Source organism: Sceloporus occidentalis, unplaced genomic scaffold (assembly GCF_023333645.1).
Source record: "Sceloporus occidentalis isolate IW3139 unplaced genomic scaffold, rSceOcc1.0.p SCAF_38, whole genome shotgun sequence".
Lineage (NCBI taxonomy): Eukaryota > Metazoa > Chordata > Lepidosauria > Squamata > Phrynosomatidae > Sceloporus > Sceloporus occidentalis.
In genome coordinates, this window is record NW_028317018.1 from 1184526 (window position 1) to 1328704 (window position 144179).

Below are 144179 nucleotides of genomic sequence, written 5' to 3' on the forward strand. Positions count from 1 at the left end.
TAAGCCTAACACGGATTCCGACAAAAGAATTATTAAGGACACTGAAATTGTCACTTGCAGAACCCCCCCAAAAAATCAGTAAGGCCTAATTTAATTATTGATTACTAAACATAAGTCATACAAACTTAGTGCATTAACACCTTAAAAATATGTATCTATACATCTCAGGAAAGCAACAGACGTTAGGGGAAGTTTAAAAATGGCTTAGACATCTACATTACATACAGTATTTTCCAGACAATATGTCCGGATTAAAGATGCAGCAGTGTTAGAGAAGTAATTATTTATCTATTTATATGTTAACCTCTCCAAAATGGAGAATTGTATACAATGCCTGACCTTTTCAGACAAGGGCCTAGATGCCATTCCAGACAAAGTGACATTTGGGGGTGTTAATAGCAATAATCGCAATTATTCCATTATAAACGTTCTGACAAACTGACTGTTGGCTAACGAAGATGACCTTATCTAGGAGATCTGCATGCCACCTAAACCTGCACTGTTCCACTCCATTTGTGAAGAGGCGATCATCATACCCCTGTGTCTGACTAGCCTATTCCCCTCATACTGCCTCCAGTTCGATAATAAATTAGTTATCCACTAATACATTCCAGGTTTACAAACCTTTTGCCCATTTCACCAGGGAACTCCATATCCCTGGATGGGGAAGCCACCACATATGAAGGCATACTGACATGCATGGTGCTGTGTAAATTGTTGGCGCTATATAAATAAAAGATAATAATAATAATAATACATTTATTCCTAAAATAATATGGCCCCTGTCATGCCCGGGGCATTGGATTCTGGGGCCCTTTCTTGCATAAACTAACATAGTAAAGATCCTGATGGCACGGCCCTCTACAAGAACAGCCCCTGAGCACATGCTCAGTTTGTCTCCATGGCAGAGGTGGACCTGTTCCTTATCAACATTCTGCTTTATTAGAACCTGTCACAACCTAGAAGAGTTTATTTAAGTTTCCTGCACTTCCTGCTAATTTGAGTGTGTGATTTTTAATCATTTAATGGAAAACCTTAAAAATTAAAAAGGGCTTTATTTTTGTCTGGAATGGTTCTGGCAGAAAGTGTGAAATCCAAACATCATACGCCTAGGTATTGTACATAATACCTGGATAGCTTTAGGTAAAGCAAAAAAAAAAACTAAATGGAAGAACCCAAATGATAGTTTACCATATGTTTACCACTAGAGTAATAACAACTTTTGAATGCAATTGATTTATTTATCGCTATTCTGTTCTATTTCACACATTGCCTGCATTCTTTCAGGCATTCTATGTACTTCAGGCATTGTATACAAAATTATTAAAAATAAATAATAAGATCATGAAAATAGATACATATTTACATGCATGTGGGAGAATTAAAGCATGAAAATAAAGGTGTATATGATATTGGCACTTTTGTGAATAATTTGAGAATGTAGCTATATTTCAGTTGTCATACACTATGTACAAAATTCCTCATGGGCAGCAAAAAAAAATATATAAACCCATCTGAGTGCCAGAGTGGTAAGTCATTGAATGTATTCCTCACTAATCTGGCACAAAGAAAGGGTTAAACTAGTTTATTTTTTAAATACATATGCATTTACAATATATACTTTAATAAAAGTGTATGTTTTTTGGTTTCAAGCATACAAACCTCAGATCACACTTGGGTTGTGCCAAAATTTCCTGCATGAACATGCTCAGTCTGCCATAATAATGTTTGCAAGAACAACGTGCCTACCCTACATGCTAGAAAAAGTGGGAGAATAAATATACATATATCTAAATATATCTGCAGATATATAAGGATATATTTATATACATTTTATTTTTCCATACACATAAAGCTTTTGTTGTCAGAAAAACGTTCAGTTAATATGTTAAAGTCGCCTATTTTCATATGTACATATTTCTTAGTGTTCATATTCTATTTTCATATCATCTCTAAAAAAAGCAGAGAAATCATGGCTTGGGTTTCAGAAGGAAGTGGCGTTCAGGGTTACAGCCGGCTTTGGCTCGGCGCTCGATGAAGATTTGAAGACAGATCGCGATGCACGGATGAAACTGATCTTCACGGAAGCTCCCTATTTATGTTCTTTGTTTTTTTCGTTTTCTATATCTGCTGCATTTTTTTTTTGTAATGGTCATTTCAATATATTTTGTAGAATGTTTTTTGCAATTTGCCATGCAGTTTTATCCTTTGTAGAACAGAGTTTTTCATGCCAGCGGGTTGTTGTTTTTTTCCCCCCTCATATTCTTTAGGAGAGGATAGGCTTCATGCTTGAGCCTGATGATGCTTATTGATTTCCACATTTGCTCTATCTTTGCTCAAAAAAGATATTGCATTTGAATTTCCTTTCAATTTCATATTTTCAATGGGATTTCGTGTAACCGTTTCAGCTGACAAATCTGTATTTCTGAGGAAAGAGCTTGTATTTGAAATCCCTGGTATTTCTTGAAATAGATCTATTCTGAAAAACCCAAGCAATCAGTGTTTAATATAGTTTTTGATTATTTTTATAGATGAGATAGAGATTTCCAGTGTCCCCGTACCAACAGTGCAGGAAGACAGTTTCCAAAATGTGCTACTTCATATCCCCGACTGAGATGGGTCATATCGCCTCTTTTTGACGTTTCTTCCAGATTGCATTAAAAGAAAAGCATAAAACAATAGTTATATTTCATTAACAAATAACAATAGTTATGTTCATGACTAAGAGCTCGATTCACCAAGATGCAGTTTTAGGAAGCACCTGTTACAGTAATGCTTTCAAATGTGAATATAGTTGGTGATATCTTGCTTTATAAACTTGAAAATAGACATTCATCACATGTGTTGTGGATTCGTAGACCGGACAAAACACAGTGACCGCTTAAATAGAAAATGGAAACATGGAATCATAGAAGACTCCCCAGTGCTGCTTGGTGAACCTTACCCTGCCATGGAAAGAAAAAGGTCTTCTACTGAGAGAACATCATGGATAGCTTATACAAAGACAATGCACACCAAGGAGAATGGGATCAGGAAGGGGTTAGTAAGGTTTAATTGCAGTTATGTGTTTGGTTAAATGGTAAGTATGCAGTGCACTGAAACCCATTCTCCTTATACAATATAACCTCATACTTTAATTTAGCAATACATTACAAGGCAACAACGAACATTGGGTGCAACCACCTCCCCATAATCTGGCTTTATGTGGGGCATCAAGCAAAGGGCTCATGCATTCAGTCTGGTAACACTTGGCATATGCACTGCTAGGGCCACCAAGTTGGCATGCAGAAACACAGAACGGTAGTTTCAAAATATGCATATGTGGCCTTGTGTTCTGTGAAATATTTGTGATTCATTGAGGAAAAAAATATTTATTTTAGTACAAGTCCTACAAGTCCTACTTGTACTGATACAACAATACGAGTTGATTACAAGATAAATGTAGACATCACCTAGACACACTAGAAGTTACTGTTCAAGCCAGTCAATATTATAACACTTATTTTTAATATATCTTCAACTTTTATATACTATATCATCTCCTATGGGTTATGAACACTGGAAACCATGCCTACTTATCTGGATCTAACAGTACTGAGCTTGTACAATAAGTCATATACTAATCTGGATTTCACACATAAAGGAATGGTCTCTGTACACAGTTCCCGACCCAGCTATGTATTTCGGCTTTGGTGACCTACACCTGTGCTGGGGAAAAAGATAACTAGATTATCTTGTCTAGAAATATCTAGAAACAACTAACTTCCCTTGAACTTACATAAATTGTTGTAGATAATACCAAGCCAAAATCAATCTAATGTAATGTATCCTTATTGGTCAAAACACAAACCTAGAATGAATTTCAAGTTTACCTGAAATGAATCTTAAGAATTGTGTTTATAAATGTAAGCAAGCTATATACAGGTTATTATATCCCATCTGCAAATTTACCGGTTAATAAACAACTAGGGTAAAAGAAGACTTTTTAAAAATACTTTTATTTATTAATTGACAATATTTAAAAAGAAATCTTATGGGCCAAAGAAAAAAACTGTAAAATAATATTAAATAAAATATGAATTATTAAATAAAATAATAATAAGTGTCTTTCTTGCTTTAGTAGTAAATGCACTGCTCCCAAAATATTTCCATTTTGCAGTGAATTACACATTTTAATAACTGTAAACATTTTTATTATAATACATAAAACTCTTGTTTTTCTAACTAATTCAAAAATGGCATTTTGTCTGCTCAACAAAAAACAGATGCATGAAGATAACATTCATTTTGATACTTGTTTTGCAAATGTCAAATAAAAAATATACTAACCTGCTATAAATAAACTGAAAATGTATTTGCTATATAATGCCATTTTAGAGACTTTGGAAAACAAGTTTGTTCCAGGTAAGCCTCACAAAGGCAGGGCTTCAACAATTGTGTAAAATATTTCCCACTCCAGTTATTTTTTAATCATCATCATTTTTGGGTGATATAAACCTAGGATTTGTAGGTTTTTGAGTAGTAAGCTTTGATTTTTTTTTTATTGATTTCATAATTTAAAAATAAATACATAAATTAATAATAAATCTTTTCTTGGAATCATGAATTTTGTCTGAAAACATACAGAAAATAACAAAATGTTGCTTCGATTGAATGAAATATATTGGACTGTCCATTGTGATGAAGAGTCACTAGGTCATGGGACAGAAAGAATTAGATCAGTAAATAATTTCAAAAATTATTATCTCACTAAATATATCAAAAGTAAAAATTTGTTATAGAACACCAATATAAAAACAATGTTTACTCATGTTTTACGTTTTAACTAGCCATCTAAAATTGCTGTGGGTACTGTTCTATGTATACTTCTAAATTCACCACTCTTTGAAATAAATGCAGTGTTAGAAACATAATTCCTAGTATGTTCAAACCTTTCACAAAATAATTACTTAATCATGCAAAAGGGAATCTCTATAATGGACCCCTACCTAATACAGTCTCTGTGAACCACCCAGCCCCCAGCCACTGATCACAAATCAGGAAAACAGGACTGTAGAGAAGAGATCAGAGAAGAAGAGGAATCTGTTTCTCTACCTTCAAAAATGAAAAAAAAACAATAAAAAGTAAAATAAAATATAAATAAGTATCAGTACCTTAGTGATGTCATTATGACATCAGGACTATCCTCTAGATTCAAAAGAAAACCCTAAGGTCTAAAATGGAAAATGAAACAATATAAAAAATGAAAATATGAGTAAAATGGTTCTCCTACATCTCACCACTAAAGGTATAAAATAAAACGAAAAAACTTTGCTAATCTGCTAAAAAGATTTTAAAAACTGTAGTCAAAGGAGCTTTTTGGCTCTCCAAACAAGCCACATATAGCTTGTGTGGGTACACTAAAAATGGAAAAGGGGAATTGTGGTCAAATAAAGATATGGTGGAAATTGCAAAAAAAAAAAAAAGTTTCAGCATTTAAATCGAATCCAAGTCATGAAGTAGATTATACGGATGTGAGCCTGGAGGCTCTGAGGTTATATATCACCTTTAGGATAATAAATGAGATACATTATTGGCACGGAGACCAAACAGAAGGTGCTGCACAATAAGAAACCCATAATCTATGCGGTGTTCACCAGAAATCCACTAAACCCGATTTGAAATGTCCCTAGATGATATATACTAAATATTACAATGATAAGATGTTAAAGCCAATTCTGTTACCGTGGCAATGTGTGTTTTTATATGGTCATGGATACAGTACATTTACTATCAAAATGTACCTCCAATTTAACTTTAACCAGTTATGTTTGAGCAACCCATTGAATTTCTTCTTCTTTTTCCCTTTTTACTTATTATGTGGATAGTTTATAATTACTCATACAGCTGCCTCTTTAGAAAAAAAATTAAAAATACCCACTTTTTGAGATATTAAGCTCTGGCCCTTGAGCCACCTTCTCATGTTAAGGGAAATCCATGTTTATTCAGAAGCATTTGTTTGTCATGCAAAAATGCCTCTAGGATGGATTTAATATGGAGCTTAATATCTCAGCATTGGGGCGGTGGACAATTGAGGAAAAACCTTGTTTGTTGGAATGTGGGGCATTTATAATACGTAATATATATTCATAAAGTTAATGTTGCCTCCATCTTTCATGTATGAAATGTGACTGCATTTATGTAAAGATTTTGTTATTCATTCTCTTTAACACAGCTTTTTAGGTTTTGGGACTGTGGTAATAGAGTAAAAAGATGTAAATAAATAACATTTTAGAACAGATTGTATTATAGTTGAATATACCTTGGATTGTAATGACTTGTAAGCTGACGATCTATATAAAACTTAAGTAGTAATTTATCACAAACACAAAATAACTTATAACTCTGCTTCGTATCACTACATTTGGAGCTACTCTTCGGCGAGCCTAGCCAGCCTTCTACTTGAATGCTAAATTTAAGTATTTTTTCAATTTGCCCATCCCTTCAAAGTAACATGCACTTCAAGCTGTGAGTTAGGCCAGTTCAATGTGATTGAGGTTCTGCTACAGCATGTAAATAATGGATACTATGGTTTCCCAACAAAAAGGAGAAGTTTTCTTTTAATATGATTACAACAGTCTACATTATTTTACATTAAAGAAATAGTGACACATTGGATGAAGAGATAAGGTGATTACATGATATCCCAATCTTGAAAGATTCCTTTCCATCGAGTAACTTGGCGCTAATTTATTATTAAAACAAAGGATTCCGGAAGTAAGCAATTGTTTCCGGCACCACGGAAAAAGGTGGTGACAGAATCAATCAAAAGAAATACCGGTACATATTACATGTCCTATAAATAATGCAATAAAAGAGAATTTTTATTTTAATTCTGATAAATGTTTTAGGCTTGCACTTTATTTTCTGGAATATATCTACTCCATATCCATTTCAGTGCAGAACTGATTTAATGGTACTTTTTACATTTTCTCTTAAATTAATGTTTTAGATATTACTGTATAAAGCAATAAACCTTATGTGCATAATGAAGTTGCAATAACTCTTCAAAATCATATAAATCAAATGCCATTTAAATGTTTGACAATTATAATTCAAGTATGGTGAATAATTTGTCTTTTTTTCCCATTACGCTTCTAATATATATCACTAAAAACATAAAACTAGAAATAACACTGATGAATAAATGGGATTGTGGGACAAATATTTATTTTTAATAATGTATTAGTTTGTACAAAACGGTCCTTTAACATTTAAGTTAAAAAACTCATGTCATTATTTTATTTGCAGCTGTCTATATAAAATATATATAATCATTAATTAATCAAGTACTTTATTTGCCAAAGCTCAATTTTATTTTTAAATATATTAAACTCTATTTTTCATCCTGGGAAACTGGGGTATATTTATCTTGTTCCTAATTCTTGTGGCTTTGATCAACAATGTTTATTCCTTGTTGCTTCGCTTATCTTTTCACCCATGTGACATATTTCCTTTTTTCTGATGTATAAATCTATTTAAATAGTTTACAAATTCCATAGGAATTTTTATTTTGTCAATGGAAGCTGTGGATTTAGAATTCTCTCTGACAAGAAACATGTAGCAGAAACTCAAAGCTTTGTGAGATACAGTAAGCAGAGTAAATTATGGCATAGCCATTGAAGAGAAGACATGCGTTGTTGCTTACTTAAAGCCCCATCCAGTCCCCCCAAGGACAATAGCTGCTACCAGGATGGCTCCAGCGATGGAGCCTATTATAAGATTGGTGGCACTAGGACCTGCGATAAAGCATTATTGGAAGAAAAACATAAGAACCAACCACAATGGGGACAAAAATAATACAAATCATATTGTAATGTGATCTAACACATAAAATAGTCTATATAGTATACTGTATATAATGGACTGCCTTGTAAATTTTTGGTGTTAGCTATTTATCATTTACCTAACTGATGCATTAGGCAATTGAGACGGGAACACAGTTTGCAATAGTACTTCCTCTTACTGGCTGATTAAAAGATTAGTTTAATACACTATTTGTTACTATCTGTCTATTATATACTTTCCTAGCTGATTTTCATAGGGGTATGGATACAATATATGGAGAGTGATGTGTTTCAAAATCCGGGCTATGGTCATCCATGCCACAAAATGGTATAGAGGGTCAACATAACTGTTAATTCAGGAACCCTAGGCCATAAGCACAAGACATTCCAAGTCACTAAATCTTCTTTTACTGTTGTTTATTGCTGGTGAGGTCAACAACATATTGAACTTGAGAAAGTAATTGGTAACTTATTTAAAACCCTTTTAATGTTGTTACCACTAATTGGCCCACTCACTTAAAATGCTTGTAGAGCCAATGGCATGACATCTTACACATCATTGCCTCTTCAGAGGCCCTTGAATTAATTTTATTTATACTTTTTAAAAGTTCAAAAGGGGTCTTGAAAAATTCAAAGGGATAATTAAAACATCTGAACACTTCACTCTCATTGGCAGATTCCACACATCAAAGACATCTCTTCGGGATACAAGTACTGTAACTATCAGATAGGTAAGGCATCCAGATTTGTGTAAGGGTGGCATAAGGAAAAATCCATCTGTGCAATTTTCTTTTAATACCACACAGGCCACTTGAATCAAAGTGAAGACCTCTCATTATTGTCAGCTTGAGACAGCATCTTGATGTTTTTTTCTGAAGCAGGACATTATTTTTGCAATTTCTTCTCATGATACTTTGTATCCATGGTCAACATTCATTGTTTAGCACCCTCCCTTTTGTGTAACCCTTAACAATGGACTGGTACATCCCGCAAAAGTTTCAATGAAAAGGCTGACCAGAACAAAGATCAAGTTTTAATGTCTCACAAGGTCATACAATACGAGGTAGATTTAATATGTCTTATAACCATGAAACGTAATAACATCCAACATATTGGATATTAAGAATAAGAATGCCATTTTTAGAATTTATGTCAATTTCGGAATACACATGATTAGAATTGAATTGCTCTGTAAGACACATGCAAAGAGCGTGGATCAAAAGTGCTCATGTTATATAGCAAGCTTGTGGTTTCCTAGTATAATAAAAAATCTTGCAGAACTTACCTGTTGAAGACATAGTTGGTTCAAACCAAAATACAGTCCAGTGTTAAATGTTGACTGAATGGTTCATTGTTTGGGGAAATCAATCACACATTATTCTTCATTGAGATTTATAACAGGGCCAGTCAACCTCTGTAAGGATGGATGATAGAATGCATAGACCAAGAATGGCTACACTGCCATTGGGTCTCCAACATAAAGAAGCCAATATTCTAGTAATATAAATGTGGAGTTTTTTTGATATCTCACTGGGGTTTGAAGGTTATTTCAGATCTCGCCATCAGATTAAATACAGCAATCTAAAATCAAGGCACTTCACTAGTACTAGAGCTAAAGTTCTTTCGATACCTAACCTGCATATGTGTTGAGAAGAATGAATCTTGTATTTCACCTTTAGTGACCCAGAATTAGTTAAGTCCAAGACTCTTATTATCTGCTTAAGGTAGAACTAATGCCCCAGTCCATGAACATCCGCGTCAGACAATAACAAGAACTCATCACTATATTCACAATGGACTATGAAAACCAAAACTACACTTATTAATTATACGCCATTTGTAATGCTACATAAAACAAGTAATAGTGTCTCCAACAGTGGCGGAATCAAGGTTACAAACATAGATAACTTGTAGCCAGACGACTCAAATTTAACAGCACAAAACATTGTTTTCACTAAACAATTTAAGAAACAAATATAAATAAACAAGCTGCCATGTTTTTCAGGGGATACATTTTTTGTATGATTTTATTGCTTCTATGTTCAGTTCTCAACTGGCATACAGGGCAATATATCTTTTATAGGAACCCTGTGGGTAACATATGCTATCATTTGTAATTCCTTAAGATATTTTAAGCCTCCAACAGGACAGTCTCAGTCTAAGGATGCTTTGATGAAACAATGAAAATCTTTTTTTTTTAGTTATTCTTTGATCAACAGAACCATATGTATACATAGAACATAATTAATTATCAGTATTCTTCAATGTATAAAGAGTGGTAATTAATGAAGAAGTGAAAATGGTTTTACTTTTTTGTAGCACAGTTTTGGGCTACTTGTACTAGGTTTTCAGATTAGTTTTTATTTTAAGAATAAAATAATGAATATATGAAAAATACCATTTACCTGTATTTTTAAGCAAAAACCATTGTGTGAAGGATGTATTTTAGTTAAAAAAAAATGGCCTTTAGGTTTTAAGATAAAAAAATGAAAATACAAAGACGTCTAGTTCTCATTTGGTCAAGGAAATTTCACTGTATGCCCCACATTGTCCCAGACAGGAGAGGGTCAACACTGCATGAGCAAATCACATGACAAGGACACGTCAAAATCACACGACTGGTACGGTCATCACCACATGACACAAAGCCAATGGGACAAGTACACAGAAGGCTCAGACACAGTATATTACACCTTGCACACTGGGCACCAAACATGAATTTTTGAAAAAAATGCTTACTCTATTCCCCACCCTGTGCCTCCAAATATGACCCCCAGAGCCAGAATGGTCCCTGCCACTGCACCTATAAGTCTGTTAGTGGCCATGCTCACTGTATGGAGGGAAGACGGAGATTTTGACGAAATGAATAACTTTTCAATAAGGTTAACAAAGCACGATCAGAATTCCTACAACTGTGGTGCCCTAGACAAAGGGAATGGTTTACTTCTCTATTGGCATTGGTGGTTACTTATAAAAACCTATTTATTATCCACTAGCTGCGGCCACCAATGGAATACCTCTATTGACTCTTCTGCTTTTACAAATTTCCACCAGGCTTAATTCTTAATATATGATGTATATATAATATGATTTGCAAGGTGAATGTATTAGCCTTCCAAAACACAACTTTGTTTTTAATTAATGAGTTCTAGAAAGGATTGGTTTATCATTTTGTTGTTATGATGAAAGGATTGGTTTATAATTTTGTTGTAATGATGAAAGGATTGGTTTATAATTTCGTTGTAATGATGAAAGGATTGGTTCATTATTTTTGTCCACTTTGTAGAAGACACCTTGCAAACCCTCCTGCAGGAGGCTTATACTTGATTGGCATCTATAGCTTATTGGTATATAACGTGTATAACACTAACCCATTGATTACCATTACATCAAGTACTTTATTTAGATAAAAAATAAACTTTTTAAATGTTTTCTGCAACTGTTATGGGGCATTCAATCAGAACATAAAGATTTCTACCAGGTGATCTACAGATCATTGATGTAGGATTGTAGTGGACCATACAAACAACTCATATCCCTAACTCTTAAAAGTTTCTCATTGATGAGAGCACTAACCATTTTTTTTGTCTGGGTAGGAAGTGACATCTTTGACATGCGGTAATCATGGAGGCACCAGAAAGAGAACACCACTTAGTAGTAACACAAGCCAGTTTTTGTTATATCCAACTGAGTTAAAGCTAAGACCATATTTGTCACTTTTATTGGATCTACAAAAAAAATCTCACCACTGAAAGGCATTGTAAGCTATTGTGCTTCCCAAAAGGTCTCATGCATTTGAGTTAGTCATATACGACTTGATGTGAAGTTTAAAAATACATTTTATCAATTACTTGTTCAGTGGTTCTGTTTTATCCAGTGTATAATTATACTATTATTCTTCAAAAATGACTTAAAACACATTATTTATTGACTGTCCGGTTGTAATTTTACTAACAGTACTCAGTAATGTTTTGCTATTTTCTGCTATTGTTTTATACATTTTAACTGGAGAGACATAGCATTTTATACTACTGTGAATTAATAGATGTAGTTATTCTTCTAAAAATGTTTCCAAACAAAAACAAAACAGATCATTTTTAGTACTATATATATATATATATATATATATACGCCAATGGGTCTTCTGTTTCATCTTTAACAATGGGTATTTACAGTAATTAGCATTTATCTAGTGAAGCCTAATAATGTATTTGGAAGTTTTTAAATAGCAAATGGTTGCTCAGAAGAGCAGGTAAACCATGTTGAAAATTGACCTCAGTGTAAGAGGAAAAACATACGTCACCAATTAAGGTATTATGCGTAGGAAAGTAAGACGATAAACATATTCACAATTTAGTTCCGTATTTCTACTAATATATTAATAGAAGACGGTGTATCAGATAGCAAACCTGGGGGTGAAATAATAGAAATCATTGTGAAGCCATGTCATAGTCACAGAAGTGGTGCTATGGTATAAGCCGATTAAGCAGCTGCCTAGGGCCTATGTTATCATTTCTGCTTTTATGTATTTCTCTATTAACTCATTCTATTCTGGTTCCACGTTTGGTAGCTCCATCTCAGCATTCTTACATAGAGCCTAATGATAACCAGTAAGGGAGAAACTATGCACTGGACCACTGCTGGTATCCACCGGCTAGTCTGCCTTATCTTTAAGTATTTTCCTGTTTTCGGGGTCTTTCCTTCCCATCCGACCGAAAAATAAAACAGTGTGTATCTGCATGTCTGTGCGCTAACGCTCTAAAGCATGTGCTTATGTCAGATTTGAGATAACAAAACAAATATATACTCTGTCATTGATTTAAAAAGGTCATTGAGCCTTATTTAACCCTAAGCTGCAAACAATTTTATGTACAAAAATTGATTAAATAGAAACATAGATACAGACGTATATCTATTTTAGTATATCTCACACAGAGGAATTGAATTCTGAGACAAAGAATTCTACCATTTAGGTTAAGGCTTGAATAGTCACTATTGCTTTATCTTTAAATTGACAAAACGTACATGTCGCCTACTACTTAAAAGGGCCAATATCCTTCTTCTTACATTAGCAACCTTCAAAATATATATATTTTGATTGTATCCTTCTTATCATCCTATTGCAACAAACTACCTCAAGTTGGTACCTTGACACAACACACAGGTAATTAAAGAGAACAAACCCTTTGGTACGTCTTTCTTCTTGTTGTTGGACTCTTTCTTTGGGTCATAGATACTGCAGTCCGTTCCGGCCCAAGTGGAACTGCATATACAGGTAGCCTCACTGCTACAAACCTAGAATGGAAGCATAAGCCGCACGGGGTTATCACTAGTCAACCATTCACAGAACATTTCTATTTCAAGGGGCAAGCTTTCAAACCACCACATATGGAAAGGTAAGAACTCTGGTATTGCTAATTACCACAGCTGCCTGTGATGAGATACTTCTTTGCCTAAAACACTTCTAGTGTCACTAATCCACTTACCCCGTGTCCAGAGCAAACTTTCCAGTTAGAGCCCATGGGACAGCTGCTAATATTTAGTGACTGAATTGGTAGACATTTTCTGTCTAAACACATCATTGATGGGCCACATGGAGTCCCATCTTCCACGTATCCCATATCAGTTTCGTCATCCAAAAGAACATGTGCACCGCTGTTGAAGCAAAAACACAAATATAAAACAAACCCTTCTGCTGCAGAACAGGTTGGCATCCTAACAAAATCTGCAACGAGGACCCCATACGGATCTGAATCTTGCATTCATGTTTAGTTTATGTCGAAAGTCAAATGCTGATTCATTAATAAGGTCAGTGTTAGTATTTGTTTTATCACACTATAGACGTACGTATGTATGTATGTATCAGTGGCGTCGCCAGGGGGGGGACAGAGGGGGCCATGGCCCCCCTACATTATGCTGTGCCCCCCCAATTGAAACGCTATACCATTGATCCGGCCCACCGACATTTCCCGGTGTGCCGGCACACTAAGCTCCAATTGCAGCCGATGCGGCTGACAGTTTCAAAGCGACTGTAAAACCGCCACCGCTGGCCGCTTAATGGCTTGCCGGCATGCCAATCACTGACTGAGGCTCTTCGTCCCGCCCCTCTGAAGGGGGCCGGCTCTTACGGAACAGTTGCTTGTCACTGCAGCACGAGGAAGAAGAGCAGCAGTCTGTGGTGTTACGGTGGAAGAACGAAGGCCAGCAAAAAAAAGTATTTTATTTTAAATAAATAGTGGAGGTGACAGAAGGAGGGACATTAACAAGGGGGGGGCTGCCTTGGCAAAATTAAATAATACACAAAGATGGTGGCTGGGGACATAATTACACATCAGGGCGGTTAGAAGGATGTCACATATATCAATACACAAACGGGGGGGGTTAATACACATGGGTATGGGGGCCATTATATTAACCATTACAAGGGGTTGGTGCATCAATACACAAGGGAGGGGGGCTGGCTGGGGGCATCAAATAAATCAATACACAAGGGAGGGGGGCTGGCTGGGGGCATCAAATAAATCAATACACAAGGGAGGGGGGCTGGGGGACACAAATACACAAGGGTCAATACACACAAACAACAAAGCAATGTGGAAGGCATTTTTTTATACTATTAGTAGGTTATCCCATCCTGATGTGGGGGTCCATGTGGCAGCAGAGCCTGTCCTGGGGTATGTGTTTGGGTGTCAGTGTGGCAGAGCCTGTCCTGATATGTCTTTGGTCATCTGTTTCCTGGCACTTTACTTGCTGTAGAGGGTTAAATAGAACTTTGTAATTTTTATTTATCCAGATTTTGTGGTCACTTCAGAGGACAAAACTTTCTAGGCCTAGAAATCAGTGAGAGGAAAAGTAAAGGTTTTGTGTTATTTACTCTGTTTCAATCTGGATATATTATTAAAAAGGAAACTTAGATGTTGGTTCAGAGTTTGTGAAACTCAATTCTTGATTTCATTATACAGGACGCTATTCCCCTTTGGTTTCACAGGCCTTCCCTGTTAGGGGAGAACAAGTGGTATTCAGCTTAGTTATATGCAGCTGTGTGCATTGTGTTATCTGTGATGAGGTGTTCATTTGGTGACGCAGCGCTAAGATGGTTGTGTTGCATTAATGGCTAAAGGTTTTGTTGAAGTTTCATATTTAGTTTTCAAGAATATTGTTAAGAATAATGCTATCACTGTTTTGTTGCACTGAATAAAACTAAAAATTTTTGCAGTAGCAAGTGTTTGATTCCATTACGTCTAATCTTAATTTATTTGGGCCTTTTAACTTTTTTGATTTCTGGGATTTTAATAATGTGATAAAAAAGAATGATTTATTGTTGTTTGGATGTCAAATAGTGTGTAAAATTCTGTTGATCTGTATCTGCTATGTTTCCATACATTATTTATGTATACCTGCAAATACAGGTTTTTTTTTTATCTCATTCAGTTGCGTGTGCTGTTTCCATGTGTTGTTTATTTGATCTATACCTGAACTACAGGGTGTAAGTAAAAGAGCAGTATGGTTTAGTGAATGAGGGGACAACGGGACTCTGAGGATGATTACAGGGGAGAGGACCTCTCAATGTCACGGTGCAGTCAGAAGGAGGGAACACTGCACTGACTCTCACTGTCTTCCCCTGATCTGCAGTCAGTGTGGCAAATATATTTTTTTTCGGTGTGGTAGCGGAGGGAGTGATTGCATGCAAGGGAGCGTTGAGCAGGGCCCAAGGAAATGCTTGGGTAGGGTCCAATTTTTTCACTATAAAATATATTGGCAACAGGGTCTAATATTTATATATATATATATATATATATTGGCAGCAGGGGCAAATATCTATATATGTTTTGGCAGCAGGGGCTAATATTTATTTATATATTGGCAGCAGGGTCTAATATTTATATATAGACAGCAGGGTTTAATATTTATATATATTTGCAGCATGGTCTAATATTAATATATATTGGCTGCAGGGGCTAATATTAATATATATCGGAAGCTGGGACTAATAATATATACCGGCAGCAGGGTCTAATATTAATATATATCAGCAGCAGGAGCTAATATTAATATATATCGGAAGCAGGGGCTAATATTTATATATATATATATATATTGGCAGCAGGAGCTAATATTAACATATATTGGCAGCAGGAGCTAATATTAATATTTATTGGCAGCAGGGTCTAGTATTTATATTCATATTGGCAGCAGGGTCTAATATTTATATATATTGGCTGCAGGGCCTATTATCAATAAATATTGGCTGCAGGGGCTAATATTTATATATATTGGCTGCAGGGACTAATAATATATATCGGCAGTAGGGGCTAATATTAATATATGTTGGCAGCAGGGTATAATTTTTATGTATATCGGCAGCAGGGTATAATATAAGTATGTATCCACAGCAGGGGCTAATATTAATATATACCCACAGCAGGGGTTAATATTAATATATATCGGAAGCAGGGTGTAATATTTATATATATTGTCAGCAGGGGCTAATATTAAAGAATGAAAAACACTTTAGCTGTTATTTTGAAATCATATTTCAATCAAGGTCTTTACTTCAAAGAGATAAGTGCATATTATGTAGTTAAAAATGCACGTCTAACGTGTGTATTTATATATATATATATACATATATATAGAGTGTATGTGTACCGTTTTACTTTGGTCCCTGGCCCCCCATGTGCCACCCCTAAATATGAAAGCTGGAGACGCCACTGGTATGTATACATTGTAAACAAATGCACATTATTTGGAGGATAATAAATAAGATAATGAAAGAAGGGTGCACCCAACAGTTACATAGATGATGGATGCTGATCTCTCTCATTTGACTCCTTTCTCTCTCTCTCTCTCCCACAAGAACAAACTTGCACTTAAAAATATCCCATAAGAACCTCCCAACATGTACTCCACATTACTTCATCACACTGTGAAACTGCACCAACACTTACATATACCCTAGAACTATACCTGGGAACTTCCAGGCTCCAGCTATCTGGAGCCCTTTCTCTTCGGGTAGGCCGATAATGTCAGTAGACAGGGGGACATTGCGAGTGGGACCCAGAGATTTTAGGGCCGAGGCCTGGAGACCCAGAGAAGCAGCACATTACCCGAAGTCTCCCAGTGAAATCCAGAAAGTTCCCAGTTATGCCCAGAACGCATTACAGACCCAATCTTCCATGGCAAGTATCCCACTCAGTAACAATATGCATCAAAACTTTTACACAAACATCCACTACACACATTCACCAACACTACTCCAAAAAGGATCAAATGCATCACTCCCTATTGCGTCCATATGTATACATTTAGTCCATCCCTAATGGCTGATACTAATCTACCCAATGCAGCTTGATTCTATTTATCATTTGTCATTCACATTGACAAAGTAGATGGAAAGACAGATCGGCAGATAGGGAGACAAATAGATATACAGACAGATAGAGGCTGACCTAGTACAATTTTCTGGATTATGTTACCTGCAGTCTACCACTCTCCCTTGGTGATTAATATACGTAGGAGATATGTCACTTTTTAACTGGCCAATACGTGGAATCTTGGATACATTTGTGCAAAGCAAAAACCCACAGAATACGTCACTGTAACATAAAAACAAAGAGAAGACATCGCTAAAATGAAATCTTGGAGACATTACATCCAAAAGTATATTATTATTATCTAATGAACTATTAGATAATAGTTATTTCAGAGTAAATTGGGATATAGTCTGAGACTGTATGAAGGGAAGCTACTGAAAGCATGCCGAGCACAAATAGCTATAAAACAGAATATGTGCTTTTTAAGGGGTTCAGCAGGAGGTAAAGAGAGGGGCATAGGGGTGGCCAACCCTACCAGGACACATGCCCAGTTTTACCACGGCCAACTCCCTTTCAGTCATCCTCCCAACCTCCCCTTTCTGTTTAATAGTGCCGTTCCCTTTATTTCCAACTTACTGTTTGCTGCACTGGATCCAGCGCTCCCCATCTTTCCCACAGTTGCCTTTCTCTGTGCCTTCTGTATTAAGCTTCTCGTAGCAGAACTTGTCTGAACCTGCAGCTTCTACAAGTTGGAAAAAGAAAAACCATGCTTTGTTCACCATGTTGTCCATGATACAATCCGACAACAAACTGTAATGGTGCAACCAACAACTGTAAGGGTCCTCACAAACATACCAGTTTTTTGGCATTAAAACAGGTTCTAAGAGAAATAATAGAGGGTTTCCTAACTGCATTGCTTCTAAATGTGGAAAGGGGGCTTTCCTAGACTCCTACAAGATGTGAGACACCCATACTAACGTTAAACAGGACTTCACAAGCTTACCATGAATACACCCCATGCACAAACTAAATGCTCAATATATAAACCATACACATGACAGTCATGCAGTTCACGTGGTTAGTTAGGGGTTTCATATGTGTCAATAGAATATTCTGTGCACATGGATTGTGTCCCTTTTTGAAATACCGAACTTGCCGCCTTGCCGAGGGTTTTCTTAAGGGAGAAATTGTAAAAATGCATTTGTAGGAGTCCCTACGTTACATTTAGAATGGAACGATAACTGAATGAAATGTATAATTCCATTAAACTGTAACAATACAGTATGATATACTAAGGTACATACATTTAACAGTGACTTTATGCATGTTTTAAATTCTTTTCTAGGGCCGATAATGTGTTTTTGATATATTACAAAGGTTTTTCTGGTTGTAAATGATCGAAATGGATTCCTTTGGTCATGTGCAGGCAGTACAGTTACGGTATATAGAATCGATGTACTGATCATCTAAAGCCCAGGCAGGATAGGCTTGAGCTGTATACATTGGAGTCAATTAAAATAACATGCTGCGTGCAGATTATCAGCAACTGATGGAAAAAACCTGTATGTATATTACACATCTGTACAACCAATGTCATATATGTATAAATGTCTCATAGCATTGGTTTCTTTTTAGTGAACAGCCCTGATTTTAAAAAATCCTTGCAGACTGATATGCTTGGCCCGTGGCAGCTAATATCAGCATATACTGGAGAAATTGTGGTGCCCCAAATGTGCTCCAGGTTGCCTTAGGTGACCCTAAGTATCTTATTGTTAAAATAACAAGAAATGGCAATTTGTTTCCACGTCTCGATCTTCATACATAAAATGCAATGCATTACTGACACCAACCAGTGATGACAATTCATAAAACGCACAAAAAAGAACAAAGTGTAAAACCTACTAGATCCCCAGATGTGTTTGCATTGATTGTCTCTTGTCTTGCATTCCCCGTTGTAACATCGCCCCTACAATATAGTTAAATTATAGTTAGATGACACACAAAAGGACATGATGTTTCATAGACCTAAAAGAACTTTTACTTAAAAAGTGATTTGCAATAAGGGGATGGGGTCCTGAAGAGTTATTTTAAAAAATTTTCTTTTTTAATGAATTTTAAGACATCTCACTCTTAGCCTATCTTGGTGTTCAACAAAAGATAGTAGCATATTATTCTAAGAGGGATTTCAAAACTGATAGAACGATAAGAGTAGGCAAATAGATCTCTTTGATCTTTAAGACAAATAAAACACTACAGAGGATAAAACTAATAATAAAAGCCAGAAACATGTATGTATGTGTATGTAACCCAAGCTGGGATGACTTCACCTGGTTGGAATCACAGGAGTATCCATCTTGTTTATGAAGGTTAGGCGGACACTAGAAATAAACCAACAGGACCACGTCAAAAGCAATCAACAATATAATTTTCCCTGTCACGTGGAAGGAATCATGTTTGACCATGTATAAAATGGGAAATCTATGGGGTTTTTTTATTTCTACCATATATTTTTCCACAAACTGTTTATGAGATCCAGTAAAACACTTTCAGAACCTGTTTTTCTAGATACAATGAGTGAATAAAAAACATAAATTAGATTTAAAATATCCTGTAAATTATATGCTGAGCTGAATAAAAAGGGGCTTTAAACTAGAGACCCTGCGTAGGTTTTACAACTAACCTTTACAGCACCGAGTGGCTTTTGGATCGGTGGAGTCTCTGCCTTCCCATGGACACTGGATGCCTACCTGCAGCCGTCACACCTGTCCCTCATTCTGGCAATTAATGGTCTATATAACCTGCGCATGCACACAGCCTCTTTGCTACAGTATCGAACTTCCTGGCCTTGTGTGTTGATGGATTTTGATAACAGAGCTGATTCTCTGTTTGAACTCTGTCTGGACAACAAACCTGATTAATTCTGCCTACCTGGTTACTACAGACCAACACTGTCTTCTTCAGTCCTTTGACTTTAACTTGTCTCTGACCATGGTTATATATTATATATATATATATATATTTAATCTGATACTTCAGTGACTCGTGGGGCCTACCTGATACCCAAAGAATTCCACTTCTCTGTCTAGAGACATTTGTATCTATCTGCTCCTAAGCTGGACAGACAGCAGTGAAGACCCTTCACTATCCTGACTAGGTTCTACCTCCGCTTTTCTACACCCCATTGCCTTTTTTACAGACCCCACCTGCCTATACCTGGGAATCTCTTCCGACACTCCGTGCTTCTACAGCAGACAGCTATCTGCAACTAGGCACTTTATCACCCGTCTGCCACCAGCCGAGTTCTGAGTCCAAATCTGCCCCTGCACCGAGACTGCAATCTGACCCAGTACCCCCAGTTGTGACATTTATAGTCACCAAACTAGTTTAATAAGAGGCCTTAACAGGTAATGTTTTTGTTACTGAATCCCTTATTTTAACATACACTACTAATTAAATGAATTCTTATCTCTATTATTAAAATATTAAAACAGAAACAGTACAAATCCATAAAAGCAAACTTTTGAAAAGATTCCCCTTACGAAAAATTACTGCAGTTTTTCTGAAGTAATACTGCAGTTTTTTGGACATGAAAAAACTGCAATACTGCACTTTTACTGCAGTATTACTGCACATTTACTGCACTTTTACTGCATTTGTACTTCACTGTACTGCAGTATTACTGCACATTTACTGCACTTTTTTTTTATATTGCAAACCTGCAGTTGTACTTCAATGTACTGTAGCTTTATTGCATTTGTACTTCCGTACAAAAATAACTGCAGTAAAACTGCAGTACAGTGAAGTACAAATGCAGTAAAACTGCAGTAAATGTGCAGTAATACTGCAGTAAAAGTGCAGTATTGCAGTTTTTTCATGTCCAAAAAACTGCAGTATTACTTCAGAATCTATGCTATTACAGGTAAAGTATGATAAAGTGCTAGTGAAATGACTATACTAAACCGTAATCATAGGTTTTCAGCGTGGTGCAGTACCTGCCCTGAATCCCCTGTGCAGTACTCCGTAATATCGCAGTCATTCACCGCGTTGCGACAATCATACTCCCTCGGAAGGAACTGCAAAGCAGGCAGCATGTGAGACCTGAGAACAGAAATTCTCGTTCCTGCAGGATTTCTCATAATCAACATCATTTTAGTATGCACGGAAAAGGTTCACGGTATATGAAGGTGACGGCGAATGAACAGTAAACAAGATATTGCAGGAGACTTTTCTGAAGGTCATTAAGGTCATTGACAAATTAGAAAGTAACATACAGTATATAAGATGAAAACTACTTTAAATGACATGAGTGCTGCTGCCCTGCAGCACGAAACTGTTTGGGTCAAATAAGATAAGGTGAAAAGAGAAACATTTTATTTATTATTATTATTAAAGCCCCAAAGTGTGCAATATATAGAAAAGTTAGGGAGATAAAATGTTTCATCTATTTTAAGGATTTCAGTGATCTTCCAAACCTGTCCTGTGGCAGTGATGGAGAAAGTAGCAGATTGCATTTTAGGTTAAAACACCTCTGTCTTAGGCACTTCTACTCACCAAGCATGATGTGTTACAGCAGGGTCCATCGCTACAATGAGCTCCATTTGACAGGGAGCATTTCTTACAGCAATCTCCAAAGCAATCCTGAGAGAATCCAAGAGGAAGAAATTACATAGTGGAAATAATGTAGGGCACGTTATAGTAGTTGGCAGTTTAAAGCTGCAGTTTCACTTATGCCCAGAGAAAGAATACATTGGAAATATTCTACAGACCTATTGGGTTGCCGTTGTTGGCAGCCATGTGATATCTTGGGTAACGTTCCTGCTCAAGTACCACACTGCCCTGATTCTTTACGGCAATGCTAAAGAAGTCCTTCTTTATTCTTTCCTCTATAGTTAAGACTGAGCTATTTTGTAACAGTTGAGTGGGCAAAGATAACAGAGCAGCCCATGACAAATATTTAGATGTGAAAAACTTTGCATTGTGTCAAAACTAGATAAAAATATTTTAATGTTATACTAGTACGGTAATAAATAATTTTGGCAGGAGTTCTCCTTTAGGAGAGAAGATCTGTACAAATCTGTAAGATCTGCAAAAGCTGTAAATAAGAAAAGTATTTATTTTTTTATGCAAATTATTTACACAAAGGGTTTGAGTCTTCATGATGTTGCCAACACTGCCTTTTTCCAGGTAGACATGAGTATGATAGATAAAATAGGGGGAGTGTGTATGAAACATGTCTAAATGAATGGAAACTATTCTTATAGTTCCAAAGTATGTCTTGTTTCCATAAGTACATAAAATAAAAGTAAATATGGAGCCACCACTTTTGTTTTGATAACCAGTGCTTTTGTCTGAGACATCTATAGTACAAAGCTGAATATACTGAAAAGGCATTTGTTTAAAACCCACCAATTATGTAGGTAAAAGAACTACCTGAATGCAGCACAACATTACGAAACCATACTGCAAATATCTGTGTGTAATATTTGATAAAGTTAAATCAAGGACATGCCTAGTGAAGATATCAACATGGACAGTAGTATGTGCTTTGTTTATCCATCATGGGGACAGCTAGCACACAAACTGGCCTGGGATAGGTTTCACCTGGTCTTTCTATATAGTGGACATCACTATTTGTTCCTATTTTCTTACCATGCTATGGTAACAATATATTGTTTTGCTTATAACAGAACCAAATCTCGGGGCCCAGCAGGATCATAGGGTTTGTAGAACAAAGTATTAGAATCACACCTGTTCGTAGACATAGCAATATTAGAATAGATTGGGATGATTCAACATTATAACAGCAGCTCCCATTGTAGTTGAGTTAATTGCACTTACTAATCGGAAACCGCAGTCACACTCTTCTCCTGCCTCCACATAACCATTTCCACATTCTGCCGTCTCAAACAGCTGATGGAGAGAAGGATAAAAATATGTTAAAAACTGAATGGTGGTGCCATGGCGTGGCTGTTGGTGCTTCTTTAGATGGTTATTACTTGCACTTTTACCTCCAAACCTCCAAAATCATCATGGAAACTCTGCCATAGACAGGCCTAACTTGTTATTGGCCATAAATTAGACTTGGCAATCTGCTAATGATGGCTCATCTAAGACAATCGATTGTTTGTGGGAGCCACCTTGGCCGGATACCCTCAAACAAGTAATATGGGAATGAAGATATTACACGTTCCAAAGGTGTATTCTCCATTGTTTCTGAACTAATGTAAGTCATTGGATAAAATCTGCCATTCAAGGAATTGATTAGTTGCCATGCTTTCCAAATGTGAAGTGCGACATGCCATTTGTGCACTACGGAAGGCCATGTGACATGAAAAGTTACTTTTCCATAAGTATATATTTATGCAAGAAACATGTAGTTACAATACAGATGATTATATACCTTAGTTGGTCTATTAAAAAGGCAGGCTCCTCCACCACGGACAAGGAATTCTTTGTACTCAGCGATGCTACATTTTGAAAACTTTCGTGAATGGTACACTCTAAAAAGTAGAAAGAAAAAATGGGGTGAAACAAACAGATTATCATCACTCGTATTATTACATGCATTGTGATTTGTATGTCCATTGCCAGCTGTAATAAGGATTATAGTGGACACAGAGCTATCCATGGAAATTCTATAACCTTGCTAAGGTCTCGGCCTTAAGTTCCCTGTTTAAGCCTTGATCATAGTTTGGACTGAATGAATGCCACCTTATTTTAGAAGCACCTTGGACTTTTTATATACACAGTATTCATGTGTCACAACAAAGCCAAGATGGTGATCACTGCCATAGTATACAGCTTATGAAAGTAGTCACTTGTATTATGCTATAAAAAGTGTCCATAAACGTATAAAAGCAAGGTTACTAAACACACCAAGTGCATACTATAGGAACGCTTTTCTCAGGAGGTCAGCAGATTCTTACCCTGTCTCCTCCATGATGCATCCCCCAAAGTTTTCTGTACAGTCACATTCTTCTAAAAGACCATTCACAACCATAAGCATTAGAAAACAGTAAAAAAAAAGAACAGTGAAAAAAGATAAGAAGGGTAAGTGAAAATCATGAAACTTGATGAATAAATAACTATTACATACATTGTATAGAGGAGGCAGAGTAAACTTAAACTATTGCCACCATGAACATGTTCTTTCATAGATTTGCTATAAAACACTCCAGACATGAATCTGGATTGAAAGTGTAATTTACTTCTAAGCAGGGTACAGACATCCCAAGCAGAGAGACAAAACCTCATTCGGCGGGAACCTTGTTGTCCAAAATAGAAGTTGCTGCCATATGGAAAACCCCATAAGCACATCTGAGAGCTACTGGTTCCAAGAGTAGACTGGCAAATTGCAAGCCCAACAAAATGTAGTGGATCAAAGAACATTTGCCACACAAGCAGTGACGTATTCTGGCCAAGGCCGACTAAGCGGCAGTCCCTCTGTTGCCAAACGGGGGGGGGGGGGAATCGCCCTTGTTCAATGGACCTGTCCATTTACCCTATGGTGGCAGTGTTGACTCAGCACAGCCTCCATAGTCTTCATTAGAAGGCACTGTGCGGCTTTAGGAGATTACGTCATATCCAGATGGGCCTTTTAAGGCAGTGCGTACTCATTGAGGTTGGGCCTAGGACAGCGCAGAAGGTAAATCAGTGCGCACAGGGTTTAGTTTCAAAATGTCCCCTCTTTAATTAGGTTGAAAAAGAAAAAAGTTCTGACCTCGTACTTACTTGGTTTCAGTTTTCGTGACGCTGGCTCCCACTGAATGCCAAGGTTTTGTGCTAGACTTTGGGCCAATTGCTGTGCCATTGACAACAGAATCCCATACTGTGGACAAAACAAAAAGGGCTAATGTTTTCCATAGCTTAGTAAGTACTGTTTAAAACAGCACGTAGCTAACCACCAATTAACTAACGGCATTATACTGAGCCATAATCACTACTGTGTATATAATTTACATGTATATCAATTAAATAGCTCAATAGCACATTAATCAATATAATACATACATGTTAACAACATACGGTAAACTAGAATCGTAAACACAACAAGAGACAGAAAGAGAAAACAAGAACAAATAGTATTAAGATAAAATAAAACCCTCTAGAACTTAATTTTTAAACATTTTCATGAAATCTTGCTCAAACAACTTCTAATAAAAAAATAAAACATTATAGGTCTTTAATTTTACTGTATATATATACAAGGAGGATAGAACGCCAAAGTTTTGACAGTTTACTGTGAATATGTATCCTCTCTTATTCGATCAATAAATACATCACAATAACTAATCTTTGTTTTTGCTGTGCATTATATGGGGTATTCTACCAAATATTACAATATTACATTCTTAGACAGTCATAATGAAAGAAACACATGCGACTTGGGCATTTATGTATTTAATTTTACTGGAGATAGTTGATTAATCTTAGTATCAGATTCATTTATTTTGGCACTTACCTCATTCACCCCAACTCCTCTGGAGATGGAGCATACTCCTCCAAAGTAGCTCATGCTGCTCCTTTTGTAATGAAATGTTCCATTCCTTAACAGAAAGGGCAAGACACACTGATATTATAGCATTCTTGCAATATTAAAGGAATATGCACTGTAAGTAAACAAGACCGTGAATACATGTTACATTAGTAGAAAACGTGGCCATCATCATCATCATCCACAGAACATTAAAGGTCAGTAGGTACATACGACAAAAGATGCACAGCATCGGCGTGTTGTTTGATGTGGTTCTGTCGATATTTAGAGAAGTCGCGTAGCATCTTCATAGGGTCAGGACCAATAGGGATACGATCCTTGTCTGTCCACGTTTCAACAGCAACCAAAACCACGCGTGTGTTCAACTGCTCCTTGTAAATCTGAAGGCACAGAAGGGGTGGGTATAGGAACAGAACACTGGGTGAAAATAACACAACTAATCCATTACTAATGGAGGAACAACAAACAGTGGGAAACGCTAAAGGAATGGTTGATAAGGAGAATGGGTGTGTATAATTGGCTTAGAACAGGGTTACCGAAATTTAATAAAGATACATAAAAATATAGGACGTGAGGATAGATTGAAGAACATAAATGAAGGGTCTAAATCCAGCTCTGGTCAATAACCATAGTTTGCAATTTGCAAGTATAAAGTGACAATATCTTTCCCACATCTTCTAAATATTCCGTACTAGGTTTAAAAAATTGATAGATTAAAGCTTACATTGTATGACATGGAAAGCATCTTATGAGATGTTTAATAATGGGGTTTGGGATGCAATCATTTCATAACATAATCATCATTAATCAATGCACTTCGGCGCATCCATCATTATTGTAGCAAGGAACTTTCAGAGATTATGTCTATGTGTTACTCCAACTTCATGGTTTCATGGTGATTTTCACTCAGTTAAATGTACTCCTATAATAGACTGATGTGATAATATTTTATATATTTATATTTTATATAATATGGGAGTCATTTCTGTGGCCCGATATGGATTATCTAAAGTGGCACGCTGCCCCTTAGCTACATGCACTCTTGTACATACTAAACCCGTTTGGCCACATGCCACCCACTTTTTCCTTGCCTTGCATATGACGGCATCTGTTTGAACAAGAGGTCATAATCTAAAACTAGGGGTTCAGAGGCTAACAGGTATGTGAAAGGTTTACTGAGAACGGCTTCTAGCAAATGTGGTAGAGGCTAATCCAGTAAGGGAATTTAAACACGGGACAAGCATAAGGAAATCCTGAATATAAGATGAGACCCAGGGCTAATTAAGGTTTCAATCTTTACATCAGATGTGTTGAATGGTATCTGTCAACAAATCCTATGTTTCTATGTTTATGCATCTATGTTTATACCACATTTAGAATTTACTAAATGTATGCATTTTAGTCAAAAATATTTGGTGTGTCAGTTCATGTTTATTATTTATACACTGAACAAAAGCTTCAGACAAGTTAATTAGGGCATTTTGAAGGCATATACAATAAATGTATACATTCTCTGGACAATAAAGGAAACAAAAGAAGAGACTAACATTAAGATGGGCCAGAAAGGGGTCACTATATAAATCAATAAATGATAACAATATAGCACCAAAGATGGAAGATTTTAGTAAGTAATGTTAAGTTGGTTTCATTAGTAAATGGCAGTAACCAAATAGTCTATAAATACTAAATTTATCACAACACATGTGCAAATTCACTTAAACATAGTTACTTTCATCAATACTCTTTGATAATGTCAATTGCCCATAATAACCCTCATTTTAAATTGCTCTGAATTATCAAGAGTAGCCAACACAGTTCTGAAGAATCAAATTATAAGCACAGAACATCAGTTTCATGAATCGAGAACAAGCACCCCATTATATTTATGGTATAATTACAGGAACTCTCTGCTTCAATGTCGTCGATAGATTTTCAGCTCTTTAAAACATAATTGGTCTATTCCTCTCTTCACTACTTTTAATAGTATGTTTTTCTTTGACCCAGACAATAACATGACATCATTGTATTTGTTTTGCCCCACCAATTATGAATGTTGCATCTATAAAGAATTTAAGAAAAATACTTAAATACTATATAAAACACATTTTGAATAAACCCACAGTTGATGGGAACCTCCTTTTATTGTACAGTATAGGTGTTGATTTTTAATATGGAGGGTATTGTGAATTTCTGTCAATCATGAAATTATATTTGATGAGCACTTAGAGAGAGAAAAAACAACCTCTTTGGTGTGTGGCAGTATAGTGTCATGTGTGGCAGTATTTCTTTAATATTTGTGCTTATTGTACTCTGTATTAGAGGACTGCATTGGAAGGTAGGTCCCGTGGGTCCCGCGGGTCCTGCCAAAAAACTTGCGGGCGCGGGCGGTCTTGCTGGTGCTGCGGGCGGGAGCGGGCGGTCAGGCACAGTACCTGCGGGTCCTGGTAATCCTGCGCAGTCCAGCAAGGCTGCCTTCTCGCTGTTCCCTTGCAGTGTCTCCTCTCTTGCTTCGCCCAGGAACAAAGCGGAGTCACGTGATGTGACGTCACTTCCCATGACTCCGCCTTGTTCCTAGGCGGAGCAAGAGAAGAGAAGCTGTGAGGGAGCAACTCGAGGGCAGCCTTGCGGGACTGCGCGGGAAATCTGCAGTTCAGGTAAGGAGGTGGGTGTGATTGGTCACAAATATGGCGGGAGCGGGCGGGATTGGCCACAAATGTGGCGAGAGCGGGCGGGAGTGGAACACACACATTGTGGGGGCAAAAAATCAGTGGGAGCGGGCGGGAGCGGGATTAAAAAAAGCAGTCCCACGCAGGGCTCTACTCTGTATCAAACTCAAAGCTGAAAATAAGACATACTGGGGGTTAAATATCAAAAACAACCAATTGTACATTGGTCTTCTCAGCACAGCAACTAGTGAATGTTCCTGCTGATTGGACCATTCCATTAGTTCCTATGGTGATAACTCAATGTTTTAAACATAATAAACACATTCATGGTGCTGAGTTATCTGAAGAGGTATGGTTATCTGTGAGTTTTTAACCAAAATTTGCAAGAAAGAAGAGTATTAAAATCATAAAGCTTACCGAATCAACTAGATTTACTACTGATTTTGCAAAGTTGTTGGTATACATGTCATTGGAGCGGTGCTTCTTGTACTGAAAAGGGAAATAAAAACAAAGTCAGCTTACAGTATATATTGTGGGCATTTGAAACATCTGGCTCACTACTAGTTACCAATAAAAAAAGATATTTAAGCTATTTGCTATGGATGCGTTGGCCTTCAATTACATTTGGAAAGATAGCTCTCAAATAGTGTCCAGATCAACCCAACTCAGCTGCCCCAAACATAGACTTTTTAAACAATGTCCGTTGTATCTTCATCGTTTTCCTTTAAGCTCAGGTCTGGAGATTTACCCCCAAGTGAAACACCTGAGTCAACGTGTCTTTAACATTAATGAGGACTCACCTTAACTCACCATAAGCCCATCTCATAAGATGACTTTGATACAGAACTTGTTGGTAATGGAATAGAAGAGATGTAACAACAGCACATTATTTGTACTAGTTGTGTAAAAGTACAACCTTCCACCTCTAATGCCAGGAGAAAAATGATCATACGATAAAGGGATGTTACTTAGCAGTCTTGTTTCTCACCCTTAATGATTTATGCAAATATTTTAGGGAGAGTATATTCTATTGTGTCACTTGGGTATAAACAGATCCATTTGATTTGGTTAATAAACTTTATGCAGGAATTCATCCAATGAGTAAAGTGTTTCCTGCCTAACGTAAACAACCATTTAACTCCAGGCATGTCCAAAGTCCAGGCATGTCCAATTGTGGCCCGCATTCCGGACTGATAAGGCCCCACAGATAAGTTGCCTAATATAGTTGCCCAAATATAGATCTGTTTTTTTGATATTAAAGGCAGAGTGATTTAACACCTGTTTAGATTTCTCATCCAAGTCACAAAATGAAAAGTATGCAGTTTTCAATAAACTTTGCATCAAATAGTTAATTTGCATTTAATTTTAATGGTTCAAAGAATGTCAGGCAAAATGGTCGGCCGTCGCTCTGGCACTCTTCGAAAATAATTTGGAGATGCCTGATCTAACTCCATGCAGATGTGGCAAGCTAGTACGTTTCTAGGTATGGCATGTAAGCAAATAAATAGGGTCATTTACAAAGTGCAGTTCTGATGCAAAGCATGGAAAAATTGTCTAATCACCATGGAAACTCTCTTACAAATAACCAGAACTTTATTGAGTGTCCACATCTGATGTTCCTCAACATGGCTGTGATCTAATGACAAAAATGTCTCATTTCATTTAATAACTAATCCAACAAATACCTTTTTAAAGGCAGAGGTCATGACAATTATGTATTCTTTCCTTTTGCTTCACATAATAATATGTATAGGTCTTGGGGTACAATAATATTTGTAGTCGGATAGAAATCCAAACGCATGAGACACAATGGATCAGTTCACCCGGCTGAGGAGTTCTATAACATCGATATAGTCTAATTGGTTTGAATGAGTTGAAGTGTAAGCTTAGACTGCCACCTACTGGTAAAGACAGTGTATGTATTTTTATTTTATCACACTAAATACCGTATTTGCTCGATTATAAGACGACCCTGATTATAAGACGACCCCCCAAAATCTGAATATTAATTTAGGAAAAAAACAAAAAGCCTGAATATAAGACTACCCTATAGGAAAAAAGGTTTTACTAGTAAATATTAATTCATGTAAACAATATTTTCATATTTAATAAAAGCTATGATTGAGAAAAATATATATTTTTTTATTTCCTTTTATTTGCCAACCTGCCCCCCCAGTTATGCACATCGGCCCCCAGGGTTGCCACTCTGCCCCCAGAAATGCCTTATACCCCCTATTTGCCACTCTGCCCCATGATGTGCCTTTTAACCCTCTATATGCCACTCTGCCTCCAGAAATGTCTTATACCCTCCTATATGCCACTCTGCCCCATGATATGCCTTTTAATCCCCTATATGCCAGAGTGGCATATAGGGGGTTAAAAGGCATATCATGGGGCAGAGTGGCATATAGGGGGTTAAAAGGCATTTCTGGAGGTATATATATATATATATAACTGCTAACAGCAATCACACTCCTATCAAGCCAAGGCATGCTGGAACCTGGGGATGATAGGAGTCTGAGTACAGCCTCCCTATGCCATGCTACCACCACCACCCCCCTTAAACATCCATACTAACACACACTCATTTACAAACATTTAAATACTCATTCATTCCATTAATCACACATACTCAGAAACCCTCCCCCACCCCCTTACCTGAACTGCAGATCTCTCACTCGCAGACTTCTGCAGGGGCCCGGCTGTGCGAGCAACTTCTCTGGCCCCGCCCCCAGAGGAAGGAGGGGGGAGGCAGAGTTATTTGACACTCCTCTAGCTTCCTGTTCTCCTGCTGCTCGCGACCAAAGCCCGGTAAGCAGTATGGCCCCAGCGGACATTTTGAGGTCTGATTAGAAGACGACCTCGATTATAAGACGAGGGGTATTTTTTTTGCTCTGAAAAAAACCTCGTCTTATAATCGAGCAAATACGGTAATTAGAAACCTTTGGGACTTACGAGCAAAACCGGTGATTTCGAGTTGAAAAATGGCAACTCTAAAGACAATATTTTATTAACACGACAAAAGAAAGCAGTGTGCGTGTCAGAAGTAGCCAGACGTGCTTCTGAATGTGTTGGTTATGAACGATAGTAAACCTACGGCAATCCAGCTGTTCTAGGACAATAACAGGTGGGGGAGACTTGTAGTTTATCAAACCTGGAAATAATCAGTAGATACTACTGTATAGACAGTATTATTATAATTAGGGAGAGGTTGAGACATACATAGCACATCTGAACGGCCAAAGTGGGTGTTAAGAAGCAAGGCTTTCTCAATCCTACTTTATATAATTGAGTAGGACATTTATAAGAATAAGAATCCAGTTTATTTTCACATATTCATTTATAAACACATTTTTGGCTGTTTCTATACACATATTGCTACTTTTAGGCTGAAGAATACTGTGATATTCTGATAACCAGCAAACAACAAAGGTGGGACATCAGAAATGTCGATAAGCAGTGTCTATTCATTAAAACTATGTTACGGATGAAGTTAAAGGAGTCATGTTGTATTGGTGTGGCAAGGTGTTGCAAGATTTCCAGTGGGCACATAATTTCTACATACTGCTGACAGCACACGTTCTGCCCTGGGGTTGTCAACCTAGTATGGAGGCAAGTTTACCTCAAATGCTACTCAAAAAATGGTAAACTCAACAGTCAGGCTGCTCGGCCCACAAAACCTGTGAAAATAAAATATTATTCCTAGGCCACAGGTTTCAATCCAATAATATGGTTTAGTTTTTTAATTCTAGACATATATTTGGTCTATTTTGTTAGATAAGTATAAAAAGTCCACTCCATAATGCTTACCATCTGATGGTCATTGACGATCATAAGCTCCACATACTTTGTCTCCTCAAATATTCCACGGTGTGCCTGCTGTGGAAACATATTGCATTAAAACCAAAGAACCTTAAATTGGTAAAACAATCTAATTTACGTAACAGCTCCTTTGATTACTATAGATGGATTGAAAGGGGTGTTTGAATTAATAAAATGGACTTAATTGTCCCTTTAATCTCATATGCATATGCACAAACATTTCATTTTGGAAAAGTTTAGTGTTAAATAGCAAGACTACTGAATAACCTGATTTCCATACCTGGGGACTCTTCGGGTTTTTGCACTAATCTAATCCTATTCTACTCTGCTGTGATCATATGTAAAACTCCCAATTAGTGCTTTTGTTACCAGTATGTTATGGCTGATATCCCTGCTTCAATGCAGATGACTACATTTAGTATATCTTTAAATAATGGTTTCCTCAAGGACAGCCATTAGGTTAACAAATTTGGCTAATAACTACATAAAATCGTCACAATGGGCTATCAAAGGGTTAATATTTCAAGAGTCTCGTGGTCAGCTCATTTAGAAAGTTGGCGAGTTTCTTACATTTAGCGCTCTTTTCCTTCTTCGTCTTCTTAGCCATTGTGCTTGCTTAAAGGGTGTTTGCAGGATGCCAACTTGTCTTTCTGTATCTGAAATAAAGTGCGGGAGAGCAGTGACAGGACGTCCCACTGAAGCTCTTGACTAAATTATAAATGTATAATGGGTATTGGTTTTTAGCTCAAAACCAGAAAAAACACAAGTATATAATTTCATCCCTGTTTCATGACATTTATAGATAACAAAATGTACAACAACTTAATTATGATTAAGAGAGGAGGGTGGGCAACTCTTGGACCAAAAGTCAAGTCCAGCCAAGTGGCCTATTAGTAAAGTATCCCAAAACCCACGTGGCAGGTTTACAGGAAGATAATGTATAGAAAAGGTTCCGAAAAGGCAGAAATGTCACTTGAAGGCCTCCTTACCGTAGACATCCTAGTGTCTGTATTAGGAATTCAACAAAAAATCACATTAAGTCTTTATGTCTTTATTTATCATATAAATGTTCAAATGCGTGCTGTTCAAATGTTAAGATTTTAAGAAAAAAATTAGTAGGTCAAATGAATAATTACATATTAAAAAACATATTATTTTATTTCCTTTAAAAAACTTCAAATAAACAGCTGCAATGCCTGCGGCTTGGGAGTTCCTATTGGTTAACTTTGACACCCAGCCAGCCAATAAGAAACCGAGCTCTCTTGCAGGGGTCCAAGGACCAAAAGGTGGAGACGTTTATATTTTATACTTCTTGTGTCTCTTGTATAGGACTTCTTAAGAAGTTCTACACAAACGACAGAACTGTAACACATGTAAAGCATTAGACTGGTTTTACTTTCTTTTCAGAGAGAATCTTGATTTAATTGTCTAGCAGATGATCTAAAGTACTGAAAATGTTAGAAAACATTAATTTTAAATTTACTCAAAAGGTATCAGTTTTAATTCTTATTGGAACATGTAACCAAGGGTGATTTGTAGCCCACCCTCCAGCTTTGTCTTCTGTGTGCCAGTCAGTCTAGTAGGAAGTGTGCAGGTCTCAACCTTATTAAAAGAACAGCCATTTTGTTTTTTAATTAACTGTTTCATTAATTGAAATAACTTCCCAAGCCCCTCTTTTGGCTTATTGGCATAAGCTCATTCAACAGACTAGTGCCCAACTTCACAGACGTCAGCAAGGGACCCAGACGTATTATTAGCAGGAGCCCAAACTGTCAGAAAACCCATCAGAAGTACACATTTCATGCATCTAAACATTTTTTTAGAAATGTCAGTCTTTGTTGTGATATGGCCTACAGAGTTATGATCATCCTCGGCATGGTCAACATACCTAAATGATTTGCTTGCGTGGAGATTTGGGACCCTGGAGTTCTCTCGATGATATGTGGTCGACTTGTGCTTTCCTGTATATAGAAAGTACAGACTTGTGAACAAATGAAAACAATTCAGGTAGTTTGTACAATGGATCATATAGCTTATTGTACAGTAAGTGGATATTAGCCTTTACGGAACATAAATTCACAGGCTATTTTGTATTGGCCCTCTGAAACTGTATTGTGATCTTCTCAGAAAGTATTACTGGAGTTGTAGTTAAGCCAACACTTCTTTAAAACAAGCTCAAATAAGTTATTTACAATGGAAACCTCTATGTTTAACTAAACTATTTTATATCAACATAATTGATCACATTTATTAAAATTCTGTGTTTTTGAACAGTTTTGACCAAATTGTTGTTTTATTGTTGTTACGTCTTCGTACTTTATGTTGGTACACATAAAACTTTATAATGTGTCACATCTGGACCACTGAATGTAGACCAGAGAGGTATGCCCCCCAGTAATTGGACCCATACCATGGGTAAGGACATGGCAGCGCCGGTATAGCCGATAAACAACTCTTCCCACTACAACACTGTCACTGAGGCTTATATTTAATAAAAACAATTAGCTAGTAAGTATTTTTATAACACATATATTTTTGAATAATGGTTATTTACACAAGAGACCAAGTTGCTTCTAAAACATAATTTAGGGAACATTACTGGGAATATATAGAAATCAGGGACAAAATCTCAATCTGGAGACTGTCTCCTAAACATGGGGACATCTGTTCACCCTACCCAGTGGCGTCGGCAGGGGGGGGCCAGAGGGGGCCATGGCCCCCCCTAAATCATGCTGTGCCCCCCGGTGTGCCCCCCCAATTGAAACGCCGTCTTTTTTTTTTTTTTTTAATAGATCCGGAGGAGAGAGAGAGAGGCGCCGAGCGGTCTCTGAGGAATAAGTTCTCAGCGACCGTTCGGCGCCTCTCACTCTTTTCCGCGACCGCGAGGCCTCTGCCTTGGTCGCAGTGCCGGCATTTCAAACCGAGCGCCGGTATATGATGTCATATCCGGCGCTCAGCAATGAAGCCGCGCACACTGCGGCAGAACCAGGAAGACAGAGACCTCGCGATCCCGCCGCTGGACTTCTACAAGCCCAAGGTAAGTGAACTTCAAAGGGGGGGGAGGAGGGTAGAAAGTTAGGAGGGGGTTAGAGAGTGAAAAGAGGTAGATAGGAAGTGAGAAGAGGTAGATAGGGATACATTGGGAGGGAGAGAGGGGGTAGATAGGATAGATTGGGAGGGAGAGGGGGTAGTTAGGATAGATTGGGAGGGAGAGGGGGTAGTTAGGATAGATTGGGAGGGAGAGGGGGTAGTTAGGATAGATTGGGAGGGAGAGGGGGTAGTTAGGATAGATTGGGAGGGAGAGGGGGTAGTTAGGATAGATTGGGAGGGAGAGGGGGTAGTTAGGATAGATTGGGAGGGAGAGGGGGTAGTTAGGATAGTTTGGGAGGGAGAGGGAGATATTAACATATATTGGCAGCAGGGGCTAATATTAATATTAATTGGCAGCAGGGTCTAGTATTTATATTCATATTGGCAGCAGGGTCTAGTATTTATATATATATATATCGGCAGCAGGGGCTAATATTAATATATATTGGCTGCAGGGGCTAAGTTTATATATATATTGGCTGCAGGGACTAATAATATATATTGGCAGTAGGGGCTAATATTAATATATACTGGTAGCAGGGTCAAATATTAATATATATCGGCAGCAGGGTATAATTTTTATGTATATCGGCAGCAGGGTATAATATAAGTATATATCCGCAGCAGGGGCTAATATCAATATATATCCGCAGCAGGGGTTAATATTAATATATATCAGAAGCAGGGTGTAATATTTCTATATATTGTCATCAGCAGGGGCTAATATTAAAGAATGAGAAATAACTGCCTAACGTGTGTGTATATGTGTGTATATATATATATATATATATATATATATATAGTGTATATGTACCGTTTTATAATTGGCCCCCATACTTTGGTTCCTGGCCCCCCATGTGCCCCCCCTAAATATGAAAGCTGGAGACGCCACTGACCCTACCCCTGAAGGAGGGTGACAACAGCTTGCTTCACTGGTACATCAGGCCTGAGTGGTGGTCTGGCACCCTGCAAAAATGCCTGGTGGGCCAGTGCACAACATTGTAATGTGAGGTTGCATACCTGTGATTTATTGGCCGCTGGCCTTAAAGTACCAGGACCGGTTTTACCTCTCTAGTCCTTTACTCCTGGGACACTACTGCGCCCCAAGTTTTGTTGATCGGTCCATTAAACATCCGGAGGAGTGTTTTTGGGCTGATGCGGTACTTTGTGAAAGTAACAATTTCTATTTAATTGTTTATTCATGTGGGATTTTGTTTTTTATACTTTCTACTGGGACATTATCCCTGCATCCTTTGCGAGAAGATAGAGTTGCAAACCCAGTAGGAGAGAAACATCTGTTAATGTATGTTTGTATATAAAATGTAAGCCTATATGTATATTTGAAATTATATAATATGTTAGTATTTTATAAATAACCAATAATTAATTATACTAAAACTATACTAACTAGCGCTATTTATCTCCTTTGGTTCCAGATATGATTTATCCAATACAAAACAAACTCAGGGATCTGACGCATGGCTTTATCTTTAAATTAAATTATCCTCCCAGATGACAGTCTTTTTCATGTGAAAAGCATATAATGGTGAGTACATCCATGATTAATAGGATGTGTAAAGAGTACATAGCAGCATAAGATTTGGTCCTAGGACCACATGCAGCCTTTGATTCATTTTGCCTTCAATGGCATTCTGTAAGAAGCCATATAATCCGATTTCATACGTGCGTATTACAATGTATGGTGTGAACCTGTGAACACCGGGCTCTGGAAGCAGAGTGGTTAATTTATACAGAATGAATGCTAAATTTAACCAGACACAGAACATTTAGCACTATGATCTATGTCGCTGTCAGTATGATTAATAACTTCAACCTAAAAATGTAGTAACAAAGGGACCAAATGTGTTGGGGTAATGAAGACTATTCATTTTTTTTAATGCTGATAAACAAAAAACTAGCACGTGTGCTTCCATGCAGAGAGCTCTACTTTTAAACACCTGGAAATCAGGGTCGGAGCTCCATGAGGATTTTTCTTCGTGTATAGATATGAATATATATATATATATATATATATATATAGATATAGATAGATATATATGGATCTATATATCTATATATAGATAGATATATATATATATACATATATATATATATATATAGATCTATATGTATATATATATATATATATATGATTTTCATTATCTGGACCCCAAGAATTTGGATTAAATAAGTCTAATTAAGTAAGTTAATAAGAAGCACCCCAGAAAAGGCTTGTGCTAAAAAGTGAGCTTTATTCGGTTTACCTAATTAAGAAACCTTTTATTGTAATTATTCTTTTATAAGATTAGTAAGTGTGTTGCAGTTGACTTGTATAGTTGCCACCACTACCCCCTCTGTTAACACACAATGACGGATTCTGGCCTAGACTGTCTAGGCCTAGACAGATGGTGGCAGGTTCAGTCATTTGCCTCAGAACTGAGGAGGGTCAGACCGGCCCCTGGTGTGTTCCATGGGCCATTAACCAGCACATTTACGCTGTGGCACTGGCTTCCATAGACTCTGTTCAATACATGGCAAGGAAGCAGCATTTTTTTTATTATTTTCATAAGCACTCATTGTCCAGGGTTCCTTCAACTGTTCCTATATATTGTTCCTAGTATGTATCTCCAGCTCTGGATGCAGACACTTGCAGACAAAAAAACATATTTCTTTGCTTCCAAAGTTTCAAAAAACATATTTCTTTGCTTCCATTCTCAAGAGTTTCAATGAGTTTCAATCGACACAAGCAGAAAGAACGACTGGCTAACACAATTCTCACCAATGCCCTGATTGCCTTTAGTCAAATTGTTTTTATTTGGCACCTTAAATGAAATGTAAAATCACACAACTGAAAATGTTTTCTGTTGGTACAGTTTTCTTTATTCTTTACGGATCTGTGGCAGAATAAAAACCTTTAGATAAACATACGGATATACTTACAGTACTGTGAGCTATGTCCACAGGATAAATGGAGTAAGTGTTGATGCCATCGTCAAATATGCCACTGTAAAAGAGAGAATTAGGACTCCCACATACGGTTTGTTACACAATGGAAAACTCATGCCGCATAAGACTAGACGTCTAAGGGTCCCAGGTCAATTAGATTTACATAGTTGGCCATTTTGAAATGGTTGGAGGCATTAAGTCCAGTCTTGTTTACATCAATTCAATATATTAAGTAACTCTCACCTGTCATGTGAACTGGTAAAGACAAACCAAATATAATTTTTGTGTCCCAGCGGATTCTTACAAAACGTAATTTTAATAACAACTCAGTTCATTTGGCCCAATTATGATAAACTAATGAGCAATACTATTAATAATGCATGCTAGAATTACATAGCACAATAGTAGGAAAGACATTAAGTTCAATAGTAATATACGCAATAGCATCGGCGTCTATGAAATTGCATGAATAATTAAATGAGGATCAAGCAAGTCGTGAGAAGAGGAAGCTGGGATGGGGGCTCCATGCCAAACATGGATAAAGCCCAGAGCGTTGTGCTCACATTCACTTGATCACACAGCACGTGTCCCTCTTTAATATGGACCATCCATTTTAGAGCCCCAAGTCCTCTTTCAACAACCAATGTTTCTTTTATCGTAGGAACTCAAAATGTTTGTCCTATAGCCTCTTTAACAGCCTCACTAAGTTAAATAGCCATACACTTATAACAAAATATCTCTCTTTTTCTATTTAAAAGCTTGATAGCTGCATAACAATCTCTCCAAAAGAGGTCCAAACAGCACAGACGGACATCGGGCCAACTAATGTGGTCCTCAGAAAAACAATTCAACAAAGACTGATCATATATGAAATTCTTTTAAAGTGCTAATTTCTATTTGGATTTTTCAAAATGATAAGCAAGTATTCCAGGAGATCAATGGCTATCTGTCCATAGAAAAAATACTGTATTAGCTAGATGTCTTGCTTCTTCAACGTCCTTGAGCATTGAGGTCATGTAGTAAAATGTATCTGGGGATACTCAAGTTGAATGCCTAGTGAGATACAATTTCCTGCCGGAACAGCTCAAGCAGGGGGCTCTGAAAGCTATTATTTCCAAACAATCACAATGAAACATTATTGTGTCGAAATACACTAATTCCAACAACTTGATTCAAATAGTTTCAATACATTTATCCGGTCGCTTTTATAACTATATGTACGTTTTACCAGTCAATGGAAATCATCCTTGTTTTCAAATAATAAAGTGTACTTCGCATCTTGTACATTTATAAATCAAATATATAATTTGCAAATACACAAAACATAATGGTGTCCCACTAACATAGTGATAACATTTTTTGAACAAAAATATTTCAACCGCAGCCCTAGAAATCTTCTGCTGAAATGAACGTTATGTGCTATAGAAACCTATTTGGTATGCCTAATATATTTCATATTTATATTTAATATTTAAATTAAACAATGTGGTCATATACCTACCTGACCCCAAAATATCCACATATTGCTAATATAACTGGCTCCTGAATCCTGCCTAGAACACTAAATGAACTGATAATTATTGTTCAGGAAAGTACCAAATGTCTCTTTTTAAACAGGACAGCCCCTCTTGGACAACAAACACCCCATCAACACCCCAAAGCGTCCCTCTTTTCTAGGGGAGTGGAAAGTATTGCCTTAAAAGTCACAATAATGTAATTATTAAATTGTTTAAATACAATATATTTTATTGTTCATGTAAATACCAAAGACAAAACAAATTATTTTGTTCTAAATTTGGCGGAAACCACTGAGTTTTTTCAGTAAATGCTTTCTGTTTTTTGGGGGGTTTTTTTACTGATTGTTCCTTTTGTATCATTAGAATTGCTACCGTTTTGATTGTACACGGTGTCCAAGGATTCTTAGGGAAAACACTTTGTTCAAAGCACTTTCTGATTAGTAGGTAACAGAGTAACATAGCAGGAAGTCAGAAGAGCAGTGAAAATTGCTTTTTTTTCCATTCTATGGCAAATACCTCACATCTTGTAGTTCCGTGACCCTGCAGTGCAAACAGTTATTACAAAAGGCTCAGAACAAGGTAAAGGGGTAAGGTACTTAACCAAGAGCCAACATTTTCTTGATCACAATGTGGAATATAAGGTTTATTAAACCTAATAAAAAAGGAAGGCAGTAGTGATAATTTACTTCAGTATACGTAGAACTAAAGGCAGCATTTAAAACACAAGTGGAGTTGCTGCACAGTCATATGGTATGAGTGGTGGTCTCACTCCTCTACTCTTCATGTGCCAGATGCAAGCCCATGCCAAGCTCACCAAGCTGTACTTCACCATCCTATCCCCCGATAAATAGGACCCTGACCCAAAAACTTCACAATCAACTACAATTTTGTTTTCTCTGGGTCAAATCTGAAAATTCTGAGGTATTAGAGAGAGAGAGATTGCATATACTACTGTATTCCACCGCAATGTGCTATTGATTATATTTTAAATTGTATTAAAGACAAATTTAACGCATCGCAACAATTCAAAGTCCTGTTCTAGCTCCATGGCTACTACTATCTTGTTTTGTTTGATTTGACCCTATATTACCGGTATATCAGCTGTGCATTCTGTAAGTTTGACATCAATGCTTTTGAAATAATGCTGAATCTATAGTATTTTCTGATAAAGTTAAAGAAACTTTCTCCTTACTGTAAACCATTGCATGTAGAAATAGCCACTCTTGAGTTCTGGACACCTCTGATAGTTCCATGATAGTAGCAATGTTCTCCTCCCTGTGGAATAAGAGACATACTTGTTAAAAAAAAAAACTTGTAAAAGTACTTAATTCTGCCTTTTTAAAAAGAAAAATCTAAATGTTTTGAACTTTGTTTCAACAGAAATCAATCACAAGATACATTGTGAATAGAAGGATGTGAGTCTGTTACTGCTTCCCATACCCTTGACCTTAAACATCCTTATCAACTAGACAATATCGACAAAGGGAGAAAAAGTCATGAATAAACACAAAAGGCAGACAATGGAGGAAATATATTACTATCGGAGAAGGAAAATAACAGACACACGGAGGAAAAATCTCAAGGTATTTGGGTGTAAATATTTGATAATGATGTTTCCCAACAAAATAAAACTATACAACTAATCATCATGATGGCGTTTAAATACAGGATTGCTGCTTGCTGTGGGGGATCGGGCAAATGCATATGGGAGATCTGCAGAATACCCCACGCGTTTGCCTGGGGACATATGATGTCTGGAGTGCCCCTTTGACATGGACTTCATTAGCTCTGCTGTAAAGCAATCAGCACAGTGAGGTTTGCGTGAAGGGGATGGAGCCAAATGTCACGTGGCCATCTGCAATGATGAATTACAGGTCTGCAGATCAAGTTTAATCTTTTAGTTTAACAGTAAGAAATTAAACATATTTTTGGTTTAACAAAAATAAATGAATTAACCCTTTCACTGTTATTTGTAAAACACTATAATTGTTTTGGCGACATTTAGTTAGTTTAGATTATATTTTCATGTGAGACAACTAATATTGCATTAATTTCCTACCTTGATGTTATTATATAATGAGATTATCTAATGTCGAGAAATAATCATGTAGATCATGAAAACATGAGATGAAGATGGCTGTCCCTTTGTATATACAGTACATATTGCATGTATATTGTTTAATAAAATCTGTAAACCCCATTAAAATATTTATGTCTCCATGGAGCTTTCCTTTTAAGATTCTCGTGCAGCTTGTTTAAATTTCTCACTCTTCTTCCTTTTTTCCTCATTCATCCTGGTCATTTTATCTCTTCTTTTCAAAAAACTAGCGAGCTCACCTGCAGACTTGGTTTTATAACATCTCAAACTGGATTTGTACAATCTATAAGTAGGGTCAAATAGCATATTCTCCGCTATCCTCTATGTGATGCATTTTATTTAACATTTTACATTTTTTGAATATTATAAATTACCGTATTTGCTCGATTATAAGACGAGGTTTTTTTCAGAGCAAATGCTCTGAAAAATACCCCTCGTCTTATAATCAGGGTTGTCTTATAATCAGACCTCAAATAGGTCTGACTATGAGACGACTAAGATCCAGATCCCCCGCAGCTGCAGGGGACCTGGATCCTCCTGCCCCCCACCCCACTTACCGGTGCTTCTGAGTCTCCGGTGTGTAGCCGGGGCAGTGTGTAGATGTCTATGCGATTCGCGTAGACAACTTACGCTGCAGCCGGAAGGAGGTGTGGCTAGCAGCGGGGGTTGTCTGCGTGCATCACGCAGACCTTCAGAGATCAGAGTTCCCCGCACCTCCTTCCGGCTGCAGCGTAAGTTGTCTACGCGAATCGCGTAAACATCTACACGCTGCCCCGGCTACATGACAGGGGAGTCAGAAGCACCGGTAAGTTTGGAGGAGGGAGGGGGAGGGAGTGTTAAATGGGGGTATAAAGGCATTTCTGAAGGCAGAGTGCTCTGTGAAATGCCTTTTAACCCCCTTAATGCCACTCTGCCTCCAGAAATGCCTTTTTAACTCTCTATACGCCACTCTGCCTTCTGAAATGCCTTAAACCTCCCTATATGCCACTCTGCTCCATAATATGCCTTTTAACCCCCTTAATGCCAGAGTGAAATATAGGGGGTATAAGGCATTTCTGGAGGCAGAGTGGCACATAGGGGGTCAAAAGGCATATCATGGGGCACAGTGGCATATAGGGTTAAAAGGCATATCATGGGGCACAGTGGCATATAGGGAGTATAAGGCATTTCTGGGGCAGATGTGCATAACTGGGGGGGCAGGTTGGAAAATAGAAGGAAATAAAACCAAAATATTTTTCTCAATCATAGCTTTTATTAAAAAAAATTGTTTACATGAATTAACATTTACTGGTAAAACTTTTTTCCTATAGGGTCGTCTTATATTCAGGCTTTTTCCTTTTTTTTCTAAATTAAGATTCAGATTTGGGGGGTCGTCTTATAATCAGGGTCGAGCAAATACGGTATTATTAATATTAATATTATTAATCTTCTTTAAATACTACGTTCCGCACGCAGACCTTTGGTGATCATCTTATGTTAGTCACAGGATGAGTAATGGTATCCACTTTTAACAATGATATATCTTAATGGCTTTCATTGTATGAAACAAAAAATGACGCTTCGTTCTACACAGCCAGTAAGGCTAAACGGTGGTCATTATAAGTGTATTAGGCTTTATGCTGTAGCATGCAAGTTACAGATAGTGGGTTCGAATAGAACTAGAAAAAGCTTTTACACACAGCAATAAATCAAAACCTTACCTGGAATGACTTCTTCTGATGTGTCTGACGTAAGTAGCTTCGTCTTGAGTGATTTAGTATATTAAACATACCTATATAGGGCTATTATATGTTGTCGTTATCCTATGCTGAAAATAGTTCCGTTTTCTAATTGTACGTGAATTTAGGAATACTGAAATTTCATGTAATGATTGAAATTGAAATCATTGAATAGAAATTCCATGATTTTTCTGTAGCATTGTTTCAACCATATGTAAATGTCATTGTCATAATCCTTTCAGTGTCTCACTTTGAGATTAAGTTTAAATACGGCCGCTGCCCTTACTGCGTTCAGTCTCTGAACTAAGAGTGCTACATAACACTAGTGGTTTGGTTATCTTGCTTATCTGCTCTCCCTTGCTGTCTTTACCATTGGGGGAGTGGAACAGTCATCTCATTAGATAAAATCGCAATTACGCCCATCATAAACTTGTGTCTGCGAATTTATAATGAACTACCGAAATGTACCATATTACGGATTTTAGTGATTACTACCATAATGGATTACACATGTCATTTCTCTTAAAATCTATGATTTAAGGGCTTTTTTTAAAACCTTGACACATCATAAACAATGCAGCAACAATGATGCTTTTAACACATTAGCTTCTTATCGCAGGAAACTGAGTTGGTGTCACAGGGATCTCACGTAATCTATCATGTTTATTCATGATTCAGCAGCCGCGATGCCGTGCTGTAGCAGGCTGTGTCCGACCGACACCATACACTGCGATAACATCGCGTTCTGCTTTATTTAGCTACTCTACCTGTTCCCAACAGTGCAGAACGTTCACAAGACGTAATTAAGAACACTCCTTGTGTACTTGTTTACTTCTTGCTGTACTGTTTTTACCTTTGCCCTTAATTGGGGTCCAAGGCAAATTATAACCAGATTCGGAAGTCTTAATCTGGGAACTGTGCCTAAAAATGGAGAGATTTGGTGATCCTTACAGAAAAGGAACGGTCTGGATGCAAAAGCTAACTAAATGTACTTTAGACACTTTGGTGGCTATGTATGTAACCTCAATTGGAGCCCACAAAAGACAAAGAAATGTCTGGCAGTGGCCAAATCCATCATTTGCATCCCTGTTCCCCTCAGCCCTACCTTAAAGGAAAGCATTAAGAAAGCTCCTCTGATAGAGTCCATATTCTCACACTTTTGCATGTGTTCAAAACCATGGACACCAGGTATGTTATTTGCATATATTTGTATCAACTGCAGTTTTCTTTACCGTATAATAAATTAAGTTTTAAAATAAAAATAAAAAAGTATTTATTTTTACATTGTGGACATTGAAGCAAATGATAGGCTTGAGCCAATGCCCTGTCTAAAAAAATGAATTTGTTCATGAAATGAAGAGCAAACATTAAAATTATAGATTGCTAACTCCACAGCATGTACTGTTTGCATGTCTGCTTATCTTTTCTGCAGCTTGCTGCCACAGATGAAGCTCATTGCAGCCAATGTAAACGCACCGGTAAACTATTTTCATGTTGGCTGATGTTTTCTTTGCTTACCTCTATTTTAAAAATGTGTTGGTCGTGGAAAACTCTACAAGGCATCTCTATGAAAATTACTATGAATATGGTATAAGTCTATGCAGCCACTAATTGAATGGAATATTATTTAGTATAGCAATGTCTTAATTTCTATGGTACAGTCCATGAGTTGGCATTGAAAGGGTTAATCACTAGAATATATTGTTAAGGAATTTTACTGCAGTAGAAATGACTTATTTTTTTTGTTTACCACTGTATTTTTCTTACCTTGAGTTGATCATTGCTGTCCATTCCTTAGATAGTTTACTATGTCTACAACTTCCCTGAATCCTTGTTCTGTTTGATTCGCTGAGTATCATGATAATTCTTGTGTCCGCATTGTTTACTAACAAATGTTTAATTACATTTTAAAAATGTCACTAGTATGCTGTATTTTGAATCTGCACATTTGCCTTAGGTATTTCTTGTACCTTTTAGAAAAAACAATGACTGTTAGTATATCTGTGTGAGTTTGTATAATATATTACCTTGCTCTGTTTTGGCTTTCCTTCTTGGTATTTAATCTCCGTGTAATCTGACGACAGCAGGTCACTGTAAGAAATCGATAGAATTTAATACGATTAATAAAAAAGAAATGACACAAAGCCACAAAATGTGCTCAGAAAATTTTAGTTTTCATTGAAGTCTCACAGGCAGAGAGAAATTAGTTAATTCTCAAAGACTCAGGTTGGTGTTTCTTTTTCTAAGTGCACCTTAATATTTTGAATCATCATAGATGGTATACGTCTGTAAAAATCCAAGTGATAACTAGACTCTGAAAGGGGCATACCAAAACATTTTGGACAATGGTATGCTTCTAATTTTGTGGTAACAGTTTGGGGAAGGCTCTTTTCTATTCCAGCATGACTGTGCCGCAGCGCACAAAGCAAGGTCCATAAAGACATGGTTGGATGAGTTTGATGTGGAAGAACTTGACCGACACACACAGACCCCAGACCTCAATCCTATCAAACACCTTTGGGATGAACTGGAACAGAGATTGAGAGCCAGGCCTTCTCAACCAACATCAGTGACTGACCTCACAAATACTCTACTGGATGAATGGGCAACAAATCCCAGAGAAACACCCCCAAATCTTGTGGAAGGCCTTCCCAGAAGAGTGGAAGCTGTTATAGCTGCAGGGGGGGGGGGGCAACTACATATTAATGTCTATGTACTTAGAATAGGATGTCATAAAAGTCCCTGTTGATATGATGGTCAGGAGTCCCAATACTTTTGTACATATAATGTATATAAAGAAGATGAAACAACCATGTATTATTGTTATTTAGTGAAAAAGGGGTGAATATTGTATAGAGGGATACATGTTCTGATAAATCTATAAGTAAAGAGAGTTAAAAAGGAATAACTATAAGACAGAAAAGTTTACGCTTTTTCCCTTTCTACAAAAACAACATGCGTGTTTTTATGTCACATGACAAGTGTTTCCAGTAAAAATTGTACATGATTAAATTATTCTTTCTGGAAAAGGTCTGAAAAGTTGACAGTACTGGCAATGATCTTTCTAATACTGTATCTGGAACAAAAGTGTCAACAGAGTGAGTGGAACAGCATCTTTAAACTTTGTTACGTCAAAGGAGGGGGGGTTCTCAATTTAAAATTGGCTTTGTTCCCGGCTTTTATAAATCTATTACACTTAAATAATAAAGCATCTTTTTTGTTTTAGCAAATGTTTCATAATGTGTGGAACCGGCTGAAATGTTAATTTTACAATGTGTGGAACCGGCTGAAAAGCCACCTGACTTTATCAATGGGCCTGCGTTACTGTACAAAAAGGATGGATATAGAGAGAACAGCAGTCTCGGTTATCATTTTACCAACAATTCAAATTTATTAGTGGACAACTATGATAGCAATACATTAGGAAAGGATCACTGCTCATATTGTTCACCTCCTGGACATAGAGCTTAGAAGAGTCCTAAAGAGTGAACAAGTGTATGGAACGAGCTAAACAGGGTCCAGAACTACTTCATGGAAGTAATTTAAAGTTTCTGATGCAACTGTTGCTTTATATTAGATCACCCCCAAGCCTCTACGTTCTGTGTAAGCTGCTTGGCTTAGCCCTTTTGAGACTAATGGCATGTTAGCTTTTTCTAACATAAAAAACTCCTTTCAGGTGCTAAACAATGCCACAAGGGAATGAGCATTGGGAGCATGCAAATGTACACCTCAATGTCTGTGCAAGGAGGCAGCAACAGCTGCCGGTAAACTAAACGAGAGCTGGTTCATTGAAACACCACTCTTCCAATGGTCGGAAGGAGATCGGTGAATCAAGCATTGCTTACAGAGTTTCCCTCTCCTTACTGTTTGAATTAGGGCAATAGGGTAAGCACCTGCTGGGCATACGGTGAAGGATTTTAGATTATTCACAATGTTTAAGAACATTAAATGAATAAAGAAGCCTCCAACATGCTTTATTCACGTTAATGTAATTGGTTACTTTGTGTTGGTTGTATCAGACAACAAACAAGAAAAGTCAGGGAAATCGAAAAAGCCAAATCCTCAAGTGTCCTTATGTGGTCATTACTTTAAATAACATTAGCTAAATCACATCTACATAAACACTTGAAATAGATTATTGTGCCTTTTTTTCTTGCTCGAGAAGCAGGCTTGTCATAATTACTAGTGCTTGAAGGATTAAAATAGACACTTACGCCACCAGCAACAAATGGAAGGAACTCCGCTTGAAGCTTTTTTAATCATTCAGCTGCGTTCCATTTTTTATGAGTGCGGTATATTAGTGCCAGAGTGCTTTAATACTATTGGCACTAGTTACAAGATATCTATATCATGTCCAGGAAAACCATAGTATCTCTGCTCTATGGAACCTTTAACATTCAGGTCCCACATAATAGTTATTGTATGAGATGAGGGTCAATAAGAAATGTTTTAATAATTTTTTGTCAGCTTCTGCCTGCTTTGATTCTTGAACTCCTCACTTGACCTCTTCGATCTCCTATGGCCTAAAGGCCACTTTGTGAAAAAGAATGCAAACTAACTTGGTGATTCAAGGCACTACAACCATGGTCTACAGACTGGATCAAAATAGAAACCACTCATGTCTTAGAATCTCATACAGAAGCAGGATTTTTAGGATTCCGTATCTGCAAAGGCAATCCAGATTAAGTAAAACGAATAGAGAATGAAAGGTGGAAAAAAGTATATTTGTAGACATGTTGGTCACTGAATGACCATTTACTATGTAGATTACTAGTAATCTATCGCATATGAGTTACCCACTTCATAGATTTTGATGTAGAAAAACATATTATATACCGTATTTGCTCGATTATAACACAAAGTTTTTTTTCAGAAAAATACCCCTTATATTCGAGGCCGTCTTATAAGCAGTCTTCAATTAGATCCAGATCCCCCACAGCGCTGCAGAGGACCTGGATCCTCCTCTCTGGTAACCTCCGCTGCTGCAGGCATTTCCTCTGGGGGCTTATATCACGGAGCAACGGTGTGACGTGACCTTCCGGTGCTCCATCATAGTAGCCCCGGCAGGCAGCAGCAGAGGTTGTCTGCACGATACACCCCAGCGGAACTAACGGGCAGCAGAGGTTGTCTACGCGCACTGCACAGACGTCCCAGCTGCCCCCACTAGACACCAGGGAGTCTGAAGTACGAGGAACGAGTCTGGAGAAGCATTGGTAAGTCGGGTTGAGTGGCATATGGGGGGATATAAGGCATTCCTCTAGCCAGAGTGGCATATAGGCAGGTATAAGGCATATCTGGGGGGCAGAGTGGCATATAGGGGTGTAAGGCATATCTGGGGGGCAGAGTAGCAAGCTGTGGGGCAGATGTGCATAACTGGGGGGGCAGGTTGGCCAATGAAAAGGAAATAAAAAATAGTTTTTATTAAATATGAAAAAGTTCACATGTGAATTAATATTTACCAATAAAACATTTTTCCTAAACAGTAGTCTTATTTTCAGGGTTTTTCTTTTTTCCTAAATTAATATTCAAATTTGGGGGGGGGGTCGTCTTATAATTGAGCAAATACTGTATTCTAGAGGTTTTAAAATTTAAACAATTGGATCTAAAGATCTGACCCTCTAGTTTTAGACTATCACCTCTAGTTTTAACATTTCTCCTCCCTTCTAATATTCTAAATCCCTTTAAGTATTGAACTGTTTCTATCAGATCTTCCATCCCTCTTCTTTCATCCAAGATATACACATTGAGCTCCCATAGTCTTTCAGGGTATTTTTTATCCTCCAAACCATTCACTATTTTTGTAGCCGTCTTCCGAATGTGTCCCCAAAATGTCTCTGGACATGAGATCATCTCTCATAATTCTGATTGCCTGTAACACTATGATATATAGTCTTTCCAAACCAAAGGGGGCAGAAATTTAATATCTCAAGAAATGATCCATACCTAATCTGGGAGTGAAGAGTTAACTTGAAAGAAGTTTAAATACTTTACACAGGAGCGGGGAACATCTGTACTGTTTTCCCAGCTCATCTCCTTGGTGTTAGCAGCTTTGCCCCATGGAACCCAATAGGATAGATTAATTGCTTTGCAACACAGCAAAACACTAATGTTGTTACCCTGGCAGTGAGGAACTGTGCACCTGCTTCTACCATCTGCTTGACGGGAACATGCAGAGCTCATATACCCAGCGTGACTGACCTTCAACCACATTTGGCTCTTACAAGTAATGCCTGTCAGATACAGAGGTGAATCACTATTCTTTTAGAATCTAGAAAATGAAATTTGATTCCTGTGAACGATTTCATAGTTAATCACTCCCCAAACGTGTCACTCACTAGACATGTTAGTCTATACCTTACTTCCAGACCCCCCCAAGAAAAAGCCTGAATATAAGAGTACCCTATAAGAAAAAAATCTTACGAGTAAATATTAATTCACTTGTAAAAAAAAGTTCATATTTAATAAAAACTATGATTGCGAAAAATGCATTTTTTGCTTTTATTTCCTTTTATTTGCCAACCTGCCCCCAGTTATGCACATCTGCCCCCCAGATATGCCTTATACACCCCTATATGCCACTCTGCCTCCCTGATATGCCACTCTGCCACCAGATATGCCTTACACCCCCAATATGCCACTCTGCCCCCCCAGATATGCCTTATACCCCCTATATGCCACTCTGCCTCCCTGATATTAATTTTAACCCCCTATTTGCTGCTGCTGGCACTTCCACCGGGGCTTCTATGAATGAGCACCAGAAGGTCATGTGATGCCGGCACTCCGTTATAGAAGCCCTGGAGGAAATATCGGCAGCAGCGGAGGTTGTCTGTGCGCATCACACAGACCTCCACCAGCTGCCAGAGAGGAGGGTCTGGGTCCCCTGCAGCGCTGCGGGGGACCTGAATCTTAGTCTTGTAGTCAGACCTTTATTTGAGGTCTGATTAGAAGACGACGGCAAATGCTCTGAAATATACCTTGTCTTATGATCGATCAAATATGGTACTTGTTTATCTTACCTTAAACCAAAACTTTTGATACAGTAGGTGGATTTAAGCATGTATGGGATAGGCATATGATGTGTTTTCCCATTAGGAAAAATGGGCAGAATAGGTGTATGTCGTCTTTAGTTTCGTTTTTATACTTTGCCCATAGCTGCTCATGCACTGCATCCACTATCCAAGATCTAGTATGAAAGACATGTTACCTACAATGGCCAGGAATTGTGTACAATGCTAAAACCAGTAAATTATATGGTTGCAACTAGACTTGTGCATTCGTATTTGGTCGAACATGAAAACAAACACGAAGGGTGTGTTTTCGCTGTTTAGCCCGAATACCAAACATAAGAACATGGAGGCGGCAAAACGTATACGAAGACTCACAACACGAACAATCTTTATGTTCGTCTTTGTTTACTAATCTCCCTGGTCCCTTCCCCATCTAGCCTACCTTATCTATGCCGTGCGAACAGTTCTATTGGTCGCATGCAGGGGACTCCTCTGGCATCAACCAAATGGTTCATGCTAGGGGAGGCCCCTGCCTACAAGCAATAAAGTCGTTCTTATGGCCCTTTAACTCGTGACAGCGAACCTACGGATTTCTGCTCCTGTTAACCCGTACGATGCTGCATAGATAACAGGAGCGAAAATCCGTAGGTTCGACGTCACGAGTTAAAGACCTTAAACTCTTGGAGCGGGGAGATAGGCCAAGTTCCCCGTCAGGAGTTCAAAAACCATGCAGGTGAGTCTATTGGTCGCCTGCAGGGGCCTTTTCTGGCATCAACCAATTAATGGTTGATTGAATTGATGGATGCCCCCTGCAGACGGAACTTGGCCTGGGAAGACCATGGTCTCCCCATTCCAAGAGTTAAAGGTCTGTACAAGCGACTCCATTGGTTGTTCGTATGGACCTTTAAGACCAGTGGTCTCTCCCGTCCAAGTTGCGGCACCAGAATTTTAAAAGTCTCTACGAGCGACTCTATTGGTCACCAACAGGGGGCTCGTCTGCCATCAACCAATAAAGTACAGGTGCACTTCATTGGATGATGGCAGAGGAGACCCCTGCCCGCAACCAATAGAGTTCTTTGTACGGACATTTAAAATCCTGGCGCCAAAGCTGCTGTGTAGTGCGTGCCGCGTTAACCCCATATTAACCCCTTCTACAAAAAAACAGCAAAAAACAAAGAAAAAAAAATGAACATGAAGAATGTATGCGAATATTCGCCCGAACCGAACACAGGAACGGGCGAATATTCGTTGAATATGATACCGCCATAGGCATTTGCCAATTCTCCCAGCTTTTTACATGCAGGTATTCAGCCTTGCAAGTGAGAAACTTACTGCTAGTCAGCTCTGCCTCTGGGTACACTGCTGCCTATTCAGAGCCCCATGCACATCCGCAGCAAGCGCTCCCAGTTTCTTCAAGCAGTATATCAGTGGCAAGAGGAGGAGGAGGAGGGCAGTGGCAGTAACATGGCTGCAAGTGTTTTATTTGCATATTTACATACACACAATTTTAATATGCATTCTTCTTCAATGGCTTGTCATGGACATTAAACTGTCCCTTTAAGAGGTTTAATTATTGCCCAACTTAACACTTGATGCATGACCAAAGCAATTTTGAACATGGTATGATTAGTGGTATCAGGAACGATGGATAGAAATGGCTGGCCTCCTGGGATTTTCAAAGATTTCAATCTCCAGAGTTAACAGAGAATGATGCAATAAACAAACAACATCCAGTGCTAGCAGCGGTGTGGATGAAACACTTTGTTGTTGAGAGGAGTCAGAGGGGAATGGATAGGCTTGTTCGAGACAGAATGGCCAGAAATACTCAACCACTCTTTCAATAATGATGTACAGAAGGGCATATCTGACATGTCAATCGTCGAAGTGGATGATGTAAATTACATAAGTGTACCTAATAAAGGGTGGTGCTGGGTATATGCCCCAAATAATGGATCTGGAAAATCTCTGGTTTTCACCCAGAGTGTCCAAGTGAAGTCTATAGGTCATTTTCTTCTTTCTTCATGTAGGAGAGCTGTGTTTGATCATGCATACTCTCTGTCCGCTTTCACCCTACTCCTTGCCCACTCTCCTGCCCATCCAGCCAAGGGCTGGTCTGGGACTGACATTGCCCCTATGTGCAGCTAGCCCTTGATGTGTAAATTACACAATATCCCAAACAAGGATACCGTGTACTGTGACAATCAAAAACAGACAGCACACTTTTTCAGAACCTTATCTGCAACGACGTATACTGGCCTGGGCCAACTAGGCTTGACGCAGCAGATCCAATATGTGCAATGGTGCAGATAACGTTATAAAAAACATCTAGGATAAAGGAAGGAAGGCTGCTACAATTCCTTGGTTAGCTCTTAAAAAGAAACAACACTCATGAGCCACATGTTTATTTCCTGTGATGGACACAGATGTAGAGCAATGCCACAGGGGAGAATAAGTGTGTTGTAAATCAAAATCCACTGTCAGGATAGACATTTGCATAAAATGTGTACATATTTGTTTTGTATTTGCTAAAAAAAATAAATTTTCAAAAAATTCACAACATAGACATTTTCTACCACCTTTTAAACCTTCTTGATTTATTTAGTCCAACACATCTTAATAGTCTAGTCAGGGGTGTTGGAATATCATTATCTCACACTACTCTATTTTAAGACTACCCACTGGATAAGAATGATAAATCATTTAAATTATATATCAAAGTCCTGGAGAACAAAACTAAAAAGTTTTTTAACCAAATTGGCTTAGCCATCTGGCACACTGTGCTACTGTCTGGCGGGCCGCTGGCTGGTATCGCATCATACTCACACTGTATATTATATTTCTATACACTATATAAATGTATGTAACACTGTACAGATTAAAAGAAGCACCTTCGTACGTATAAGGGAAGGTATCTTAACTAGCTCTTCTCATGAAGCACATCATTGTTTCTCCCCTGTTGCATTGCTGGTAGTCGTTCTGGCAGCTTCTGTAAAGCAGGAACGAGGAGAGTACTTCATGACAGGAGATTGATTAGATTATTCTGGCTCTGGTACTCTAAAACGCAGCTTCCACAACGTTAACATCCAAAACAATTACGCTGATTGTCAAAACAAAAACAACGTGGCTTCTCTGGTACTCCTACACAGTGAAAGATGCTGGACTTATGCTGCGGGTCACATAATGTGGCCCCACTGAGCATCCACTCCACCCTCAGCTACAGAAACCTAGACAGTGGGGTTATCACTATTTGTCTGGTGGTGGCACCTTAGCACATACCTAGTGTGCATAATGGATAATCCACCACTGTGACCAGGATGGCCGGGATAGACCAGTGGTCTATCCCGGCCAAGTTGCGGCACCAGGATTTTAAAAGTCTGTACGAGCGACTCTATTGGTCTATTGAAGTACAGGTGCACTTTATTGGTTGATGGCAGAGGAGGCCCCTGCCGGCGACCAATAGAGTTCCTTGTACGGACATTTAAAATCCAGGCACCAATGCTTCTGCGTGTGCATAATGGATAATCCACCACTGTGACATGTACGGTTAACATATTCATTTAGCTATAATACAAGCTGTAACAGTTATCCCTTAACAGAGTTGATTAGTAAATTAGTTATATGCCAGATTCGGTCTTACCCAGTTTAATGAATTCCGTAAAACAGATGAGCTGATTTTGTCACACTGTATAACCTTTTTTTTTCTTCCACTGCCAACTCAACTCAGGCTGAATTTATTTGAATGGACCAGTTCCTACGCTTTACATCTGGCAGTCAAGTCAATTTTCGAGTTGGCACTTGACTTTAATCTAGATGGACAGACTGAAACCTTTGTGAATAGACTCTACAGTTTAGTTTATAAATGCCAGTGCTCTTTGATTGCATTCAGTAAAGTAAACTCATAGAACATACAGCTGATCTGTGCTTATTCAAAGCTACGCTGTGCCTTTTTCATATACTGGCTATCACTTGTATATTCTACAATTGTATTAGCCTCTAGAACATCTCTTAGACACGGTGTTCCATATGCTTTACTCACCCTTTTGGCAATGAAAGTTAACACAGTCTCAGCTCTATTAAACAATTCAATTAACATAATTCTATGCTACCTTTTATATAACACAAAATGCAGCTTTCCTGTGATCTTAAACATCCACTTTTGCTGAATCACTTTTTTATTATAACATGCTGAAACAGGAGAGTGAGAGCAGAGTCAGCACAATGGTTCCGTTCTGCAAGAGCAGCAAGCACAATAAATAAAAAAAAATGTACGGTATTACATTTATTTATTTATTTTAATCTGACTGGTCCCAAAAATAGAATCCCCATCATCTGAATCAGCCAGGGCAACAATATTTGCATTGATATAGTTGGAACACCTTTATGTGTGATATACTTTATTCGCAAACCAAAATGTTGATTGTTAATACCGAACCACTTTTAGAACGTTCTGTGTGTACATATATTATACATATACACACATGCTACCGTTCAACAAGTTTGAGGTCACTTAGCTGTTTTCATGTAACATACTTGTAAAAGGGGTTTCTAATGATCAATTAGCCATTAAAACGTAAACTTGAATTAGCTAACACAACGTGCTATTGGAATACAAAGTGATGGCTGCTGATAAAGGTCCTCTGTACGCCTATGAAGATATTCCATTAAAAATCAACCGCTTCCCTACAATAGTCATTCACATCATTAACAATATCTACACCGTATTCCTGACCCATTTGATTTTATTTTAATGAACAAAATTTGCTTTTCATTCAAAACCAAGAACGCTAAACTTTTGAGTAGTATATATACATATGTATAAATATTATATATGAATACATATATTGCAAAGTGTTCCAGAAACAAACACAAAGCCACCACCACCACCACCACACTGAATGGGTTGTATACACATAAAGAATAAATCTTTTTATGGAACTCACAAAAGGGTACAGGATGCCCAGTCCCAAAATCTTTTCAATTCACGAAACTGTTAACAGAAAACACCACCTTTCTTTATCTTATCTGAGAATGAGTGCCCATATCCCCTTACCACACTCACATCCTGACCCTACCCCCAAACATATCTACTACCATCACCTAACACACATTCTAACATGACTTAAATACCTGATACAGATGCCCAATCCCCCAACATATTATGGAACTTAAAAGTTGCTGATTCACTCTACTCTTTAATGTCAGTAGAACCTCTGGCAAACATGCTTTTTAATCCTCTTACCTGGATTTAGTCGCTACTTTTTACAGTGATACTCTTTTAATACCAATAATTAAAACCTCACCCTTCACCATTTTCTTCGCCAACTTTAAAGAACTTATACAGTGCCAAAACAAGATTTCTTTCCAGTTCAGACTTACCCAACATATATACACTATATGGAAAAAAGTATTGTGACACCTGACTATTACACCAACAGGGACTTTTATGACATCACATTGTAAATACATAGACATTAATATGTAGTTGGTGCCCTAATGTCTTTTGACCCTCTGTGCCCATTTGCAATTCTCACACATAAATCACCTCAAGTCATCTAACCATCACATCAGTAGTGTGATTGGTGAAGTTTTATCGCATTATAATTTGCCATTCTATGCCATGTCTGGACAAGCGAGGAACCAGTTAGTCGTGACGTCCTAACCCTGTGCAATCACTGTGTGAGAGGCCTCTGTGTAAGCAGAGATTAGAGATCCTCCTGCCCGCCAACATAGACATCATGGGTCACATGTAGTGTACAAGCGCACACCACCCTGATGACTACAGTTGCACCACAGATGAGGGATAGCTCCTCCACAACATGTATCAGCAAGAATGAGTATGTCTTATTATTTGTTTTAAACATTTAAGCATTTTATTAAACTTTGCCCTGATCACTGGTAACCTCTAAAAACTACAGGTAGAAAGTCTTTGAAATACAACTCTGTGCCATAATTCCTGTATCAATATTCCCAGTCTATATAATACCGACAACTTCTATTTATAAAATAATTCCTCAAATTTCTGCCAAATTCACACCCTCCTACTCCTATCCACATACTCCTCCAGTTTCCATAATAAAAAATCTTTGGATTCTTTGGATTTAAATATCTAGTTACACAACTTGCACAAACTTAATAGTAATGCCTGACTATGAAGAGTCACTACGACGCACATATATTATCTGACTGGGGGAAAACACTTTTTCCAAAATGCTGTTTTTCACTTAGCGGGGAGCTAATGATTCCAACTTCCTGTTTGAAAGGCGTGAGGCTGCAATGAACTTCCTGATTGTCAGTGCTGCCCTCTAATGCACGTCTGACAATACAACAGCATTTTGAGTTTTACTTTGGAGCTTTCGAATGTGCTCAGTACCTTCGTTGGGGCACTGCTGCCTAGCTTCCTGGTAAACTATTTCAGGGCAACATTTAGTACCAAAGTTAGTACCACTGATAAAGCATTATTTTCAATTTTAAAACCCACATTGAAAAGGGCTTTTCTTGTTTCAATAGCAGACATACATGACAGTACGGTAGATGTTTATCACGTCAGTACTGAGAATTTACATTTGGTGTTGAAACTTATTTTCAAGAAAAGAAGAAGTGTCACAACCCTCCTCAAACAGAATTAATAAAAATAGTTACAGAAGAATACTAAAGCATGTCTCTAACTCAGAGAACTAAATATGAATATACTTACTTGTTCAATGTTAGGTCAAGGATAAACGTGGTGCCAAATGCCTCTATCTGGAAGCTCGTCTGAGCAAGATGCACAGCCTGAAAATAAGAAAAGATACAGTGAAACTGGGCCTCTCTTTTTGAAACATCAAAGAGGAGCTTGGTGATAGCTCCAACCATTTATGTCTACATACCAGTGTAAGTATGTGTGTTAGCATGAGTGTGTAAGTTTCAATAAGTGTGTGTACTGGGGGGGGGTACAGAAGGTGCTAGCCCTTTCTTGATAAAATGGGTATTTATGGGATATATAATGAGTGTTCTTAGAATGACTGTTATTTCATGGTTGTTTACACCATGAGGAACTCTGGAAATAAGACTGTTATTCTCTAAAACCTTGATATTAGCTTTATGACATAAGTTGTATATGTTTCCCAAAGACCTGTTAGGCGAGGCTCCTCACTGACAGTACAGGTCACTATCTATTGGGAAATTGGGCCCCACCTAAGCACCAATTTCATAAGTGCATTCCCTTAAATAGCATGAAATAACTCCTCTGTGGGGTTTTTTTTTTGCTGGAAGCGCTAAACTGATTGGTCAACAAAATCTAATTTCATTCTCAACCCTCCCAGGTTAAATCAACAATTATGGCCCTTGACTGTCTTCCAAGATCACTCACAGCTACTTTATCAAAGTCTTCTCAATATAATAAGATCTCTTGATAAACAGACAGGTTTTTCCTGCTTATTAAAAAATGTAGAGATTTCCCAGAAAGGCAACAAGATGTAATAACTTTATTTTGTTAGATATTGAATGTTCCCTAATTAACAATATACTAGGTTCCCTCATATTTTAGTCGCTATCTGAGTCACAAACTCAGTTGTCTCCTATCACCCATGTTTGATGTAGCCAGAAAAGAAAAATGGATCAAGAACGATGCCCCTTCCCCTTTTTAAGAATTTTAAAAATGTTGTTAAATTTTTAATTTCTTTCTCCTTTTTTCTACTTTTTTGGCACTCCGGCAATCATATGTGTTTCAATACATATGATAGCTGAGAGGTACCTTACAATTTTCAAGGTATCCTCTTGCAAATGCATGGGGGTTCAGAAGGATTTCAATGGGGGTGCTATCCTGTCACTGATTGGCTGCGTCAAGCTTTTTTAAAAACATTTTGAACAATGCATACACTTACAAAGTCCTTTCATATTCATTGATTGATTGGGGACCTCCTCGGATGCTGAAATGTCCCTTTAAGAGATCCCCATATCTTCAAAGCTAGAGGGGAACCTCTGGTGGCATCCCCAGAGAGGTCCATTTAAAAAAAGTATTATTGTTATTGAGGTATTATTGCAATTAAATTGTCCCTTAGCAGGCTCAATTCACCAAAGAGATGCTGGGGTAAAGTTCCCCTTGGGACAACTCGGTCAACATAAAGATCCTACCTATTCAATGCAAAAGAAAGTTGAAATCTGCTACTTGCAAAACGTATACATCTGGCTATTTGGAGTCTAGCTTTGCATTTACAGGATTATTAATCTATGATCAATCCTGTAAATTAGCCTTGCAACTTGTTTATGTTCATTAGGACAATGCCAGGTGAAAAAACAAAAAGGGGCCCAGACACCATATGGGGCCCCAAAGGTGGACTCAAACACCAGATGTCATACAGGATTAGGTTCAGACTAGCCCATCTGTCTTGCTTTTAAATATATAAAATGCAGACAGTACACAATACTTGAAACCATGCATCATATGAATAAAAGGGATACCTTCTGTAATGTGGTAGGAAACCTATTATTGCTGTTTTTTTTATAAATATACTTGATTTCTATGACTCAAACCTCTTCTTCACCCTTAACATTTGGTCCCTCGTCAGATCCTTAACCTCTCGCATCCACTCATTCCACACCAAAGAAGCCACAAAACGTGGTTTACTCCTTTATCATTTCCCGTCTTTACTATTACAATATTCTTCTGGACGACATTTTCAACTCCTTCCTCTGCAATCTATCCAAAATGCTGCTGTTAGGCTTATCTTCACAACTTTCTTCATCCCATTCTCCACTCTGTGGAACCCTCCGCTGGCTTTATATTACCTCAATAATTAAAATTAAAATACTTTGACTTTCATATAAAGCCCTTGATTACACTGCTCCTCCATACATTTTTACCCTCATAACAAAATACTCCCCTACTCAACCTTTACGTTCTTCCCGTGGGCTAAGGCTTTCCTCCTCGCTTGTCACCTCTTCCTTTTCCCGTCTACAAGACTCCCCTGGTGCTGCCCCAAACCTATAAACCTCTACATTCACTTTCACTTCATCTCCAGCTTTCAACCTTCCTCCCTCCCAACATAAAAGAGACAACCCACTTCTTCAGAGAAGAGTACCATCTCAGTAGCTACACCTGCCGTTAATACAACCCCACACTACCTTTCTCCATACCTAATGTTTCTCCTCACCCCATTCCCTCTAGTTTGTTAGCTTGCTAGCAGTGCCCCCTTTACCTAATGTATCTTTTTACCCTTGAATATATAAGAAGCACAGAGTAAGTTGTTAGGACTACATAAGTAAAAAATAATAATATATAATAATAATAATAATAATGTGTGACATCATTGCAAGGTATGTGTAATACCAGTAGAATATTAGGGTACAAAAAGAAAAAGAGTCATATGAGAGAGCGGAACGGTATTCTAAACAACTTTTTGAAGAGTCATGTAAGGTAAGATTATTATATAAAAGGCTTTTAGGCAACTGTGTATATGCAATAGGTTTGTGTTCTAGCCAAACGTACAAGGCAACAACCCTGACTTTATCCTTTTTCCTTGTGGTGAACAACAAAATTGTAATAACCCTGAGGAACCCTCCACCTCATGAAAGATCTGTGGAAGAAAGGACCTCATTAGCCTTGCTATAAAGAATCAGCTCAAGGGAAAGTCACCCATAATATCACGCGACCTGAAGGTAAAAGAAGTTTATAGAAAAATAAATAAAGAATACTTTTCCTCAATGTTCACAGTAAAATATATATTTTTTATGAGACTTCTCATTAAAGAGGTTTCACAAACTCAAAATCCGCATTGCTATTTATTTACTTAAAAATGGTATCTGCAACTTTCATAAATGTTTGGGGACATTAGTTATCCAAGGCAACGTTCTTGGTAATAAAATAATATTTTTAGCATTCGTAACCTGACTTACATCTATGGTAAGGCATTTAAAGAAAAGATAGCAGAAATGTTATATACATGGCATACATCAAAAAAAGTAAAAAAAAAACATGACGTTGTGTAAGTCTTGGACAGCTCGGTTAACCAGTTAACAGAAATCCTACTGCTTAATAACCAGCAGACACGGGTTTACTCCGAGGGCTAAAATGCTTTAGAGCACTCCTGGGGAGAAAGCGAGCACTGAAACATGCAACGCAGCAAAAACCTCTCTCCTGTCTGCCGGGAAGCAGGCGGATACTACATAATAGATACTAAAAATGTCTACTACAGCAAGACTGTGCTGAGATGGGCTCGATCTAAGTGATGGTCAACTCGACTCTGTTAAAGGAAAATCTATTGATAAATCATTTGTATTAATTTCAAATGATTTCAAGAGTAGCAACTGCTATTGCTATGAGAAATGCTCTAGAGATCCTTATTCTCCCCATTGCCCTGACATAAATACCCCAGGTACATGCAAAAAATGTAAAGTATATGGCTATAATACCAAAATGCTTCTTAGATATTATAATCATTTTATATAATTTTTTTACATTACAAAAAGGGTAGTTATACAGTGTACTGTAAGTAAAACAACCTCCCACCAGAATCGTTAAAGGAAATGTAAAAATTGTATGGTTATATGGCTATATCGACATTAAAGAAGATACTAAGGACTGAATAGGGTTAGAGAAAATGAGTAGACTAGATTGGCCATCAGTTCTTATCTGCCATCAAATTCTATGTTTCACCATTTCTATGTTTCTATTTTATTTATGGAGCAAAAGCTCAGACTGGCCATCAGACAAACCAGGCAAATGTACTGTGGGTTGGGGTCCAATGGTCCCTCACATGTACGTTTATTTTAAGCTTGTGCGTCAGATCCCGTTGTTTTAGTATGTGGACACTAAATAGTGGTCAAATTTAGATCTGTTCGAAAGCGTTCGCTGCTAACTCATACCTTGCTACATTGGTGTTAATAATAGAATACTTGGGTGCTGCCAGCATGATCTCTGTACAGGTGGATTGTGTATTTGAGTCATCAACCACCTTGATGACCTACAAGACAACAGCATTTTAATAAATCAAATCAGTGATCAGTGGAAGGTCACTAGGACAGTCAATGGACGTGCAATTCTGCAGAGCTGGTAAATGAAATCATGCATGGTTTGCACACAAAAGACCTTGAAATTACCTTGGAGCTAGTCAATCCCCCTGAAATATCTGTCATTTTAATGAGCGGAAATCATTTTTCATGTGATCTGTTTTTTTTATGTTATTTATCTCTCTCTATTCATCACATCTCATCACATCAACACTGAAGGTACATGAGATGTTCAGCTGAAGGTCACCATGATTTTTACTAGGACAATTCATTAGAATATTATATCAAGAAAGGAAAAGTATATACAGCACTATATGATAATATATGCCAAACTTACTAAATTAAATAAAAAGGAAAGCTAAGTGTATAAGTTAAATGTTTCTTAATGGGGGAGTGATGGCTGGGTATTTGCTACATTCCATGTTTCTTTCGGATAAATCTACATCTGTAGGCTTGACTCTTCTTGATTTAATATGATTCAGTCTAATACATTTCTGTGATTTGTGTATTACAGATCTATACTTCTGATTTAATTTTTAGGTAGAGATTTAGGAGTAGAGTTTGGATCGAGCTATGTTGTTCTGTTTTGTTCTGGCGATTTGAGCCATATTTTCCCATTCCGGAGTTTCTCTAATTTTGCATAGGGTGTGATTCATTTGCAAAATCCTTTTAATTTCCTTTCTCATGTTCTCTGTATTTTATGGATAGCAAGAGAACCAGGATATATGGGCGTGAGAAGAATTTGAGATGGGAGAAGTAAGGCGATAGGGTTTGAGGGAAGAATGAGATGAAATAAGACCACCACTTGAAGAAGGTCTACCAGGAGCACTAAAATAAATTCATGCCTAGTGCAGTGAGAAGGGTTTTAAAGGCTGTATTCACAATCATCGACCATTTAGACTATACATCAGGACTGTCTGTGGATAGTGTAAGTACAAAAAACACAATAATGAGCCTCAAGCCTAATTTCCAGTTCAGTTCTGTATTGACACTTGTAAAGTCAGCAATATATTCCTTTTAAGAACAACTAGCTTTGTAAACTGTCGTACAAAAACGCTGTACAGAAGAGAGGTCCATTTGTAATTCAATTATTTCAACAACTGCCATATGGATTACTCAAGGGTGAGAAGAGTGTCTTACATCTTGTTGCTTGTTAATGTGGAGTCTGCTTGGCTTACCCTTTCACTTACAGTAATACCAATCGGTAGATATCCTATTATCACTAAGACACAAGGCTTCCTGATTCCGTTATTATTCAATAATAACTGAATGTTTCAACACAAAATGTGCCGCTACAGCCCTGGCATTCTCTTGTTCATTATGTTAAAAAATTAAATCAGCATTTTTTAAAGTAGAAAATGTGACCTCGAGAGTGATCAGGACAGGTATACACAGCATAAATCTCTAATTTCAGCAGCCTGGACTCTTATAAAGAACAGTCGTTTATTTTTGTGCCTGGAAGCCAGGTTTACTACCCAAGATCTATTTTCTAATGTTAGGAAAAGGTAGAATTGCTGGAGGCAGAGTGAGCTAAAAGTGGAAGGGTGGTCAGAGGGAGGTGAGCGGAGAAGGAGGTGGAATCAGCCGTAAAGCCAGTGGAACAAGGCATGGTGTAGACAGGGACAGATATCGGCCCCTCCATCTGACAGATACCATTCTACAGGCCACTATTCCATGCCAAATCAGTATCTGACACATATTCCTTCTTATACTGAGGTTAAAGGCAAACCAGTACATTTAAGTCATATCATCAGTATTGATAAATAATTGATGAAGGGAAGAGGCACCTCACAAAAGTTCACCCAAAAATGTAGAAAAATAATTCTTAAATGCTAACTGGCAAAAGTACAGATGAAGTGAAAAATGGGATTGAATTCTGAATTCAAATTATTTGTCATACTGAAGAATAACTGATTTACATGTATTAGCATCAAAGTTGGTTTGACAATGTCACACACAAGGCCAATCAAGCAAATGTATGATCATTAATATTCTCAAAATAAAAATGTAAAAACAATCAATAATGACTAAAGTTAATATTTACCTATTAAATTAATTTTAGGCAAAATCACTAGCCAACTGTATGCTTCAAAATGTTATTACAATCCTCTAGCTGAACTGTATCTGAACATCTGATGGATTTCCAAAATGTAATGGGATCATTTTGAAATTAATGATTTTTTTAGAATGTACTCAATATAAAAAAATGGATTTGTTTTATTTTTTATTATAGCCACCATTTAAACAGAATTCTCAGACGCCAAAACGACAAAATGCTCTTGGCCAGCACTGATTAAAACTGTGCTTAGTAGGGTAGGGACATAGTGCATATGTCTGCAAGATACACTATTGGAATATTTGCTGTTGGCATTAAATGTCATTCATGATCCAAAGCATACGGCATAAGTGACAAGAGCAGAATCTGATGGCAATATCAGCTGGGAGCTCAAGAGGACTGTAGGGAAAACACCAAATGTTCGATTTAACAATTAAAATCAACTCAGCCATTTGTATAAAAGGTCAGTCTCTGGTTCACAGGATGGATGTCTTAGTACAGCGTGGACTTGCATCTTGTCCATTGTGATTGTTCTATACTAAAATGTTTGTTCCTTTCTTAATATGACTCAGTATTTTATGGTATGTACTTGTATAAAGAGAACTCTCACCAAATTGTAGTACTAGTATTACTAGTACCAGATTTGGGGGGGGGGCATTTTATTTTTGTAAGCAGTTCTGATCATTTTTTCCAGGCAGAAACATTATACAATTGCAGAAGAGCCATTTGCATTTGTTTTAGCTGTGTGAGGCTTATCATACTGCCTTGTAGTAAACAATAGAATGGCTCAGTCTCAATCACACACTCTGACTAACTGAAATCTATGGAGAAAAGGTCTTCATTAAGGTCGCTATAAAGAATCAGCTCAGTGTGATGTTGATGATGGTGACCCGCAAAAGCCATATAAACTATCAAATGCCTAACCACAATGGCAACCCCGAGATGTTGATATTGAATGGTATTCGCTGGGTATGCTCAGAATTCTTGCTTTGTTTCTTGTACTTATTGTGATTATTATTCTATCCTGGGAATCTAAATGTGTATGTCTTTTTAGTTTGTGTTCTATGCTTTTTTGTATGTTTTGTGTTGTGCATAGTTGCAGGTTCTGACCAAACTTTAGGGTTGAGCAGCCCCTCCTGCCACAAAGGCGCCTCACTAATGGTGTCCAGAGAAGGCTTTACATTGCATGAAAGTCTCATTGGAAAGCAATATAGCCATGAAACATTAGATAGAACTTGCCAAACTTGGGGTACTTTGACGTAGTGGCGGGCTAGCAATATATGGCCATTTAGTATGACAGAATCCCCAATATGTATGCCCCAGGTGTTTTTTGAATGGTATTCACTGGGTTTGCGTTGAATTCTTGCTTTGTTTTATTATGGTTAATGTGAATGGAGCATTCATTCATCTCACTGATTATCTGCGTTTGTTCACGGAAACATTACCACAGCAGAGTATGGCGTATTTCAATTATTTGCTCATTCCACTTAAGTATGCAACTAATTAATTTTGCTATAGAACTGCCTGGTGTTCCTTTTCCCCACAAAGTGCTTTCAGGTTTCAGGTTTACTTGATATGTGTTACAAATTGAATTTGGCTTGATTAAAAAAAAAGAAACAACTTCTCTGAACAAATTACACCACAGTGAAATGGCCTGATCAGATTTGAACTTTGAAAAGTTTTGTTCACTTTTATTGCTTTTACCTAATTCAATGTAAAGCCACCGGGTGTCTTGTATAAGGAGGTCTTTTAGTATGAATTACACCATGGCCAAATCCTTTCTGTGCTCCTTTACGGGGTTTCTAAGCAGTCTTTTTCATTATTGTGTTGGACAGGGCTGGCTCTTGTCCCTTGTGGCCTCACCTGGACCTGTTATACATAAATTACTGTCATTCATTTTTTTGAATACGATCGTCCATATCTCCGCTCTGCTCCTAAATAACTCAAATTCAGTACTACTCTGCTTGTACACCTTCAACGTTGAGTAAGGAAGATGAACTACAACATATCAATTGTACAAAGTTAATGAGTGACTATGTATCGGCGTCCCGTGTTTATCAACTTCATCAGCCACTTATGCAGTTTGAGTGAAAGTTAACAGTAAAAAGAATATCCCCCACATCTACCTGCGCATGGGATAGCCATATAATATTTTACATAATACCGCCCAAAAATGTATATATTCCATTAATTTATATTGCCACATAGCTACAGAATTTATAATCGAGGACATGATAAAATATGTGATTTGATAATGAAGGCAATCATAAATCTAAATTGATAATTACAGGGGAAATCAATTAACAAAAATTATAATAAATATACAGCATGGCACAAATTCTGATTTTGAACAAAATCTGAAAAGTAATTTGGAGAAAGTTAAGGCTCACATTAAAGATCGTAAACTCAGATAGATCTAAGCATTCAACCAACAAGGCATAAATCCTACATCCATAAGGCAGAAATAAAGGATACTTAGACGATAAATCTTTTGGGGGAATCATTAAATAAAAATCATGTTGCCATTTTTAAGAAGGGGTTATCATTCAACAGTACATCTAAATTTGATTGTTTTCAATGGGTCAAAAATATTAATCTTTTTACTAGGAAATTGGCCCTATGTAAGTTCTTTGAAAATAACGATATAAGAGAAGCAAAACAAATCGTACTTTCAAAGACCGATTATCTCTGTCTCAGGGACTTATGGGTTTTGGAAAAAGAGTCTAATGGTAACCCAGAGACATTTTCTCCACCAATATCACATTTTAGACCAAGGAGCACCTTCACCCCCGAGAGGATTATCCCCACATTAGTCTTTTTTGTGCAATTGGTAACTAATGAGCTTGAGATGCTAAAAAAGTTACTGATCCCATATAATTTAAAATATGAATGGAAAACCCTGCTTGAGCTAAGCATTAATACCAACATAGTTATTAAACTAGCAGATAAAGGGGGGGATGTTGTGGCTATAGGTAAACTTACAAGTTGAAGGAGGGTGTAATAAATTAAGTGGTGGCCAGACAAATGAGTACTAGGAGCTAAGGAGTTCTAGAAACTTTTACTTGAGGCTTATCACGCACATTTTCATGGAAGCAGAATTTAAATATTTGTTAACATCAGCCCCAAAGGTGGCCTTTTGTTTACCAAAGATTCAGAAAAATCTGATCAATCGTCCTGGCCACCCTACACTTTCTGGTATAGGCCGTATTACTGAAAATCTGAGCAGATATAATGATGTGGTTCTTGCCCCTGTGATATGTGAGATTCCATCACGTATTAAGGATACCAAACAGGTGAAAAAACTTCTTCGTAAGGTTCCAACAATAGAGAACTAATTTCTAGCCAGTCTGGACGTGATTTCTCTATACCACAATATTCCACATCAAAAGGGCCTTCAGAGGGTTCCTTTTCTCATAATAAAGGTAAAATGTTTTTTGAATTTAATCAATAGATTCTATGCATGGTTCAGTTTATCCTTACACATGATTATTTTGTGCCCTTTGAGCTGAGAGAGATATTTAATAAGGGACTCCCACAAAAAAATTGTGAGGACAATCTATCTAGATGCATTAAAACTTTTAATTCAGTCTGGATGTTTGTTAAGGATATAATTAATAAATATTGGCCCATTCTATTATCGGACCCTTCCCTGTGCAGGGTCACATCGGAGACATATTCGCATTTATCACAAGAAGGATCTATCTTGCCTTAAATTTGTAGGCACTGAAGTATCCTCTCTTGGATATGATTAGTATAAAAATACTCCTTCAGAGGGAGTCCTTTTGGATTTATTCATTAAAAACTTTAACCCCTCTTCATTAGTTTGGTAGTATTTTTTTATCAGTTTAATTTAGTACTTTCTAGATGTAGGTTGAGATTAATTCATCTAAAAAAAATACCTTTTTATATATTTATCTTTGGAATTTTTCTCCTGTAATTATATATTATATAATATGGCTATCCTATTAGCTGGTAGATGTGGGGATGTATCTGTATATACTTTTTACTGTTTATTTCACTCATTTTGCATACGTGGCTGAGTGTAGCAAGTGAAATGCATGTTGGGTTGTTTATTATTTTTTCTGATCATAGTGAAAAGTCTTCAAACCAAGGTTACGGATGTAATGTCTCGCTAGAATTAATGATGGCGATATTACTACTATTACTACGCTACTGGACTGTAGACATTGCACTAGTTTTCATTACTGCTATCTAGTTATAGGCAGGTAGAGTACAACATGCTACTTTTTATACAGTTGATACTTTGTAGTTTATCTCCCTTACTCAATATTTAAGGTGTACTTTTAGATTATATACCGTATTTTTCGCTCCATAAGACGCAGTTTTTTTCCTCCCAAAGTAGGATGAAAAATCAGCCGCGTCTTATGGAGCGAAGATGCAGGCAGGGAGGGGGGGGGGGCAACGATATACCGTATTTATCGGCGTATAACACGCACTTTTTTAACTAAAATCCGGAGCTTAAACCCTACCTGCGTGTTATACGCCGATAAATCCGGGGTCGCAACTGAGGCAGGCGGCGGCGGCCGCCAGCAGAGGAGTCCTGGATTTCTGCCAGTCAGGGGGGCCCAAGGGGTGCCGAGCGGTTGCTGAAGACAACCGCTCGGCAACTCTCGGGCCCCCCTGCCTGACAGATATACAGGAATCCTTTGCTGGCGGCGGCCGCCGCCACTGCCGCCTGCCTCAGCGCTTCAACTCCTGTGTTGGAAGCGTTTGTCTCGGGTGCCGGCGCTTTACGCTGGGCGCCGGCATATGACGTCAGACGCCGGCGCTCAGCAGTGAAGCGCCGGCACCCGAGACAAACGCCTCACGCTTCCAACACAGGAGTTTAAGGTAAGTGACCGGGGCGGGGGGGGGGAGATCCTGAGAAGGGGGGGTTAGGGAGTTAGAGGGGAGATCCTGAGAAGGGGGGGTTAGGGAGTTAGAGGGGAGATACTGAGAAGGGGGGTTAGGGAGGGAGGTCTTACTGTGTGTGTCTTACTGTGTTTGTGTGTGTGTCTTACTGTGTGTGTGTGTGTGTGTCTTACTGTGTGTGTGTGTGTGTGTCTCACTGTGTCTGTGTGTGTCTTACTGTGTCTGTGTGTGTCTTACTGTGTGTGTCTTACTGTGTTCATAGCTTATTCAGTTATTGTAATAAATATTTTAGCCCATTTTTTAGCTCAAAATATTTTTTCCTTTTTTTTCTCCTCTAAAATCTAGGTGCGTCTTATCAGCAGGTGCGTCTTATAGAGCGAAAAATACGGTATATATTTATGTATTTATTTATTAAAACTAAAGTTTTATTCAGGTGTTGTATTTATATTTTTCTTTCAGTGGAATTATTTCTAAGTTCAAGCATATTTGCAGTGAGTTAATCTTTCTAAAACTGAACTCATTATCTTCCTTCCCTCCATCTCCACTCCACTACCTGAATTCTCTATCACCATTAACAACACGACTATCTCTCCTACTAATCAGGCCCGATGCCTTGGGGTTATCCTTGACTCTAACCTTTCCTTAATCCCTCACATTCAGTCCCTCACCAGATCCTGCCTAAAAAACATCTCTCGTATCCACCCATTCCTCACCCAAGACTCCACAAAAAGTCTCGACTCTCTCCTACAGTGTCTCTACAGTGTATCCTAAATGCGGCTGCTAGGCTTATCTTCCTTGCACGTCGCTCCTCTTCTGCTTCCCCCCTCTGTGAAACCCTCCACTGGCTCCCAATTACCTTTAGAATTACATTTGAAATCCTGGTACTATCATATAAGGCCCTCCATTACACTGCTCCTCCATACATTTCTGCCCTCATAAGCAAATACTCTCCTACTCAATCCCTACGTTCCTCCCATGGGTTAAGGCTCTCCTCCTCACTTATCACCTCTTCCTTTTTCCGTCTACAAGATTTCACTCGGGCTGCCCCATATCTCTGGAAACTACTCCCACCTTTCACCCTCCCTCCCGACATTCAAGAAACATTTCAAAACCCACTTCTTCAGAGAAGCTGCTAGAACTTCCTTGTCACTGATACAACCACCACACTACCTCTCACCCTTTCTCTGTGCCTTATGTTTGTCACCCCATTCCCTCAAGATTGTAAGCTTGCGAGCCGGGCTCTCTCCACCTAATGTATCGGTTTGTCTTAGTCTGTCAATTCTCGTCTTATCATACCTCTTGAATATATGTATTGTATTAAGCGCTGCGTAAACTGTTGGCACTATATAAATAAAAGATAATAATAATAATAAATAGTCACAGGTGCTTATCTGGTGCTTTTAAAAGCAGCTGTATAACAGTTCCATTTTCTATTTACAACTGCTCAAACTTCCATTTTTCATTTACAAATGCTTACTTGTGGTGACCTAAAAACACAATGTGATTTGTTAAAGCACCTGTTAAAATCACTGCTCAACATCAGCTAATGAAAGCCATAACCAAATAGTGAATCACATACAATAAGAGATAAAATAAGTTGCAACTGTTACTTTAAGAAGGCAGTTACACGATCTAACTCCAAATAGAGAGGAAATATTGAAAATGACATCTGCGAGTTTCACCTGCTTCACACACAATTTTCACCTACCATTGTCAAGCCACATGGCACACTTACTGATGTTGTGCCCCCATGGGCAGCCGTGACACCTAGCATGTGGCAATAAGACTGAGGTCTTACAGTGACTCACCTGGACGTTAGCAAGACCCCAGTTTAGGCAAAATCACCCGAATTCACCACAATACGAATTTGAAAAAGTGACTTAGACAGTGTGCAAAAATATATTAATTTATTAGGAAGGATGTCTTGGGTAGATCAACTCAGAACACCATCCTAATTCACCAATATTCATCACCCTAGTGGCAGATCTAATCACAGTTTTGTTCCAACTAGAACTCTATCCGGTGTTACCCTTGAGTATTCACGTGATTTACCTTTTATAAAATAGGATTAATTCTTCTGTTGAAATAAGTGAATTGAGTTGGCGAAATGACAATCGCAGATCATGCCAGGCAAGGAATCACTGGTTAATCTGTTATTCTGATGCCATTTCACAGTCTTACCTTATTATGCTTTTGCTGATCCCTTGCTCTGGTATCCAACACATGATGTGGACTTTCGGATTCTTTGTTAATATAATAGACAAGTCTCGAGGGCAATGTGATTTCTTTGTGCACTCCATTGTTCATACTGTGGTTACCGCTATCACTACTGCTGCTTCTGTGTTGAGACGGCTGTTCTTCATCTGCCAATGTGCCAGCGGTGCCTCCCGCAGTCTCATTGCAGTGTGGAGCTGACGGAGAGCAAAAAACAGCATAAAGCACTGATGTAGGAAAGCAGAGGTGTTAACTGGTAGCTGCAGGCTGATTTAGTCTGATGGTATCTATAGTGCAGCATTAGCTAGAGTGATACAGAGGGCATTTATCAGTAATAAGCCATTAAGCTAAAAAGGGCCGGAGAAGGACTGCAGTGAAGGTTACTGCTTCCCGAAACCGAAACTAGTCACTGCAAGATTTCAAGACATTATTAAGTAAAACAAATGTGTCAATATCTTCTAACTGGGATGGTAGCCTAATGCACATACAAGTATACCTTCACAACTTCCTATCATAGAGGTAAGGCATCAAAAGAATACAGTTCTCTATACTCACACCAGAGCACCAAGACAAGAGGCTACAGGGGTTGTAGATGACATTTTCAACCAAGGAAAGCGGTACAAGAGTATATTGGCTGATTTGTACTCAATACTATGTATTGCTATAAGGCATCTGTTCCATACTTTGCAGCAATCTGCCCCACCATTACCTTGCTTCTCTTTACTTTCCCACGTGACACATACATCTCAATCTCATCTTTACTGACCAATCAAAACAGGACTCATTCTCGTTTTAACACAAATAGAACATCATCAAGCAGGCAAACCAGACACAACCATATTTTGTAAATGTCTACAAACAGTGAGTGTGTATATATATGTGTCTGTTATTTTTTAATTTTCATGAGTACAGAGAATACTAGGTAACTAAAGTTTGACATCATGGTCAATATGGTGTTAGTCTTTAGTGAGAGGATGATACTTCTGCATATGTAGAACTTGGGGCCAAAAGAAAATATTAGGAGCCTACTCAATTTTCTAGTGTAGGAAATGATTCATCCATGGGGACACAATGAATGCGTAGAAGGACACTGGCGTCCCGTCACGATATTGAATACTATGCATTCACAGAAATCAGTAGAAGGTGCCACAAATGGTCACACTACCTGGTATTTCTCAGGTCCTGTATTTAGATATAACATGCTGCGTTATCAAATTCTATAATGTGATACACACTCACCGACGGACAGCTTTTGTGAGCTAAGAAGAGGATTAAAGCCTGGGAAAATATTTGGACTGGTGTTCTCTTAAGATACCAGCATAAATATCACTGTATTCTCTCAAGGTTGAGATGACTTGTGTTAGATTTAATGCATCAATTTGTGTATTCACTTAATTAAGCAGAAAAGGGTTCAAACTAAAGAAATTAACTCAACTCCTAAGTAGAAAGTATATAAAGCCTGAAAGTGGTCAAACGCTTAATAATTTAAACATTATTCTATAATAATTGAATATTTATGATGGTGTAGTTTTTTAACTTAATTCTGCCTACATGTATGGCCACATTAAAATAGCTGCACTTGGAATCATCTTCTCCACATATGAAGTGCGTGTGCTCATCAGAAGACAGGGCTGTCCATCCATTCTGGATGTGGGTCTTCTGAATAACTAGGGAGATTGTGAAATATCCACCGCCATTTGGAGAATAATATTCAGCAACTAGATAGAAAAAGGTAAAGGCTTAAATAAAGTTTAATTACAGAAAACAGTATATGTTGATTATTAGAATTATTTATTTTTATCTGCGACTAATCCACTTAAGCACCAACTTGTCTAACCAACTAACCTAGCGCAACTCAACATAACTTCATGAGAGACTTGAATTTACAAACCCAACAGTGCCTGATGCATTTCTACTTAAATCAATAACTCAACTTGCAGCAAATAGTCAAGTTGTTCTATAAGTCCATTTGGTGAGTGCAACTCAAAACATTAGATACTCAAATATGTTTCTTTTACTATACTGTTTCAGTACTTGTAGTTCATAATAGCCATATGGCTTCCAGTTGGCTACCACTGTTCCCGAGTGACTTGAAGTTCACTTCCACACCCTGATATGGAAAAAAAAAATCAAACTCAAGATGGAAAACCTTATGGTTTCTATATACTTGAATACTACAACCTACAATTACTGAATTTATATCTTGTGTAATACTTTATCTTATATGAATACTATATAAAAAATAGAATTTCTTGCAAAAAGCACTCTATTTGATGAGAAAAAAAAAACATTCAATAAGACGCCGCATCTAAAGGCTTGGTGGGTTGCCTGTTCATTCCTAGACACATCCTAATTCATTTTACAAACAAAAATGACAAGTTAGACTCCAGCTCTTAACATCTTCTATCATCTTCTTATTCAGCTCTGCAGCAAATCCTTTGATGCATAAAATTATACACATCCAAGGAGAACATGAAGTAATTTAAATGCATGGATGTCTTTTTGTGTGTCAGGATAGAATGTCTGCTGGTTAAATAAATTTAAAGTGTAACAGATAGAGAAGAGGTTTAAAAAGAAGAACAATGAAGCCCTGAAATCAACCAAGGGAGCAAGAAGTAGACATAATATATGCAATAGAGCATATGTATCTTACTTGCAAATACTATTTACATTAATATATGTATAGAGCAGGGATGATTTTCAGCAGGTCCATGCCAAATTGACAATATGCATAAAATAAATGAAATCAAACCGAAAACCGAGTGTGACTGCCCAAAATCAAGTAAACTGGTCTTGTTCTACAAAATCATGCTCTTTTATATACATACAGATGTGCACATACCAACAATGTAAATCCAAACCCAAATCGTACGCAGATTTATGTTATTATGAATACTCTAGTATATACTAGCAGGGTGGGCCTGTCCCATCGTTAAGCTGAGACATCTCCCTTTGCCCCAAACCTAAGAGGTTTCCTTTCTGAACCAAGCTAAGCCGAGCAATGACATGTATGTGACAGCACTAACAGGGAGTTACTGAATCACTTGTATACGGCCCATAATGTCTAGGCTGTAGTGTCACATATGTGAGTACAAGAGTCCCCAGCTTGTTTTATATACAAACTGCAGACTTACAGTAAATGTCCATTGCAGGTCCGTGTCAAGGTCTAGCGTTGCTTTTCTAAGTTTTCAAAGTTACTTAACCATACATAAAGGTTACAAAGTTTGTTTTGTTTGTACATATATATGTATATATGTATGTATGTGAGTGTGTGTGTGTGTATATATATATATATATAGATAGATAGATAGATAGATATATCATCACAAGCCCAACATATATCAATATATATTTTCAGCACCAAAAAAGCGCAATCCTGTCATTATCAGTTTCATGGATGACAAACATTTGGAGTCAAAGAACCTTTTCCGTTAAAAAAGGATGGGACAGACAGTTCTGCACTACTTATTTGTGTTTATATAGGATAATAGTAGAAAAAAGGCACATATTTTAATAAAGGTAAAAACCTAATAGTTTTCTATAAAAAACCCCACATACTTTACAATGCATTGCAGTAGGGCCCCTTAGAATTTAAGAGCACTTAGTTCAAGTGCAGCCTTGTGCAAATTGTAATACCCTGACCTGGAGATCAATGGAAAATGTACAGCAAAGGATGCCGCTAACCTCAGCTGTGTTAAGTCATCTATACTTGTACCGAATCAGGAGGTGCCGTTCATTAACCTATTCAAGGACAGGACAGCAGGTCATTGAAGTCATTCAATGCACTGCAGGTGGTAGCAAATAGGTTTAAGAAAAATATCAATGTTCTCTAATGCTGCAGTGGAGTACATGGAGTAGAATGACTGTGTGACATAAATGGCAGGGGACATCCTGCAATGATTTTCTCTGATCCAATCCACATTATACTTACTGCAGTGATTTCCCTATGCAAAATCAATCAGACACTGTTAGGAAGTTTGCTTGTCACAATTCTATATTAAGGACTTGATTGTGCAGCTGTTGTACCCTCCATAATTTTGGACGGTGTACAATAACTAATGCACTGTATTTGCCTGTCTGAATGTTGACTGTCTGGTGGCGGGGGAAGAAGGACCCCCCCATGAGCCACAACCAGTCCGATGAGGGTTATAGTCCCACAAAAACCGGTGAGGCTGATATCTATCCAAGTAGTAACCGGGGGTCACTGGATGCAGTCATGGCAGAGGATCCATCACCTATAAGATTTCATGTTATCTAAGGACAATCCCAAAGCAGAATTACACATATAAGACCCTCTATATATTAAACAGCACAAAAGATAAGATCATCATTTATCATTTACAAGTTACCAATCAGGCCTGTGAAGTTTGATTCATTATTTAATGGCATAATACTGATGTAAGCAGTGCATGGCATTCATTCACAATCCTCGGGGCACTGCAGGGCTGTTACCTGCAGAGGAATATGCTGACAATGCTATGATAATGATGATCACCGAGTCCCGGCTGCAGAAGAGAGTTCCTTACCTGTCTGTGATACTGCAGCTGCCCAAGGAGGGGCACAGGAGAGAAGCAGCAGGCAGAAGAGGTGTAAGAGAGCAGGGCAGGAGAGGTGGGCAGGTAGCAGGGCAGTGGGTGAGGATGGTCGGGGATGCCGCAGGGAGCTGCCTGCCTCCTCCATAGCTCATAGCTCTGCAGATCTGGGATACAGCACACACAGCAAGACTCAGTCTTTATCTTGTACCAACGACCTGGTCATTTGCATACTCCTCTCCTTAAGCAGCAAGGGGGGTCAAAACCCCACTAGGGGTTATCTGGCTCCCATTTGGATTTTCTCTTAATGTACAGCTGCTACTGCAGCACTCGCATCCTCCTTCAAGGAGTATCCACCCGTCTGGCTCTCCCTCCTAGATTTTCTGCACTTTGCACCTCCTCCCCCCACCCCTTCCTTAGCGCATGACAGAGGAATAAGGCAGCCTCCTCCCCCAGTTACTACTCTATGCAACACAAGCTGCTGCTGCTGCCTCTCCCTCCCCGGGGCTGGTGCTGATGCTGATGCTTCTGTTGCTAGGAGAGAAGGATGCTAGAGCACATGCGTGCTGCAGTGCTACAGGAGGATCCCTAAAGGATGCAGTACACCAACCTGGGGAGCAAATAAGCATCTTCACTACTAAACCATACACAGCTTCACATAGATATACATGGACCACTCACTGGTTACTAAAAATGCCATTAACATTCCATTGATACTTAGAATCCAATATAAACACTTGCATTCCTGTGTAAAGTATTTTAGAATATTGCTTAAGGCTGGTACTCATTAAGGTTACGGTCCAGCTCATTAAGAAGTTGTCTCCAGTGGTAGCTCTCTGCCACCATATTTCAGACAGTTAATGCTAAAGTGGTGGACATCTTATTAAACCATGCGGGTCTCAAAAACGGAAAAATGTAAATCATTTCTACAAGAAAACGTTCTTGCTGGTACCATGAAAGATACTTTAAATAGCCCTAATAATATAAGAACACAGGAAATAAGAAGATGAAGATATCTGGTACATAATGGAATGTAAAATTATTTTGTAGTGGTAACACAATAGATCAGGGGCGTCCAACGTGCGGCCCTCCAGCTGCTGCAGGACTACATTTCCCATACTCCTCAGCCTGCCCCTTAGCTGAAAGAGCATTATGGGAGATGTAGTCCTGCAGCAGCTGGAGGGCCACACGTTGGACGCCCCTGCAATAGATGGTTTGGTGGATATATAGATACTGTAGAGGTATTACCTAGGTTATAGATCCCTTTTAAGAACTTCTCAAATGACTAAAGTTGGCTCAGTTATTTCAGACAAGATTCCCACTTTAATAAATGACTTGTTTGGGTGCATTTGGCTAATTTTGCAATGAACATATAGTAATCATAAAGTGATCATAATGATAACGTTTAGTTTTTTGTATCATATTATTTTTATATTTGCATCATGACATAGTACAATGGGTTTCATATAACTAGCTTACATCCTGTACTAGGTATGAAGTCATTTTCTTTAGCAGTAATAGACTGCAGTTTTATTAAGGTGGACAAAAAACAAAACCTTGCGTTAGGTAATAAATTGGCTAGAACAGTCTATCATCTTTTTTTCTGTTCATTCTTTTAATATGACATTTTACATGACCTAGAACATAGTATGCTGTTGATGTAGCTAGAACACAAATTAAACTGTCTTCTCTTGAAGTCCTTCATCAGTTGTATCACACATTGCACAGATTTATAACTACTCGGAACCTAGTCATATATACATGGTGTGGTACATGTTTGCAGAGATTATGATGAAGCCTGCCATCAAGGTTGTGTAACCAGTATTTGTGTATGGGGCCTGGGCAAACACGTGTCCCCCTTCATCGGCCACTTGCCTGTGTCTTGGCCCATGTGGGATTTGGGCCCAGATTGCATCTTACCAGGCACTGGAGCCTGGTGGACCCTTTCCGAGTATGGGCTAGGACAGTAGGAGGAGAATAGAGCAGCAGAAGGAGCATGAGATGGGGGGGGGGCAGCCTTCACGTATGTACTTGGCCCTACAATTTCTAATGGCAGCCCTTATTATGATATAGGAATGCTAAGCAGAAGATTCCGTTGTGGAGGACTGATTTTTTTAAAGTATGCCTTAAAACATAATGTTTTGTGCAATGTATTATGCAACATAAAAAATAATGTTTTGTTGGTTTAATGAATTTTTACATGTTACAAGTTGTAGAAGTAGTTTAAAACAAGACTGCAACAGCCAAAAAAAACACATTGGTGCATCCTTCCAACTGCTAAATTGTTATCTAGCCACAATAGAGGTTTTGTATAAAAAGTGGGGAAATTTCTGTGATCCTTTAGTGTAATGTTTACATGAAAAAAAAAATTAGAACAATTACAACTTTTTTCTCACAATGGTTTTCAGTCGAAGCATCTACAAAATGGTGCACATTTGCAACGTTTTGTATACATAATCTGCAATACAATTATTAACTTTGAATTAGATCATTTTCCTCTACAGACAAGAAAAAAACTGGGTTTTGGGGAAAAATAGGCACAAATTCTAATGTATCACATTCCCACCAACATTCCAAAGGCGCTAGTACACTACAGGAATATTAATATATGATTTTGTGCTCTTGGTTTATATAAACAGTAGCAGTGCCATTTTTGCTTTCAGTAAGCAAACCCATTATTTACCAAGGATCTTACTACTTATTTAGAGTATAATATAGAATGTTTGGTCTCTGAGGACAAATCTACACCATATGGACAAAAGTATTGGGACACACCACTTAATTATTGAATTCAGGCATTTCATTCAGACCCATTGCCACATGTGTATAAAATCAGCTAGACATGCAGTCTGCTCTTACATGTGAAACAAATTGGGTCGTTCTGAAGAGCTCAGTGAATTCAAGTAGTGAGTACATAGTAGTGTGATAGGATGCCACCTTTGCAATAAGTCAGTTCGTGAAATTTCATCCCTGCTAGATATTCCACGGTCAACTGTACGTGGTAATATTGGAAGGGTTTAGGAACAGTAGCAAATCAGCCTTGAAGCAGAAGACCTTGACTGGCCCACACAGAGCCCTAACCGTAAGCTCATCGAACACCTTTAAGATAAACTGGAATGGAGATTGCGAGCCAGGCCTTCTCATCCAACATCAGTGATTGACTTCACAAATACTCTAAACCTCCCACAGAAACATTTCTCAGAAGCATATAAGATGTTATAGCTGCAAAGGGGGAACAGACTTAATATTAATGTCTATGTATTTAGAACGTGATGTCATAAAAGTCCCTGTTGGTGTAATGGTCAGGTGTACCAATACTTTTGTCCATATAATGTATCGTAAGAGGGTTCTGGTGGCTCTGCCAACAATTTTTTCACCATACTGTGCTTACACATATCCCACACAAATCCCATTCTAATCCCAATCCATGCTGAGCCCTCCTTGATTTGGTTTTTTTACGGTTAATGTCCCATGAGATGAAAAGTGAGGATGAGATCTTTCATGTCATTCATTGAACTCAAGCATATACTACTGTCTATGGTAGCTGCAAATAATAGGTGGGTGTAGTAAATGGTAGTGGTGCACCTTAAGATGTGTATGCTCCACTCATACTCCATCCATTTTGTCTTTAATATTAGAGTTTATGCCAAAACGTCCCTGACAATTACGATTAGGTTTTTGACCCACGAACATTTCAATACACTGTTTCCTTATATTATTAATTATGTTAATGTGCTTGTTAATAAAATTAATTTTGCCTTATATTAAAATTTTGCCAATGTACATCTGGATATTAGTGAAACTATGTACACGGAATGAAAAGCTAGAGCAAAATATGCTGCATACAGTTGAATGGTAATTGTGCCTTGGTTGTTTTACAGGGTATAATTTCCAATTAGGAAAGAGGAGGAGTACCATTAATCAATTTTTACAGCTGTTTTAAAATAACTTTTGGTGGAGAGATGTTTCCTCCCCTCCACTAAATGTATCTGGCTTTGTTAATCCATGAAATCATTAATGAGTAGCCTTATGAAATTTAATATAAACAGCTGATTGTGGCAATGAGAATATCTATGTTGTGATAGTATGACGGTATTTGGTGATGTTGCATGATGCTGTGTGAGACTGCAAGATGAAATGCAATAATGAATACTACTAACAACAAAACTGCAGCATCTTCAGGAAAAGCTCACAGCTGAATTATATTTTATGTATAGGGAAGGATGGTCTGGCTAAAAGAACACATCAACCAGAGCTGACTCAGGAGTTCTCTAATGGTTTTAAGAGTCTCCCAGTGATGGATTAAAGCTGCATGAGTTGTATGGTATATGTGGATGGAAGGCTTTAGCAGGGCATCGGGTCCTGATTTAGTGGGGGTTTTCTGTAGGGGTGTAGGAAACATATTGCCCTGACATTCTGGATAATTAAGCACAGTCTTAAATTCTGGAAGGAGGAACGAGGCCCATCACTGTCCTTCCAGAATTTAAGACTTTGCTAGTCTGTGGCCAGTGAAGAAGAATCAAAGAAAACAAATATCTCCTACACCATCCGCTTGTCACCTGGGATGCAATTAGAGTTCTCCTGTGCCCCCTTCAGCACTGCAAGGTATGCTGATGCATTCAGATTTTGAGGTTACAGGGAAGCCCCAAGGTATAGCTGCTCATGGTGGCCCCCAGCATTGGCGATCTACTGGTTAGACATCCTTAGTTTAAACTTTGAAGATCACTAAATGCCATGTACAGCATTTCTGCTGCTACAGGGTAAGAAATCGTCAAAAAGTAAAACAACTTTAAGGTAACATAGTAACATAGTAACATAGTTCATAAGGTTGAAAAAAGACCAAAGTCCATCAAGTTCAACCTATATACATATTGTGTCCCTACTGTGTTGATCCAGAGGAAGGCAAAAAACCCTTATGAAGCAGATGCCAATTGCCCCATACCAGGGGGAAAATTCCTTCCCGACTCCAAATATGGCAATCAGAATAAATCCCTGGATCAACGTTCTGTCCCTATTAATCTAATATCCATAACTTGTAATATTATTGCTTTCAAGAAACACGTCCAGGCTCCTTTTGAACTCTTTTATTGAGTTTACCATTACCACTTCCTCTGGCAGAGAGTTCCATAATCTCACCGCTCTTACTGTAAAGAACCCCCGTCTGTGCTGGTGTAGAAAACTTCTTTCCTCCAGCCGTAGAGGATGTCCCCTTGTTATAGATACAGTCCTGGGTATAAATAGGTCCTGGGAGTGATCTCTGTACTGCCCCCTTATATATTTATACATAGTTATTAAGTCCCCCCTAAACCGTCTTTTTTCCAAACTAAATAACCCTAATTCTGATAATCTTTCTGGGTACTGTAGTCCTCCCATTCCCCTTATTACTCTGGTTGCCCGTCTTTGAACCCTCTCCAGCTCCACTATATCTTTCTTGTACACTGGTGCCCAGTACTGTACACAGTATTCCATGTGTGGTCTGACTAGTGACTTGTACAGTGGTAGAATTATTTCCTTGTCGTGGGCATCTATGCCCCTTTTGATGCACCCCATGATTTTATTTGCCTTAGCAGCAGCTGCCTGACACTGGTCGCTACAGGTAAATTTACTGTTAACTAAAACTCCTAAGTCCTTTTCCATGTCAGTCGTCCCCAGTGTTTTCCCATTTAATACATATTCCCAGCCTGGATTTTTCTTCCCCATGTGCATAACCTTACATTTATCTGTGTTGAACCTCATCTGCCACATCCCAGCCCAAGCCTCCAACCTATGCAGATCCATTTGTAATCGTGCACTGTCCTCTATTGTGTTAACCATGTTACAGAGCTTAGTATCGTCTGCAAAGATTGATACTTTACTATACAATCCCTCTACAAGGTCATTAATAAATATATTAAAAAGAATAGGACCCAAAACTGACCCCTGTGGTACCCCACTAGCAACAGTCACCCACTCAGAGTATGTATCATTAATAACCACCCTCTACTTTTTAAGCAATTCTTCAATGTATAAGTATAATGTATATGTTTAAATACCTGCTGTAGTTTTTGGTGTATGATCTCTCCATTATACAATAGTTCTGCAGATATTGAAACCTTAGTGCTAAAATGGCAGTGCAGTACATTTAAACCAATACATCAATCTACATTTGGCTTGAATTGGATGTCAACTTAAAGTTATTTATTGTTCATTTAATGTCTTAATGAAAGAACTATGCTTTTCCAAATAATATGATGCATGCACATGTAACAAGTCATAGAGATATGATGCCATATACAAATTTTACACGAAGACTGGAATTTGCAGAGCATTACACAGCAGCACTGTCCTAGTTTCTGCATAACACATGGCTCTTACGAATGATTGTTCCTTGTACTCATAAGTCAGAAGAAGAAGTTATTATTATATTAGAATCTGTAATTTAGGCAAAATCATGATGCTATACAAGTGGTGTTTGGGTATGTTGATCTATTTTAAACTAAACCTATGTACTGCTGTACCGGCCGTCAACTATGCATATGGGTTAAATCTGAATGATACATCTCTTTGGCTGGAAAAGACATGAAGCTAGTGGACACATGAATGAACGTTACATAGATAGTCTTTTCCTAAGCAGATGGCATGTCATCTGCTCCCATCTGTTACCATAAACATTTCCAGGCATGAATATGAGACAAGCCTCTTTCCCAAACTGGTCTCTGTACATTGCTAACAGTGACATTTAGTGCCACTGACATCACCATAAGCCATATTAAGAAAATGAACAGTTGTGCAGACATGCAGATGGTTGACTCTTTTGAGGACCGTTTCCTGAGTAACTCTTGTTGGCAGAGAACTATACACCCTTCTGGCACATAAAGAGTTAGGATAGAAGCTTGTATCAGCTCAGTCTATCGTAACCAAGTTAACATTCTGCTGATGAGACAACACGGCTCCTTATCTGAAAATCGACATCTTGCATTATGTTACCCTTGCTGTCATTTTTTTAGTAATTGTTTTGGCCTTCACTTGGAGCTTAATGATTAAGCCCTCATCCTTACTGCATCTAACTGAATGCCCTGGGAAAACTCCTCCATGTGTTGTTTTCTTCACCCACATAACCATCATCCAAATGTCTGTAAAATAGGATCCCGTAGGATCTGTATACCAATAACAAAAGTTATGGTGGGTAAAGGTGATGGAAAACACTTCCACTTAAATTAAGGGGGTAGTAGAAGCATTATTAAAAAAATAATCTACATCCAACAGGCAAGCCAGAAGGCTTGTCCCTCAGAAAATGCCACAACCACAACCACAAGGGATTCTGGGTAGGCGCATGCAAATAAGGTCAACTATGATACATGGATCCCTTGAAAATAAATGCCCGCTGTACAAGATAGCCTTTAGACAAAACTCGGGAAAGAGGTGCAGTAGCCAGGTCACCACTCATGGAAGTCTAGTGCAGAAACACAAATGCATCTGGTAATGTTATAAATGCTGCATAAACCCTTTGTAACTGAAACATCATAATGGCTGTGTAGACAACTCGCATGTACTGACACAAACATTTCCGGCAGTGGCCCCAAGTATGTCAGCCTGAAGCACACTCCTGTGTATAATCTGCATCCTGCTTTCTGCCCCTTGCTTGAGTGGCTCTAAAAGACCCAAGTCTTCAAAATCGCCTATCACACAAATACAGTTGTCATACAAAGACTTTTAATCGATATATTTCCATAAGTAGGCTAACAAAAGAAGTAAACCAAGAGACATGCTAACAGTATACATATTGTCTACTGGGAAGTAGTCATATGTATTACCACTGCATTTGCTGAAGGCACCTTGTATAATCCACAGAATCAAAAAGATGTTGATCATGGGTCTGTAAATAAGTTACTATTATTTTAAAAGAAAGGTCTTTAAAGAAAGAGTGGGAACCGTTGTCTTGAGATAAAAGGTTAATGCACTGATATACCTGATACAGTGTTAAATCATAATGTACTCTATTTAGCTATGAATTATTTCATGTACCATGTAGTATAGAAAAAAAAGTAAAATAGCTAAAGATGTGAAGAAACAGGAATAAAAATTTGACTTAGTCCTCAAGGACTTCCAGCATGAAGGTTAGATACACAAATATAAAGTAGACTACACAAGTAATTTTCATGTACCGGCAATGTTCACATCTGCATATTTCTATCTCGTTATAGATGAGATGGGATCAAACAAGGTTCAAGGAGGCTTATATGTCCTAACTAGTATTTCTAATTATTTATTATATAATGTTCCACGGTACATTCAGTAGGCACACCCCATGCAGTCCAGTCTTGTGCAGAAACACAAATGCATCTGGTAATGTTACAAATGCTACATAAGCCATACATCATAATGGCTGTGTAGACAACTCAGCATGTACAACTGACACAAACATTTCCGGCAGTGGCCCCAAATCAGCTCAGACTGGAATTGCCCCCTTCTTTCACACCCACCTTAGCAACTCTCATTTGGCCTTCTAAAGGCTATTTTGGGAAATAAATATCAAACGATCTCTCACCACACACAAAGGACACCCAAGATAAATGTCAGTATTGGAATTGGAAAACCCATTACCCATTTCTTACCTTGAGTAATTAACACGTCTTAGTCCAGAAGGATACATCCTTGTTGTCTTAATAAACTGGTGTGGTCATCAATCATGTTCTCCCGGTGTGTAATTGTTGGTAATTAAAAGTACAGAGCCTCCTGGCCCTTGAAAAACAAGTACACTTCAACACGAAGCCGAAACATAGAATTTGACGGCAGACAACGGCCATTTTTCTACCCAGTGTGACATCAAACCATGACACATAGTAATACACACAGCAACACAGCTTACACTCACAAACAGTAACACACTTACAAACACAGTACGGAAAATATGCTGGTGAACTAAACAGTAGATAAAAATCTAAAATATGTCTCTGATTTAATCTAAATGTTGTTGCTGTGCTTTTGTAATATAGAAAGCCACAAAATAAAGAAAAGCCAAAGCTTTTCCTACAATTTACCCTATGGGTTTGTATAGGGAGTCCTAGAGCTAAACTATGGAGAGCTAAATCTCTCGGTCATTAACTGGACAACAATGGGTTAAAATAATAGAACATGCATACTACTTTTAGTAGCCTTGATAGATTTTTTTTCCCATTTTTTCTTGTTAAAGCAACACCCACTTTAACTCACTTTCACTCAGTGTGTCATAATGGCTGAGGTGGCCGAGATATATAAGCTTTTCCATATAAGGCTTATTAGAGCCTCACCCACATTACATCATAACGCTTGGCCGTGTCATAACAGGCCGGAGCTATAAAAGCAGGAGCCGCCAGTGTTTGAGCTCAGCGGTAGATAGAGAATCTTGAGCTATTTAGGCCATCAACATTTTTAGTGTCAGGGTTTGGGGATCTCTCCGTTCTTCGCACTCGGGCGGCACAACACATTATCAGTTCTTGATTAATGTTTGTGTGGATCTATGATTCCTCTTCAATCCAGGGAGTAGTAACCCATCGCCTATTCAAGGGGTCTTGGAATACAGTGACAGCCTTTTTTGTCATCCAAGTTTTTTCTCCTTCCTCTGGATCACTAGGTAGGGAGTTTAGGATCAAACTATAAGGGCTGTTTAATTGCCCAAAAATGTTTTCTCTTATAATGTAAATAAAATGTTTTCTTGTTTTCAAAAATGTAAACTCTTGTGTGTTTTCATTTGAATCTGTCCTTAACATCAATGATGTGTCATAGGCCAATGTTCATAACAAACGTATGCCTCTCCCTGACACATGTTTAAATGAGCACATTGTATTAATCTGTGTCTACCACCATCTTAGTCAAGATATACCTAAGACCATGTTGAAACAACTGACTTCTTTCTTTAATTTAACCCCTTAACGACCTTTGCCGGTTCAGGACCGTCATGGAAAAACGGTCGCTTAACGACCTTTGACGGTCCTGAACCGTCAAAAAATGAAATACGCTTAGAAAGTGATCAACGATCACTTTCTTCGCTTAAACGGCGTTACTGTAATGCCTCGATGTCGAGGCATTCAGCAAGGCCGAGATCGGCCTCCCCGGGGCGTCAACAGCCGCCATACATTGTATGGCGGCGGACGCCCGTTTTAAAAACGTTTAGGAGGCGATCAGGAGGCATCCAGCGACACCAAACACTTACCTCTGGATGGGCTGTGACCCAGCAAGATGGCGGCGGCCCGGGAAAAAAAACAAAGATGAAAGAGTTCGCTAGACGGTCTCCAGACCCTCTAGAGAACTCTGGCTCCACTTGCAGGTTGAATACAGGTACTGCACTCAACCATGCAAGTCAATGGAGCCCAGCTTTCTAATCACAATGTGATTAGTAAAATATTAAAAAAATAATTTAAAAAAAAAAAATGGGAAAAAAAAAATGTGCTAACATTTAAAAATAATTATGCAGTGATGTCACTAGATGAACCATCCAGTACCAGCAAAATGTGTAAAAAAAATATTAAAAAAAGTATTAAAAAAATAAAATAAAATAAAAAAATAAAGTTTATTATTTTGAGCAAGTGCTAAGATTTCTCAAAAATATCAACAAAGAGTTAAAATAAAAGCACTTCAAATACCCAAGGGGTGTCTAAAAAATGGCTGATGGGGTAAATTGGAGTGGCCGAGCTCAAAGATAGGGCATAGGTACAGACTGACCAAAATGGAGAAAAAAAGCGCACTTCCCAAATGTGGCATTTTAAATCTCAAACAACACGACAAACCCATGCATGTCAGGTATCACTGCACTCAGGAGATGTTCCTGAACACACATTGGGGTGTTGTTTGACAGTGACATATACCAGAACCTGTATATCTATAACTAAAGTACAATTTGTGTGAAAAAAATAAATAAAACAAATTACTATTACAAAGTTTGACAAAGTGTAGTTGTATAATTGGTGCATGGAAAGGGTTAAAATAACACCAATTTGAATACCCTGGGGTGTCTAGTTTTCAAAAATATATGGTTTGACGGGGTTAAATTGAGTTAACCGGCTTCAAAGATATTCCAAAGAGGAGATGGAGGCAGAATGACCAAATGACTACCTGAATTACGCATGCCCCAAAAGTAGCCCTTTACCAGCCAAACAATCTGACAAACCCATGCATGTGGGGTATCGCTGTACTCAGGAGATGTTCCTGAACACACATTGGGGTGTTGTTTGACAGTGGCATATACCAGGACCTGTATATCTATAACTAAAGTACAATTTGTGTGAAAAAAAAATAAAAAAAATTACTATTACAAAGTTTGACAAAGTGTAGTTGTATAATTGGTGCATGGAAAGGGTTAAAATAACAGCATTTGGAATACCCTGGGGTTTCTAATTTTCAAAAATATATGGTTTGAATGGGTTAAATTGAGTTAACCGGCTTCAAAGATGTTCCAAAGAGGAGATGGAGGCAGACTGACCAGATTTGTTAAAAAAGATTTGGAAATCATAAAACGCTGCTTGTACTTATTGCCCTATAACTTACAAAAAACAGCAAAAAAACATAAAAACATTGGGTATTTCTAAACTCAGGACAAGTAGTAGAATCTATTTAGCTAGTTTTTTTACTTGCTTTTTTAGGTGAGTAAAAGATTTTTCAAATAAAAGTCATAAAATGTGGGGTTTTTTCAATTTTTCACCATGTTTTTTTTATTTTTTTTTATAGTAAATAAGATGATACGATCAAAATAATGGTATCTGAAGAAAGCCCATCTTGTCCTGAAAAAAACAATATATATATATATAACTTATGTGGGTACACTAAATGGGTGAGGAGAAAATTACAGCTGAACACAAGCACCACAAAAGTATTAAAACAGCCTCGGTCCCACAGGGTACAAAAAGAAAAAACGAGCCCGGTCCTTAAGGGGTTAAATGCTTCTAGCATATCTTCTGTCTCTGTCTTCTTTACTCCAAACTTCAAATGTTGAATAATTAATATTGATGGTGAATAGTTAAAAATTAGAAAATTGAATATAATTATGATATACCGTATTTGCTCGATTATAAGACGACCCTGATTATAAGACTGAATATAATCTGAATATTAACCCCAAAATCTGAATATTAACTTAGGAGAAAAAGAAAAAGCCTGAATATAAGACGACCCTAAAGGAAAAAAGTTTTACCAGTAAATGTTAATTCATGTAAACTATTTTTTTAAATAAAAGCTATGATTGAGAAAAATATTTTTTTTGTTTTTATTTCCTTGTATTTTCCAACCTGTCCCCCAGTTACGCACATCTGCCCCCAGGCTTGCCACACCAATATGGCACTGCGGCCCATGATATGCCTTTTAACCCTCTATATGCCACTGTGCCCCATGGTATGCCTTTTGACCCCCTATGTGCCACTCTACCTCCAGAAATGCCTTATACCCCTATATCCCATTCTGGCATTTAGGGGGTTAAAATGCATATTATGGGGCAGAGTGGCATATAGGGAGGTATAAGGCATTTCAGGAGGCAGAGTGGCATTAAGGGAGTTTAAAGGCATTGTATAGAGCACTCTGCCTCCAGAAATGCCTTATACCCCTATATGCCACTCTGGCATTTAGGGGGTTAAAAGGCATATTATGGGGAAGAGTGGCATATAGGGAGGTATACAGCATTTCAGGAGGCAGAGTGCTCTATTAAATGCCCCCTTAACGCCACTCTGCCTCCTGAAATGCCTTATATCTCCCTATATGCCACTCTGCCCCATAATATGCCTTTTAACCCCCTAAGTGCCAGAGTGGCATATAATGCCCTATGCCCCCATTTAACACACACACACACACACACACACCGGTGCTTCCAATTTCCTGCTGTATTGCCGGGGCAGCGGGTTGACTTCTCCTTCCGCTGCAGCCGGAAGGAGGTGGAGTTGGCAGCGGGGGTTTGTCTGCGTCCGTCGCGCATACCTTCCCCGGACAGTCGGGGAAGGTATGCGCGACGGACACAGACAACCCCCGCTGCTAGCCACATCTCCTTCCGGCTGCAGCGGACGTTGTCTACACGGATCGCGCAGACGTCAACCCGCTGCCCCGGCAATACAGCAGGAAGCACCGGTAAGTGTGCGTGGGGGGGTGTTAAATGGGGGGGGGGCAGGAGGATCCAGGTCCCCTGCAGCGGTGCGGGGGATCTGGATCTTAGTCTCAAAATCAGACCTCTATTTGAGGTCTGATTATAAGACGACCCCGATTAGAAGACGAGGGGTATTTTTCAGAGCATTTGCTCTGGAAAAAACCTCGTCTTATAATCGAGCAAATACGGTATGTGCTCTTATTTTAAATAATTTCATAATTTTTAGCATTTTCTAAATACTACATTTCATCTTAGATGCTACCAGTCTATACTACAAATATTCAAGTCATTTATTAGTTTATTGAGATTGTACATTGAAATAAATGATTATTGGTTATATACAGTCATGAAAATGAAGACAGACTGTAGGGAAAATGTGTACAGATATTTAAATCTATGTTAATATATGCCAAAAAATACATGTATATGCAAATTAGTACAGACATGTAGATTTACAAAACGCATTGTACTTCCAGGAGGAAGACAAGGTCTTATTGGAGTTGGTGGTAGAGGTTGAGGATAATTAATTGCATTTCAGCTGCCATGTCAAAAGAAACAGAGAAAATGCAATTGTCTGATTGGTGGAGTGCAAAACTTTCTGACCTAGAACAGTTCTAATTCACAGGGAATCTTATAGGCAACTCTTATGAAGTCACAGAAGACTATTCTAAGTGATGTGTCTGATCATGGATCGCATGCTGTATCATTAATAATATTTCTGACTATTATTCAGTATATTTGAGAACACTTATGCTCAATATTTATACCTGCATTTATCCCTTTGCAATTTACTGATGATAAACTCAAGTAAGGAGGGGAAGCTCCTGGAAAAATAAATATTTTTAAAAAAGAATTTTATTTAATTAATATAATAAACGTTTAAGCCCTATCTGCAGGCCTGGAGGCTGCCATTGTTTTCACTCATGTGATATTGTGGGTGTATTTCCCTACTTAAACGCAACACTGAGCTGATTTTAAAAGATGGCACTTTTTTTAGTCTGAGTGCCCGTGTCTGTGTATTAATGATTGAGCCATTGTGTTGTTTAACAGGAGGCTGGGTGTTTGTCTCAAAACATAGCTAGTACCATACCCGGGAACTCTCTGGGTTTGAACCAGAGATTGCCGGGTGAACGCTGCTCCTCCGGTTCTCTGGGCCGCGGGGTCTTGACACACCCCACCCATTTTTCCCTTAAAATGGGGGTGTTTCCCGCTGCCATCAGCAGGACCGCCCACCGTCAGCAGGACCACCCACCTACCGCAGCGGGACTGCCCACCAACGTCAGCGGGACCGTCAGTGTGCAGTCCTGGCCGCGTCGCGCAAGGGAAGGCTCCGGGTAGCCGAAGCCGAGAAGTTCCCAGGTATGGCTAGTACACATAAATGATATGCAGCTGTCTGATGGCCAGACTAGGCCTGGTCTCAATCATAAGTATTCTTAAACTTTTGGAAGTCTCACTAGAAAAGGAATAATTGACAAGTGGCTACGCTGAGGCGTTTCAAGGCATGTTATATCTGCTTTTGGACGAGGCACTGTGGTTTGGCCCAAAGCCTTTATGACATTTTTGTCTGAACTGATCACAAACCAAGATGTCAGCATGAGTATCTGCGAAACCCAAGCAAGTGTACACTTTCATTTTTAAAGTAAAACACATCTCTTCTACAATGTTTATGAACCCTCCACTACACAATAAGTTGGATACTGTCAGAAAAACTGCTCATCTTTATAGTTTTATTGCTCTAAAACATTTAAAGGAAAGAATGCAAAAAAGCAATTTACATGAAGCTATGACGCAACCAATTTTATTATTTTTTTCAAGAATGTGAATACACTACAACATGGATAGAAATGTTATTCTCCTGTGGACAAAAAAAAACGTGAATCGGTAGTTCAGATCACCAAGGTAAGCAGCCATCTGTCCAGACATTTACAGTTACGCATTCGGTAAGGGCACACAACCTTATAGTATGCATTTAAACCAATGGATCTTAAAATATATGACTCAAGTACTTTATATATGGGATACTGATGTTACGACAACCAAGGATACAATGACAAGATAATGATTGTATAACAAAACATAGAACATAGAATGTGGTTCAGAGGCACTGCATGTAAGTAAATATAAGTGAGTGTGTGTGTGTGTGTGTATATATATATATATATATCCACCATTGGGGGGCTCACCCATTAATTGTATACCATTGTATAGTAGCCAATGCACTCAGCGAGGTCACATAATGTACAGGCAGTGGTGCTGCAGAGAGCGCGAGCTGCAGTGAAATCAGGTAAAAAGGAGAGGAAGTTTTGTGTGTGTGTGCATAGTGTAAGTCTGTGCGTGATTCTATGTGCATATTGTTAGTGTTGCGTTTGTCTGTGTTTCTGTGCGTATTTTCTTAGTCTATGCGTGTGTGGAGTGAATGTGTATGTATACCATTAGAGTCAGTGTGTGTGTTAGTGTATTCTGTTGGATAGTGTGTGCATGTGTATAAGGGTGTAGTTTTGGCGTGTATGAAGGTATGGTGTTGTATGTTAATGTATGGCATTAGCTTGTGTGTGTATATCAGTATAAAATGTTAGAACATGTGTATACATGTAAAGTGTTAGTATGAATGTGCATGAGTGTACAGTGTTAGCATGTGTGTCTTACTGTAAGCTGTTGGTATTTGTAAGCATACAATGTTATCATGTCTGTGTTACTGTATGGTGTTAGCATGAGTGTGTGGGTGTCAACATATGGTCTTAGAGTGTGTAAAAGTGTATATTATTGTATTTGGTGCAAGCATGTGTATATGGGTGGAGGTCAGCATACTATGTTAGAGGGTAGGTGATCTTAGGGTTAGTGGCACCTGGGAGATGGAGAGGCGAATCAAGATAAAGAATGTGTGTGTATATAAGTGTATGGTGTTAGAGTGATTAGATGTTAGAATGAGTTTGCATGTTAGTATGTATGCTTATTAGTTATGGGGGGTCCAACTTGTAGGCTCCACTAACACTAGGCTTGCCTTTATGGGAGGCTCATAAGGCTTGGGTAGGAAAGTGGTGTTGTCATGAGGCATGTTGATGTGAGGGGCTTATGGGTCTAGGCTTTAAGTCTGTACTGGGCCCAAAGATTTCTGACGGTGGCCATGTACACATTCATACTTACCTGAATGTGGTCAGTGCCAGTTCCTAGGGTACCATGGCCTTCACAGAATTGTGTGACGTAGCAGAGAGGATTTTGCAAGCAGCCCACCCAGCAGCCATGTTTGCTGTTTTTATCCCTTTGCAAGTTTATTGCCAACACACTAATAATGGGGGGGGGGGGGTTATATAACCGTTCTCCTGTACATTTCCTAGCCTACTGGTTAGCGCAGTGTTTAGGTGAAATGTTACCCCTACAGAGTGGCACCTTGTAATTTTTCAATGACAGGTGCACTTTATGCATTCGATTTTAAGCAACTCGCCAGGTTAAGAGCACATTGACCAGTCTGTGAAACAAACAGCAGTAAAGGAGTGGAGATTTGTTGATCACGCTCCATTTATAATATGTAAGTTCATCAATTATTGAACGCTATATGGGTTTTTCTCTTTCCATCAATCAATTTCTGAAGCCATGAAATACATAAATGCATATTCCCAGAACCAGGCAAAAGGCCTCAAGGACAGATTTTGACAACATTAAAAGTTCTAGGAATTATCAAAAGAAAAGTAATCTTTATTAACTATATATATACAGTATATATATATTGATTTGATTTAGATATATATATTTGCACAGTACTGTAGGTGTAGTCAATCACTTATACGCATAATATATATTAAAAAAGAGGGAAACTGAAACCTAGGATTACTTACACATAGGCAACTGCCAATAAAAATGATATTGAAAAAGTTTTTTTAAAAAAGAGTAAAAATAAATAAAACCGTGAAAATAATAAGCATTCCACCCAACTGTCCTCGCAAAAAAAATAGCTGTGTACAATTTACAAGACATAGAAGCAATGTATTTCATATTACATAAATGACTTGTGTGGGTACACTAAATGAAAAAGAGGTTGCTCCTGCAAACCATGCAAGCAAATTGCAGAAGTGGGAGAAATACAAAGAAGAGGATACTTTTTCTTTGGATAATATAAAAATAGTAATATAATTTTCCAAATAAACAAGATCACTGGATGCTTTAAAAGGTTTATTGCTGAGTAAGCTAACTCCTTAGTTTTATCATTATTGGGACCATGTTTTTTTAAGTGCCTTAGACATTTTTTGTTTTAATCAATAAATAAGCAAAACAATGAAGCAAGAAGATAGATCTGCCTAAACGCTTGGGAACATCTTAAAACATATCAAAACACTTAAGAGTATATAACAAAAGGAAAATTGTTTATGATTTCCTGCTATTGACTTTTTGGGTGGGTTGCTACTAAAACCCATCAAATATTTATGCCTGGAATGCGCTACCCATTTATTAGTTGACGTTACTATTGTATTCCTGAAAACTTTGATACAAAACAATTTTTACGTCGATGCAAATTTCCATGTTTTATACCTGCTAAATCTTTATATATCACTCCCTTTGTTTTAGGTTAAAAACAAAATATTGTTTTGTTGGAAGTCTGAATAAAGGTTTCGCCAATGCGTTTGTATAATAACCATCCTATTTAATTCTTTGACACAATATAATCACACAGTTAGGATCCCTAGCTTTTTATTTAAATGTGCTGCTTCCCAAACTTTCCCAAATAATTATTATGTAGTAATAATGTTAAATGTATTACCGTTTCAAAATAATGTACCATTTTTCTGCAGTCTATTAATGTGTTCCCTCTGCACTTCTCTGCCTGCCTGTCTGACATCACAGGATAGTTTGGGTAGGGGACTTGAAGTTGAAGGTCAGGCTGCTTTGATATAATACATAAATGAGGACTTTGGATAAATGACAGGACAAAGGCTAAGCAATCCTAGTATCTGAATCAACATTTCAATGCAATTTTTAAGCGACAGGGAGCATCGAGGAGAAAACCAAATAGGCTAGGGTTCCATTGATAAGGTTCTTTTACTTATCTTTACACAACACAGCACTTGTGATATTTTATGAGGCTCACTATAGTAGAACAGCACCTTTAACACTTTAACGTTTGAAATACAAAGTTTGCACTGTTGAGTCCTGAAATAAAACTTGGGCTATGACTTCCTCTTTATATTAGATTCTCTCCAAATTCTTTAATAAATAAATATGATCCAAGTGTAGTGATTTCCCTTAACATGGATGGTTACATTTAATAAAAACCCAAATAAAACATGGATCCCTTACATGGATCCAATCCCACAAGGTCTTTTACTTGATATGCTGTGCTTTTCCAATCGTGGGGACAGACATGTAGTATTTAGCTGGGAGCTTATCTGCTCATCATCTCTTTCTGAACCCAAGAAGAGGCAAGATTGCAATGCATGAAATTACCAGCAGTTTGCAAAACGAAGTAATACATCAACAGCTTGAGAATTAGGCTTCTTTTAAATTTGCCTAGGTTGCATCCCAAAACTGCTGACTGGGTGAATTTCAATACCCGTAACTAAATCTCTTACAAAAAGCTTTCCCAAAATACGGACATAATGAAACTCTATAAGGTACATCGGTGTTATCATGCTGGTCCGATGAAATTGCAAGCAACCTTGAAAAATATGTTATTCTTCAGTACTATGAATGGATGCAATGGTTTTTCTTTGCTTGAAGTATTATAAAAGTATTAAAATAGCAAAAGGTGAGCTTAATTTTATCCACTCAACAAAAAACTTTTTGCTTAAATATTAAAAATGTAGAGATTATCATTTCTTTAAAGAGGTTAGCGCAAATGACACTACAAACAGGATGGTTTATAAAACAACCATTCTCCTGTGATAACAGTACTAATGTATTTCTTTGCATGTCTGATATAAAAATACTTCAAAACAGGACCATCATCAGAAATCTTCGGGCCCAGTCAACCTTTTGCCCTGTTCCATCCCACTCCAAATGCATAGCCCCAATGGGGCCACTAGGCCCTAAAGCTCACAATGGAGACACTAGGCCAGGGGCGTCCAAGTTTTTTCTGCAGTGGGCCACTTCATCAGAATTGTATCCGTGCGCGGGCCGCACTCATTTTTCACTGTGAGAAAATATAGCCTTTAATAAAATATGCAGATTAAAGTAAATGAAATGACACAAAACCTTTACTTTTCCTCTCACTGATTTCTGGGCCTAGAAAGTTTCCTGACTACAAATTCAGGATTCTGTATAAGTAAAAATAAAATGGTTCTATTTATTTTAGCGATGCACTAAAAGGAAAATTCTGGACCAAAACCGAAAATTCAGGGTTCACTTAGCCGAAACTGAAAGCGACCCCCCCCCCCACACACTTTTAATAAAAGTAAGTTACACACCGAAATTGTACAAAAAATTATATATTATGATTGTTAACAGCAATCTCAGGCATACCCAGATTCCAGCATGTACTGGTTGGCTGGGCATTGTACCGGTATTTTTTGTCCAATTTTAGTGTGTAGCCACGCTTTTATTAAAAGTAACACCACAATTGAACAAAAAAAATCAACAATATGACTTGGCATGATAGGAGTGTGATTGCTAACAGCAAACACACTCTTTTTATACCCAGGCAACCAGTAAATGCTGGAACCTAGGCATGATGGGACTGTGATTGCTTTTAGCAGATTGCTGTTAGCTGTTAGCAATCACACTCCTATCATCCCAAGTCAGCCAGTACATGCTGGTACCGGGTGGCTGTAAATGCAGACCCCATACTGCTGGCAGCATCAATACACAAGGGGACAGCTAGCCAGGTTTCAGCATGTAGTGGCTGACTTGGCATGATAGGAGTGTGATTGCTAACAGCAAACACACTCTTTTTATACCCAGGCAACCAGTAAATGCTGGAACCTAGGCATGATGGGACTGTGATTGCTGTTAGCAATCACACTCCTATCATCCCAAGTCAGCCAGTACATGCTGGTACCGGGTGGCTGTAAGTGCAGACCCCATACTGCTGGCAGCATCAATACACAAGGGGGCAGCTAGCCAGGTTTCAGCATATACTGGCTGACTTGGCATGATAGGAGTGGGATTGTTAACAGCAATCACAGTCCCATCATGCCTAGGTTCCAGCACTTACACATCCATGCTATCACACACACATTCATTCACAGATTCATTCCCTCAATCAGGCATACTCATTCAAACACACTCCCCCACCCCCTTACCTGCACTACAGCTCTCGATGCCGCTCGCAGACTTCAGCAGGGGGCGCGGCCTCCCTCGTTCTCCCCACAGAGGAGGCAGGACTGGAGCAGAGAATAGACCCTCCCACAAGTAAGCAGCAGGGCTCTTGTGATCCTGGCTGCCGATCTCACGCGGGCCGCACCTCGAGGTCCCGCGGGCCGCATGTTGGACGCCCCTGCACTAGGCCCTAAAGCTCACAATGGAGACACTAGGCCCTAAAGCTCACAATGGGGCCACTAGGCCCCAAATCCAGCAAGGGCTTAGGTACAGGTAAAAGGCTGCGAGGGCCAAAGGGGGGCTGTGACAGATCGAGATGCCAAAGCCCCCTGCTTGCCTGGCAACCATCCATGAGTACTGGTTGTAGCCCATGAAGGCAGTCCTTCTTTCAGCTGTCATTAAAGGTTCCGCTTTAATGCATGATAACTGCATTACATTATTTCACCCAAATGCATAGAGGGATTCATCAGAATCTTGTCTTTGCTTTGGCCACACAGGAGATGCGTTCAATTAATCATTAAGGGTTCTAGCAAGACCCTCCAGACACATTCGCGTTTGGTGCTTCCAGTTGTTTCCATTGAGCTGCCAGAATCACTGAGAAGGTTAAAAAAAATACGTTACCTAAAGAAGTATAGAAAATACTTTCAAACACTGTTTTATTACCAATTTTAAAACTATTGCTTTGAAACATCCAGTACAAAAATAGCTTTATATTGTTCCCCTAATGTAAATAGATCTTTAATATATACCCTGTGTTATATTTTCTCTAAGAACAACAGTAATTTACAAAATAATAATACAATATACACTAAGTTACACAATTTTTTTTTTTTAAAAACCTCACACTTATTTACACTTTAATATCTGCATTAACTAAAAAGAGCTAAATGGCTCCTATTTACAGTAGGTTTAGTAATATGGTTCTCTTCAATAAAGAGGCTTTTCCCAATAAAGAAAAAAAAATACACTGGTAACAAATTTAACATGGAAATACATTTGTATTATTTTGGAGAATTAATGCATTTTGGATTTAACCATACCTGGGAAGTCCAGGTCATGGCAGAAGCAATGCAAGATGCCCCAACAATCCACCCCCCCCCCTCACATTAAAAATAGTGTGTCCCACAACATCAGGACTACCTATCTGCGTCAGCGGGACTTCCTACCCACATCCCGCAAAGGGGGGGGGGGTGCTCCAGGTAGCTGTAGCCAGAAAATTCCCAGGGATCTATATTTATTATATATTCCCAAGCATATAAGGTGGTAAAGAAATGTACCACGTATGAAATTAAACCTTCTCAAAGATCACAAAATCCTTTAGGAAGTGTAACCGCCACTGACAGTGGAATGGCTGTAAGCTGAAATCCTGGTACACTTAGGTCCGGACTGTCTGGCTGCTGTAATGCCGTAGAAATGCACTATAGCTGGGGATAAAAGGATGTTCAATACAGGAACATCCTTTTATCCCCAGCTATGGATTTTAATATGTAAGGGCAAGAAAAGGCCATCTAAAGATCTAGATCCCTCGAGCTTGAGTAAAATGATCTAAAAGGATACTGTCTTAAATACTTATATATGCACAGAATCTGAAAAGATTTAATTTATCCTTAAAGAAGCTCACAAATTAGTGGTATTTGGATCTGACTAACAATCATGAAGTAAACTGATCTAACAAAATAAAAAAACTGGAGCCCCACGTTATAAAAAAAAAATGTAGGAAGGGTCTAGCAAAGATTGGTCAAAGAACTTTGTAGGAGCAGGTTGTGCTCCCATTAAGCCCCACCAATTTACCTCCCGCAGCACCTCTAAAAACATGGCACCACTGGCATAGTCCTAGTCTCAATATGGATCATTCTGGTTACGCCAAAGATATCAGAAAAAAACTCTAATTGTTAATCTAAATGCAGCCGCTGGAGATTCTCAGCTCAAGTACAGTCTCAGATTTAGCTTTTACTCTGACATGCAGATGCAAACCTTTCCACAATTAAATACTTCACTTAGAACAATATCATACTGTTGTCATACTTGATAAAAAATATGATTTTAAAGAGTTATGAAATCCTCATGACACGAATACCTACAATTATCTAGGGATGGGCCAATCCCCAAAGAAACAGACTGCTTTTTCGCCTGCAACTGTTTCCAGTGGCCAATTTTAGCCTAGACCAGGGGTGATCCCCAATGGGCCACAGCTCAAAGGGCTAGATGGTGACCTCTCTTGAAAAGGGCTACTTGCACCATGGAGGTCTGTACTTTAGTTGCCACAAACTCTTAATCTTAATCTATATGAGCCTGTTGAGGTGGAGACATTATGTACCAAGGATGATATGTGGCACATATGCCAGAGTGGGGCCCCCTCTGTAAGGCAAAGTTATATTCACAATTATAACAAGGACATTTAGCCTATGGGACTGTAATAAAATATAAGATTTAACATAGCTCTCCATGTATTTCTATATTTCTAAAATAACTAGTGGTTTGTTAGTGCTGTTTTCTGCATTTGCTATTCTCCCACGGTAATTCCATAGAGTATCAGGATGTATAAAATATTTGACATAATAGCTCCCAAGAAATCTAAAATGTGTAAAAAACATATAATGATACCCGTTCTCTAAGACACAGTGTTTTAAATATAGTTTATATAGTTTATTATTTTTCTTTAAAAAAGTTATAGCACAGTGGAACTTAATAGCAGCCTCATCTGACTCTCTTTCTTGATGTTACATTATTTTCAGCTGTTGTAAGAGTAGACTGTACTTTTAGCCCTGCCTTACCCATTTTATGGGGCAGAGATTCAGGTGAAAATGATTTTGCGACTTTACTTCGAGTTCTAATGATATTTCTGCCCCTTGTGTTCTTGTATGGTTGGTCAAATGACCTACTTTGAGCAGAATTTCTCAGTAGTGGCTTACAAATGCTTGACTTTTTCTTGGAAGGCTTAAGTGAAATATATTGTGATTGTACATGGGTATTAACATGCTGTTGGCCAGACACTTCATTCCTCTGACATGTCTTCTTTTTTCTTAGCCTTTGTTGATGCGCTTGAACAAAAGGAACAGCTGATTTCAGAAATTTCATGGAAGGGTTTTTTAACGATTGTGTCCTTGTATTAGATACCTTGCCTTGTGCTATTTGTCCTGCAGTTCCCTTCTTTTTGCGTAGATTACGTCTGGACCTTTTACAGCATTTTGGTTCTTTCACTGGATTCATATTTTTCGGTGGTGGCTTTGTATTTTTTCTCTTGCATAGACCATTAGGCTCTTCTCCTGTGTCCTTTTTTCTAGATCTACTGATTGACTGTGTGAAATGTGTATCATCCTGGCTTTTAGAATGACTGGTATTGTAGGAGGATACAGAAAAGTTTGCATTTGGCTTGTCCAGATGATCTAGACATTCTGTTGTGATAGAGGATCCATTTGCTTGATGACTAAACTTTAAATCTTTTCCTTTGGTCGAATTTAAGCACTCAGAACCAAAAGAACAACTACTTGAGGACTTTTTAGAGGAAGCAGATCCTTTCAGTTCAAGCTGTAATTTATCAACATTGACATCACTGCTTAGGCTCCTAAACAGCTTCCGAACACAGGGGCTTTTTATACCCAGGCCCCTTACTGAACTTCTAGGAGGGGTTTTAATGATTCTATTAGTTAATGCATCATAATACTTTAGCGGAGATTGCTTATATGTATAATTCACAGAGTCCCTACTGTCGGTGGAGAACTGGTTTCGACCTCGTCTTGAAATGCAAGCCGGTTTACCATTGCCAAGCTTTGCATCTGGATGGGAAAGAACATAGACCACTGTCTTCGGCTGTAAAGGGCTTAAAATTTTAGTGTAGGATTCCGGCAGCTTCAAAGCACACATTCTAGTTTTCATGTCTGGAGTCCGCTCCTCCTTAAAACCATTTATAAAACATTGTCCTGAATCCAGCCCAGGTTCAGTTTTAATTACTTTTTTCTTAACTACTGGGTAATTGACCAAGCTTGTTTGAGTACCATGACTGACCTTCACTATTTGGCATCTTGAAGCAAGTCTCCAAGTTCTTCGGCCAGGTTTAAATTCTCTCCTTAATATTTTCTCAGATTTGACAGAGAGAATTTCAGAATCATTGTCTGGGCAAGGCATATCACTAAACACTGGTAACATACGATCATTATCTGGCTCTTTGTAGTCGTTACTTTGAAGTCCAATCTTTCTTTCAATTTCTTCACTTTTAAGTCTTCTTTTTTTCTTCCTGTCAACATCCGCTAAAGCTCCACTTTCAAAGTAGCAATGAAATTTTCCCTTTCTGAACTGCCTAACAAGAGCTTCAATTTTTTGATCATCTTCATAATTGATTTGGGACCATGTTTTGCCAACAAAAGATGGAGGCACATGAGGCAGTGCTGGAATAATTTTGTCTTCACTTTCAACTTTTACATCATCTGTCTCTTTGTCTGGACAAACGTCAAGAACACATTTTAGCTTTGACTTATAGTCTTCATCAAGGTTAACATTAGTTTCTGTGAGCACATCCAAGTTTTTCAAGACTGACTTGGATGGATTATCTTCAGAGTTCACTGGTACATCCCAGTCAAAGCTTAGGCTGGAATCTTCAGATTTGCCAATAATCGTGTGGATGTTTAATGATGAAACACTGCTTTCATCGTTACCCGTGGATTTTTTATATGAATTTCCATAGCAGTGTTTCCAAACTACTTCTTCGATGGTTTCAACTATACATTTATAACCACCACACAAACATACACCTTTGTCTTGAAGCTGGTTGGCTTCAGTTTCTTTATGGAGTTTGCCATTTTTCAAGTGGTTGTCCACAACATGATTCCTGAGAGCATCATCCACCTTTCCCTGAGATTTCATATCACTTTGTGTGCCACGTGATACACCTGATGTCAGGTTATAACAGCTACCTGGGGAAGTAAAAGGTCTCTTCTGTAAATCTTTCATGGGCCTTGTGGTCACTGTAGCACCAGAGCCTTCATTTTTTTCTGACATTTTGTTTTTCTTGGACCTTAGACTTAACACCGGTTGTAGGGTTTCAGAGCAAGAAAATGTTTTTACATTTAGCTGACTAGAATAATTAAGAGTTACACATGGAGAACACCGAGGTAATGTATCTACTGAATTGTTACAATTAATGTATCGTTGCTGAGGCTTTCCTTCTGCTGATGATTGTCCTTTTTCAAGATTTTCATTGTGCGGTGGCTTCAAAGCAACCTTCTTGGAGTTGTAAATTAATGCGAGTGAGTTAATATTACACGTCTCAGAATTCATAACAAGCATTCCTCTTTTAGAAGGAGCTGGTTGTTTTCCTTGAGCTTGCGGCAGAGCAGGAGAACCATTTTGCGGAGAGCTTGAATGTAACGTAACCTCAGGTATGTCATCATACGTTGGTCTGCAAAAGGAAAGGAATATGTATATATATATATACACACAACATTTACTTGTCTACTGCAATGGCAATTAATTCTAAGCAAACAAACTTGTGTACAATAACTCAACTAACAAACTTCAAGCATTAAAACTCACATGTAACTCTAATTTAAGTAGCCATATGTATGTTGTAGCTTAAGTCAAAGTCCAACATAATAGAAGAATGGACAACTGTTCCATCAGGAGTAGAGCGATTGACAAAACTCTTATTCAGAGCCGCTTGGCTGATAAAGTCACAGTGACTTGCACTGGTTACAGCAACATCCCCTAGTTCATCTATACAGGACTTTGATAAACACATAAGTCTCTGTATTTCTAAAATCTGAATTGTCCTAAAGTGTGCCCTTTATTTTATATTATAAAAAATATGGTGGGGGCTTTTGTTACCCTAGAAAACATTAATATAAAAAGGAATTGGCTAAATACATGACACAAGATGATAACATCAGCATTTAACAATGATAATGGTCAGCATTAAAAAAATAAATTCGGCAAACTAAACTAATAAAAAGTTAATACCTAACTAAAATAAAACAATATTTTTCCATTCCAAAACATCAGAAGTTGTCCTTTTAAAAAAATCCCAATTGTGTTTCATAGATAAAAAAAGGCTAGTGTTGCTAGGTTATGTCCAAATTGATCGCCTCTTTGTTTTTAGTTTTAATTATGAATATGAGCAGACAAGGACATAAAATAGTATAGGAAAACTGTTAAGAAAACTGTTAAGAGTTTACTTTAAACGTCAACAGATACAGTCTAAAAACGTGTAAACAGGGAAGGAAGTTATGTGTGTATATAAAATTACATTATAATGTGTACTTTAATTGGTGTTGATGTACCATACATTTAACCTTTTATCTTTAAACTCCCAAAGGTACTTGTGAACTGTGTGTATTAGATGTTGGTTTGTTAATGAACAGATGAACAGTTATTACAACATGAGACTTATGCATCACGTAGTATTTATTTTTGGTACAATATAATCTACAATGAAATTTTGAAATGCCGAGGGTACTTACGATGTGAATGGAATAAATATGTTTCTATATATAGATATAGATAGAGAGAGACCCAATAGCATGTGTCTTATACACTCCCTGGCCACTTTATCAGGTACACCTTGTTAGTAAATTATACCCATTAATTCAGAGAAATTAGCAGAATTAATTTACACTAACTGGACACCAGCTGCTTGCATTATTCTCCCAGTACACAGATTTATTTTCTTAATGTACAAGTTGTCTGCGGTGATGTTAGAATAGGTCCCTCTTTACACTTATCATATGCAGGGATGTTGCGGCATCAAAGCAGGAGTTGCCGGGAGTTTATACTTTTGTTTCTCACACCTCAGGAACTTCCCTTCTCGCAAGTCGGTAAGTGCTGTCTCTGGGATAATGTCTCACGCAGCAGCCTAGGAAGTCCGTCACCAAAACTAAAACCATCAACAAACTTTAATAAACCTAAATGATTCTCATATCTGAGTACTGTATGTACTTCCCCCAGGTATAATTTTCTAGGCATCTTCGCCTGAAGTTTTTAAATAAAAAAAAATAATAATACACAACGAGGAAATGTCTTTACCTGGTATCATGATAATTCTGAGGATGATAAAGGTGAACGTCCTGTAGGAAACGCTCCATCATGATGCTGGAGTTGAACAAGCTCCTGTTATAAGTGGACAGTTGTTTGTGCTGGTCACAGGCAAGATGCTATACAAGAGAAACATCATATATTAAGAAATGCAGGCTGTATATTTATGGTCCAATGTGATAGAAAGAAATGGTAATATGAAGGAACAGATATAAATCCTAAGTGTTTATATATTCCTACTATTACCATGTAATTATCATATGTATCATATCAGTTATAAATGCCTAAACACTGTCATTTTATCTACATGTTCCTTGTGTTTCTAGGTTTCCTTGATTTCTTCTCAAATCAGGGGGAAAGTGTCAAGGACAGATAATCAAGAAGCTGTTTTGAGACATTTGTAACTTGGTATAATAAAAGTCTTGATTTGTACAATAATTGCCTGTATTGTACACCTAATGATCTGATCAGCAGAGCAAATTAAGCAGGGCCATAAAGATAACATCTTAAGTCTTGCTGTAAGTCTGCAACCCACATGACCATGACGCTGTATGTCAGCATGTACAAAGAGATTCTGTTAAGATTTTATAAAGAGAGAGAGACTGGCAATTAAACAGTAATGATATTGTATTTACTTTTAGCTCAATGTGTTGAAAAATAATACTACTTGCCTATTCTTGTTAGCACAATGACATCAGTATCTCATCATCTAAAAACCACAAGCATCAGAACCAACCACAAGTAATACAACAACAAAATAATAAAGGCAAGCAGAGCACAGCCTTCATAAACACCACTTAAATACACAGAAGAAAAGGAGCTTACACATTTCACATCCCGTTCTGTATCAATTAGATCATTTTATCTTAAATGGGAATTGTCATTGAATTTCTTATTACTACATTTACATTTTTTTTTAAATCCTGTTTTTGTATAACGTAATGCTTTAGACAGCTGTATATTATGTATATGTATGAGTTTTAGCTTTGTTGTCCTAGCCCAATACACTAGACAACACTCTGGCCATTATCATACTGCCTTGTGGGGAACAATAGAGTAACTCGGTCTTAGGCACCCAGCCTGACAATCTGACTTATGAAAGTCTATAAAGGAAAGGATTTCATTAGACAAACGGGACTTTGTTAGCACTATCATAAAGACAAGTTTTTTTCAGAGCAAATGCTCTTAAAAACACCCCTAGTCTTATATTCAAGGTCATCTTATAATCAGATCTCACATAGAGGTCTGACTACAAGACTAAGATCCATGTCGCCCGCAGCAATGCAGTGGACCTGGATCCTCAGCGGGTGAACGTCTACATGATGCACGCAGACAACCTCCGCTGCTACTCTGCACTTCTGCCAGGGCTTTTTTGACGGCGCACCGGCGTGACATGACCTTTCGGTGCTCCACCATAGAAGCCCCTGCGGAAGTGCCGGCCGGCCGGCCAGCAGCAGCGAAGGTTGTCTGCGCGAATCGTGCAGACGTTCACTAGCTGCCAGAAAGGAGGATCCCCTGCAGCTCTGCAGAGGAGCCGGCGTGACGTGACCTTCTGGTGCTCAGTCATAGAAGCCCCAGCGGAAGTGCTGCGTAGCAGCAGAGTTTGTCTAAGCGCATTGCGCAGACATCCACCACCTGCCCCTACTAGACAGCAGGGAGTCTGGAGCAAGGGGGACAAGTCTGGGGATGCATTGGTAAGTTGGGGGGGCAGAGTGGCATATCAGGGAGGCAGAGTGGCATATAGGGGTATAAGGCATATATAGGGGGCAGATGTGCATAATTGGGTGCAGGTTGGCAAATAAAAGGAAATAAAAACAAGAAATGCATTTTTCTCAATCACAGTTTTTATTAAATAGGAAAAAATAGTTTACATGTGAATTAATATTTACTACTAAAACTTTTTTTCCTATAGGGTAGTCTTATATTCAAGCTTTTTCTTTTTTTCCTAAATTATATTAAAATTTTGTAGGGTCGTCTTATAATCAAGCAAACACGGTAATTAGCAAAGTGTGGTGTTTTGAGCAGGGAAAGTCACACACAATATCACATGACTGACAACAATGGCATAAAGTCTGCAGATGAGGACAGTTTAATGAAAAAAAAAAATGAAGTAAAACAAAAACCCTGGTGTGCGGTATCCCTCTCTGCTGGTTGTTCACAGCTCTAGCAGTTTAGTGTGATAAAGCTAAGATAGAATCATACCTTTTCTAGGTTGATATAATGTACTTGGCAGCAATTGCAGTATCCTTGTCTGTAATACCCTGGGGGTAAACCATTTGCAGAGAGTTCCGGGACTTGACTGTTCCCACTAAAATAAAAAGATGATTATATATTATTATGAAAGTGTTTAAAGGAACCCTGAACAATCTAAGAAATTAAACACTCAATCTAGGATTTAAGTATCTAGAATATCTTTTCAAATATAAATGTTATAGACAGAGGTGGGCTGGCACAGGACATACTCCGGAGGACCCGCTTGCAGAGGCAGGGCTCAATGGGGTCTGAAGGCAGTCTGAAGCTTCTCAGGGTAAGAGAGTTGCATGTCTGGGTATGTTATAGTATACGTGTTTGTGTCAGGGCATCTGGTTGTGTTAATGTGAGTGCCTGGTTGTGTTAGTGTCTAGCTGTGTTAGCTTAAGTGTGTGTGGTTATGTTAGTGTGTGTGTCTGGGTTTGGATATGTTTGTGTGGATGCCTAGATGTGTGTGGTAGTCTGTGTGTCTGAGTAAGTTGGTGTATGTGTGTGCGTTCGTGTGTGGTTATCTTAGTATGTGTGTCTGTGCTTGTTTGTGTATATTAGTGTGTGTGTGTGTGTCTGTGTATGTTAGTGTGTGTGCCTGGTTATGCTAGCGTAAGCCCATGTATGTCTGTGTATGTAAGTGTGTATGTGTCTGGGTGTGTTAGCGTGTGTGTATGAGTGCATGTGTTGCAGTGTGAATGGCTGGTTGCATTGGTGTCCGTGTGTGAGTGTCTGTGTATTTCAGTATTGAATGTATAGTTTTGTTAGTGAGTGTCTAGGCATGTAAGTGTGTGTGTGTCTGTGCATGTGTGTTTGTGTCAGTGTTTTTATGTGTGTTAATGTGAGCGCCCCTCCTGAGGTCAATCTTTGGATCCCCCCTGCTTGAAACAACCCAAACTACACTATAGGAGGTCTATGCCTAAAAATACCCAGAATAATCTTACACACCCAAGCACATCATTAAAAGGTGGCAATATCTTGGGGAACGGAGTGCTGCTTATAAACACAACTGCCTACAATCTAAGCAGAATGAGAGTCATATGCAAAAAATATGTCTGGGAATGAAAGGGCTTTGTACAAAGATTGCACCTTTTTGTTGTCTTTCTGAAACTAAAAATGTCTTCGAGTCCCTCTGGACAGTAGTGTCTTGTCAAGTTGTATTATTTAATAAAAGTCATACCATTTACGATAAATAGGTTTGGATGCAGAGCATGTATCATAACTTTATTATGTCTATTATTCAATTTCATGCAGACATCTCTTGTTAAAAAAACAAAAACATAATGTACTGATTGATACCCTTGATAATGGAAAAATGCTGCACAAAAACAGAGGTGGAAAGAATATTTCAGCACTTAGTACCCATTTAAACCTAGCATTGGTGAATAGGTATCATCTTTATATTTCAAGCACTGTTAATATTAGTAAAAATAAATCATCAATTGCTTACCTGCTGGGGCTCTCCATCTTCACATTTTCCTCATTCATTTGCTTTCCACAAGTGCCTGAATGAAAAAGAAAATATAAAACATGAAACACAAGGCCTCTACATGCAGAGTAAAGTTGAAGTAAAAGAACCCTAGGGTCTGAAAGAGAAACAAGTGGAAAGCATACCCTATAAGTTATTCTCTTTTTAGTTTTGCAACTTAAGGGTGTTAAAAAACATTAGTTGTACTCTCTAGTAAGACAAGTATTTCCCCTGAGGGTTTAATTGCATAATAAGTAACAACACACACAAACCTTTAAGGCGTTTATTCTGTTTCCACTGTAACAAACTATCAATGCTGATATTTGTGATACACGAAACATTCTTGGGCAAAAATTATGAATTATGAAGAATTAATTCTGGGAAAGGTGAGCTCATTCAACAGTACAAGAAATGACGTTTTCAATGTTGTGTTTATTTAGAAATGCCTTAAATCCAATAAAATAGGTATTGGGAACACAGCTCCAGTGTTTATTAATAGTAGTATATACATATGCTGCAATTTCTGTACACATGAGCTCTATCGTACCCACTGGTAGGTTCACTAAGGTTTGATGGTGGGTATCTAAATTCAACACTACCATACATCACAATGTTTGCAAAGGTACTTAAAATGTAGTTTCCGTGACTACAGAAGAATGTTGAACACATCTCCTGCAGGGCACTTAGCTAGGGGTCTCGTAATCAACAGAATGCATATGATGTTTGAAGTGTCTCTTTAAACTCCATCCTTGTGTTCTTTTGATAACAGGGTTACCTTGTGGTGGGGTAGATGAACCCTCATCAGATGACTTTCTCTTTTCAAACATCTGCGTAATAAAACAGAAACAAAATAATCATAGCTTCGTGCAGGTTACACATATCAAACTTTTCTGAAGGTTAAATCACATAGTAACAACTTTTACAAATCATTTTTAATGTCAATGGTAACAACCTGTGCCTGCTTTGTATTCCATGACAACCAAGGAAAAAATCATAAATGTGATATTTATGATTAAATCATTATTTCTGGAAAGGGAGTAATTAGAGCCATCAACCTTGTTGCTTTGGAGGTCATTAAGCTACTGGGGGAAAATAAGCGTGTGATGTATCCTTACATGAATACAAGTGATATTATCCTTTTCATCGGTTTTACTGAGGTGCCTATATTCTAGCAGGGATACCCAAGGATCCTGGCCTGTTTGTGGCTTGGAGTTTATCACCTCTTGTAGGAACTCATCTAAAAATGCTTTTATTTTTTTATTGTAATGTTACAAATACTTCAGCACCCCAGCCTCTTCAACAAAGAAAACTTACTTCGTAAGTACAGTACTGTGATGGGGAAAAATAATTATCGTATTTGCTTGATTATAAGACATGGTTTTTTTCAGAGCAAAAATCTTATATTCAAGATCGTCTTCTAATCAGACCTCATAATGAGGTCTGATTACAAGACTAAGATCCAGATCCCCCGCAGCACTGCAGGGGACCCGGATCCTCTTCTTCCTGGAGGCTTATATGACGGAGCGCCAGCATCACATGACCTTCCAGTGCTCCAACATAGAAGCTCCGACGGAAGTGCCGGCAGCAGTGGCGGTTGTTTGTGCGCATCCCGCAGCCGGTGAACGTTTGCAGGATGCACACAGACAACTGTGACTGAACGTCAAGCAGCCATTTGGTGGCAAGAATCGTTGGACCATTGAAGAGAGAAGATGCAGAGTGTTTTTTTTTTCTTTTTTGATGAATGCTTATTAAAGTTCTACATGCAAATCAATGCAGGATTCTTTAGTTACTGGGGTTTGAAAATGAGACTTCTGTGTCATATAACTGTGGAAGCAGAATGCATATGTAAGTGATTAAAATAAATGGGAGTAGCAGCAGCCAGTCATATATATACAAGCTGAAACAAATGCATTTTTCGCTCACAAACACCTACCTTGGAATACTTTCACAAGGTTTCTTTCTGCGAACAGGTTTTCACTCTGTCACGGTGTTTGGCAGAAGTCAAGCAATCCAAGCCTTGGGATAACTATCATGTCTGAGGGGTACCTGTGACACAAGAGAAAGGGGGATATGATTCTTTTCAACACGTGAAACTGCATTAAGTAAGAGGTGACAAACAGAATTGTGTTTATATTGTTTTTAAAATTGTTTTATTTAAGGTCAGGTTAAAATGGGATTTGACAATCCACTAAAACGCATCACTATTGATTTTCTGACAATAAGGAAATTGCAATTTTCTTGTGAAGTCAAATAATAATCTTCCTTATTACATGGCAGGTAAGCCTGCATTCGTTTTTTGATGCCGCAAAGTTAGTTTCTCCTCTTTGAACAACCCGAAGAAGCAACCTAAGGCTTGAAGAAGGCCATGTTTTTATGACTGTACTGGGTTATTTCCAAACCTGAGACAAAGTTATCTTCAAAGAGTTCAAAAACGACATGTATCTCTCAAGCTGTTTGTTTACATATTTGACAAAAATACACCTAAATGATAATACATAATAAGAGGAATACCACTGATGAGTTTGCACATGGTAAATGCAGAGTAAAAATGTACACTAAACTAAACTTTAAACAAACTTGGTATTTGAAAAATACGTGACTCTGTGCCTTTTCTTATGTTAAAATGGTTCAACTAATGATAAACTCACTACCACTTCAGGTATGGAAAAAGGAGGAGACCAGATGGCGAATCGGTTTTCTCCAGAGAAGAAGGAGCCAATTGCATTTGCAAAACACCCCTGAGTTTTGAGTTCCAAGCTATGGCCTTAATGCATTGGGTTTGGGGATGGTTGGTATCCTTATCTGCCTAGGAGTAAAAACGCTGGACGTTCATAAGCTATATATAGGTAACAATGCCAAGCCGGTAATGATGATAGAGATGTTGATGATATGCATTCAGAACGACCCGATTTTACGCGGGCATGATGTTCACTAGATTACCTTTGGTGAATTTAAGTCTTTTTCCGAAGCAGCTTTTGTGCATGCCATGTAAAGATTAGACATAGGGCTCAATTTGTGCTGCAAAGAAAAAAGTTGTCAGGTCGTATTAATTATTCAAAGGCTGGATTTGCCCTTCTTGGAAGAGAAACTTGCTGCTCTCTTGCATTTAGACTGGTGAAAGGCTCATTGCAGCACCGGAGGCAACTTGAGAAGGTAGTCTACAGTTAGCACTTAACAAATAAATGTATAACGCCACTACAAGTATGTGTCACAGCAAATAATATAACAGGCAGAAGCAACTTTTTGTAGTTGATCTGCAATCTGATATAATGAAGATCTGGTTTGTAGTTTCATCGTTTTTCATCATTAGTCTTTTCAGATGAGAATAAGCAAATGATTCCATTTAAACGATATGAGAACCTTTATATAGGAGGTAAATTGGGGCGCTCAAAAAGTATATTTTCACACTATTAATATTTGAATTTAAAGATGGCTAATTTAGTAATCACTTGCTCCAGACGCTGGGCTCCTTGGGCACCCACTTACATTGAAAGATTCCCGTCAGCTCTGCTGAATTTGACACTTGTAAACACGTGGAAAGTCCAAACCATCTACATAACTAAGGCACCTTAATGCATATACCTGAGAGGTCCCTTTAAACGTTCCGCTAGCAAATGCAAGTGAAAATTCTACACAATACCTTCATATGCATTTGCCTCCGGCCCCCAGCTATCTTCCATGCAGGAGATATGCTTGGTTAAATCCAGAATTTTATAAATACAGATATATATATCTATATATAAGTTGTTTGGTTTTTTTAGAACATAGGCTATGCTTAAAGCAAGATGGGATAACTGGTAAAAATAATCAAACCAGTGTCGCTTTAAAGAGTATAAATAAAGACTCAGAGAATAGTCCAAGCCACATGGATATTTGTTTTCATTCATCACTACTGATAAATTGCCTTTAGCAAAATAAGATTGCAAATGATTTAACAAAAGACTTTAGACAAATGTTACTGCAAGGTATTGCTTAATTGTATGCGTATTTACCACTCCTGTTTGACTTCAGTGTTTTATATATTGTTGGTATGGAGAGCTTGAGGCTCCAGTGAATGATCTACACAAACGAAAAACTGAAGGAGCTGTCCTCATAAGGCAGCCGATTTTAAATAAACAGGACCATAATAAAACTTCACCTCAAAGAACATAACTGTATGTTTCAAAATGAGAAGTTTTATGGGAAAAAGATTAATAAAATTAATGGGGGGAAAAAAAGAGATAAACACGTTCTTTATGTAGTTTTATTTCAATTACTTTTCTTGCAAAACAACATTTTGGGGAAACAATTTTTCTCATACAGGAGTATATAATTACCATACAATTACAGGCCCCATTCAGTGTATAGCAATACTTAATATAGATTTCTGTCTTTATATATATGTATTAAAATGTAGCTTTTTCAAAAATATATAAATATATATATGCGCAAGTGCTCGACATGTATGCCACATAATTTAAATGAATAAACGGACGGTTGTCTTGATTTTTGCTCTTTATAATGAATTACTGATGACGTATAGACATATCTAATGGCTCTCTGCTATACAATAGTAATGGTGGCAGACGTTTAACCTTTTTCAAAGCAGAAATAGATTATGTGCATCTTTTAAATGTCTGCACATTAAATAAAAACGTTAACGTTGAAGTTAATAATTAAATACTTGAACAGAGTGGCGGCCATGAAACAAAACAATCTGGCGTTAGTTGATCGACATAAGGATACTCCGAGAGCCAGGGTCCTAGGGGTCTCTGGTGACCCAGCGCATTTTGGGTTTTCCTGGCTACACGGGCTTCTTTATTATATCTGCGGATCCTTTGCAATCGACCAGCTGCCTTGGAGAACTGATTAGTAACACCCTAAAGCAATTGTTTTCCAATACAGAAGTAAAAGTGGGTGTTTAATATACGGATTTGCAATGTCAGCCACATTAAACACATATGTAAATCGTATAGCAGTGTGCAATAAACCCATAGCCGTTATAGAAGAAATCCCGTTGTGCAGCGCTGAAGACGCTATATCATGCAATAAGTAATATTAACGGTAATAAAACATGATTGTGGCATCTCATCATTACAATTATTAGACACGTCCGGTACAGAACGGATATTATGTTGCTATCTGTATATGATACAGCGCTGTGGAATAGGCCAGCGCTATATAGAGGGTAAATAATAACGGTGTATGAGTGTGTTTGTATATATATATATATATATATATATATATATATATATATAATATATAATATAAACACACACAAAACTTCTTTCAAATGAACTTTTCCCCGTTACGAGACACAGAGCGCCGACCCCGGCTTTACGTGCTTCCGTTATGCCGCTCCCCCCCATTTTTAAACTTTCTTTAGCAGGAAATCCCGATATTTTCATTTGTTAAATCCCCCTCACCTACTTTTCCTTCCAGGCTTTCCAGCGGTTCCGGAAATAATAGTTTCCGCTTCCGCTGTAAGTTCACACCATAGAGTTCGCGTCCTGTCCGGTGGATAGAACGGAGGTGTTTTCTTTCCTGTGGATCGGCGGCACATCTTTCTATTTTATACGTATTTCTATTAAAGGGGATAATCTAGTCATGTCGTGAGGATTATGGCTATAAAATGTGGGGATAACCAGTGCAGCCTTTACATAAACATTATTTGTGTAAAAAAATAAATAAAGGCAAAACAAAACTAATGTGCCTACACCTAGTGTGTGAAATACCCCCCAAGCGTCCCTATTTCGTAGGGATAGTTCCTCTTTGCAATCTATAATCCCTCCCTCCTTGTCCCTCTTTCTTAAGAGCTCATAATGTTTTGTGGGTATCGGTGTCAGTGTCTAGAGTGCTAAAAGTTAAGCATATAGTAACTGAAAAATATGATTATGAATGAAAACAAATAAAATACATTCTGCTTTTTTTTTTTTACCACCCTACGTAAGTAAATAAGAACTGCTGTGTTTCACATGAAACTGCTTGGATAAAACCCTGTAATTCACAGCCAATGCTCTCATTGGAACAGAATGAAGACGTTACTAAATCTTAAATTTTAGTGTTCCTTGAGGACTGGGTTTGGAACTACTGGCATAGACGTGCCTCTGTTAGCAGCAAACACAAAAGTGGCAACTTAAAAAAGATATGGGATAGGGTTCACAACAAATCAATATTTTGCTGTTAAACATGTAAAAAAAAAATCACCTTAAAAGGTCGGCACCAAATAGGGTTGCCATATAAGTGCTGATTCTCTGGGTCGCCACGCAGACAGTCGGGGGTGGCGGTAGCGTCATTGTGGCTTTCCCCACTTCCCTGCCCAGTTCCCCCTCCAACTACTGTGTTTCCTGCGCGCTGGGCTAGCTGAAAAGGGTAGCCCAGCCATAACATTATGACCACTGACAGGTGAAGTAAGTAACACTGATAATCGTTATCATGTCATGTGTCAGGGATGTGTTAGAAGCAGGAAAAATGGTTAACCGTGAGGATCTGAGCGACTTTGACAAAGGCCATATTGCGATGACTAGAGAACTAGGTCAGAGCTGGAGCTCTTGCAGGGTGTTCCCGGTCTGCAGTGGTCCAAGGAAGAAAAATCGATGAACCGGCATCCAGGCCATGGGCGGCCAAGTCTCATTGATGCACGTGGGGGTAGAAGGCTAGCCCATGTGGTGAATTCCAACAGATAGGCTACTGTAGCTCAAATTGCTGTAGAAGTTAATGCTTGTTCTGATAGAAAGGTGTCAGAACACACAGTGCATCACAGATTGTTGCATGTGCCGCTGCGTAGCCGCAGACCAGTCAGGGTGCCCGCTCTGACCCCTGCCCAAAGCTAAAAGTACCTACAATGGGCTCATGAGCATAAGAACTTTACCAATGGAAGAAGGGGGCTTGGTCTGGTGAATTACGTTTTCTTTTACATCACATCCCCGCGAGCCTGTGTCACTTACCTGGAGAACACATGGCACCAGGATGCATCCAGGGAGGCCCCACCTTGCAACTTACAGGGCTTAAAGGATCTGTTGCTAACGTCTTGGTGCCAGATACCACAGCACACCTTCAGAGGTCTAGTGGAGTCCATGCCTCGACGGGTCAGGACTGTTTTGGCAGCATAAGGGGGACCTATGCAATATTAGGCAGGTGGTCAAAATGTTATGGCTCATCAGGTGTACATTCACTGTGCAACATATTGACCCCTGTTGTTTCTACCTTGGAAATTTGATTTCAAGAGAAGATCTAACCATTTAAATCATAACCATACAGCATCAACCCTCAAGCAAAAAGGGACTCTAACTAATCTTGTCATGAAGGCTGCGGGGTCATCAGTCATGGTTTAACGGCTTTTGTCTTGATTTATGAATGAACTTCCATAATACATAGTGAAAACATTTGTTCAAAGAACTAAGTATCCAACTTGGCCATTCTCATTTGGAAGCCCTATTAGGGATCAACCTTGTTGGTAATTGGTCTTTTGTATTCTTACATAGAAAAAAATAATATGACAGACTCCACTGCACACGAATAATAATTTACAACAGCAATTAGTACTTGAAGGGGTTGGGAAACTCTATATGGTTCTATACCCTGGCTACAGGGCTTGTGGAAGTCACTGGTGCATTAATGGAAATGACCACCAAAAAGTATTGAATATTGTGCACACATATAGAGTAATAAGAAAACCTACAAAAATGCACAGGGAGAACATGGTGTTACAACTTCCAATGTTGGATGATAAGATGATTCCAAATCAATCTTTAAGAAGGATCCTGGCTATAAGGGACATGCTGCATAAAGTCCTGTTAATATGCATTTGGTAGCAGCAGATGTAACGTCAGAGCCCGAAAATATCAATATTAAAGAAAAATAAAAAAGTGGTAAATTTTTCCAGTGCTGAATCCACTTATGGTTTTTAACTAAGATTTTTCAGTTAATATATAGTTCACAAAAAATTGCTTTTGTTCTTAAAAAGGTTATAGTTCTTCATATAGACTGTTTATGTGACAGCATTGATCACAAACAATGGCAATAGACCAAACTACAAGGCATTAAGCATGGCTCTCCTCCATGTGTCAGCAGGCTTCGTAGCCATCTCTGAAGTTTCATCACTGGGCTGGCTTATGCTTACCCACATGCTTCCAATTAGCAATTTCCTTTCCATTTGACCTATTTGCTAAATTAGAACAGCATCTCTAGGGCCACAATCTAATCATACTGGCAGCAGACAAATTATGTTGTGTATGCCCATATTGTGTGGTTGCCTTTGGACCACCTACAGCATCTCACCAGATGCTGGACTTTAGGAAGTTGTAAACAAATTGAAGTTTATTTTGGCAAACCAGGAACAAGCACAATTAGCTTTTCTCTAGCCAAAATATATGTAAATCCAAGAGACAAGGGGTATATATGCAACAAGTCCATGCAACATAAATATTCTCAAATTGAGATTCAGAAACCTTGCTCATCAAGAGGGAGCTTACTGTAGCTTTGACAACTGAACATTATCTGAAGATCATCAGAGTTGTAGTTCGGAGAACATCTGGAGTTTTACCTATTAAATGTATATCATTTAGGTTCAGGCTAAGATCTTAGGTTTACTTACTAACTTGAGGATGCTGATAGGTAAACTCAGCTGGATACAAATAATACTATAACCAATGTTCTCCCAGGTGTGGTTAAGTGTTTTTCCTGCAACCTGGCTGAGCAGCCCAGCGTTTTTCCAGCATTGTTCCTCATCAGTTTATTAACATTATTCTTGTATCATTAATATATACACCAAACAAAAGTATTGAGGCTAGTGTTTGCTAGACAGGACCATCTAGCCTGCATTGACGTTGTTGGATTGCCAAATATGTGGTTTAGGGAATTCATATAGTACAGGGGCGTCCAACCTGGGACCCACCAGCAGCTGCAGGACTACATCTCCCATAATGCTCTTTCAGCTAAGGAGCTGGCTGAGGAGTATGGGAGATGTAGTCCTGCAGCACCTGGAGGGCCGCAGGTTGGACACCCCTGATATAGTATATTTAAGAAATAAGTAGGAATGCCACAAAAACACAGCTTTAGAACAAAAACAACCCACACTGCATAGTACGGTAATTGCTTCATTGGAGAAACCTCAAAGTTCTACCAGGGCTGGACACCTGCCATCATGTGGGAAATGACACAAGTCAAAACTTACGTCATATCAATGACTTCTTGTTTACAGCTTAGTGTGTAATGTGAAAAACTGCATGCACATTTCAAGGTTTTCACTGAACAGTTTCCAGATGTGGTCACTGATTCATGGGATGATTCAGATGTTCTATTCCTTAGTCTTCATAACAAGCGTGCCCCCTTATCTGGACAAACAAAACAATGTTATGCAATGTTCAAAGTTTACATAGACAGTTAACAAGTGTGTTGATATTAGCAAAGGAATGTCTTAAAAATCATTCCAATCCTTTTCCTTCCTTGTGATTGTCGACATGCTAGAATCACTCCATGCGTGTAGTACACAACTATTAATAACATTCTTTCTCTAGAATTATAATATAATATGGTAAATACATATTAGTTCTTACGTCTTGAAAACAAGTACACGAGGGGGCAGAATTAAAGTTTGGAAAATTGTTTTATTACCATAGCTACTAATGGAATGGTGCAATCAGCAGAAACATTCAAAGTCTTGCTATGGTTATAAGACCTTTTTAAACTTTGCATCAGGATTTTGCGGAGGAGAAAATTCCTTAAGGACCCATGATGGATCCAACGTGCAGTGGGGCTTTGACTTCCCGTGGCCGGCTACCTTGAGTTCTTCCGCTTCTAAGGGACTGGCTATTTGGAGCTAGAGTGTATGCTAGCTCCAAATAGCTTTAAATGGATTGCACGTAGGCAGAGAATTGGGCAAATGGGCATGACCAAACCCCAAACCTGAAGACCAATGTTACAACAAATGTAACTGTGACTATTTATTAGGTGCCAGAGAAATATTTCCATGGAAATTGTGGAAGAGTAGTTTCTTGTGAGCAGACTTCTAAGTGCTTTGCTCAATAATAAAGTTATCAGTGTCACAACTGTAACAGAGAAACTGACGACACAGACTTCTCTGCTAACACTTACCGCCTGCTGCTGGGCACCGGGGTGTGACCCACTTATCCAAAACATGGGTGCATAGGAAGCATAAGGAGACTTCTTTGCCAGACTGTGCCCAGACCTCCACTGGCACATGCTGGCTGTTGAGGAGGCCCAAAACTGCTGCAATGGGCCCTAAAATAAGGCTGGGCCCATTTTTTTATGAGTTAAAGATGATCCTTGAAATGTGTCTCTTATAGGCCATTTGAACTTTTCGAGATACAAGATCGTAAGGGGATGAAACCCTTCATAGCCAGGGGCTGCTTTGGCTGTGTAGAGCGGAGTAAATCTTCATGATAACCAGCTACACATTGATCATCCAATATAAAATGAGCTTGCTAACAAAGAACAGTCATTGCTGAACAATTTCATTATTTTGTCTTCCTGAGTAACTCCAAAGGCTCTTTGATCTTTACCCTTTTCATTTTCATTGGATAATTGGTAATTTGTGTTACAACATTTGAAAGAATCTCTTAAAGAAGAATAAAAAACAAATTTTTTGCAGGTCATACACTCTCACCAAATCACCAAAACTGCTTTAACCCATTGTTAAATTATTTGCAGCCTCTGCACACTGTACAAAAAGTGTAAAGGTGCAATTATTGGGGAACTGTTCCTGTCTCCATTACAGATCTCCTTTTTATGCTGAAGGTTACCAAACCAGAGGCAAGCCAACAACATTCGAGCTGTGATGGAATGTTTCTAGTTCACTGATGATGTAAAATGTCTCTGCGTATGTGCAGTTATATTGTGTAACAAATAGGTAGAAGGGGATTCTAGCCCATTCACAAAGTAATATAATCTTGATACCAGTAATAAGTCATTACATAAAACTTTATAAAAACAAATCATGTGTCTCTCTTGTAAATCATGACTCACAAGACTCCCTAGAATCTGGAGCATGCTGCACCACCATGGTTGCAGAGGCTTATGTTATACCTCGGCAGCAGTGGCGGATCTACCGGGGTCGCAGGGGTCGCGACTGCGACCGGGCCCCGGCGGCAGGGGGGCCCAAGCCAAGGGGCCGCCCGAAATCTTTTTTACGTTTTTTGTTTTTTTTTTAAAATAAGGCAGGGGCGTCCAACATGCGGCCCGCGGGCCAAATGCGGCCCGCGAGACCTCGAGGTGCGGCCCGCGTAAGATCGGCAGCCAGGGCAACCGATCTTACACGAGCCGCACCTCAAGCCCTGCTACTTACTTGTGGGAGGGTCTTCTGGACAGAACAGAGGAAGCGGAGTTCACGTGACATCCTACTTCCTCTGTGCTTTAGCAGAGAAGGCAGAGGGAGGCCGCGCCCTGTGCTGAAGTCTGTGAGCGGCATCGAAGGGAGATGCAGTGCAGGTAAGGGGGTGGGGAGGGTGTTTGAATGAGTGTGTGTGATTGAGGGAATGAATCTGTGAATTAATGATTATATGAATAAATGAGTGTGTGTGTGTGATAGCATGGATGTGTAAGTGCTAGAACCTAGGCATGATGGGACTGTGATTGCTGTTAGCAATCACACTCCTATCATGCCAAGTCAGCCAGTACATGCTGAAACCTGGCTAGCTGCCCCCCTTGTGTATTGATGCTGCCAGCAGTATGGGGTCTGCACATCACTTACAGCCATCCTGTACCAGCGTGTATTGGCTGACTTGGCATGATAGGAGTGCGATTGCTAATAGCAATCAGAGTCCCATCATGCCTAGGTTCCAGCATTTACTGGATGGATGTGTAAGTGCTGGAACCTAGGCATGATGGGACTGTGACTACTGTTAGCAATCACACTCCTATCATGCCAAGTCAGCCAGTACATGCTGAAACCTAGCTAGCTGCCCCCCTTGTGTAGTGATACTGCCAGCAGTATGGGGTCTGCACATCACTTACAGCCACCCTGTACCAGCATGTACTGGCTGACTTGGCATGATAGGAGTGTGATTGCTAACAGCAATCACAGCGAGCACAGTCCCATCATGCCTAGGTACCAGCATTTACTGGTTGCCTGGGTATGATAGGAGTGTGATTGCTGTTAGCAATCACACTCCTATCATGCCAAGTCATATTGCTAATTTTGTCCAATTGTGTGTTACCTCCTTTTATTAAACATGTGAGTTTTTATTATTATTTTTAAAGGTGGGGGTCATTTTCAGTTTTGGCTAAGTGAACCCTGAATGTTTTGGTCCAGAATTTTCATTTTAGTTCATCCCTAGAATAAATCTAGGGAATCCTGAATTTGTAGTCGCAAAACTTTCAAGGCCCAGAAATCAGTGAGAGGAAGAGTAAAGGTTTTGTGTCATTTTACTTTATTTTAATCTGCATATTTTATTAAAGGCCATATTTTTTGTCACAGTGAAAAATGAGTGCGGCCCGCGCACGTATACAATTCTGATGAAGTGGCCCACTGCAGAAAAAACTTGGACACCCCTGGATTATGCCCTTTGTACATGCGCCCCTTTTTCTTTGATTTTTTTACAGATATGATTCAATATGAAAATTGAATTTGTTGAATTAGTTGAAAAAAAATTGTTGGGTAAAAATCATGTTTTTTGGGGGGGGGTGAGGGGGTGGGGGGGCCCTTAACAGATTCTCGCACCCGGGCCCTGAGGCGTCTAGTTACGCCCCTGCTCGGCAGTGATCATTTAGGAAGATATCCCTCCAATTACACTTTGTTTTTATTGTTATATGTTTGTCAGCTTCAAAGAGGACCTCCATTACCCCACTAACCAGTGCCCCTGCAAAGTGAGATCACCCTTAAGCCCCTACACCTCCTTGTGCCTCCCTTCGCTTCTGGAATTGGATGTGATATAAGCCAAGGGTGCAACCTCTAACCTTGCCCCAGGGGCCAAAATCTCTACATCATCTACAAAAAAATCTATTCTATTTATAACCCCTAAAAAAGCAGAACCAAAAACTAGATCAATTCTGCAGATCTGAGTCACACGATGATTAGTCACAATTGGGAAACGACCTTATTAACCTTTTGCCACACATTTACCCTAAGAAACAACCTCAAACCATGACAGCGTCTCATAAGTCCAGAAAGAGTCAACAAAACGAAGCTCCCTTTTTAAAGTAGACTTATCTTTGAATTTCTTCATATGTAAGGAGGGTTATTAAACTGTACAATGTCTCATTCTGAAATATTATATATAGACAAACTAACCATTAGAGTCTTTCCAAAACTCTGGTCCAGTGAGACATCCTGTTTGAAATACGTCCAAGCAGCCAAACCCTTAAACCAGCCCCTCCGTCTCCGGGTGGGAGTTCTGTGTAAAAACTATTTTCAATGGTGTTCTTTAATCCCGTTTGTTTGTCCTCCCCGTCAGCCTGTCAGTAACTGCACGTTAGCATTCTGAGCACATAGTAACCTCAGCTACCATTTACAACACACTAAATTCGCGCTGCGAGACATGCCACATCCTTGATCTGGCAAACAAGCTGGGAATGACATCCTGAGCAAGAGAGAACAGACCTCCGTGTGTGACACTGATAAATAATCTCCCGTCTACGTCCGGCGTAACTATCCTGGGTGATTATCCAGCTAGAGAGGTAAGTTCTTCTATATTTACAGGGGAATAACATTGCTATTCCAATAACATTGCAATCGATATTTCGAAATCATACTTTGCGATCCAAAACAGAATTATTGACTCAATGTCAGGTCAACAAAATGAAAAAGAAATTAGTATATAAAAAAAGATTTTTTAGGCTCTATTATGAACAGAGTAACTGATTCTCTGCCAGATGGGAGTCTGCGTTTCTTTCCTATGAAATACTTTACAGAAAGTTATTTTTTTGTGGTTGACAAAAATTTGCTATTTTCTTCTGATGCTTCTGATTACTTTAGATTCAAGTTGCAATTCATTACAGGTATCAATTTTAAAAAGCAGTGAAATATGAAAATTATAACAGTATGATGTGTTCTTATGCGTGTGTTTTATACTAAGTTTAGGTACAGCTAGGAACAGTCGTTTCAAACAATTTGACTGTAGATTTGTCATGCATCAAGTATATTGTATCATAATATCAGTCTTTCATAGATGCTTATGTATTCTGCATGTATGCAAACATGTGATTATGCTTACAAAACAGAACATGTGATGCATGTAGTGCTGTGTAATGTTGTAACAGGCTGTACTGGCATTATTCTGCGTGTCTTAATTGTAAGTATATTACTAGTTGTAGATGATGATAGCTATGTATAAAAAATACTCAAATAGCATACTGCCCAACTCGGCGTACCCTCGGCGTATCGGGACGAGGGGAACTTATAAGGTAGAATGTCACTCAAATTGGCACCACTACTGTGCGTCCACACAACCCACTGTCCACCATTACCCCCCCAACTGACGCCTGGCATTGAGCATAGTAATTATTGCCTTGTGTGCAGTTGCGTTACCATGGAAACCCATTTTGCTCTTGATGCCAAGTACTTGTGCCGGTGTTGTTTTGGACGCAGTTTGGAACTCTGTAGTGAGGGATGCTACAGAGCATAGACATTTGTTCAGCACTGAGTGTCTAGAGTTTTGAGGCACTTCTACTGCAATAATAGGGCTTACAATAGATCGGGGCAGAACAAACAGAGTAGAAATTTGCACAAACTTACTTGTGACAAAATGTGGCATCCTATGACAGTGCCATGTTTAAAGTGACTGACCCCTTCTACCGCTAATGTTTGTCTATGGAGATGGCTGCCTATGTGGATGATTGTAAAGACCTGTTAGCAATGGCGTCTACGTACATTTGGTCATAGAGTGTATTCACTGTATTTGCTGTCTTTTTTGTGATCAGAATATGGATTTCTTAATTGGCTATGCTACACATTTGAGAGAGATATTTCTATGTAAAAAGTAATTTCTCAATAAAATATAAAATTGATAGTTCCTGGATTTTTTTTTTCTTGGTAAAAGGTTTTGGTTATAGATAGCCGAAAGCTTTTAATAAATAAACAGACACAAAACATGGTGAAGGGTAACATTTTAAACCAGTGTAATGGCGACTTAACAAATTCCCAAAAACGTAATAAATACAACATACATGACTTCCTTGGATCATTTTTAATGTACTGACCACTGCAGACCTGGAACGGCCCATAAGAGCTGCAGTTTTGGCCCTTGTGGGCCATCATGTAGCCTGACTGTAAATATGTGCTTTGTAAGCAAATGTTATATTATAACAGAATAACGTACTATAATAGAAGTGAAAGTATTTGTTCCCAGTAATGGGGAAGTGCTTGTTCTCAATAATGTTGATTCTTTGAGTCACTCTTGACTTCTCTTCATTCCTTCCTCTTTAAGTACACATCTCTCTCTGTGTTAATGTTTTCTGGAGACCATGTAGACATGATAAATTGTAAAGTCTTTAAAAAAGCATTTATATTTAGAATAGCTACATTATGAGGTCTAGTGCTGCAGTTAGTTGAAGGAAGAAGGGATATAACCTGTGTGGAAGCCGATGCTGTAATGAATTTGTGGTGTCCCACTTAAATGGCTGGTTGTTCAATTAACTTTGTTTCAAAATTCAGAGAATGTAACAAATGTAACCACGCAATAAGTATCTCTCTTGATAGTATTTTTTTTGTCAGAATTAAATAATTGTTCCCCAGGTTTTTAGTATCTTAATTTCTGATAGCAGTCAAGACATTCCACGCACATCAGCTACTAACCCCAGTACCTCAAACTCAAAAATGAATGTATTTGCTCTTCTCGATTTCTTGTACACTATATGGACAAAAGTAATGGGACACCGGACCATTACACCAACAGGGACTTTTATGACATCATAATCTAAATACATAGTCATTAATACTTAGTTGGTCCCTGTTACTGTTTGGACAACCTGACACATAGGGTATGAGTGTGCATGACGTAACAATACCAGCCCTTTGGCCACTCACTTAACCCCAAACACTCCACAAATACCACCCCAAACTGGTAATAAGCTGCCACCACCAAGTTATGTTTTAAGCTGACTACAATTCATGGACTCTTCTGTAACTGCCAGTACCACATTGAACAGATACATTTTTTTTTAAAGTAAAAAATTCAGTAACATTTATTCTGGATTTCTCGGAAGGTAGGGTTCGGTTAGAGCACAGAGACAGAAACACGATTAATATATAGATTAAACTGACGAACGTCATAGTGCTGACGTACAAAAATAATATGAACAAAAATGAGAACAATATAGATAGAGTATACTACACAGTTTCTAAAAATAAACAATAAACCAGTTCATTCCAAAGGTGTCCGATGGGGTTTGGGTCAGGGCTCTGTACGGGCCAGTTAACTTCTTCCACACCAAAATCACCCAACCATGTCTTTGGACCTTGCTTTGTGCACTGGGGTAGTCATACTGAAATAGAAAAAGGCCTTCCCCAAACTGATACCACAAAGTTAGAAGCATAGCATTGTCCTAAATGTCTTGGCATGTCCCCTTCAGCATACCAAGACATTTAAATTAAATCAATTAAATTCTAAAGATTATCTAACTAATTTTAATATAAGACAATGCGAGCAAACACAAAATGCAGCTTTTAAATAATAATTTCCTTTATTGAAAATAGAGAGTTTATTAAAACCTATATCACCCATGTGAAAAAGTAATTGTTCCCATAAACCTAATAACTGTTGTGCCACCCTTTGCAGCAACAACTGCAATAAAATGTTTTCAAATGCTGGCGAGTCTTTTACACCGCTGTGTTGGAATTTTAGCCCATTATTCTTGGCAGAATTGTTTAATTCAGCCACACTGAGCACTCCAAAACTATCTTTAGACACATACCATACCAACCAGCTTCAACATTCTCAATATCCCCTCTGCTCTAGCTGTTTCACAAACTTTTTTCACGGATAATACTCCTGCACACTTCCTACTCATACTCATCCTGGCAGCCAAACTGCATTCAGTTGTGTATGAATAAAACAAGACTTACTCAATCTGATTATTATATTGCTTTTTGCTCAACATTGTGGAAGCTGTATTATAATTTCTTTATGATTGCAAGAAAACAATAAACAGTTTTTCAAATAAAAAGTTCAGCCACATTGGGGGGTTTTGAGCATGAATTCGCATCTAGGGTCATGCCACAGTATTTCAATCAGATTCAAGTCAGGACTTTCACTGGGCAACTCCAGAACCTTCATTTTGCTTTGTTTGACCCATTCAAAGGTGGACTTGCTTGTTTGCCACAGATCATTGTCCTGGTGCATAACCCTACTGCACTTGAGCTTTATGTGAAGACTGATAGGCTCTAGGGGGGCCCAAAGTCTGTTGCCAGTAGGCTGTGGCAACAACCATGTTATCCCTTCCCTTAAAGCTGCACACTGACATTGCCTAAAGGTTAGCTACTGTGGCCCATCAAGGTACTCCTTTCCCCAGGGCAGATGGACCTTTTACCCTATGGTAATGACAGCCCTGTTTTTATTTGTATATTGGAGATAATATACTATATATGCATTCATAATAACGTTATAATATTTTTATTTCACTAGCGCAAACCAATACTCTCACAGTATTGAAAACTAATAAGTGAATAAAAGAAAATATAGAATAGGATTTTTTGGTAGAGAGCTGAATTCACAGTCCCATCAATGATGGCAAGTCACCCAGGTCCTTGAAGTAGCAAAACAGCCCAAGACCATCACATTACCACCATCGTGTTTGACTGTTGGTATGTGTGGAATGCTATATTAGCTTTACGCTAGATGTAATTGGACCCATGTCTTCCTAAAACTTTCACTTTTTACTCACCAATAAACAGAAAATTACCAATTTTTAAATTGGGGGTCATTAAGATCCTTTTTTTTTTGCAAATGTGAAATGAGTCTTTGTGTTCTTTTTAGTCATCATTGGTTTTCACCTTGCAACTTCCCCCATGGATACCATTTTTGCACATCATTTCAAGTGAGGCCTGCTGTTCTTCACATTCTAGTCTTGCGTTCTTTTGTTGACCTCCTGGATTATTTGTTGAGTCCTCTTAGAGGAATTTATGTGGGCCACTGTTCCAGGTTTTCTCCATTTGTAGAAAATGGCTCTCTTCGGCTTTCTAACCCTTTCCAGACTGATACATTTTATAGATTGTGTTTCTCATCTCTTTTTGAATTTCTTTAGATTGTGGAATGATACGCTGCTTTTTGAGACCTTTTAGCACACTTCCTTTTACAAGACATTTCCCATTAATTCATGTTTAGGCAGGGCTGACAGTAATGATGCCTGGGTGTGACTAGTGAAATTTAACCCAATTATCAATGCAATTTGGTTAATCGGTTGATTTAGTGACCAAGGGGTAATTACTTTTCACAGGGTTACATAGCTTGTATACATGAATTCACCATTTAAAAACTGCATTTGTGTTTACTTGAGTTATCTTTGTCTATTATTAAAATTAAAATTAGTTTGATAATCTGAACAAGTGTGACAAATCTGCAGAAATAAATGAAATTGGGAAGGGGCATATACTTTTTTTCACAGATCTGTACATTAATTAATTACATATTTATACCAAGAAAATCTTAGGTATTAATGCTCGATGGGGACCAGCTCTGACTCTCTCCTGCTGCCAGATTGGTCCATGAAAGTGATCATGCAGCTTTAACCCCTTCAATATCACAATTTTGGCATTTTAGGGGTTCATTTTTGTGTCAAGTCTGTGGGGACAAAATTACAGTCCTATGGAGCAACAACATTGATGTGTAAAAATGTCTTCACCTAAAAGTCAAGGTTCTTCCGGGTCAATTGCTGCCAGACTCTGCAGCAGGTTCAGAGCCAGTCAGGAGTGAACTGATGATTGTGACAGACCAGTTGATGTCCTCCTCCCATAAGTGACAGCTGTCACAGAGAGGAGTCATCCAAGTAAAAAAAAACAGAAAATGATGATCATACCTGGGAACTCTCCTGAGTGTTCCTAGGTATTAAAAGTATTAAAAAAAATATTTGTAGAGTGTAGAATACAATTTTAGGGCACTGACATTGGTTGGTGTGATCAATCAATAATTATTGCAACCTGATTATTTATTAGTGACACTTTAGGTCACTGATTAATAATTGATCACACCAACCAATGTCAGTGCCCTAAAATTGTATTCTACACTCTGCATATTAATAATACTGCATATTGTTGTGAATTTTGGGAAGACTGAACCATATTTTCTCTCAATGAAAACTGAACACGGCCAACACATACACATACATTTCTATTTAAATGGTCCACTACTGAAAAAACAAACATGTTTTATAAAAAAAAAAAAAGATAGGCTTTTATTCCAATATGTGGAATGCCAGAAAGCTATGCCTGGGGCCACCAGGTTCATTTCTGATCCCACTGCTGTAGGAAGTAAAGGGAGACAAAGGGCAGGAATTCCAGTGCAGTACATTGAGAACAATACTTAATCCCTGACGTTGGTGAATTATCAGATTTTTCACACAGTCATACGTTTATGCTCAATTTGAATGCAAGCCAAGGATCAACTAGGGTGTGAAGTTTTAAAGCACAGGAAAGTAAAATTCAATGAACAAACACCAGAAAAGTCAACACACTCTGGTTGCACTATGCACCGCTTATCTGCTATAACATTCCATCAGTCCATGTTTTTATAAAAGCTAAGGAAATTACAATATTTGAGTAATGGTTCTGACAATAACCTTGAGTCGACCACGTTTCGCCTTGGTATGACTATATAGAGGTTTGGCAACAGTCCATGAGTACACAGGGAAATCAGGCTTGGCTTTGTTGGTGGGAAGCGGCTTGTAAATAATATCAGAATTCTGAATAGATGGCATTCTTTGGCTCCTTGATTTCAAATGCACAACTTGTTTAGGCAAGAAAAACAGCCTTCTTTAGAACTTAAGACGTTTAAGTAGCTCTAAATTAAATAAACTAACAGCAAGTGGTACTATGCTGAAAAAATGTAAAACACAGTGTTAATATGCATTTATTACAGGACAATCTTTAATAATTATGGGCTCTAGGGGGGCCTCAAAGTCTGTTGCCAGTAGGCTGTGGCAACAACCATGTTATCCCTCCCCGTAAAGCAGCACACTGACATTGCCCAGGGGCCCAAAGGTTAGCTACTGTGGGCCATCAAGGTACTCCTTTCCCCAGGGCAGATGCACCTTTTACCCTATCGTAATGACAGCCCTGTTTTTATTTGTATGTTGGAGATAATATATTGTATATGCATTCATAATAACGTCATAATACTTTTATTTTACTAAAGCAATCCAGCAGAAAATTATATAGCGACACTCACAGTATTGTAATAAGTGAATAAAAGAAAATATATAATGAAGTGAAGAGATAATAAAAATATCTTAATACAGACTCAAAAGAATCTTGTAACGGATACTGCATACAAAATGAGAGCTTCAAATCCATCAGTAGATAGAAAGGCCAGCTGGTTCCTTCCCATGTAAGACAATGTAGAAAGTAGTTAAAAAAAAACCTTTTGTAGTGGTTACTACATGTTATACTAAGCAAGAGTCTCAGATCAGACTTAAGATGTTTAACCCCTTGACAACAAATGATCTGCCAGGCACGTCACGGAAATGCATGCAGTTCGTGACTATTGACGTGCCAACGATTGCTTTCTCCGCTCAGCCAGTGATGTTGCAATGCCTTGTTAATGAGGCATTTAGCAACACCCCAAAAAAATGTAACCCCTTCAATTGAAATAAGTCAGAAAAAGTACCCTTGCCCTGAAAATAAATAAATAAATGTGGGTATTTCCACATTTAACAAATTAACCTTAATTATCCACTTAACGGGTTGTCTTTAAACCCATTAATGACACTGCATTGTGAGCTCGTACATGGCTTTGTCAATAATTTACAAATCATGGCAATAATGAGAGACAAATTTAAAGAAATCTACAAATGTGCAGCTTTGTTTTACAAATGTGCAGCTTTTTAATATCAATAACAAGGTCTGTAAAAGAACTGGCCTTAGCGGTAGCGCGAGTTTCTGGAATAATTAATGCGATACAGTAACACATTTGTACGGGAAAAGTATCTCATAAAGTCCCTAATCCCGTATAGTTTGAGGAAGGAAATATTTAACAAAAAAGCCTTGTATTTAATAACAATGTAAATTCTAACAACACAGGATATTATCTGAACCTTCCCCATTTCCCTGTTAAAAGACGTGAGCACAAAAAATATGTTAAGAGTAGACCGTGAAAAGTATACCACGCTGACCCAGAAACGTTAGTGAATTAAAGCTATAAAACTTAAAATGCGTTTTATTATTCAAGGTATTCAGTAGCATATATAGACCTCATGTTTAAAGGGCCACAAAACAAGTGAGCAACGCTGTCAGATTTATTTAGATTGCTTTTAAGGAAGAGGTCAGCATCAGATAAAACCATTACAGCAAACCGATCCGCGGCCAACCACGTGTTCTTCACACGCATAGACATAGCAAGGGATGCAAAGGAAACATTTTAGCCAAAGCCACTTGCATCTTAATGTTTTCAATCAACAAGCATTTGATGTCTTTGATTACAGAGGAAGAGCAACAAGAGATTTACTAAGCATCGGGCATGAATAAATATGTATAAAATTAAAAGGAGTACAGGACCCTTGAAACAGAAAAGCCAAGTCTTTTCCAAGAGAATAGGGCTTTTATACATTTGTGCCCATGGATTAGTTTAACTGACTGTCGTAAGGGCCACGTGGTTAATGGTGGGAATGCTTTTGTGTTAATTTGACAGCAGAAGAGAACCATTTTGGTCCATTTAATTCACCCATTATTTCTGTTGTAGAACAGATCGGTGTCTACAGACTGTTGGCCATGTAGCGTGAGTGTATATATATATATATATATATATATATATAAATATATATTAGGGCTGCAACAACTAATCGATAAAATCGATAATAATCGATAATGAAAATCGTTGACAAAGTTTTTTATTATCGATTAATCGAATCGATTTTTATTGATTATTAAAAAGAGTTTTTTTCAGAGCAAATGCTCTGAAAAACTCCTCTCTTTATGTAATCCGACCTCAAACAGAGATCGGATTATAACACTAGATCCCAGATCCCTCGCAACGCTGCAGGGGACCTGGATTCCCCTCACTGTCAGCCGGTGGGTGTCCGTGCGATGCTGGGGCTTCTACGATGCAGCGCCAGCATCACATGATGTAGAAGCCCCAGCGGAAGTGAAGGGTAGTAACGGAGGCTGTCTGTGCACATCGTGCAAACCCCCACCGGCTGACAGAGAATCGAGGTCTCCTGCAGAGGATCATCCTCTCTGTCAGCTGGTGGGGGTCTGCGCGATGCGCACAGACAGCCTCCGTTACTGCCATTCACTTTCGCTGGTACTTCTATGAAGCTGCAGTGTAAGTGCCTGTCAGCAACAGAGGTTCACAAAATACCAGGGAGTCGGGAGAGAGGCAGAGCAGTGTATGGGAGGGGGGAGGAGTCAGAGGGGTGTATGGGAGCCACCCTCCCACACACTACTCTGGCTCCTCCCCCTACCAAACACCACTATGCCTCTCTACCCGGCTCCCTGGTGTCTTGCGAACCTCCGTTGCTGGGAGGGGGGGGGGGGAGGCAGAGTGGTGTATGGGAGGGGGGAGGAGCGCAGAGAGGTGAATGGGAGGGGGGAGAAGGCAGAGTGGTGAATGGGAGGGGAGGAGGCAGAGTTGTGAATGGGAGGGGGGAGGAGGCAGAGTTGTGAATGGGAGGGGGGAGGATGCAGAGTGGTGTATGGGGAGGGGGGAGGAGGCAGAGTGATGTATGGGGAGGGGGAGGAGGCAGAGTGATGTATGAGAGGGGGAGGAGGCAAAGTGGTGAATGGGAGTGGGAGGAGTGGTGTATGGGTGAGTTATAGTGGTACATGGGGGTATAATGAATTTCAGGGTAGCAGAGTGGTGTATGGGGGTGTAATGAATTTCAGGGAGACAAAGTGGCGTATCTGGGGGAGTTAGAGTGGTGTATAGGGGAAGGTAGAGTGGTGTATGGGGGGTTTAATAAATTTCAGAGTGGCATATCTGGGGGAGGCAGAGTGTGAATCAGGGAGTATAATGACTTTCAGGGTGGTGCAGGGCATTTATGGGGGGGTGGAGTGGCATATCAGGGTGCACAGTGGCATATAGGGAGGTATAAGGCATAAATGGGGCGAGTGGCATATTGGAAGTTATAAGGCATATAGGGGGTATAGGGCATATCGATATTAGGCATATCAGGGGGGCATAAGACATATCTGGGGGTAAAAGGTATATCAGGGGCTCAGTTGCATATCACTGGCATATAAGGAGTATAAGGCATATCGGGGGCACAGTGGAATCTCTGGCATATAGGAGGTATAAGGCATATCTGGAGACAGAGTGGCAAGCTGGGGGTCAGATGTGCATAACTGGGGGCAGTTTGGTAAATAAAAGAAAATATAAACAAGGCTTTTTTCTCATAGTTGTTATTAAACATTTTTTTAGTTTTTATTAAATATGAAAATGTGAATTAATATTTACTAATAACTTTCTATTAAAACCTAGTTTGAGATACACTGTGTTTGGGTTCTTGTAGCTTTTATTATTATGTCAGTAAAATAAGAAGGTGAATAGAGAGAGGCCATTGTGATAAAGAGATGAAAGTGTAAATTGTAAGTTTTTTATTACATTATTTTAAATTTAAAAAAATGTGCATTTTTTTATCCGATTAATCGATCAATCGAAAAAATAATCGGCCAACTAATCGATTATTAAAATAATTGTTAGTTGCAGCCCTAATATATATATATATATATATATACATATATATATATTAGACTTGTGCATTCGTTGTTCAGCCCAAATACCAAAGAAAGAACAAAACGTACATGAAGAATCTTCGTGTTCGTCTTCATCTTTGTTAGTATCTCCTAACTAATCTCCCTGGTCCCTTCCCCTTCTAGCTTACCTTATCTACGCAGCATCGCAGGGGTTAATGGGAGCGGGAATCCGTAGGAACGCGCAAGGAGTTAAAAGTCTGTGCGAGCGACTCTATTGGTTGCCTGCAGGGGCCTCCTCTGGCATCAACCAATTGGTTGATGCTAGAGGAGGCCCCTGCTGGCGACCAATTGAGTCGATTTTATGGACCTTTAACTCCTGTTCCCTCCCCAGGCCAAGTTTCGGCGTCAGGAGCTAAAGGTCGATGCGAGCGACTCTAAAGCAGCTGTCCTTTATTGGTTGATGCCAAAGGAGGCCTCTGCAGGCGACCAATAGAGTCTCTTGTACGGACCTTTAACTTCTAAAACCTCCCCAGGCCGAGTTTCGCTGTCAGAAGTTAAAAGACCCAAACACGAACACGAAGAATGTACACGACTATTCGCACGAACCGAACACAGGAACGGGCGAACATTCATGGAACACCAAGATTATTTTCCCCACGAAGATGAACACGAAGGGTTGTCCGGCTCCCAAATCTCATATATATATAAATCTCCTATAATATTTATATATATATATATATATATATATAGCCTGTACAACAGAACCAAATGCAGAAGAGAAGGCAGGTAATTGCCTGTATATTCTTCCTCTACTGCCCCCTGTATCCATAAACATGTCTACGTACAACCAAGATTCTGTCTGTACAAGGAATCCACTGTTTAGTTCTTTCAATGCCTCTCTTTCACGACAACAGGAGTGTGCTTTTCCTGCTCATTAGTCTTCTTGGCCCCAAATATTCCGGTCAGTGCTACTTTTAGCTTGTTTTGAGTATAATGTTGAAATATTTTCTTTGCCTTCATCAGAACTTGATGACAACGGTTTGCTTTCAAATATGTTTAATTAAATGCTGCTCCTCAACATGCCCATTGCCCAAACGTAGGGTAAACAGGAAAAATGAACCTTTCAAGTTTTTTGGCAGAGAGTACAAAATCTTGCAGGTATAAATATATACAGACACACATACATATATATATAGATCAGATAATAAAGTCTGCGGTACCACGGGCACAGTGGACAAGACGATAATTCTTACAAAAATCTCTTTATAAGCAACATTTAGGGTATAAACTAGTTTACTTAAGGATACTGTGACGGAGACCCATACTCGGACTGAGTAGCTCCGCCATAGAGATCTTCCGTGCTGCTGAAAGCTTAATTGCTCAAAGGATTAACCCTTCATATTCCCCCAAACACTAGCCGAGACTTAGTGTAGGGTACAAACAGAACTGAGTTTATTGGTTTATTAGGGGTATAATCTCATCAACCACCAGACAGCCCGGCACCTCCATACAGTTCTATGGCCAGTAATGCCCACCCAACAAAGAGTCACTATTTCTGGGTGACAGATAGCAACCAACCCTAGAAGCCACTCTGACCAGGAATTCTCTCACTCCGCTCTCCGGGACACCGGCAGTGGTGGCAGAGTCCTCACTGCTTCTTTGGCTCCGCCTTGCATTAGCCCTGTAAAAAAAATAATACATAAGAAAACACCCTTTTAACCTTTGTTACCTGTGTTGTGATGTCATGAGTTATTGCTTAGAATTCTCCCCCCAACCGGTCCATATACACTATGTAAGACTGCTGGGCTGACACAGCTTCCATAGACTGCATAGACTGTACTGAACAAAAAAAAAAAAATAATTGGGAAGAAGTGACAGATACCCTTTAAATGTCAGCCTGAAAATGAATATTTACCAATATATATTTGGGCATAGATATTAGATAGACAATCAGCCAGCGGGACCAGGGGCGTACCTAGAGTATTTGGCACCTGGGGCGGATCCTGTATGTGGCACCCCCCCCACACACACACACTTTAAAACTGCATAGCTTATACTGTTATATACCGGCGCAGACACTGAAGGTGGTACAGCATAACACTTACTTTTATCATTATATACTGAGGCAGAAATTGACGGTGGTACAGTATAACACCTATCACTATATACTGAGGCAGACATTGACGGTTGTACAGCATAACACCTGCCACTATATACTGAGGCAGACAATGACGGTGGTACAACATAACACCTATCACTATATACTGAGGCACACATTGATGGTGGTACAGCGTAATCCCTATCACTATACATTGAGCCAGACATTGACAATAGTGCAGCATAACTCCTATCACTATATACTAAGCCAAACATTGATGTGGTGTAGGCCTACCATTTCATTAGTAGTAGGGATGCACCGAAACGAATTCTGGACTGAAACCGAAAATGCAGCATTTACCTGGCCGAAACCGAATATGACCCCCCCACACACACCTTAAAAAAAAAATCTAACACTTTTATTTAAAGTAAGTAACACACCAAAATAGGACAAAACAATTAAATAACAATATTAATATATATATATATATATATATATATATATGATTGTTAACAGCAATCACATTCCTATCATGCCCAGGCATACCCAGATTCCAGGATGTACTCGCAGACTTGGCATGATAGGAGTATGAGTGCCCTATCTACCCCTTCTCACTCCCTTTTGTCCTACCTACCCCTTCTCACTCCCTTCTCCCTATCTACCCCCTCCTAACTATCTACCCTCTCCCACAGGACTGTCCTGTTTAAATCAGGACACTTGGGAGCAGTGGCGTCGGCAGGGGGGGGCCAGAGGGGGCCATGGCCCCCCCTACATCATGCTGTGCCCCCCGATGTGCCCCCCCAATTGAAACGGCGTCTTTTTTTTTTTTTTAATAGACCCGGAGGAGAGAGTGAGAGGCGCCGAGCGGTTGCTGAGGAATAAGTTCTCAGCAACCGTTCGGCGCCTCTCACTCTTCTCCGCGACCGCGAGGCCTCTTCCTGGTTCGCAGTGCCGGCATTTCAAGCCGAGCGCCGGTATATGTCGTCATATCCGGCGCCCAGCAGTGAAGCCGGCAGAACCAGGGATACAGAGACCTCGCGATTTCACCGCTGGACAAGCCCAAGGTAAGTGAACTTCAAAGGGGGGGTTAGAAAGTTAGGAGGGGGTTAGAGAGTCAGAAGAGGTAGATAGGAAGTGAGAAGGGGTAGATAAGGATAGATTGGGAGGGAGAGGGGGTAGATAGGATAGATTGGGAGGGAGAGGGGGTAGATTGGGGGTGGATGGGATACATTGGGAGGGAGAGGGGATAGTTAGGATTGATTGGGAGGGGGGTAGATAGGATAGATTGGGAGGGAGAGGGGGGTACATAGGATAGATTGGGAGGCAGATGTGGTAGATAGAGAGGCAGATGTGGTAGATAGGGAGGGAGAGGGGGTAGATAGGATAGATTGGGAGGGAGAGGGGGTAGATAGGATAGATTGGGAGGGAGAGGGGGTAGATAGGATAGATTGGGAGGGAGAGGGGGTAGATAAGATAGATTGGGAGGGAGAGGTCTTTATGGGACAAAAACGGCGTACGTTCAGCTGTTTGGGGACAAAGTTGACATAATGTGTAACTTAGGTGCTGGTCAGGTTCTATGTGGGCAGTGTGGACACCAGGGTTGGCTTTGGGGTGTGTGACCAGTGATCTATGCCTGTAATTTAGGGGGTTTTATCTATACCTTTAATGCAGAGTTTATATGTAATTTCCAATTGATTTATATCTGCAAAGCTGGGTTTTGTGTCATTCTGTTCATCTGTATCGGCTATATTTCCATACATTATTAATGTTTACCTGCAAATATAGGATTTGCATGTCTTATTCAGTTGATCAATACCTGGAGTGCTGTTTCCATGTGTTGATTATTTGATCTAAACCTTCAGTGCTGAGTGTACATGTGATTTCCAGTTGATATATACCTGCAATGCTGGGTTTGTGTGTTCTGTTGGTTTATACCTGCAATGCTATGTTTCCATACATTATTTATGTATACCTGCAAATACAAGTTTTTTTTTAATCTCATTCAGTTGCATGTGCTGTTTCCATGTGTTGTTTATTTGATCTATACCTGAACTACAGGGTGTAAGTAAAAGAGCGCTATGGTTTAGTGAATGAGGGGACAAAGGGACTTGGGATGATTACAGGGGAGAGGACCTCTCAATGTCACGGTGCAGTCAGAAGGAGGGAACACTGCACTGACTCTCACTGTCTTCCCCTGATCTGCAGTCAGTGTGGCAAATATATTGGCACCAGGGTCTAATATTAATATATATTGGCTGCAGGGGCTAATATTAATATATATCGGAAGCTGGGACTAATGTTTATATATATCGGCAGCAGGGGCTAATATTAATATATATTGGCTGCAGGGCCTATTATCAATAAATATTGGCTGCAGGGGCTAATATTTATATATATTGGCTGCAGGGACTAATACTATATATATCGGCAGTAGGGGCTAATATTAATATATGTTGGCAGCAGGGTATAATTTCTATGTATATCGGCAGCAGGGTATAATATAAGTATGTATCCGCAGCAGGGGCTAATATTAATATATATCCGCAGCAGGGGTTAATATTAATATATATCTGCAGCAGGGTCTAATATTTCTATATATCTGCAGCAGGGTCTAATATTTATATATATTGTCAACAGGGGCTAATATTAAAGAATGAAAAATAACTGTCACTTTAGCTGTTATTTTGAAATCATATTTTAATCACAGTCTTTACTTCAAAGAGATAAGTGCATATTATGTAGTTAAAAATGCACGTCTAACGTGTGTGTGTGTGTGTATATATATATATATATATATATATATATATATATATATAGTGTATATGTACCGTTTTATAATTGGCCCCCCTACTTTGGTCCCTGGCCCCCCATGTGCCCCCCCTAAATATGAAACCTGGAGACGCCACTGCTTGGGAGGTATGGTCATGCACTGCGAAGTTGATTTCAATGTTTTCCTAGATCTGAAGCTAAAGTCTTTGGGTCAGAAGATAGAACCTCTCTGCATATCATAAAGTTCATTTTATTCCTCTTTTTTTTTTTAACCAGTTTAACCACTGGTCGGTTAATTGTATGCGCAGTCATCTATGGGTGTTGTACTCAACATGATTTCTATGTAATTAGAGAGCAGGGAGGGATCTACAACATGAAGCTTTTTCTTGTCCCTCTTGCCTTTACGGTTACACCCAGCTTGACTTTTAGAGAATGCTTGCTGGTAAGTTATGTTCCATTTTGTTCATATTTTCCTCCTGCAAAAATAATTATTAAGTCATTCTTTGTGTGTTGTTTTAGTAACGAAATCCACAACAGATTTCTCTCTTACATGGGAAGGGAAGGAAAGGATCTCTGTGGGGGGGGAGCTGTGCATTGGTACCTTATGATCAATTCCTTATGTAAATATGTGTTACCGTAGGGTGACCAGATTTTCAGCTTGACTGTGAGACATATGGAAAGGATATAGTGAGGCCTTATGCTTTCATAATGCACTGAAGTAGCAGTAAAGATGAATAGGTTTCCCTTTGTTGGTTTAATGCTCTGCTATCTAAGCAGGGTTTATGTTGTGATCTGTGAGCCTGGAAAGAGTGAATACGTTGATGTAGTAGAACTGTAAACAAAATGTGTAGAAGAGCCTCATAAATCAAGATGAAACTTATAAATGTGCTGTTCCTGCATTATAAGATGTACCAAACCTCATATAAAGGAGAAAATTGACAGGTTAACAAAACAAGTGAAAGGAGAAAAGTGAACAAGGAATAACCAGATTAAAGGCGAATGAATGGAGTTAAATAAAGGATACAGATCTAGTTGATCTAGCTGTCTAAATAATTACTTCTGTTCAGTTTTTTTTTTTTACAGAGGAAGGTCAAGGGAAGGGGGTCCGTTAGAAAGAAGAAATAGAGAAACATGTAAAACGTGTGCTTTTCAGAGGAAGAGCTTCTAATTGAACTCTACAAAGTAAAAAAAGTCCATGGGACCCAACGGATTACATCCAAAGTTATTAAAAGAGCTTCAGGGTATCCTGGAAAACCATTGGTAGAATTATTTAACCAGTCACTAATGGCAGGAGAAGTTCCAGAAGTGGAAGTTGGCAACTGTAGTACCACTTCACAAAAAAGGTAGCAGGGAAAACTCAGCCAACTGCAGACCAGTAAGTCTTATGCCGGTAGCTGGGAAATTAACAGGAATGTAATGCTAAAGGAAAAGATTGTTAAATATCTGGATGTAAAGGGTTTGAGAAAGATCAGAGAAAAACATGGGTCTACTGCAAGGAGATCTTGTCAGACTTAATTTACTTTTTGGTGGGGTAACTAAAGTTGTAGACCATGGAGGAGCAGTATATATAGCCTCTCTGGGTTTCAGAAAGGCATTTGACACCGTCCTTCACAGAAGACTTATAAATACATTGCAGTGTTAGGGGATTGGGTGTTAAGATAGTTTAATAGACAAATCAATGGTTGAGTGACAGGAGACAGAAGGTTATAGATTCTGGTGGGGAACCTCAGGGATCGGTACTGGGACCCAAAACTTTTTATATTTTTATAAGTGATATTACGAAATGTCTGAATTGTAAAGTGCTGTCTTCTTGCAGATGATAAAAAGGTTTGCAACAGGGTAGACATTCCTGGTGAAACAAGCCTAATAGCTAGTGATTTAAGTAAATTAGAAGAATGTTTAAGAGTGTGGCAGCAGCAGTTTCATGTTGATAAATGTAAAATAATGCAATTGGGATGTGAAAATCCCAATACAGAATATAGCCTTGGGGGCACTGTCCTGTCAGTGGCAACAGAAGAGAGGGACTTGGCAGTAATTATTTTTGAGTAGTTAAAGAAAAGCAGGCAATGCAATAAAGCATCACAAAAAACAAGCAGGGTGCTGGGTTGTATAGTTAGCGGCATTAGTAGTAGAATAAAGGAGGTGGTTCTGCCAATTTACAGATCTCTGGTGAGACCTCACCTACAGTATTGTGTACCATTCTGGTGACCCCATCTCCAGAAGGATATTGGCATTCTGAAGATAATTCTCCAGAGGGCTACTAAAATGGCATATGGTTTGCAGGGTAAGAAGTATCAGGAACGACCAAGGGATCTTAATATGTATAGCTTGGAGGAATGAATTAGAAAGAGAGGAGATACTTAAATACTTATACAACACATTAAGAGAGGGAGGTTCATTTCAGAGGAGAAATTTTAGTACAAGAGGCTGTGGTCTAAAACTGGAAGATCTGAGATTGAAATGTAACGAAGTTTTATTTTACTGAGAGGGTAGTAGATGAATGACACCCCCCCCCCCCCCATTAGAAGTGGTAGATGCTAAAACAGTGAGGGAATTTAAACATGCGCGCGACGGGCATAAGGCTATCTTGAATTCAAGACGAGACCGTTTAACTGAATAAGGACTTTATACTGGGAAAAACGGCCTGACTAGATGGACCAAATGGTTCTTATGTGCTGTCACATCATGCTTCTATACCTCATTTATGACACTTTCAATCTTATGTAAATTAACTCTTCTGAAGTTTATTTTCATACGGTACCTAACATGATGTCATAAATGAGGGAAAACAAATGAAATCCCATTTATTAATTGACCTATACTGGTGCTTAAAGTTTAGGTTGACTATAAGAATAACCATAAAAATAGCATGGCATTAGGGAATTTTCGGGGGGGAGATGCCCCCTCTTGCCTCCTACTGTAGGTGCCCCTGATTAATATCTACTGGTTTTTGCACTAGGGTAAATTCAACTTTTGTTTGCAAAGCCCTCCCAGTCTAAGTAGCGTTAGGGGAGCATGATGTCACACTGCCTTCATTTACTTTACAAAGGGAATGATTACTAAAACCTAATTTGACAATTTGACAATATCAATGTCATATTCTGCCCCCACAACACATCAAAGAATATTTGCATTCCCGAAGCTATAGTTCGTAGCAGCTGGAGTCCCTAAAGATGCCTTTCCAAGTTCATAACATCTGCTTCCTGATTCATAAAGCATGAGCCGATTTTGTTTTAGACAGCTATCCAGCTTGCTTTCGAGCTGTTGGCAAATGTGCCACAACTATCCGCACTTCGCAGCACAAATCAGAAACAACGCAGATGTGTCCAAAGTGGCTTTTTTTGTCAGTGGTTGGTTATTCAGCACAGAAGTCTCCAGCAGTTTGGGATCAGTGGGTATTTTTGATGTGCCACGTCTTTACTAGAAGTGTTGTTGCAGATGTTACTTGTCCCCCTAGGAAATGACTCAAATGGGTGTATTTGTCTCTTCTTCCAGGAAAAGAAGATCACAGCTGAGCTAAGGAAGAAAAACACTCTCACCCACTGTCTGTAAGTTTGAAAATGCCGTGAGTGGCATACTGATAAGATGATAAACGTCTTCCAAATGTAAACAACACAGTCGTGGCTTTCCAAATGCGATAGGAACTATACTGCGCTGTTATTGTTTTAGCACGGGGGAAACAGAAATATGCTTGCACAAATCTAACCAAAACTCTTAAGACCCAAATCCAAATTAGCAAAGGCCTCTAATAGGACCATTGCGCTTAATGTAACCACAAAAATGTGTACATTGAGAAATGTATACAAGGAAATTTGGTCGTCCCACCAAAGAGAGGAGGTGTAGTTACCTAATAATCATCAGGTTAACCCTCCCAACATGAGTTCTGTTAGTCCTGGCCAATGCAAACAGATGTGTCTCCGTACATGCACAAACTGGTCGTTCTACTAGTAAAGTCAAAAGGTCCGTAAGCCAAGTTGTGTGGCTCGTAGGTTTTCAGTAATAAATGAATGATTGTTGACACAGCTACAATTTGAAATGACTTCTTTCAAAGAGGAGCCTTTAGTGTTATATTTTACTGTGCTGTCGAACGGCACCATCTTGTGGAATTGTGGCAAACAGCAAACATAAACCAACATGCCACATATGCATTCCAGTGTGCGTAGAGACTGGGCCGGACTGGAAATAAAATTTGACAGCCTACTGGGAAATTTCCCAGCCACTCGAGCCCTACATAGGGCCTTTGCTGAAATAAATTTATAGATAAACAAAGTACAAGGTAGGAACGCCTTTAACTATTTTTACATTATTACTTGTTGATTTATATTGCCATCATTTCCACAGTGCTGTACAATTGGTTTTTGTACCTCTTTGTTATTGACAGAAATTAAGAAAATGTATTTTTAAAAATAGTTTCAGTCCTGTCTTAAGTCCAAAGTGATGCACGACTTCTTAAGTTCTGTTTGTCCATTGTAGAGCGCTACAGGATATGATGGCACCATATAGCTCCCTAATAACGTTAAGATCAGTATACATAATGTTTGTATATTTTTTAATGTTTTTTTGTGTTACCCTATATTCTGTACCCAGATCTCTGCAATTTGAAGCTTAAATGGAGGAAGCAGACCAGCCTTTTTATTCTTCCTTGGATGTATTTGACAACTACTCCTATACATACGAGTATTATGATTTGGAGGAATCCCCTCATGATGCTGAACAACCTCACGTGCTCCACATTGTGTCTATTGTCATTTACTCCCTGGCATTTTTATTAGGTGTGCCTGGTAATGCCATTGTGATTTGGTTCACCGGTTTCAAATGGGATAAGACAGTCAGCACCCTGTGGTTTCTCAATCTGGCCATTGCGGATTTCATTTTTGTCCTTTTCCTTCCACTACATATCACTTATGTGGCCACCAACTTCCACTGGCCTTTTGGGAAATTCCTGTGCAAGATCAACTCTTTCATTGCAGTTCTTAACATGTTTGCCAGCGTCTTCTTCCTGACAGTTATAAGCTTGGACAGATTCCTGTTCCTGGCCCGTCCCAGCTTCTCGCTGACACATAGGACACTAAAAAAATTCACGATTGTTAGTGGGATTATCTGGATACTCGCTGCCATTATCGCTAGCCCTGCGTTGTATTTCCGAGATACAACCGAGATAAGCAAAACGGTATTCATCTGCTTTAACAACTTCCATGAACATGACCGTACAATCATCCTTAAAACACACACATGGCTGGTCATGATAAGGTTCTTCATCGGATACCTCTTTCCACTCCTAACCATGATTATATGCTACACGTTCCTTGCTAAACGGATGGAGAAAACCACCCAGCCATCCAATAAATTCTTCTGGACTGTCCTGGCCATCATTGTAGCATTTTTTGTCTGCTGGACTCCATATCATATATTTAGTTTACTTGAACTGAAAGTCCATCATAGCGGAGTATACCAAGAATGGCTTAGAATCGGAATGCCCATTTCAACCAGCTTGGCTTTCATTAACAGCTGCATCAACCCAATACTTTATGTTCTAATAAGCAAGATATTCAGGAAGCAGTTGGGAACATCTGTAGCTGAAATATTTAAACATACGCTCAGAGATATAAGTCAGACTGGTATTAAAGGTGAACAGTTGATGGATTCTGAAAATAACCCAACCAGATGTGAGGTTCTGGATCTTGAACAGATTAAGGGGAAAATATAAAGTCTTTCTTTTAAATACACACACAAAAAATTCATAGTATTGACATATTTCTATGTATATGATTCTATACTGTAACAGAACTTTTAATATATTTGTTTAGCATTTTTGTGCATTATAAGACATTATATTGATTTTCTGAGAATTGTGCCTACCAAGCCCAGGACCCAGACATATTATACAGTCAAACTATGGTTAACTGTTAATATCATAGAAGCTTCAGTTTCTGGGGGAAATAGCTGCAATTTTTACCAGTGTTATGAAACAGTAGTTTTAAATTTTACAGGATACACTGACATCCTTCAGAGTCCATATTTCACTGGAGTGTAAGTGTATTGCCAAAGTATAGATCTGAGCAGCTTGCCAATTGGGTCACTCGGCCATTGTGCAGAAGCAAGCCCAGTCTGAGATACACCCTAGCCTCGAGTTGTGGATAATTCCGGTGGAAACTGAAATCAGCTGACAAGATGAAATTGTTGCTGTAAATTAGTCTTTAGCCAGAAGCGCTAGGATGGCTCTAACTTAAGACCTCCTAGATTCCAGAGCTTTATAAGATTCTTCACCTTTCTGTGCGGCAGGCTATAAGGTAAGACTGTTGACTAAAAACTTCCATCATTTTAGCAAAATGTATTGATAAATTTCATGGTTAAAGTGGTATGTGGGAAAGTAGCAGTTTTGAGCTCGAAGTTTAAAAATATTAACATTCATGGATTCTTGCTTTATTTGGTACATTTTGCTAAAAAAAAAAACAAAAAAAAAACAAAACACTATAGCTAGTGGCAGGGTAGAATGACCCGAGCCAAAGTATGGCCCAAGATATTTCCTTTGGAAGACCAAACTTCCTCCCCACAGATGGAAAGATACTAAATTCAGAAAAACGCTATAACATACACAAAAAAAAATATAAAAAAAATAAATCAGTTAAATGAAATTCAGATAGAGTTTACTGGACCCTAGCACCCTTGATTGTTTTGCTACTTAAACGCTTTGCCCACAAATTTGTCAAAACTATTTTTGATATGACGGCACAGAGCAGCTTGGGGAGACAGATTTAAATTCATGTTTGCACTATGCACTTGCCTTTAAATATTACCAGAAGGTATAAATCACTTACTCTAGTTTGTGTATACCTGTATCACCTTCAGAGTGCTATATTGCGATGTAAACATAATCTCAAAACTTATCCTGCAGTAAACACTTTGATTTCAAGCTGAGACATGAAGGTTGGCAGGTACGCAGACTCGCAAGCGCTTGTTATTTGCACATAATTTATATGTCTGCACTTATGTGAATAGTAAAGAAAGCTTACAGAACACATTTCAATAAAAACCTTAACATATCACAAAAGCTGTATCAATTTAAAGGGTAAATATGAGATCTACTGAACAGATCAAATTCAGTTGCAATTTCTTAAAGGACACATACTTCAACCTCAAAGAGTATGTTGAATACCCTGAACGGAAGACATATGCAGCATTCAGAAGTATGGCACATGAAGTGAGATACAAGCTCATCCCCTGTATGCAAAATATTCAGGGGCAGTCTGGAAAACACCAACCAGCAGAAGACAGCATGGCAGGCTATGGATTGCGTGTAATCAGTACAGAGCTATGCCAGGAATGCCCAATTATATATGCAGTGGTAAAGAAGTACTTTATAAAGCATAGATGTCCTCATGCAATCCCAAAAAGGTGGAAATACCATTCATTTAATTGTAAAGCAACAAACCTGGAAACCATTAGCCAGTTAACAACTGTGAAAGTATATTGCTTCCAATGAAGCAATATTTGCTTATGGTTCATGCTGCATATGAAGAGTAAAGTGATTTCTGTTTGTAGCCACATCTGTGGCTGCTGCCCTGTCTTCTGTGAAAGAAGACACCCATTACGATTCCATCAACGTCTTACACAAGTAATCCTTGAGGTTAGTATGCTAAAGCAAAAACCGGTAACAGAAGACACAAGCCAGAAAGTCTTAAGTGATGTAACGTTTTATTGAAGTGCTGTGTGAAAGTGCTAGGACTGGATTTAGATCTTGTTGAAAGCGGCAACATCCATGGACTGAACAAAGTCTTCAAATGCCGTGATCTTTTCCTCCAGAACATCTGTGCCTACTTTATCATCTTCTACCACACATGTGATCTGCAGCTTCTTAATGCCATAACCCACTGGAACAAGCTTTGCTGTAGACAGAAGATAGCCAAGGTTAGCTACAGGGCTTACAGCTGCAATCATGAGAAGAGCAGCCTATCTTAACCTAGACATACACAAATGTCTGCTGTATTATAGCAAAGCACCCCATAATTAAGGGGAGTGTGCCTTCATTTAGCAAGGATGCATACCACTATGGCATGTAGCAGCAGATTACTTAAATGCAAGTCAAAGGGCTGTATACACCCAATTAACAATACTGGTTGGTGCAAGTCCATTCCCCGTTGAGCTACAAAAAGGCATTAGATATTCCATTCTCCAAAGCGCATGTCCACTTTTAGTGCCAGTCAGAACAGAAACTAATCCATCATTATGTATCAGCCGAAAGATGGTGATAAGTTTCAATCATCATTACAGCACAAGTACTTGCCGAATCAAAATGAGGATTTATAGAGAACTTACATGCTCCCCACACCAAGCCATCCATCTGGATACTTCGTACACATTCTTCTAGTTTGGCCATGTCTGTTTCATCATCCCATGGCTTCACATCGAGGAGAAGAGATGATTTGGCAATAAGTGCTGGTTCTATTGAAAAGAAAAACAAAGGTAAAACTTAATTTGTGTGTCACAGCAACATCCATACAAAGCAACTTAATGGGAAGAACACAAGTTAGTTTATTATGAGCCCTGCATTACTAGGTAATTTTAGCATCTTTATGTGCTACGCATCACAACATATCACAGCCAACATGCAAGAAAGGCCAGCCCTTAGACTGATCTCTGCTTCTTAAATTCTGAAGGCTTCTGGAGTTACCAGTCAATTTTTGTAAGGGCTACTAACTTGTGGCTGGCTAGAGCAGTCAACGTGTAACAAATTACTATTTGATTGTATCTAGGTATTCTATACAAAGTAGAGCCTACATGCAAAGCCAAAGTGCTACATTGAGATGGCAGCAGAAGCTTTCCATTCCTCTAGAAAAGATTTGAACTAATAAGCCATCCACTCTGGTATTAGATGTGAAACCAGTAGAGCCCCTTAAACTTTTGGGACCACAAAGGTCTCCAGATGTAAAAGTTATCTACTTGTGTCAGAAGTTGGCATTTTCCTTCAGAATCCACAACAGAATCCAAGACCTTAAAATATTTGAGCCCAAGACTGCAGGACTAGGAGACACCATAAATCCCATTCTATGTATAAGATTCAGGTCAATTCTGTATACAGATTCTGCACGGTCTAACAAAACCCTGGAAGACTTGACACTGTTTGAGACACAGCCAATGCCTTCAGAAAGTCTGTAAAGCAACAAGGCTGCAAATCGTATTACTGTACCACAGGAGGAATGCTGGAACTGCTACAGGGAACAAACAGTTTCAGACCAGTATCTGTGGACAGGGAATTTTATACACACAACTCAATCTGGTATGTTTTGGCAAGGTTTGTCACATTACTTTCATTTAGTTGTAGG

The 144179-nt window shown here is 38.6% G+C and overlaps 3 protein-coding genes across 3 annotated transcripts in view; 1 reads left to right on the forward strand and 2 right to left on the reverse strand.

The window, feature by feature from the left end:
• Positions 1–2598: 2598 nt before the first annotated feature.
• On the reverse strand, positions 2599–75306 carry LOC149290591 (disintegrin and metalloproteinase domain-containing protein 23-like). The gene is made up of 26 exons (XM_089488487.1): positions 75153–75306; positions 70594–70823; positions 57193–57269; positions 45519–45582; positions 40868–40950; positions 38153–38216; positions 34011–34083; positions 32693–32778; positions 32111–32176; positions 28718–28789; positions 25848–26014; positions 25602–25686; positions 24872–24968; positions 24067–24115; positions 23541–23640; positions 22979–23050; positions 21692–21778; positions 21133–21213; positions 19468–19518; positions 19043–19106; positions 17777–17882; positions 17303–17422; positions 13313–13481; positions 13010–13121; positions 10566–10656; positions 2599–2644 (listed from the first exon to the last, which is right to left on the reverse strand). The coding sequence occupies exons 1-26, from the start codon at positions 75304–75306 to the stop codon at positions 2599–2601; spliced, it is 2466 nt and encodes an 821-aa protein (XP_089344613.1).
• A 64159-nt stretch (positions 75307–139465) lies between these two features.
• On the forward strand, positions 139466–140563 carry LOC149290592 (chemerin-like receptor 2). The gene has a single exon (XM_089488409.1). The coding sequence runs from the start codon at positions 139466–139468 to the stop codon at positions 140561–140563; it is 1098 nt and encodes a 365-aa protein (XP_089344535.1).
• Positions 140564–142587: 2024 nt separating this feature from the next.
• Positions 142588–144179, reverse strand: part of LOC149290593 (elongation factor 1-beta) — a 3304-nt gene continuing 1712 nt past the window's right edge. The window contains exons 5-6 of the mRNA XM_089488547.1: positions 143173–143298; positions 142588–142742 (exon numbers count right to left, since the gene is read on the reverse strand). Coding sequence (XP_089344673.1) covers positions 142588–142742; positions 143173–143298 — 281 coding nt within the window. The remainder of the gene's footprint in view (positions 142743–143172; positions 143299–144179) is intronic.

Bases quoted from the DNA above. Each gene is read 5' to 3' on its own strand.
- LOC149290591 (XM_089488487.1), bottom strand. From the start codon at position 75,306: ATGGAGGAGGCAGGCAGCTCCCTGCGGCATCCCCGACCATCCTCACCC. The intron at 40,951-45,518 runs GTAATATATTAT...CTTATTCCACAG, and splicing joins GAAAGCCAAAACAGAGCAAG to GGAGGAGAACATTGCTACTA. The intron at 24,116-24,871 runs GTAAGTACGAGG...GTCTTTTAGAAG, and splicing joins GTCACGAAAACTGAAACCAA to AATGTGACTGTACAGAAAAC.
- LOC149290592 (XM_089488409.1), top strand. From the start codon at position 139,466: ATGGAGGAAGCAGACCAGCCTTTTTATTCTTCCTTGGATGTATTTGAC.